Genomic DNA, 115,606 nt, shown 5'->3' with positions numbered 1-115,606 from the left:
AAGTTTGCCAGACACTATGCAGGAGCGTGCTGCTAAGGATCATGGGAGATTTGTCCCCATCTAACAGCCCCAGGTGTCAGTTCTATTCAGCACTGGGGCATCACTAGCAGCACCAGTCTGTTTGTTTGGGGGGGGGGAATTATTTGCCCTTTGTTTCATCCTTTGTTCCGCTCGGTCCCATTTAAATGGATCAGGAAAGGGACTCGCCGGCCCATATCCCATTATGTAGGGGCAGGAAGGGCAGGATTTGCCTCACTGGGGTAAATGGGGGGAGAGTAACGGGGCTTCCTGTCTCACTATAAGCAGATTGGGGGGGGGGGCATTTATCTGCCGTTGGGTTAATTCTGCCTCCGAATAAAGGACAAGAATCCACTAAAAGGAAAACCAGACACAGAGCAGCTTTCCCCTGGGGCCGGGGGCCCTACCGCTTGGGGCCCACCCTCTGTCAGGGAGTGAGAAAGCCTGGTCCCAGAGCGCCCCCCGCTGCTCCTCACAATGACTGGGGGGCCCGCTCCCCTCTCCGGGCCCAGCTGGGGGGCAGAAATCTCTCCGCTAGCAGAGCAATTAGATGGGAAAGGCCAAGGGGCTTATTGTGATAGGGCAGGCGGGGGCCACCGCGCGGCCGGCGTGGGGCCCATTCAGGTACAGGAACATGTAGGGGAAATGGCACCAAATTGGCACCAAATTGGGCCCTAAATATAAGCTGGAAATGGCGGGGGCACATCGCTGGGATGGGGGGGCACATCGCTGGGATGGGGGGGCAGCTAACAGCACCGCTGGGAAAGGCCAAGTATTCCCCATCTTTATCTTTATACCACTGTCCCTTTGAGAAGCTGCTATTAATCTCTGCCCCCCTCCCACACCCCAACACTGGCACCCCTCCCCACACCCCAACACTGGCACCCCTCCCTACACCCCAACACTGGCACCCCTCCCCACACCCCAACACTGGCCCCCCTCCCCACACCCCAACACTGGCCCCCCTCCCCACACCCCAACACTGGCCCCCCTCCCCACACCCCAACACTGGCACCCCTCCCTACACCCCAACTCTGGCACCCCTCCCCACACCCCAACACTGGCACCCCTCCCCACACCCCAACACTGGCACCACTCCCCACACCCCAACACTGGCACCCCTCCCCACACCCCAACACTGGCCCCCCTCCCCACACCCCAACACTGGCCCCCCTCCCCACACCCCAACACTGGCACCACTCCCCACACCCCAACACTGGCACCACTCCCCACACCCCAACACTGGCCCCCCTCCCACACCCCAACACTGGCCCCCCTCCCCACACCCCAACACTGGCCCCCCTCCCCACACCCAACACTGGCCCCCCCTCCCCACACCCCAACACTGGCCCCCTCCCACACCCCAACACTGGCCCCCCTCCCACACCCCAACACTGGCACCCCTCCCCACACCCCAACACTGGCCCCCCTCCCCACACCCCAACACTGGCCCCCCTCCCACACCCCAACACTGGCCCCCCTCCCACACCCCAACACTGGCCCCCTCCCACACCCCAACACTGGCACCCCTCCCCACACCCCAACACTGGCCCCCCTCCCCACACCCCAACACTGGCCCCCCTCCCCACACCCCAACACTGGCCCCCCTCCCACACCCCAACACTGGCACCCCTCCCCACACCCCAACACTGGCCCCCCTCCCCACACCCCAACACTGGCACCTCCCTCCCACACCCCAACACTGGCACCCCTCCCACACCCCAACACTGGCACCTCCCTCCCACACCCCAACACTGGCCCCCCTCCCCACACCCAACACTGGCCCCCCTCCCACACCCAACACTGGCACCCCTCCCCACACCCCAACACTGGCCCCCTCCCCACACCCCAACACTGGCCCCCTCCAACACCCCAACACTGGCCCCCCTCCCACACCCCAACACTGGCACCCCTCCCCACACCCCAACACTGGCCCCCCTCCCCACACCCCAACACTGGCCCCCCTCCCACACCCCAACACTGGCCCCCCTCCCCACACCCCAACACTGGCACCTCCCTCCACACCCCAACACTGGCACCCCTCCCCACACCCCAACACTGGCCCCCCCACCCACCTGGCCCCTCCCCACACCCAACACTGGCCCCCTCCCACACCCCAACACTGGCACCCCCCCCACACCCCAACACTGGCCCCCTCCCCACACCCCAACACTGGCCCCCCTCCCCACACCCCAACACTGGCCCCCTCCCCACACCCCAACACTGGCCCCCCTCCCACACCCCAACACTGGCCCCCCTCCCCACACCCCAACACTGGCCCCCTCCCCCCACACCCCCCAACACTGGCCCCCCTCCCCACACCCCAACACTGGCCCCCTCCCCACACCCCAACACTGGCACCCCTCCCCACACCCCAACACTGGCCCCCCTCCCCACACCCCAACACTGGCACCCCTCCCATCAGTATACTGAGAGCACAGGCAGCACAGACAGGGCAGCCACAAACTTCTTCTATCCATCCTTTATAACTGGTTGCTATGGGCAATCAAGTCTAGCGATCAGGTAAGTAGTGAGCTAAATAACAAAGTATTTCTTATTGGCTGGCACAATTGGCGGAAACGGAGTCTGTATGAATGCCCCCCCCCATATAAATGTTATTTATGCTGAATAGGGAGGGGATGTGTAGGTTTCATTCACAAGGAAAAGCCTGGGGGGGGGGGGGTCGGATCTCCCTTAATGTGCTAATTGGGGGCTCCCAGGTTGGGGTTAGGGCCCTTAACTTGCATTTAGGCCTTGGGGGGGGTCACACTCCGCTGCTTCCTGGATTCCTAATTAGCACATAAATTCCTGAGCTGCAAACTGACCCCCATCAAAGGGCTGAGCCCCCCCTCACCAGCCTTGGCCAATAGGGGGCACTGCACAGCTTACATGGCTTCTATCTATCATCTGTTTCCAAATCTCTCTCTATAGTATCTCTGTATCTATCTATCTACCATCTCTCTATCTATCTATCTATCTATCTATCTCTCTATCTATCTCTCACTATCTCTCTCTCATCTATCATCTCCCTCTCAATTATCTCTCTATCTCTCTATCTATCTATCATCTATCAATCTATCTATCTATCATCTATCATCCATCAATCTATCTATCTATCTATCTATCTATCTATCTATCTATCATCTATCAATCTATCTATCTATCATCTATCATCCATCAATCTATCTATCATCTATCTATCTATCTATCTATCATCCATCAATCTATCTATCTATCTATCTATCATCTATCTATCTATCTATCTATCATCTATCAATCTATCTATCTATCTATCTATCTATCTATCTATCAATCTATCTATCATCTATCTATCTATCTATCATCTATCATCCATCAATCTATCTATCATCTATCTATCTATCTATCTATCTATCTATCTATCTATCTATCTATCTATCATCCATCAATCTATCTATCATCTATCATCTATCAATCTATCTATCTATCTATCTATCAATCTATCTATCTATCTATCTATCATCTATCTATCTATCTATCTATCTATCTATCAATCTATCTATCATCTATCTATCTATCTATCATCTATCATCCATCAATCTATCTATCATCTATCTATCTATCTATCTATCTATCATCCATCAATCTATCTATCATCTATCATCTATCAATCTATCTATCTATCTATCTATCTATCTATCTATCTATCTATCAATCTATCTATCATCTATCTATCTATCTATCTATCTATCTTCTATCATCCATCAATCTATCTATCATCTATCTATCTATCTATCTATCATCCATCAATCTATCTATCTATCTATCTATCAATCATCTATCAATCTATCTATCATCTATCATCCATCAATCTATCTATCTATCTATCATCTATCTATCTATCTATCTAGCTATCTAATCAAATGAGCTTTATTGGCAGGACCAAATACATTTAGTGTTACCAAAGCAGGTAGAGGGTATAATGGGTGGGGTTAGGGGGTCAGTATATGGGGATGGGGGGTCCCAGTTCAATCTCCAGGCTGTGGGCACTCAGTCTGTACTGGCTCAGGGTCTGTCTGTCTGTCTCATCCCTCCAATCACAAACATGTCTCTCTCTATTCTCTCTCTGCCTGTGTACAACCTTCCACACACCATGCAATCCTGCAGAGGGGATGGGAGCAACACTAGCATTATTGCCCTGTATTATACCACTAGAGTGTAAGCTCCTTGGGGCAGGGCCTCCCATTATACCACTAGAGTGTAAGCTCCTTGGGACAGGGTCTCCCATTATACCACTAGAGTGTAAGCTCCTTGGGGCAGGGCCTCCCATTATACCACTAGAGTGTAAGCTCCTTGGGACAGGGCCTCCCATTATACCACTAGAGTGTAAGCTCCTTAGGGCAGGGCCTCCCATTATACCACTAGAGTGTAAGCTCCTTGGGGCAGGGCCTCCCATTATTCCACTAGAGTGTAAGCTCCTTGGGGCAGGGTCTCCCATTATACCACTAGAGTGTAAGCTCCTTGGGACAGGGCCTCCCATTATACCACTAGAGTGTAAGCTCCTTGGGGCAGGGCCTCCCATTATACCACTAGAGTGTAAGCTCCTTGGGGCAGGGTCACCCATTATACCACTAGAGTGTAAGCTCCTTGGGGCAGGGCCTCCCATTATACCACTAGAGTGTAAGCTCCTTGGGACAGGGTCTCCCATTATACCACTAGAGTGTAAGCTCCTTGGGGCAGGGGCTCCCATTATACCACTAGAGTGTAAGCTCCTTGGGGCAGTGCCTCCCATTATACCACTAGAGTGTAAGCTCCTTGGGGCAGGGCCTCCCATTATACCACTAGAGTGTAAGCTCCTTGGGGCAGGGCCTCCCATTATACCACTAGAGTGTAAGCTCCTTGGGGCAGGGCCTCCCATTATACCACTAGAGTGTAAGCTCCTTGGGACAGGGCCTCCCATTATACCACTAGAGTGTAAGCTCCTTGGGGCAGGGTCTCCCATTATACCACTAGAGTGTAAGCTCCTTGGGGCAGGGTCTCCCATTATACCACTAGAGTGTAAGCTCCTTGGGGCAGGGCCTCCCATTATACCACTAGAGTGTAAGCTCCTTGGGACAGGTTCTCCCATTATATCACTAGAGTGTAAGCTCCTTGGGGCAGGGCCTCCCATTATACCACTAGAGTGTAAGCTCCTTGGGGCAGGGGCTCCCATTATACCACTAGAGTGTAAGCTTCTTGGGGCAGAGCCTCCATTATACAAAAGTGGCCATATATTTTCCCTTACAGACTCCTATGTTGATATAAACCCCCCCACAAACATAATTATGGGGCCCCAGCCAATAAATCTTCGGGGGGGTCACATACCGCAAAGAACCGGAGAACGTGGGTTTAACCTTTTATTTTGGCTCAGTTTCTAACAAAAACTTCTTTACAAAAAGTGTGTAAACAAGAGAATACTGCCAATCCGTCATCTTCACAGAAGAGAGATCCCTGTTCTCCTGAGCAAGAACAACCCAGTCCGGCAGGAACAAGCCCCCCCCCCGCGCCCCAAGCGTATGTGGCCCCCGCCGGCCCGTCCTGAGCAACAGAACACTCCAGAGAAGCCATTTGGGAATGAGAAGGTTGGTCCAGTTTAGGCAGGAAAAGGGGTACGGACCAGTCTGGGGGGCACCAAATGGCAGTGCCCAGTCAGGGCCAAGTAAAAAGAGGGGGTGTCACCCCAACTGCGAGTCACTCCCCAGCCCAGAGGGGGCCACACTTGCCTTCCAATTCATGCAGGGCAGAAAGTCTTCCTCTAAGGCCTGGAATTGCCCAAATGACCCCATTCCCTCAAACACTCAATCCAACCAATGAGATGATGTCCCGCCTCTGAGGATCGGGGTGGGGGGGGGGGGGGGGGCTTGTTCCTGATGCAGAAAAATGCACTTTGAGAAAATCCAGAGTTGTAAATGTCCCAGGGCAGAGTTGGTCCATAATGGATCTTTGGTTTAGGGGTGAAGAGAGAGACTCTCAGTGCAAACTGTCTGCCATAGATCCAGAACTGTGACTCCTCGTGGGCGTGCCTCTGTCTGCAAGCTCCACCCACCTGAAAGCAACAAAAAAATGGACAAAATCAGAGCTAAGTAAAAATAAAAAACTCTTGCATTATCAGATTGTCATTGTTTCTACTATACTACTACTACTACTACTATACTGTAAGCTCCTTGGGGGAGTCTCTCCTATTATACCACTAAAGTGTAAGCTCCATGGGGCAGGGCCTCCCATTATACCATTAGAGTGTAAGCTCCTTGGGGCAGGGCCTCCCATTATACCACTAGAGTGTAAGCTCCTTGGGGCAGGGTCTCCCATTATACCACTAGAGTGTAAGCTCCTTGGGGGAGTCTCTCCTATTATACCACTAAAGTGTAAGCTCCTTGGGGCAGGGTCTCCCATTATACCACTAAAGTGTAAGCTCCATGGGGCAGGGCCTCCCATTATACCATTAGAGTGTAAGCTCCATGGGGCAGGGCCTCCCATTATACCATTAGAGTGTAAGCTCCTTGGGGCAGGGCCTCCCATTATACCACTAGAGTGTAAGCTCCTTGGGGGAGTCTCTCCTATTATACCACTAAAGTGTAAGCTCCTTGGGGCAGGGTCTCCCATTATACCACTAAAGTGTAAGCTCCATGGGGCAGGGCCTCCCATTATACCATTAGAGTGTAAGCTCCATGGGGCAGGGCCTCCCATTATACCATTAGAGTGTAAGCTCCTTGGGGCAGGGTCTCCCATTATACCACTAAAGTGTAAGCTCCATGGGGCAGGGCCTCCCATTATACCATTAGAGTGTAAGCTCCTTGGGGCAGGGGCTCCCATTATACCACTAGAGTGTAAGCTCCTTGGGACAGGGCCTCCCATTATACCACTAGAGTGTAAGCTCCTTGGGGCAGGGCCTCCCATTATACCACTAGAGTGTAAGCTCCTTGGGACAGGGCCTCCCAGTATACCACTAGAGTGTAAGCTCCTTGGGACAGGGCCTCCCATTATACCACTAGAGTGTAAGCTCCTTGGGACAGGGCCTCCCATTATACCACTAGAGTGTAAGCTCCTTGGGACAGGGCCTCCCATTATACCACTAGAGTGTAAGCTCCTTGGGGCAGGGCCTCCCATTATACCACTAGAGTGTAAGCTCCTTGGGACAGGGCCTCCCATTATACCACTAGAGTGTAAGCTCCTTGGGGCAGGGCCTCCCATTATACCACTAGAGTGTAAGCTCCTTGGGACAGGGCCTCCCAGTATACCACTAGAGTGTAAGCTCCTTGGGACAGGGCCTCCCATTATACCACTAGAGTGTAAGCTCCTTGGGACAGGGCCTCCCATTATACCACTAGAGTGTAAGCTCCTTGGGACAGGGCCTCCCATTATACCACTAGAGTGTAAGCTCCTTGGGACAGGGCCTCCCATTATACCACTAGAGTGTAAGCTCCTTGGGACAGGGCCTCCCATTATACCACTAGAGTGTAAGCTCCTTGGGGACAGGGCCTCCCATTATACCACTAGAGTGTAAGCTCCTTGGGGCAGGGCCTCCCATTATACCACTAGAGTGTAAGCTCCTTGGGACAGGGCCTCCCATTATACCACTAGAGTGTAAGCTCCTTGGGGCAGGGCCTCCCATTATACCACTAGAGTGTAAGCTCCTTGGGGCAGGGCCTCCCATTATACCACTAGAGTGTAAGCTCCTTGGGGCAGGGCCTCCCATTATACCACTAGAGTGTAAGCTCCTTGGGGCAGGGCCTCCCATTATACCACTAGAGTGTAAGCTCCTTGGGGCAGGGCCTCCCATTATACCACTAGAGTGTAAGCTCCTTGGGACAGGGCCTCCCATTATACCACTAGAGTGTAAGCTCCTTGGGGCAGGGCCTCCCATTATACCACTAGAGTGTAAGCTCCTTGGGGCAGGGCCTCCCATTATACCACTAGAGTGTAAGCTCCTTGGGGACAGGGCCTCCCATTATACCACTAGAGTGTAAGCTCCTTGGGGCAGGGCCTCCCATTATACCACTAGAGTGTAAGCTCCTTGGGGCAGGGCCTCCCATTATACCACTAGAGTGTAAGCTGAGATACAAGGCCCTTACCTTGGGGGGGATGAGCAGGGAGTTGCAGGTTGGAGCTGGGGGGGTTCCCAGTTTGCTGCTCTGGGGGCAGGTAACCCCGAGCCCATGGGTGGGGCCCCCCGGCGCTACAGTCACAGCGGGAAACCCATTCAAGGCACAAACTGTCTCGGCTCGCGACGCTCCATTCCCGGATAAAGTGCTTTCTGGTTGTTTTTCTCATTTTTCCTTATTTTTAAGTCTTTTATAAAAAAATATATATTTATATAATGTATATCGACCAGGGGGGCGGGGAAATCCATGAATAAAAAAACACATGTGCAAGCGTGGGCGGAGGCAGCGAGCGGCCCCCCCGGAGCCATCAGTCCCAAAGTAGAACCAAGAGGCACAACGTGAGCAGGAACGGGGGCCCCCCGACCCGCAAGGATGAACTCGCCCCCGGCCGGAATCCACCTGCAAATGCACCACAAACAGATCAGCACCCCCTACTCATAGAGTTGCCCTTTAATCTTACCCATAATGCAATGCAGAGACACGCCCACAGTTTTACTGCACCCAAAATGGGAGTTATATTCCTATGTTGTTTATATCTCCAGTCTCTCCAGCCGGCAGTGCTGCACCTTGTCAGACTATCCCTCTGGCTCTATAGCTACAATCCCTGCCGTAAAGCAAGGTGCCACCGCTGTGTTGTACCCATGAACGAATGGCAGCATCTGCCCCTTTCAAAAAGGATTTCATTTTGAAAGGGGTTAAACTGGGGGACTGGAACCCCTATAGGGTTAATGTTGTATTGATAACACTGCTGCCGTGTAACTGCCCCAGGGGGGCCAAAAGATTAGGTTACCCTCAACAACACCCCCAAATAAGTCTGACGGGCATGAAACTCACCTCCTTGGCCAGACGTCCGACCCTCGTCTGCGACACGGGGCCCCCCTCGCGGCTGAGATTTTGGCACCTCCGTGACTGGTCCCACAGCTGGAGAGAAAGGGTTAATGTCACTATGCACCCGGTACCAGCAAGGGTTAAACATTATGAACTCGGGGGTTGAACCAAGGGGGGTGTTATTTGGGGGGTGCAAGCAGGGGCCCCACAGGAGGTGCAAAGGGGAGGGGCTATAAGGGCACAACTCCCAGCACCTACTGGCGGCCAATAGAGCAGGAGGGGTGCAGCTTGGAGCATAATGGGGGGACCGTGGCCCTCTGTGTCTTACCCTCGGGGCCCCAATACTTACTGGTGGGTCGGCAGCACACAGACACGCGCAGCTTCAGGCACTCGCCGGGACTGTCTGGCTCTGGGATGGCTGAAAGGGAAAGGAAAGGGGGTGAGCATTGGGGGGCAGCCCACAAACATGGGGTACAGGCTCCGCGGCCTGCAGGGATTGGCCAACTGAGAAGCAGTGTGCATGGGAGAGACAGACAGAAAGAGATGATAGAGACAGACAGAGACAGACAGACAGACAGAGATCGAGAGACAGAGAGAGATAGAGAGAGACAGACAGACAGAGATAGAGAGACAGACAGAGATAGAGAGAGACAGACAGACAGACAAAGAGACAGATGGGTGTTGGAAGGATCTGGTGCCTGAGTAACCAATCAAATAACAGAACTTTCCAGCTACAAACCAGACCCAGTGGCCACATCCCTCAGTGCGTAGCCCCCCCACAGGTTATTGCACAGGAAAGCCCCCCTTATGTCAGGGCTAATCACAGCCATTATCCCATGATGCCATTCCTTCAGTGGGAGGAGCCACAGCCTGACCTTTCTATTCCCCCCCCCCCTGTAACCCAATCACTGCGGGTTGTGACTCTCTGGTATCAGGAACCTGTCGGACTGCATTGTCTCAGCTCAGGAATCTCACTGATCCGCCCCCCCCCCCTCTCCCCGGCCAGAAACACCAAGAATTCAGAGTATTTGTAAAATATATGTAACTGGTCCGGCCAATGGCATCGCTCATTCATACGGCAGCAACATATAGAGCGGCACCAACACGTCAGTTCCTGTGCCAGCAGAGCTTACAGTCTAATTATAGCACACACAAGAGTGCAGCCCTGGGACAGCAGAGCTTGCAGTCTAATTCCCCTAGCACACACAAGGGAGCAGTATTGGGCAGCAGAGCTTACAGTCTAATTACCCTAGCACACACAAGGGAGCAGTACTGGGCAGCAGAGCTTGCAGTCTAACCCCCCTAGCACACACAAGGGAGCAGTATTGGGCAGCAGAGCTTACAGTCTAATTACCCTAGCACACACAAGGGAGCAGTACTGGGCAGCAGAGCTTGCAGTCTAACCCCCCTAGCACACACAAGGGAGCAGTATTGGGCAGCAGAGCTTGCAGTCTAATTACCCTAGCACACACAAGGGAGCAGTACTGGGCAGCAGAGCTTGCAGTCTAATTACCCTAGCACACACAAGGGAGCAGTACTGGGCAGCAGAGCTTACAGTCTAATTACCCTAGCACACACAAGGGAGCAGTACTGGGCAGCAGAGCTTGCAGTCTAATTCCCCTAGCACACACAAGGGAGCAGTATTGGGCAGCAGAGCTTACAGTCTAATTACCCTAGCACACACAAGGGAGCAGTACTGGGCAGCAGAGCTTGCAGTCTAACCCCCCTAGCACACACAAGGGAGCAGTATTGGGCAGCAGAGCTTACAGTCTAATTACCCTAGCACACACAAGGGAGCAGTACTGGGCAGCAGAGCTTGCAGTCTAACCCCCCTAGCACACACAAGGGAGCAGTATTGGGCAGCAGAGCTTACAGTCTAATTACCCTAGCACACACAAGGGAGCAGTATTGGGCAGCAGAGCTTACAGTCTAACCCCCCTAGCACACACAAGGGAGCAGTATTGGGCAGCAGAGCTTACAGTCTAATTACCCTAGCACACACAAGGGAGCAGTATTGGGCAGCAGAGCTTACAGTCTAATTACCCTAGCACACACAAGAGTGCAGTACTGGGTAGCAGAGCTTACAGTCTAACTCCCATAGCACACACAAGAGTGCAGTACTGGGCAGCAGAGCTTACAGTCTAACTCCCATAGCACACACAAGAGTGCACTACTGGGCAGCAGAGCTTACAATCTACCCCCCAGGACACACAAAGTGAAGTATTGGGCAGCAGAGCTTACAGTCTAACCCCCCTAGCACACACAAGGGAGCAGTATTGGGCAGCAGAGCTTACAGTCTAATTACCCTAGCACACACAAGGGAGCAGTATTGGGCAGCAGAGCTTACAGTCTAATTACCCTAGCACACACAAGAGTGCAGTACTGGGTAGCAGAGCTTACAGTCTAACTCCCATAGCACACACAAGAGTGCAGTACTGGGCAGCAGAGCTTACAGTCTAACTCCCATAGCACACACAAGAGTGCACTACTGGGCAGCAGAGCTTACAATCTACCCCCCAGGACACACAAAGTGAAGTATTGGGCAGCAGAGCTTACAGTCTAACCCCCCTAGCACACACAAGGGAGCAGTACTGGGCAGCAGAGTTTACAGTCTAACCCCCCTAGCACACACAAGGGAGCAGTACTGGGCAGCAGAGCTTACAGTCTAACCCCCCTAGCACACACAAGGGAGCAGTACTGGGCAGCAGAGCTTACAGTCTAACCCCCTAGCACACACAAGGGAGCAGTATTGGGCAGCAGAGCTTACAGTCTAACCCCCCTAGCACACACAAGGGAGCAGTACTGGGTAGCAGAGCTTACAGTCTAATTACCCTAGCACACACAAGGGAGCAGTACTGGGCAGCAGAGCTTACAGTCTAACCCCCTAGCACACACAAGGGAGCAGTATTGGGCAGCAGAGCTTACAGTCTAACCCCCCTAGCACACACAAGGGAGCAGTACTGGGCAGCAGAGCTTACAGTCTAATTACCCTAGCACACACAAGAGTGCAGTACTGGGTAGCAGAGCTTACAGTCTAACTCCCATAGCACACACAAGAGTGCAGTACTGGGCAGCAGAGCTTACAGTCTAACTCCCATAGCACACACAAGAGTGCAGTACTGGGCAGCAGAGCTTACAGTCTAACTCCCATAGCACACACAAGAGTGCACTACTGGGCAGCAGAGCTTACAATCTACCCCCCAGGACACACAAAGTGAAGTATTGGGCAGCAGAGCTTACAGTCTAACCCCCCTAGCACACACAAGGGAGCAGTACTGGGCAGCAGAGCTGACAGTCTAATTACCCTAGCACACACAAGGGAGCAGTACTGGGCAGCAGAGCTTACAGTCTAATTACCCTAGCACACACAAGGGAGCAGTACTGGGCAGCAGAGCTTACAGTCTAACCCCCCTAGCACACACAAGGGGGCAGTACTGGGCAGCAGTGGCCATTTCCATATACAGCAGAATTGTATGGGCCGTAGTGGCGCAATGCTGAGTCATTTATATGGGGCGGGTACGGATACTGGAACCATTTCGCGTGTAAGAGGAATCTTTACAACATGTCATTGGGCTGGGAACTAGGGAGCGCCCAGGTAAAGCGATGCCAGTGAAAGGATTATCTGCCCTTTTTTATATTTACTAAAGTTATTTCAGCCCCCCCATCACACACACACAGTACAATCAGATTTCACCTGACTGCATTCTTCTCTTTCACTGAAAACTGGATAAATAATGCCCAACCCTCTCCCAATACGGCTCTTATGTGCTGGAATATTCTTCTTTTCTCTCTCTATTTAAACACATGGGTGGGAGCTGCCATGTTGCACCACCTGGTAAAGGCACTTTCAGGGTAGGACGGTGCCACTTAATGAGCACTAGGGGGTGCTGTATTGGGACCTATAGAGGGTTAGGGTCACCCTATAAAGGGTGCCCTCTGACCTCTGGTTTTTTTGCCCCCACTGAGCCCAGTAGGTGGGAGCATTTGGCCCAGTAACGGAGGGCACATCTGTGATTTTCCAGCCCCATAGGAGGTGCTTCCGCCATTGGAAACCTCAGCCCAGGGTGCCGGGATTTACAGAACAGGAAACACCTGGGCTCTCAGTGTTGGGGGGCTGCTCTGCGGGACACAGGGGGTTAACAAAGCACACATGAGAAAGTCATTACAGGCTGCAGCAGAGAGGGGCTCACAGACACACAACGGATTCTGTATTCGCCCCTTGCCCCCCCCCCCCCGCCATGAAATGACTCCTGTAAGTACACGGGAACCGACATGAGCGAACATGTGTAACAGGAGCCCCCCCAGTAACCTCGGGGTTAAGTGCTTCTGCAGGTGGGGTCCCACATGCCTGCGTCAACGAGTTCCACTTAATTGCTGAATAATATGGGGGGGGCACCTGTTTCACACTCAGACTTTCTAATTAAAAGCAGAGGGTAAAGTGTTTCCTTCTGCAAAGTCTCTGTGTCAAGGGGCCCTGGGGTCCAATATCAAGTGTGCAACAGAAAATGCCTTCCCCTTCCTACTGCATTGGGAGGAAGTGAACCTGTATCCCCACCCTCAGGGAACCCCCTGTACCTCCCCCAGATACCCAGGGAACCCCCTGTACCTCCCCCAGATACCCAGGGAACCCCCTGTACCTCCCCCAGATACCCAGGGAACCCCCTGTACCTCCCCCAGATACCCAGGGAACCCACTGTACCTCCCCCAGATACCCAGGGAACCCCCTGTACCCCCCCCCCAGATACCCAGGGAACCCCCTGTACCTCCCCCAGATACCCAGGGAACCCCCTGTACCCCCCCCCCCCAGATACCCAGGGAACCCCCTGTACCTCCCCCAGATACCCAGGGAACCCCCTGTACCTCCCCCAGATACCCAGGGAACCCCCTGTACCTCCCCCAGATACCCAGGGAACCCCTGTACCTCCCCCCCCAGATACCCAGGGAACCCCCTGTACCTCCCCCAGAGATACCCAGGGAACCCCCTGTACCCCCCCCCAGATACCCAGGGAACCCCCTGTACCTCCCCCAGATACCCAGGGAACCCCCTGTACCTCCCCCCCCAGATACCCAGGGAACCCCCTGTACCTCCCCCAGAGATACCCAGGGAACCCCCTGTACCCCCCTCCCAGATACCCAGGGAACCCCCTGTACCTCCCCCCCAGATACCCAGGGAACCCCCTGTACCTCCCCCAGAGAACCCCCTGTACCCCCCAGATACCCAGGGAACCCCTGTACCTCCCCCAGAGATACCCAGGAACCCCCTGTACCTCCCCCAGAGATACCCAGGGAACCCCCTGTACCTCCCCCAGATACCCAGGGAACCCCCTGTACCCCCCCCCCCAGATACCCAGGGAACCCCCTGTACCCCCCCCCCAGATACCCAGGGAACCCCCTGTACTTGCTGCACCAGGAGGAAGCCCCTCCCCCCATAAGGAATCTGCACAGAGGGGAGAATAGGCAGGTTATGTTATGGCTGCTCCCATTCCCAGAATCCCTTGCCCCGCCCAGATGAAATAACTGATAGGAGAGTCTATGAGAAGCGGCCATTTTGTTGTGCCTCAGGGAGCTCACATCCCCACACTGTATGATAATCCCAGCAAAGCTGCTGCAACAATGACCACTCCCAGGCCAGCTAATTGCACTAATTACAGCCCCAGGGCAGCTGATCTAATGATGGAGCCAGGAACGGAGGCTGTTCCTTTGGGGAGAGATTTATCCCTCGCACAGGCGTGTCTCATCATTTCCCTTCCCCTCGGGCCACACAATGTCACTATGGGACCCACCTGTCACTGTGTTACAGCTCATACCCCCATTACCCCACCAACTACCTGCATAGTAACAAAGTGCTAGCTCCTGGGGCACGGGAAGCTTGTGTGGCCCCGGCAAACTGGTCTTTGCAGCGCTACATTAAATAGGTGGTTCCCCTTTAAGCTGTTAGTATGTTATAGAATGGCCAATTCTAAGCAACTTTTCAATTGGTCTTCATTATTTATTTGTTATAGTTTTGGAATTATTTGCCGCCTCCTTTCAACTCTTTGCAGTTTTTTTAAATGGGGGTCACTGACCCCGGCAGCCAAAACCTATTGCTCTGTGAGGCTCCAGTTTTATTGTTATTGTATGGTGGGAATACAGTTATATATCTATATACTTACACAAAACAATCCTTCCTCAGGAAGGTCGCTACACAGGCTCCCACCCACCCCCGTGGTGCCAGTAACGCAGGTGCCCCCCAGGCAGGGAGAGGGGCACTTATAGGAGTCCTAACAGTTACCCCCCCCCCCTTCCCCCCATATGGAATTTGTGTTTACAGCCCTGGGAAATGAGGATTCCCTGACCGGGCCACTGGGTCAGACTGGGGGTCAGGGCTGATCCCTCTCTGTTGGGGGTTGAGGGGCTGCTCTTAACCTCGGGGCACTCAGGCAAAATAATAAACAGGCTCAGGGCACTTATATTTCACTCAGGGGCACGTGGGGCAGATGGTCTGAAAGTCTGAGCCTTTCCCTGTGGGACCAGCGTCACCAACGGCAACATCAGCCACATAATCTCTAAGTGCCACTCCGATCTGTCATATCGGCGATATGGGCTCATTGTACCCTGTCTAGCCATCCTTATAGCTCCTCCCATTTATATAGCAGCCTCAAACTCAATGGAGCTAAGCTCCTCCCCCAGCTCATAATGAGGTTACAGATATATAGAAACATTGGGGTAACAGTCACCCCGCTATAGTTCCAGGGGTACCCAGGGCACAAATAAGCACTCACCCCAAATCCCCCCCTAACTGGCCTTCAGGCTGGGCCCCCTTAGCCCATAACAAGGTTACAGATATATAGAAACATTGGGGTAACAGTCACCCCGCTATAGTTCCAGGGGTACCCAGGGCACAAATAAGCACTCACCCCAAATCCCCCCCTAACTGGCCTTCAGGCTGGGCCCCCTTAGCCCATAACAAGGTTACAGATATATAGAAACATTGGGGTAACCGTCACCCCACTATAGTTCCAGGGGTACCCAGGGCACAAATACCCACTCACCCCAAATCTCCCCCTAACTGGCCTTCAGGCTGGGCCCCCTTAGCCCATAACAAGGTTACAGATATATAGAAACATTGGGGTAACAGCCAACCCGCTATAGTTCCAGGGGTACCCAGGGCACAAATAAGCACTCACCCCAAATCTCCCCCTAACTGGCCTTCAGGCTGGGCCCCCTTAGCCCATAACAAGGTTACAGATATATAGAAACATTGGGGTAACAGTCACCCCGCTATAGTTCCAGGGGTACCCAGGGCACAAATAAGCACTCACCCCAAATCCCCCCCCTAACTGGCCTTCAGGCTGGGCCCCCTTAGCCCATAACAAGGTTACAGATATATAGAAACATTGGGGTAACAGTCACCCCGCTATAGTTCCAGGGGTACCCAGGGCACAAATAAACACTCACCCCAAATCCCCCCCTAACTGGCCTTCAGGCTGGGCCCCCTTAGCCCATAACAAGGTTACAGATATATAGAAACATTGGGGTAACAGTCACCCCGCTATAGTTCCAGGGGTACCCAGGGCACAAATAAGCACTCACCCCAAATCCCCCCCTAACTGGCCTTCAGGCTGGGCCCCCTTAGCCCATAACAAGGTTACAGATATATAGAAACATTGGGGTAACAGTCACCCCGCTATAGTTCCAGGGGTACCCAGGGCACAAATAAGCACTCACCCCAAATCCCCCCCTAACTGGCCTTCAGGCTGGGCCCCCTTAGCCCATAACAAGGTTACAGATATATAGAAACATTTATATATATATAGTAACAGTCACCCCGCTATAGTTCCAGGGTTACAGATATTGGGGTACCATACTCACATATATAGTAATAATCCTCCCCCGGTCGGAACTCAAACCCCAAGGAGAAGGGGGTGAACCTCTGGATCTTCTCGGAGAACTTGATGGGCCCAAAGGGCGCGTGTGGCCGGTTGCACTCCCAGCGCTTGAAGGCCCCGGGGGTCTCGTAGCAGCCCTCGTACCCCTCTCTGTCCACCATGTACAGCACAAAGGCCTCCGTATGTTCCGCTGGGACGCGGGAGTCATAGTGGGGGCAGTAAATGTCCAGGTAATCGTTAATTTCCATCTTTACGCTGTAATCGTCCTTCAGGAACCTGCGGAGCCACAGACAGGGGGTTAGACGTTCAGCTGCAGACTCCACTGGCTTCTGTGCAGCCATGAAACTACACACATTATAAACCAATGAATATAATTACATCTATGTGGCTGATTGGGGTGAGGGGTGCCAGCTGTACCCGGGTATGTGGCAATGGTGACTCTTTCACCCCCCAGCAGGGTTATACTGGGCAATAGTTGGAATTGGTGCTGCTCCAACTGGGGATAAAGGGCAATTCCAGATAATTCCCCCCGGTCACATGATAGGAGCACAGAGTGCCCAAAGCTGGGGGGCTGCCGGGGACAGGGAGTTACTTTCTTGGAGTTAATACATTCCCCCCCATCACCCCACATACAACTATCAACTCCCAGTAGCCCCCTGTATGCACCCACTAGCCCAGACTGTCGTATAGCTATGAGGTACCACCCGCTGCAGGTTGCCCCGTAGATGCCAGGCTAAGGCCCCTCTGGGTGGCACTGCCATACACAAACCTGGATGAGACCCCCACCCCACAAAGAAACCCCATAGGAACCTCTTTTTCATGGCATTTTGTGCTTTACTGGGGGAGTTTATTTCCTGGTGCTCATGTGTCTGTCTCTACTTCCTTCCTGGCAAACACAGCCATGCAGCCTCACTTTACGGCAGTGAATTCAATATTTAGAAGGATCACAGGCATTAATGTACCCACGCGCGGGCAGTGCTAGTGGCACGGTGCCAGTTCCGTTGTGCGAGTGCAAACACACGTGTAACACGGGCAGTACACATAATAAACACGCAATACAAACACAAGTACACACCCGCGCACAGTGATCCGTGTCTGTGCGTAAGGATTGCCAGCGGGGCGTGCAACAGGTAGCGTGCCCAGGTAGGGACCCGCCCATACATGCTATGCGCACAGGGGCTGTGCAAATATTTGTGCAATGATTCCCAGCGCTGCAGTAAAGTGACAAAGTTCACTTCCGGGTTTGGCAGGAAGGGAGAGCCCTAACCCAAAAGGCTTGCAATCTAGTGTGGCACTGCTCTGGGCTGCCATTCCCAGCATTCCCCGGGTACTTTCCCCAGACCCCTGCTGGGAGTTGCAGTGCAACAAGCACTGGAGCGGCACCGAGGCCCATGCTAGATTGTAAGCTCTGCGGGGCACTGGAGCGGCACCGAGGCCATGCTAGATTGTAAGCTCTGCGGGGCACTGGAGCGGCACCGAGGCCATGCTAGATTGTAAGCTCTGCGGGGCACTGGAGCGGCACCGAGGCCCATGCTAGATTGTAAGCTCTGCGGGGCACTGGAGCGGCACCGAGGCCATGCTAGATTGTAAGCTCTGCGGGGCACTGGAGCGGCACCGAGGCCCATGCTAGATTGTAAGCTCTGCGGGGCACTGGAGCGGCACCGAGGCCCATGCTAGATTGTAAGCTCTGCGGGGCACTGGAGCGGCACCGAGGCCCATGCTAGATTGTAAGCTCTGCGGGGCACTGGAGCGGTACCGAGGCCATGCTAGATTGTAAGCTCTGCGGGGCACTGGAGCGGTACCGAGGCCCATGCTAGATTGTAAGCTCTGCGGGGCACTGGAGCGGCACCGAGGCCCATGCTAGATTGTAAGCTCTGCGGGGCACTGGAACGGCACCGAGGCCCATGCTAGATTGTAAGCTCTGCGGGGCACTGGAGCGGCACCGAGGCCCATGCTAGATTGTAAGCTCTGCGGGGCACTGGAGCGGCACCGAGGCCCATGCTAGATTGTAAGCTCTGCGGGGCACTGGAGCGGTACCGAGGCCCATGCTAGATTGTAAGCTCTGCGGGGCACTGGAGCGGTACCGAGGCCCATGCTAGATTGTAAGCTCTGCGGGGCACTGGAGCGGCACCGAGGCCCATGCTAGATTGTAAGCTCTGCGGGGCACTGGAGCGGTACCGAGGCCCATGCTAGATTGTAAGCTCTGCGGGGCACTGGAGCGGCACCGAGGCCCATGCTAGATTGTAAGCTCTGCGGGGCACTGGAGCGGCACCGAGGCCCATGCTAGATTGTAAGCTCTGCGGGGCACTGGAGCGGTACCGAGGCCCATGCTAGATTGTAAGCTCTGCGGGGCACTGGAGCGGCACCGAGGCCCATGCTAGATTGTAAGCTCTGCGGGGCATTTTGCAAGGAAGGAGACGATGGCAGGTCACTGGGAAGTGCTGAGTGCGGAGCTGGCACAGAAATGCACATTACAACACCTTTTCCTTGTTAGACTCCATCCCCCCCCCCCCCCCCCAAAGAACTGGATTTGGGATGGAGGAGGAGGAGGAGGAGGAGGAGGAGGAGGAGGGGGGGGGGTCCGGGGTTAAAACATCTCTGGCTGCCCCTCCCCCCCTCTATCTGTCGGGATCTGCCAAAAAGCCTGTACAGACGGAGCACATTCCTCCCAGTTACCTGGCTCGGCCCCCTCTGCGCCCGGCCGGCACCAACCGCACACACAGCCTATGCCCCTCCCCCATTCCACAGATTGCAAGCTCCTCAGTACAGGGCTATTGCCCCATTCAGTCTCCTCTCTTTCTATATAAGTGTATATATACATCACTAGAGCCTATAGGGCCACACCGTCCGGCACCACCCACACACAGCCTATGCCCCTCCCCCATTCCACAGATTGCAAGCTCCTCAGTACAGGGCTATTGCTCCATTCAGGTCTCCCCACACTAATATATATATAATTATACAGCAGTGGAGTGTATAGGGCCCTGGGGCTGTGAGTCTGTCATTGTACCCAAACACTGGCAACTCCCTGCACCTCCATGTACCGATAGTAAGCTCCCTCACCTCACAAGTCTCCACTTACTTTCATTAGAGTGTAAGCTCCCTGGGATAGAAGTTTCAATTTACTGTCAGATAGTAAGCTCCCTAGGATAGGAGTCTTCTTTTACTCTCATTAGATTGTAAGCTCCCTAGGATAGGAGTCTTCTTTTACTCTCATTAGATTGTAAGCTCCCTAGGATAGGAGTCTTCTTTTACTCTCATTAGATAGTAAGCTCCCTAGGATAGGAGTCTTCTTTTACTCTCATTAGATTGTAAGCTCCCTAGGATAGGAGTCTTCTTTTACTCTCATTAGATAGTAAGCTCCCTGGGGTAGGAATCTTCTTTTACTCTCATTAGATAGTAAGCTCCCTGGGATAGGAGTCTTATTTCATATTAGATTGTAAACTCTCCCTGTAAGCTCCAACATGTTGATGCTATATAAATACCATTAGATTGTAAGCTCCTTGGGTCAGGGAGTATCATATTAGTTGTAAGCTCCCAGGGTCGGGTTCTCTTGCTTGGTTTCCCTTACCCTGAAGGACTGGGTGTGGGAGCTGCCATACGGTTTGCCCCATGGATAATCCCACAATGCCGAGCGAGAACACGACACTGGATCCCCATAAAGGAACTTCCACAGATTCCTAAGCTCATATAATGACCCCGCAACCCCCAGGATGGGAGCGATCCGAGCGGGGCCCCGCGGCTCTGACTGGGCACGGGATCTGGTTAAACAAACACTTTGGGATTGTGGGAACAAAAGGAGGGGGGGGGGGACATGCAGAGTCGGCACAAATCTCCTTGGCGCTCGCTCCACTTCCCATTCCCAAGGCACAGTCACCCCCCCGGCCCCCACTCGCCCACCTCCTGCCACCCTAGGGCCACACATGGGACCTCTGGCTCTTCCTATCCAGGGCCCACATCCCGCAGTGCCAGCCATTACTCGGGCAACTGGCATCCCATTACCAGGGCAACTGGCATCCAATTACCCATGCCCGCAGCCCTTTCCTGTTTTCTACATTGGAAACCACTGGTCATAGTGCCAACAGAATGCCCTACACCAGGATGCCCCCTAGTGGCCAATGCATAAGTGCCAGCAGCAATGTGATTGGATGGACAGGTTGGCTCAGCTGCCAGCCGGACAACGGGCACAGCACGAGTTACTGACACCCATAGGGCCCCTGGCAAGGATGCAGTGAGCAGCTACAGTTGCTAGGGTTCCAGGCAGATACGTGGCACAGCCTCCCAGCAGGGTGGGTAGGGCTAACGCACCAACATAATGCCCGTGCCTCTCATTATGATGGGTAATTACGGCTCTGGCATTCCAAGCCCTGGAGCAGCAGAGAAGTGCTGGCATCACTGGGCGTGGGCACCGCCCTCCCCGAGTCGCACATTAACCAGCTGTAACTTGGCCTTTGGCTCCTCTCTGCAGCTCTGCCACACCCACAGCCTGGCGGGCACAGCGGGCACTGCCACGTCATGCAGATTATAGGGGTGAAAGGGCAGAGGTCCCTTGCCAAGGCTTTCTGAGGTATAGAAACTGCACCCTACAGCTGAACTACTGCCCCCCCCAGATTTACAAGGGGACCCCAATACAGAGTTGGTGATGTCAGGGTTGGTCTCTCAGCGTGGGTCATTTACCCAGCATTCCCATAATACCGAGGGGGTTCCTTTCTGGGTGGGTTCCCCTGTAACCGTATGAGACCCCCCCCCCCCCCCGGGGTAGATAGCGGATAGTGGAACTACTGCTAAATGATCACATGACCATCACATGTTGCACCAACCAATCAAACCCAGTGTTACCCCCATCTGTGCTGATTCTAGGTGTGGGGTGGGACAGACTGAAGGTTCCAAACCAGGTTCTATTGGGCAGTTGGCCCGACTGGCACTGACTCAAGGAAGCATGGGGAGGAATGAGCCCTAAGAGATCTGAGTAAATACCCAGAATGCCTCCTGGTCTGACCCCTCTCCCAGATTACACCCTCAGCCTCTGGAGCTCCCCCTAGTGGTCAGCGGAAGGAGACATCGCTGACAAAATATTAAAAGGAAAGTGCCCCCACACTGTAGGTGGGGCATTAGGGGCAGATTCATTCCACTAGGGGCCAATGTTAGAAACAAGTTGGTGGCCCAGCAGTACTGCACCCAGGACAGCCCCCCCCCCACCCCAGAAAATGGCCCCCACTTTTAGCTCTTGTTTAGACATGACTGGAATAGAAGAGGTAACACCCCAGTTTTTCAGAACCAACTTTCTTATAGTGGGGGGGGCTATCACATGATTGGTAGAAGCCCCCCCAAGGCCTTTATAGACACCCCTCTAGCCTTGCTTCCATGGTTACTGCCCTGTACTCCCCTTTCAATAAATACCACCCCCCCCCCCCCCCCAGGGAACAGTTGGGCGCCCTGAAATCTGAAAAGGACTTAATGGTCACTTTTGGGGGGCAGTGTGAGGCACAGAGAGAACAATGAGTATTGCTGGGGTATCTCTGGGCCACCCCGGGGGAAAATTGGATCAGTGGGGGGGGGGTTAAGCCCTCTCAGCTGTAAGTGGCCAAGGGACCAGGACACCTGCATCTAATTCCCACTTCCCTGGGGATTCCAAGGGATAATCCGTCACCTCCCCTGATGGCTAAAGGCTACAAACCCAGTAGGAGAGGAGCCCCCCAGGCCTGGGCCCAGTACACCAGTGATTTACGCCTCCCCTGCACTCAGGCCCATAAATCTCTGCCCGAGTTGCAGCCTCAGCTACAGGCGGACAGGGGGCTGCTGTGTGTGTCTGTTTATAGAAGAGTCAGCTCAGCTCTGACCCCCCCCCCCCTCCCAGCAGCCACCAAGCACCTTCCTTATAGTCCCTGCCGTAAAGCAAGACTGGGCTGCTGTGTGTGTCTGTTTATAGAAGAGTCAGCTCAGCTCTGACCCCCCCCCCCTCCCAGCAGCCACCAAGCACCTTCCTTATAATCCCTGCCGTAAAGCAAGACTGGGCTGCTGTGTGTGTCTGTTTATAGAAGAGTCAGCTCAGCTCTGACCCCCCCCCCCTCCCAGCAGCCACCAAGCACCTTCCTTATAATCCCTGCCGTAAAGCAAGACTGGGCTGCTGTGTGTGTCTGTTTATAGAAGAGTCAGCTCAGCTCTGACCCCCCCCCCCTCCCAGCAGCCACCAAGCACCTTCCTTATAATCCCTGCCGTAAAGCAAGACTGGGCTGCTGTGTGTGTCTGTTTATAGAAGAGTCAGCTCAGCTCTGACCCCCCCCCCCCCCCAGCAGCCACCAAGCACCTTCCTTATAGTCCCTGCCGTAAAGCAAGACTGGGCTGCTGTGTGTGTCTGTTTATAGAAGAGTCAGCTCAGCTCTGACCCCCCCCCCCCAGCAGCCACCAAGCACCTTCCTTATAATCCCTGCCGTAAAGCAAGACTGGGCTGCTGTGTGTGTCTGTTTATAGAAGAGTCAGCTCAGCTCTGACCCCCCCCCCCAGCAGCCACCAAGCACCTTCCTTATAATCCCTGCCGTAAAGCAAGACTGGGCTGCTGTGTGTGTCTGTTTATAGAAGAGTCAGCTCAGCTCTGACCCCCCCCCCCCAGCAGCCACCAAGCACCTTCCTTATAATCCCTGCCGTAAAGCAAGACTGGGCTGCTGTGCCTGCTCCAGAGAGTGACACTCGCGGCACAACAGTCTCACTTTGCGGCAGCACAAAGGTACCATTCAGAGAAGGGGGCAGACACTTTATCTGCCCCCCCCAACCATATACAGATTTCGGCCGACTGCAACCGCCCACTCCCAAAGTCCATTCCCTGAAACTACTACTGCCCAAACCTGAACAGCCAGCAGCCCTGGGAGCCTCATTAGCAGGAAAATGAAAGCGGCACGGTGCTATCGTATAACCTTCCTCCTAAGTGCCCGGCCACAAATAACCCTGAGCCGCCCAACTGCCCGAGGGGGGGGGCAAGGGAAAGTTTCCCACAGCTAATTAGTGCGAGGGGGGGGGCTCACCATTAAGCACACAGGGCACTTGTGTTTGGGAAACTGCAGATGCACAAGTTGCTAAGCGCAGCCCCGGCCCTTTAACTCAAGCAAATCCTTAACAAAGACCCCAGGGGGGCCGTGACAGGGGCCACTTCCAGTTTGAGGGAAAAAAGAACAAAAAAAGGTTTTAAAAAAAAATAAATGAGGATTTGTGAAAAAAAAAGTCTAATCATTGGCTGAAGCCGCGCAGGTCAGACGGACAGGAATTCCCTATGGCTCCCCTGGGGTTCCGACTTGGCACAGGCAACACTGCCGATTCCGACTCACAAACACAATTAAAGATTTCTCACACTATTTGTGCAGATTGAGACTCCTGATTCACTCAGAAACAAAATAAAAATGAGCAGGAAGTGTGTCGGGCCCTCGGATCGCTGGCTGCCAGTGGAAGGGCCCCGGCCAAGATAAACAACACCCCCCCCACCTCATTTCTGCCCAAAGGTTGGAAAAAATGGGATTCAGCTTTTCGTGTGTGAAAACACAAACGAGTCCAAAATAAGCAGCGTGGCCCCCGCCTGAATAACACGAGTTTCCTGTATCCCACTGCGCCCGGGGGGAGTGGGGGGCACACGCGCAAGGGTTCTGTAGATTGTAAGCTCTTCAGGGGAGCAGGAATAAATACACTCATAGAACTGCAGGAAACGGCAAATTACACAAAAGAGAAGGTTTTGGCTCCTGAAAACCAAGAAAATGGGTCTGGCACATTGCTATATGGCAGCACCCCCATACTGTGCCCCCCAATTCCCTATGGCACAGATCCGCAGGGGAGGGACCATCTGGTTCTGTATAGGGATTGGGTCTGTACTGACCCAGTAACAGGGAGGGGTAGTTTCTGTACTGACCCAGTGATGGGATGGGGGGGGTAGTTTCTGTACTGACCCAGTGATGGGATGGGGGGGTAGTTTCTGTACTGACCCAGTGATGAGGGGGGGTAGTTTCTGTACTGACCCAGTGATGAGGGGGGGGTAGTTTCTGTACTGACCCAGTAATGGGACAGGGGGTAGTTTCTGTACTGACCCAGTGATGGGATGGGGGGGTAGTTTCTGTACTGACCCAGTGATGGGATGGGGGGGTAGTTTCTGTACTGACCCAGTAATGGGACAGGGGGTAGTTTCTGTACTGACCCAGTGATGGGATGGGGGGGTAGTTTCTGTACTGACCCAGTGATGGGATTGGGGGGTAGTTTCTGTACTGACCCAGTGATGAGGGGGGGGTAGTTTCTGTACTGACCCAGTAATGGGACAGGGGGTAGTTTCTGTACTGACCCAGTGATGGGATGGGGGGGTAGTTTCTGTACTGACCCAGTGATGGGATGGGGGGGTAGTTTCTGTACTGACCCAGTAATGGGACGGGGGGGTAGTTTCTGTACTGACCCAGTAATGGGACAGGGGGTAGTTTCTGTACTGACCCAGTGATGGGATGGGGGGGTAGTTTCTGTACTGACCCAGTGATGGGATTGGGGGGTAGTTTCTGTACTGACCCAGTGATGGGATGGGGGGGTAGTTTCTGTACTGACCCAGTGATGGGATGGGGGGGTAGTTTCTGTACTGACCCAGTAATGGGACAGGGGTAGATTCTGTACTGACCCAGTAATGAGACAGGGGGGGTAGTTTCTGTACTGACCCAGTGATGGGATGGGGGGGGGTAGTTTCTGTACTGACCCAGTGATGGGATTGGGGGTAGTTTCTGTACTGACCCAGTAATGGGACAGGGGGTAGATTCTGTACTGACCCAGTAATGAGACAGGGGGGGTAGTTTCTGTACTGGCTCAGTGATGGGATGGGGGGGTAGTTTCTGTACTGACCCAGTGATGGGATGGGGGGGTAGTTTCTGTACTGACCCAGTAATGAGACAGGGGGGGTAGTTTCTGTACTGACCCAGTGATGGGATGGGGGGGTAGTTTCTGTACTGACCCAGTAATGAGACAGGGGGGGTAGTTTCTGTACTGACCCAGTGATGGGACAGGGGGTAGTTTCTGTACTGACCCAGTTGATGGGATGGGGGGGTAGTTTCTGTACTGACCCAGTGATGGGATGGGGGGGTAGTTTCTGTACTGACCCAGTAATGAGACAGGGGGGGTAGTTTCTGTACTGACCCAGTGATGGGATGGGGGGGTAGTTTCTGTACTGACCCAGTAATGAGACAGGGGGGGTAGTTTCTGTACTGACCCAGTGATGGGACAGGGGGTAGTTTCTGTACTGACCCAGTGATGGGACAGGGGGTAGATTCTGTACTGACCCAGTAATGGGACAGGGGGTAGTTTCTGTACTGACCCAGTGATGGGATGGGGGTAGTTTCTGTACTGGCTCAGTGATGAGGGGGGGGTAGTTTCTGTACTGACCCAGTGATGGGACAGGGGGTAGATTCTGTACTGACCCAGTAATGGGACAGGGGGTAGTTTCTGTACTGACCCAGTGATGGGACAGGGGGTAGTTTCTGTACTGACCCAGTGATGGGATGGGGGTAGTTTCTGTACTGGCTCAGTGATGAGGGGGGGGTAGTTTCTGTACTGACCCAGTGATGGGATGGGGGGGTAGTTTCTGTACTGACCCAGTGATGGGATGGGGGTAGTTTCTGTACTGGCTCAGTGATGGGACAGGGGGTAGTTTCTGTACTGACCCAGTGATGGGATGGGGGGGTAGTTTCTGTACTGACCCAGTGATGGGATGGGGGTAGTTTCTGTACTGGCTCAGTGATGGGACAGGGGGTAGTTTCTGTACTGACCCAGTGATGGGATGGGGGTAGTTTCTGTACTGGCTCAGTGATGAGGGGGGGGGTAGTTTCTGTACTGACCCAGTAATGGGACAAGGGGTAGTTTCTGTACTGACCCAGTGATGGGATGGGGGGGTAGTTTCTGTACTGACCCAGTAATGGGACAGGGGGGGTAGTTTCTGTACTGACCCAGTGATGGGACAGGGGGGTAGTTTCTGTACTGGCCCAGTAACAGGGAGGGGTAGTTTCTGTACTGATCCAGTGATGGGACGGGGGGTAGTTTCTGTACTGACCCGGTAACAGGGAGGGTCAGTTTCTGGGTCAGGGGGCAGTTTCTGTACTGACCCAGTAACAGGGAGGGGGTAAGGGCAGGAGTAGTGAGTGAGGGTGACACAGGTTCAGCAGGTTGAGTACTAATTGCACTGACATTTACTGCCCCAGGGGCAATGAGTCAGCTGAGGGGCAGCCCCCACTCTCCCCATTCCAGCCCCTGGCTCTGATTGTCCTTAGAGATAAGGGGGGAACAGGAAAGTCAGTTTGTGGGGGCTGTTTCAAGTATTGGGAGTCGGGGGGGGGTACAAGGGGAGCAGGGACAATGGATATTATCCAAGACTATATTATGGGCTGGGGGGGGGGGGCAAGTGGTACATAACAATATAGGGGAATATATCTGTATAGGAGGGTAAATAACTGTATGCAGAGGGGCAGGTAACCATACAGGGGAGGGGGTACATAACTGTATGGGGGGTAACAATATGGAGGGCTATGTAACTGTATGGGGAGAACCTATACTTACTTTGGGGGGTGTATATAACAATACAAGGAATATAACTGTGGGGGGCATAACTATAAGCACAGGGGCAGATAATACTACGGGGGGAGGGGGATACATAGATATATACAGAGGCGGGGGGGGTATATAGATATACAGGCGGGGGGGGGTATATAGATATACAGGCGGGGGGGGTATATAGATATACAGGCGGGGGGGGGTATATAGATATACAGAGAGGTATTGCCCCTACCTGGGGTTGGTGCTGTTCCAGTAGACCCCATGCCGGGCGCTGTACCCCCTCCCGATCTCCCGTAGCACCGCCAATACCCACAGCAGGCTCCGGAGCTGCCCCCCAGCCTTCATCTCTCCGCCGCTCTCTGCACTGGGGGAACCTCCAGCCTCTCAGCCTTGGGACTCCCGCCCCGCCCACAGGGGGGCAGCTCCGGCCAATCAGCGCCTCGGCCCCGCCCCCGGGTACAACTCGCTCTGACTTGGAACATCTGGGAGGCTTAACCCCTGGTTGCCCGGCGCCCTCTCCTTCTGCCCCACTGTATATTAACCCCAGCCTTCTGCCCCACTGTATATTAACCCCAGCCTTCTGCCCCACTGTATACTAACCCCAGCCTTCTGCCCCACTGTGTATTAACCCAGCCTTCTGCCCACTGTATATTAACCCCAGCCTTCTGCCCCACTGTATATTAACCCCAGCCTTCTGCCCCACTGTATATTAACCCCAGCCTTCTGCCCCACTGTATATTAACCCCAGCCTTCTGCCCCACTGTATATTAACCCCAGCCTTCTGCCCCACTGTATATTAACCCCAGCCTTCTGCCCCACTGTATACTAACCCCAGCCTTCTGCCCCACTGTATACTAACCCCAGCCTTCTGCCCCACTGTATACTAACCCCAGCCTTCTGCCCCACTGTATACTAACCCCAGCCTTCTGCCCCACTGTATATTAACCCCAGCCTTCTGCCCCACTGTATATTAACCCCAGCCTTCTGCCCCACTGTGTATTAACCCCAGCCTTCTGCCCCACTGTATATTAACCCAGCCTTCTGCCCCACTGTATATTAACCTCAGCCTTCTGCCCCACTGTATATTAACCCCAGCCTTCTGCCCCACTGTGTATTAACCCCAGCCTTCTGCCCCACTGTATATTAACCCCAGCCTTCTGCCCCACTGTATATTAACCCCAGCCTTCTGCCCACTGTATATTAACCTCAGCCTTCTGCCCCACTGTATATTAACCCCAGCCTTCTGCCCCACTGTGTATTAACCCCAGCCTTCTGCCCCACTGTATATTAACCCCAGCCTTCTGCCCCACTGTATACTAACCCCAGCCTTCTGCCCCACTGTGTATTAACCCCAGCCTTCTGCCCCACTGTGTATTAACCCCAGCCTTCTGCCCCACTGTATACTAACCCCAGCCTTCTGCCCCACTGTATACTAACCCCAGCCTTCTGCCCCACTGTATACTAACCCCAGCCTTCTGCCCCACTGTATACTAACCCCAGCCTTCTGCCCCACTGTATATTAACCCCAGCCTTCTGCCCCACTGTATACTAACCCAGCCTTCTGCCCCACTGTATACTAACCCAGCCTTCTGCCCCACTGTATGCTAACCCCAGCCTTCTGCCCCACTGTATATTAACCCCAGCCTTCTGCCCCACTGTATACTAACCCCAGCCTTCTGCCCCACTGTATGCTAACCCCAGCCTTCTGCCCCACTGTATACTAACCCCAGCCTTCTGCCCCACTGTATGCTAACCCCAGCCTTCTGCCCCACTGTATACTAACCCCAGCCTTCTGCCCCACTGTATATTAACCCCAGCCTTCTGCCCCACTGTATATTAACCCCAGCCTTCTGCCCCACTGTATACTAACCCCAGCCTTCTGCCCCACTGTATACTAACCCCAGCCTTCTGCCCCACTGTATATTAACCCCAGCCTTCTGCCCCACTGTATACTAACCCCAGCCTTCTGCCCCACTGTATACTAACCCCAGCCTTCTGCCCCACTGTATGCTAACCCCAGCCTTCTGCCCCACTGTATATTAACCCCAGCCTTCTGCCCCACTGTATACTAACCCCAGCCTTCTGCCCCACTGTATGCTAACCCCAGCCTTCTGCCCCACTGTATATTAACCCCAGTCTTCTGCCCCACTGTATATTAACCCCAGCCTTCTGCCCAACCACTGATACTCACTCCTTCCTATATACTGCACCTTGCCTTCTGCCCCAGTTGCCCTACCCAGTTGTGGCTGCCATCTATATACTACCCCATCCCCCTGCACCACTAATTCCATGTACTGAAAGCTCTGTACTCCCCCTGGCCTCCTCTCATTGCCCCTGCCCTGTTGCCATCTATATACTGCCCCTGCCCACCTGCTCCACTGACTCCAGGGACTGGGGGCTCTATAATGCCTGCTGCCCCCTGTCCTACTGCCACAGGTTCTGCCCTAGAATACTGCCATTTGCCTCCCTACACATTTGCCCACTGGTAGTGCCCCCTATGTACTGCTGCAGCACCCCCAATCTGCAGCTCTGCCTCACCCCCTGCTGTCACTGCTACTGGATGGGACAGAACATGGAACCCGGTAGGGAATGGACACAGTGCCCGACCCAATCTGAAAATTCCCGGTACTTCATTCCCAGAAATCCTGCCCCCCACCACCAGGTTCCCCCCAGCCGAATAAATAGTGACTGTCTGTGGCACCTTACAGCCCCCCTGGCATTCCCAGTACCCAGAGGCACAAACAGCCCCCCCCCCAGCCCAATAAATAGTGACTGTCTGTGGCACCTTACAGCCCCCCCGGCATTCCCAGTACCCAGAGGCACAAACAGCCCCCCCCCAGCCCAATAAATAGTGACTGTCTGTGGCACCTTACAGCCCCCCCGGCATTCCCAGTACCCAGAGGCACAAACAGCCCCCCCCAGCCCAATAGTGACTGTCTGTGGCACCTTACAGCCCCCCTGGCATTCCCAGTACCCAGAGGCACAAACAGCCCCCCCCCCCCAGCCCAATAAATAGTGACTGTCTGTGGCACCTTACAGCCCCCCTCCCCTGGCATTCCCAGTACCCAGAGGTACAAACAGCCCCCCCCAGCCCAATAAATAGTGACTGTCTGTGGCACCTTACAGCCCCCCCCGGCATTCCCAGTACCCAGAGGCACAAACAGCCCCCCCCAGCCCAATAAATAGTGACTGTCTGTGGCACCTTACAGCCCCCCCGGCATTCCCAGTACCCAGAGGCACAAACAGCCCCCCCCCAGCCCAATAAATAGTGACTGTCTGTGGCACCTTACAGCCCCCTGGCATTCCCAGTACCCAGAGGCACAAACAGCCCCCCCCAGCCCAATAAATAGTTACTGTCTGTGGCACCTTACAGCCCCCCTGGCATTCCCAGTACCCAGAGGCACAAACAGTCCCCCCCAGCCCAATAAATAGTGACTGTCTGTGGCACCTTACAGCCCCCCCGGCATTCCCAGTACCCAGAGACACAAACAGCCCCCCCCCAGCCCAATAAATAGTGACTGTCTGTGGCACCTTACAGCCCCCCCGGCATTCCCAGTACCCAGAGGCACAAACAGCCCCCCCAGCCCAATAAATAGTGACTGTCTGTGGCACCTTACAGCCCCCCTGGCATTCCCAGTACCCAGAGGCACAAACAGCCCCCCCAGCCCAATAAATAGTGACTGTCTGTGGCACCTTACAGCCCCCCTGGCATTCCCAGTACCCAGAGGCACAAACAGCCCCCCCAGCCCAATAAATAGTGACTGTCTGTGGCCCCTTACAGCCCCCCCTGGCATTCCCAGTACCCAGAGGCACAAAACAGCTCCCCCAGCCCAATAAATAGTGACTGTCTGTGGCACCTTACAGCCCCCCTGGCATTCCCAGTACCCAGAGGCACAAACAGCCCCCCCCAGCCCAATAAATAGTGACTGTCTGTGGCACCTTACAGCCCCCTGGCATTCCCAGTACCCAGAGGCACAAACAGCCCCCCCCAGCCCAATAAATAGTGACTGTCTGTGGCACCTTACAGCCCCCCTGGCATTCCCAGTACCCAGAGGCACAAACAGCCCCCCCAGCCCAATAAATAGTGACTGTCTGTGGCACCTTACAGCCCCCCTGGCATTCCCAGTACCCAGAGGCACAAACAGCCCCCCCCCCAGCCCAATAAATAGTGACTGTCTGTGGCACCTTACAGCCCCCCTGGCATTCCCAGTACCCAGAGGCACAAACAGCCCCCCCCAGCCCAATAAATAGTGACTGTCTGTGGCACCTTACAGCCCCCCCGGCATTCCCAGTACCCAGAGGCACAAACAGCCCCCCCAGCCCAATAAATAGTGACTGTCTGTGGCACCTTACAGCCCCCTGGCATTCCCAGTACCCAGAGGCACAAACAGCCCCCCCAGCCCAATAAATAGTGACTGTCTGTGGCACCTTACAGCCCCCCTGGCATTCCCCAGTACCCAGAGGCACAAACAGCCCCCCCAGCCCAATAAATAGTGACTGTCTGTGGCACCTTACAGCCCCCCTGGCATTCCCAGTACCCAGAGGCACAAACAGCCCCCCCAGCCCAATAAATAGTGACTGTCTGTGGCACCTTACAGCCCCCCTGGCATTCCCAGTACCCAGAGGCACAAACAGCCCCCCCCCCAGCCCCAATAAATAGTGACTGTCTGTGGCACCTTACAGCCCCCCCGGCATTCCCAGTACCCAGAGGCACAAACAGCCCCCCCCCAGCCCAATAAATAGTGACTGTCTGTGGCACCTTACAGCCCCCCTGGCATTCCCAGTACCCAGAGGCACAAACAGCCCCCCCAGCCCAATAAATAGTGACTGTCTGTGGCACCTTACAGCCCCCCTGGCATTCCCAGTACCCAGAGGCACAAACAGCCCCCCCCCCAGCCCAATAAATAGTGACTGTCTGTGGCACCTTACAGCCCCCCTGGCATTCCCAGTACCCAGAGGCACAAACAGCCCCCCCCAGCCCAATAAATAGTGACTGTCTGTGGCACCTTACAGCCCCCCTCCTGGCATTTGCCAGAACCTACAGATTGTCAGTCCGGGGGGGTATCTGTATTATACACAGAGCAGGGGGTATATAAGTCTGATGGTACATGGGGCAATTTTAGCGACTGTCATGTGACCAATGAGTGCAGCCAATGAAGGGGCAATAGCCAGTGTCTTGCTGCCCCCTGCCCATCTGAGTTTTACCCTGCCATGTGCCACTGGAGGGGTAAAAGGCTTGTTATTTGGGGGTATATTTGGGGAATTTATATACAAGCCAATTTCCCATAATGCCCCACAACTCCCCGCACCCCGGGGCCCCTGCCGTGCAGCGCTGGTGTGAGAAGTGGGATTAGAGGGGAATTTGGGGGGGGATTTGCACGCACCATTTAGCAGCAGATTAATCCCCTCGGCTCCACTCATCCCTTTGTCTTTGTAGCATGAAAGGAAGGTGCCGCTGGGCAGCCGAGCGTGGGGATCCCTGGCACCGGGCACAGAGCCCCCACTAGCTCTACCCCCAAACTGATTAGTGCTAGAATAACCAGGGGCAGGGGCTCATTGTGGGAGTTGTAGTTCAGACGATAGAGGGACACTCATGTATAGTCTAATGCTGGATGCACAGGGGTGAGAAGCAGCATAAAACTGCTAATATCATGTAAAGAAGACATAAAAATAAAGCAAATTGCAAAGGTGCCAGGGAGGGTTTATTTCCCCTTTAAAATGGCATTTTGTCCCCTATCAGACTCCTTGCTGCACAGCCCCATCTCTATTAGATTGTAAGTTCCAGTGAGTAGGGCCCCTGTGTGTGTGATATATACACCCTCCTGTCGTAAGCCCCTCCCTCCCTGTATTGAGGGCCCCAGGCCAGTAAGCCCCTCCCTCCCTGTATTGAGGGCCCCAGGCCAGTAAGCCCCTCCCTCCCTGTATTGAGGGCCCCAGGCCAGTAAGCCCCTCCCTCCCTGTATTGAGGGCCCCAGGCCAGTAAGCCCCTCCCTCCCTGTACTGAGGGCCCCAGGCCAGTAAGCCCCTCCCTCCCTGTATTGAGGGCCACAGGTCAGTAAGCCCCTCCCTCCCTGTACTGAGGGCCCCAGGCCAGTAAGCCCCTCCCTCCCTGTACTGAGGGCCCCAGGCCAGTAAGCCCCTCCCTCCCTGTATTGAGGGCCCCAGGCCAGTAAGCCCCTCCCTCCCTGTACTGAGGGCCCCAGGCCAGTAAGCCCCTCCCTCTCTGTACTGAGGGCCCCAGGCCAGTAAGCCCCTCCCTCCCTGTACTGAGGGCCACAGGTCAGTAAGCCCCTCCCTCCCTGTATTGAGGGCCACAGGTCAGTAAGCCCCTCCCTCCCTGTACTGAGGGCCACAGGTCAGTAAGCCCCTCCCTCCCTCCCTGTACTGAAGGCCCCAGGCCAGTAAGCCCCTCCCTCTCTGGGCATGCTGGGATACAGCTCTGGGCAGGCTGAGCATGCTGGGAGACCTGTTATTGCCCCTCAGTACCCCCCCCCCATTGGCACTGCCCCCAGTACAATGGGTATAAAGCCCTCGGTGCCCCCAGTACAATGGGTATAAAGCCCTCGGTGCCCCCAGTACAATGGGTATAAAGCCCTCGGTGCCCCCAGTACAATGGGTATAAAGCCCTCGGTGCCCCCAGTACAATGGGTATAAAGCCCTCGGTGCCCCCAGTACAATGGGTATAAAGCCCTCGGTGCCCCCAGTACAGTGGGTATAAAGCCCTCGGTGCCCCCAGTACAGTGGGTATAAAGCCCTCGGTGCCCCCAGTACAGTGGGTATAAAGCCCTCGGTGCCCCCAGTACAGTGGGTATAAAAGCCCTCGGTGCCCCCAGTACAATGGGTATAAAGCCCTCGGTGCCCCCAGTACAATGGGTATAAAGCCCTCGGTGCCCCCAGTACAGTGGGTATAAAGCCCTCGGTGCCCCCAGTACAGTGGGTATAAAGCCCTCGGTGCCCCCAGTACAGTGGGTATAAAGCCCTCGGTGCCCCCAGTACAATGGGTATAAAGCCCTCGGTGCCCCCAGTACAATGGTATAAAGCCCCGGTGCCCCCAGTACAATGGGTATAAAGCCCTCGGTGCCCCCAGTACAATGGGTATAAAGCCCTCGGTGCCCCCAGTACAATGGGTATAAAGCCCTCGGTGCCCCCAGTACAATGGGTATAAAGCCCTCGGTGCCCCCAGTACAATGGGTATAAAGCCCTCGGTGCCCCCAGTACAGTGGGTATAAAGCCCTCGGTGCCCCAGTACAATGGGTATAAAGCCCTCGGTGCCCCCAGTACAATGGGTATAAAGCCCTCGTGCCCCCAGTACAATGGGTATAAAGCCCTCGGTGCCCCCAGTACAGTGGGTATAAAGCCCTCGGTGCCCCCAGTACAGTGGGTATAAAGCCCTCGGTGCCCCCAGTACAATGGGTATAAAGCCCTCGGTGCCCCCAGTACAATGGGTATAAAGCCCTCGGTGCCCCCAGTACAATGGGTATAAAGCCCTCGGTGCCCCCAGTACAATGGGTATAAAGCCCTCGGTGCCCCCAGTACAATGGGTATAAAGCCCTCGTGCCCCCAGTACAATGGGTATAAAGCCCTCGGTGCCCCAGTACAATGGGTATAAAGCCCTCGTGCCCCCCAGTACAATGGGTATAAAGCCCTCGGTGCCCCCAGTACAATGGGTATAAAGCCTCGGTGCCCCCAGTACAATGGTATAAAGCCCTCGGTGCCCCCCAGTACAATGGGTATAAAGCCCTCGGTGCCCCCAGTACAATGGGTATAAAGCCCTCGGTGCCCCAGTACAATGGGTATAAGCCCTCGGTGCCCCCAGTATAATGGTATAAGCCCTCGTGCCCCCAGTACAATGGGTATAAAGCCCTCGGTGCCCCCAGTACAATGGGTATAAAGCCCTCGGTGCCCCCAGTACAATGGGTATAAAGCCTCGGTGCCCCCAGTACAATGGGTATAAAGCCCTTCGGTGCCCCCAGTACAATGGGTATAAAGCCCTCGGTGCCCCCAGTACAATGGGTATAAAGCCCTCGGTGCCCCCAGTACAATGGGTATAAAGCCCTCGGTGCCCCGGGCATGACACCCCCCCCCCCCCTGTGCGACCGGATTCCCAGCGACTCTCAGGGAAATGTTCCCACTCGGCCGATAAGGGGAAAAGCCGCCCCGCCCCTATCTGCTTCCTGCAGCCCCGGTCCCACTGCCATCCCCGCCCTGTGCCAGGCTGCCCGCTGCCAACCCAGTGTCACATGACTGCGCCCCCACATCTGCCCGCTGATTGGCTCATTCTACTCACTGCACCCCCAGACTTAGGGAATGAACCCCTCGAATGGGCCGAGACTCGGGTACCCGGGGGCCACTATTGCCCCCCCAGCCCACTGTGTCACATGACTGCCCCGCCCATCCAGCAACTAAGCCTTCTGGGAGCTGTAGTTTCTAAACACTCCCATCTACCAACAGCAGTGGCTGAGGTTTATTACGCCTCCTCCTGATATTGCCGAACTACAACTCCCAGAATCCTCCAAAAGGTAACCACAAACACACAGTCCAGGACAAAGAACTTGGGGACACCGCCCCCTGTAGGTCTCCCGGCGCTACACACAGAAGTTACCAGATTCGCAGTAATGAGACACTGACACCTACTGGCCGTGTGAAGCAATAACCGGGGCGCAAAGTGCCCATAAGGTTCTATGTAGCGGCGCCATCTGCTGGCTGAGCAAAGCAGCACAGAGAGAAACCTTCCCTACGGCCGCACTATCCTGTAATGTGGGGAAACACTGCCACCTGGTGCCCATTCCCAGTAATAGCAGGAGGGGGGAGAGAATGAAAGGCCCAGAACAGAGAGAATGAAAGGCCCAGAACAGAGAGAATGAAAGGCCCAGAACAGAGAGAATGAAAGGCCCAGAACAGAGAGAATGAAAGGCCCAGAACAGAGAGAATGAAAGGCCCAGAACAGAGAGAATGAAAGGCCCAGAACCGAGAGAATGAAAGGCCCAGAACCGAGAGAATGAAAGGCCCAGAACCGAGAGAATGAAAGGCCCAGAACAGAGAGAATGAAAGGCCCAGAACAGAGAGAATGAAAGGCCCAGAACAGACTTCGGTTTCCAAACTCCATTTTATTGCGGAACATTTCCCGGTTCGGTGACGGCAGCGACTCCAGTGCAAATATCTGGGGCGATTTTTATCCCTAAAACGTGGAACCGGTTCTCCCGGGAGCGCTTGGGGGTTGGATGATCCGCGTCGCACAGAGGAACCGATAAAGGGAAAGTAAACCCTCTCACTAGGAATGATTTTGTCCCTTTTGTCATTGTCCCTTTTATTCCCAAATCAACTGAAAATCATTTCTCCTTCCCAGAATCCTCACCAGGGACGGATACATTTTATATGAAAAACAGAGGTTCCCCAAAACCAAAGCCCCCCCTTATTGCACTGCCTCACTCTCCCCTGCACTCACACTCACACTCACTCCCATCACATAAATACATCCCATGAGGCCACTGAGAATGATACAGCAGGACTATGGGCCCCGTGACCCCCCCCCACAAGCCCAGGGAGGGGGGGCAGAATGAGTCCGGGGCCAGTAGGAATGGTGTCATTGGGCATTTGGCCGCCCAGAGGTGATTAGTCGACAAGTCTGCGTCGGGCCCCTAAATCCTCTGCAGCCCAAATACGCCCCATGAAATCCTTAGAACAGCAGGTGGGGGGCCAGCACCCACATAGAGAATTATGGGGAGCCCAGGGGCTTCTGCTCCGCCCTCTCCTTGTGTCTCCGACGCGTCCAATCAGCAGTCGCTACACCTGCTGGGCTCTGTCTGAATGTGGGGGGGGCGGCGCAGGCCTGGGGGGAGCAAAAAGAAGATTAATGTAACCCCCCACACAGCAGGTTCCCCCTACGCTCTCCCCTTACTGGTTTCTACCCACCTACTGCCCCTCGACCCACCCCCCAACTGAGCTCCCCTAAATACTCAACTGCCCCTCCAGCACCCCCTAAATCCACCCCCACCGACCTCCCCTAAGTCCACTGCCCACTCCTCTATCCACCCCCACCAAATTCCCTGAATCCGCAACTGCCCCCCCCATTCGCTCCCCCACTAAATCAATAACCGCCCCTCCATTTATGCCCCACCCACAACCACCCCAACAACCTCTGATAAATCCACAACTGCCCCTCTATCCAACCCCCCCACCAACTGCCCCTCCATCCAACCCCCCACCAACTGCCCCTCCATCCAACCCCCCCACCAACTGCCCCTCCATCCAACCCCCCCACCAACTGCCCCTCCATCCAACCCCCCACCAACTGCCCCTCCATCCAACCCCCCACCAACTGCCCCTCTATCCAACCCCCCACCAACTGCCCCTCTATCCAACCCCCCCACCAACTGCCCCTCTATCCAACCCCCCACCAACAGCCCCTAAATCCAACCCCCCCACTGGCCTGACCCCCCCATATCCTGGGGGGTGCTGGTTACCGTGACGGCGCGGCGATCATGTGATCAGGATAGGCTGGCACGGTGAGGAGAGGGGCCTGAGACAAGGGGTCCAGGGGCAGCGGTTTCTTGGGGGGAGGCGGCTTCCCTGGCACAGGCGGCTGAAGGGGGAGGAGGAAGAAGATTATTTCTACTTATCATCCAATTGGCTCCTTTATTAACCAATCAGAACACTGTTTAGTCTTCTGTTGAACTCTGACCTTATCCAGTGTCTCCCATGGAAACAAGACTTGGAATGTTCTATTAACACTCGGACCAGAGGGGAAGCCAAATATCACCAGCCAATCCCCATCAGCCTACAATGCAACCCTCTACATATTAACCACACCCCCTCATTCCCCATATGCCCCTCCCACCACCAGACACACCCAGAAGGCCCCATCACCAGAGAGTTCATCACCCAGGGCTGTGGGTGTTACCTGAACCTGCCGGGGGGCGGGATCCGCAGGGAGAGGCCGGGCAGGGGGTGGCGGCCTGTCCTCATCATCAGCCTGAATGAGAAGAGCCATGATAATGAGAGAGAGAGGCATGCAGGGAAATGGCGGGGGCGGGGCAAGTGAGACAGGCAGTGGGTTGGTGCATGTGACAGCCAATGAATGTGAAAGAGTCAAAGTCAGAGTTGAGGGCAATTAGCAACAGAACCTGAAGTACTGACACCTCCCCCCAAACCCTATATGGCTCCTCCCACCCACAGTCACAAACTATATGGCCCCTCCCCCTCATATTCACTCACTATATGGCCCCTCCCCCTCATATTCACTCACTATATGGCTCCTCCCCCTCATATTCACTCACTATATGGCCCCTCCCCCTCATATTCACTCACTATATGGCCCCTCCCCCTCATATTCACTCACTATATGGCCCCTCCCCCTCATATTCACTCACTATATGGCCCCTCCCCCTCATATTCACTCACTATATGGCCCTCCCCCTCATATTCACTCACTATATGGCTCCTCCCCCTCATATTCACTCACTATATGGCCCCTCCCCATCATATTCACTCACTATATGGCTCCTCCCCCTCACATTCACACACTATATGGCTCCTCCTTCAAAAACACTACAGGGTACCTCCCACACACATCAATACTATGTGGCTCCTCCCACACACATCAATACTATGTGGCTCCTCCCACACACATCTATACTATGTGGCTCCTCCCACACACATCAATACTATGTGGCTCCTCCCACACACATCTATACTATGTGGCTCCTCCCACACACATCAATACTATGTGGCTCCTCCCACACGCACACTATGGGGTGTATCTATTAACATTGGAGACAAAGATGTTGCCCATAGCAACCAATCAGCAATAAGATTTCAATGGTCTCCAAAATCAAAAACAAAGATCTAATTGGCTGCTCTTGGCCTGATGTGCAATCAGCATGTCTACCTGCCCGCCCCCTTGTCTCCGCCCCCCTGTCAATCACATGTGTCACTGTAATTAGGGGCTGTTATAAACCCGCCCCTTGTTACTCCCAGGGGCCCGACTTGCCCCAATACCCTGCGCTTCCTGCCCCCTTGTTGCCCCGCCCTTTGGCCATTACTGGGCTTTGCCTGTAGCCTCTGGGTATTTATTCATTCTGTTCTGTATTGAACCCTCGGGCCAATCTGCAGCCGGGGCACGGGCCCTACCCGCTACTCACTCACTGCAGGTCAGGCCTAGCAGTGTGTGGCTCCTCCCACAACACACTATGGCACCTCCCCCACACCCACTATATGGCTCCTCCCCCACACCCACTATATGGCTCCTCCCCCCACACTATATGGCTCCTCCCCTACACACACTATATGGCTCCTCCCCTACACACACTATATGGCTCCTCCCCTACACACACTATATGGCTCCTCCCCCCACACTATATGGCTCCTCCCCTACACACACTATATGGCTCCTCCCCTACACACACTATATGGCTCCTCCCCTACACACACTATATGGCTCCTCCCCCACACACTATATGGCTTCTCCCCCACACACTATATGGCTCCTCCCCTACACACACTATATAGCTCCTCCCCCACACACTATATGGCTCCTCCCCCACACACTATATGGCTCCTCCCCTACACACACTATATAGCTCCTCCCCCACACAGTATATAGCTCCTCCCCACACACTATGGCTCCTCCCCCCACACACTATGGCTCCTCCCCCACACACTATGGCTCCTCCCACACACTATATGGCTCCTCCCCACACACTATATGGCTCCTCCCCCACTATATAGCTCCTCCCACACACTATGGTCCCACACCCCCACACACTATATGGCTCCACCCCACTATATGGCTCCTCCCCCACACACTATATGGCTCCTCCCCCACTATATAGCTCCTCCCCCACACACTATATGGCTCCTCCTCCCCCACTATATAGCTCCTCCCCACACACTATGGTCCCTCCCACACACACTATGGCCCCTCCCCACAGCAGGGAGCAGTGACGTTACCTGGCAGCGTTTGGGCAGTGGATCGGGCGGAAGAGGCTTGGCCGGTGGGTCGGGCCGGTCGGGGCCCTGAAGAGCAGATCGAGGAGGAAGGAGAAGAGAGAAGCCAGAGGCCATTCCTCACATCCAGGAGAGAGAAGAACAGGGACAAGGTGGGATGCAAGGGAGGGGAGGGGCCACACAGAGAGGGGGAGGGGCCACACAGAGAGGGGCCACACAGAGAGGGGGAGGGGGCCACACAGAGAGGGGGAGGGGCCACACAGAGAGGGGCCACACAGAGAGGGGGAGGGGCCACACAGAGAGGGGGAGGGCCACACAGAGAGGGGGAGGGGCCACACAGAGAGGGGGAGGGGCCACACAGAGAGGGGGGGGGCACACAGAGAGGGGGAGGGGCCACACAGAGAGGGGGATGAGCCAACAAGAGGGGAGGGGCCACACAGAGAGGGGGGGCACACAGAGAGGGGGAGGAGCCAACAAGAGGGGGAGGGCCACACAGAGAGGGGGAGGGGCCACACAGAGAGGGGGAGGGGGCCACACAGAGAGGGGGAGGGGCCACACAGAGAGGGGAGGAGCCACACAGAGAGGGGGAGGGGCCACACAGAGAGGGGAGGAGTTGGTGTGAAGGGGGGAGAAGAAAGAAAAGAGGGGAAGAGAGAATGTAAGGGGGGAGGGACGAGGAAGTGACGGACACAAAGGGAAGTGACAGAGAGAGACGGGGTAGAAAGGGAATGATGGCAGTTAGTTAATATGATGTTAATTGAGAACATGGGGATGGCGGATACAGAGAACACGTGAGAGACATGCAGTCCATGGGCCCCCCTCCCCCAATACATCTGCCCCATGTGCGCCTCTTTATAACTGCCCCAGGCACATTGGCTTATGCCCCCATCCCAGTCCCCACCCCCCCGTACAAACCCCAATCCCCGGTGCCAATGGTGGAGGATGCGGGTTTCTCACCTTGCTGTGGGTCGACATGACCTGCAGTTCTGTGCCCTGGGCCCAGTTTGGGGGCGGGGGCCGCTGAGGGCGGGACGGGTCGTTGCCAGACTGCGCCACCCTGTGGGCACAAATCACATGGGGGTCTCAATGCCCGCTGTTTGGCCAATGACAGGTATAGAGCAATACAAGGGGCAATACCATGATTGGGGGGGGTATTACCTGTATTGGCACTTGCTGCTGGTGCTGAACTTGCCCAGTCTGCGCTGCAGAGTATCGCGCTTTATGTAGCAGATTCCCAGCAGGACCAGGAGGGGCACGACCAGTAGGAAAAGCACCAGGAGGGCCGCGGTGACGGAGCTGCCATCTGTGTGCGAGGGGGACAGACCATTAGCATGGAGAGGGGGGGAACCAAATGAGAATCCCCCGGTGCCCCCCACTTACCCGGCCTGCCAGAAAGTGAGCCGCTGTCGATGCTGCCCCCTTGCCCGGAGCCCACACAGTCGGGCGGTGCCCAGCCGGGGTCACAATGGCAGTTACTGTTACTGTTACAGACCTGGGGGGGGGGGAGAATGGCAGTTACTGTTACTGTTTACAGACCTGGGGGGGGGGAGAATGGCAGTTACTGTTACAGACCTGGGGGGGGGGGGGGAGAATGGCAGTTACTGTTACAGACCTGGGGGGGGGGAGAATGGCAGTTACTGTTACAGACCTGGGGGGGGGGGATGGCAGTTACTGTTACAGACCTGGGGGGGGGGAGAATGGCAGTTACTGTTACTGTTACAGACCTGGGGGGGGGGGAGAATGGCAGTTACTGTTACAGACCTGGGGGGGGGGGGGTGGCAGTTACTGTTACAGACCTGGGGGGGGGGAGAATGGCAGTTACTGTTACTGTTACAGAACCTGGGGGGGGGAAGAATGGCAGTTACTGTTACAGACCTGGGGGGGGGGGGTGGCAGTTACTGTTACAGACCTGGGGGGGGGGGGGGGCAGTTACTGTTACAGACCTGGGGGGGGGGGTGGAAGTTACTGTTACAGACCTGGGGGGGGGAGAATGGCAGTTACTGTTACAGACCTGGGGGGGGGGGAGAATGGCAGTTACTGTTACTGTTACAGACCTGGGGGGGGGGGGAGAATGGCAGTTACTGTTACTGTTACAGACCTGGGGGGGGGGGGGGATGGCAGTTACTGTTACAGACCTGGGGGGGGGGGAGAATGGCAGTTACTGTTACAAAAACGGGGGGGGGGGGGAGAATGGTAGTTACTGTTACAGACCTGGGGGGGGGGGGAGATGGCAGTTACTGTTACAGACCTGGGGGGGGGGGGGGAGAATGGCAGTTACTGTTACAGACCTGGGGGGGGGGGAGAATGGCAGTTACTGTTACTGTTACAGACCTGTGGGGGGGGGATGGCAAGTTACTGTTACAGACCTGGGGGGGGGGGAGAATGGCAGTTACTGTTACAGACCTGGGGGGGGGGATGGCAGTTACTGTTACAGACCTGGGGGGGGGGGATGGCAGTTACTGTTACAGACCTGGGGGGGGGGGAGAATGGCAGTTACTGTTACAAAAAACGGGGGGGGGGGGGGAGAATGGTAGTTACTGTTACAGACCTGGGGGGGGGGAGAATGGCAGTTACTGTTACTGTTACAGACCTGGGGGGGGGGGAGAATGGCAGTTACTGTTACTGTTACAGACCTGGGGGGGGGGGATGGCAGTTACTGTTACAGACCTGGGGGGGGGGGGAGAATGCAGTTACTGTTAGCAGACCTGGGGGGGGGGATGGCAGTTACTGTTACAGACCTGGGGGGGGGGATGGCAGTTACTGTTACAGACCTGGGGGGGGGGATGGCAGTTACTGTTACAGACCTGGGGGGGGGGGAGAATGGCAGTTACTGTTACAGACCTGGGGGGGGGGGGGAGAAGCTGTGAGAAGAGGAAGAAGAGGAACCGAGAGAGAAGATGGGGGCAGCGGCCTGTGAGGGGGGGGGGGGCTGTGGCCCTTCTGAGGGGTCCAAATTACCCCCCCCAAAGTCTGTTCTGCCCCTCCCCATTGCTGTGCAGGGAGTCAGCTGATCCAGTGGCAGGGGGGCCCCAAGGGGCCAACACAGAGGCAGCAGCTCCCATTCCCCAGAGGGCAAATAACTGGGGGGCAATCAGCCCCCAGAAACCTCCCCCCCCCCCCCACCGGCCCTTGTGCATTAAACATCCGGCCACATTAACCCCCTCCTGCCTGACTGCAGATCATTCTGCATAACGGCTTTTCTATTAAAGGGGAACTATACCCTCATCTGCACATTTGTATTATTCCTATTGGCTGACTCCTACAGGGGGGGGGGGGTCCAACCAACATGATTATCCATATCAGCCCCAGAGGGGGCAATTATTAGAACAACCAGGTGGTTATAGGGCCGAGACCCCAGGACTGGGAAACACGAGGCATCGGGGGGGTCAGAAAGGGAGGAGAAATGGGGAGAATCCCGTAACGAGAGAAAAGTCTCACCCCCCGGCCGTTACATTTGTTCCTGCAGTTCTGCACCTTCAGCCTCGAAACATCCTCACACTTCTGTCCAATACAGACCTGCAAGAGTTAATTATAGGGGAAACTGTAAGTGCTCGGGGATAAAGGGTAAGTACTCTGTTAGGAACCCCCCCCCCGGGTAAGTGAATCCAATCTCCCCCCAGTACTTACCCAGGTACAGAGCTCTGATTCTCTGTACTTCCTGCTCCTGGGCTGCTCTCTTTCCCATGGTCAGGCAGGAACCCCCTCTGGGGTAAGTGAATCCAATCTCCCCCCAGTACTTACCCAGGTACAGAGCTCTGATTCTCTGTACTTCCTGCTCCTGGGCTGCTCTCTTTCCCATGGTCAGGCAGGAACCCCCCCCCCCCGGGTAAGTGAATCCAATCTCCCCCCAGTACTTACCCAGATACAGAGCTCTGATTCTCTGTACTTCCTGCTCCTGGGCTGCTCTCTTTCCCATGGTCAGGCAGGAACCCTCCCCTGGGTAAGTGAATCCAATCTCCCCCCAGTACTTACCCAGGAACAGAGCTCTGATTCTCTGTACTTCCTGCTCCTGGGCTGCTCTCTTTCCCATGGTCAGACAGGAACCTCCCCCTGGGTAAGTGAATCCAATCTCCCCCCAGTACTTACCCAGGTACAGAGCTCTGATTCTCTGTACTTCCTGCTCCTGGGCTGCTCTCTTTCCCATGGTCAGACAGGAACCCCCCCCCGGGTAAGTGAATCCAATCCCCCCCCAGTACTTACCCAGGTACAGAGCTCTGATTCTCTGTACTTCCTGCTCCTGGGCTGCTCTCTTTCCCATGGTCAGGCAGGAACCCCCCCTGGGTAAGTGAATCCAATCTCCCCCCAGTACTTACCCAGGTACAGAGCTCTGATTCTCTTGTACTTCCTGCTCCTGGGCTGCTCTCTTTCCCATGGTCAGGCAGGAAACCTCCCCTGGGTAAGTGAATCCCAATCTCCCCCCAGTACTTACCCAGGTACAGAGCTCTGATTCTCTGTACTTCTGCTCCTGGGCTGCTCTCTTTCCATGGTCAGGCAGGAACCCCCCCTGGGTAAGTGAATCCAATCTCCCCCCAGTACTTACCCAGGTACAGAGCTCTGATTCTCTGTACTTCCTGCTCCCTGGGCTGCTCTCTTTCCCATGGTCAGGCAGGAACCCCCCCCCTGGGTAAAGTGAATCCAATCTCCCCCCAGTACTTACCCAGGTACAGAGCTCTGATTCTCTGTACTTCCTGCTCCTGGGCTGCTCTCTTCCCATGGTCAGGCAGGAACCCCCCCCCCCGGGTAAGTGAATCCAATCTCCCCCCAGTACTTACCCAGGTACAGAGCTCTGATTCTCTGTACTTCCTGCTCCTGGGCTGCTCTCTTTCCATGGTCAGGCAGGAACCTCCCCCTGGGTAAGTGAATCCAATCTCCCCCCAGTACTTACCCAGGTACAGAGCTCTGATTCTCTGTACTTCCTGCTCCTGGGCTGCTCTCTTTCCCATGGTCAGGCAGGAACCCCCCCCTGGGTAAGTGAATCCAATCTCCCCCCAGTACTTACCCAGGTACAGAGCTCTGATTCTCTGTACTTCCTGCTCCTGGGCTGCTCTCTTTCCCATGGTCAGGCAGGAACCTCCCCCCTGGGTAAGTGAATCCAATCTCCCCCCAGTACTTACCCAGGTACAGAGCTCTGATTCTCTGTACTTCCTGCTCCTGGGCTGCTCTCTTTCCCATGGTCAGGCAGGAACCCCCCCCCGGGTAAGTGAATCCAATCTCCCCCCAGTACTTACCCAGGTACAGAGCTCTGATTCTCTGTACTTCCTGCTCCTGGGCTGCTCTCTTTCCCATGGTCAGGCAGGAACCCCCCCCTGGGTAGATGAATCCAATCTCCCCCCAGTACTTACCCAGGTACAGAGCTCTGATTCTCTGTACTTCCTGCTCCTGGGCTGCTCTCTTTCCCATGGTCAGACAGGACACCCCCCCCCGGGTAAGTGAATCCAATCTCCCCCCCAGTACTTACCCAGGTACAGAGCTCTGATTCTCTGTACTTCCTGCTCCTGGGCTGCTCTCTTTCCCATGGTCAGGCAGGAACGCTCCCCTGGGAAGTGAATCCAATCTCCCCCCAGTATTACCCAGGTACAGAGCTCTGATTCTCTGTACTTCCTGCTCCTGGGCTGCTCTCTTTCCATGGTCAGGCAGGACCTCCCCTGGCGTAAGTGAATCCAATTCCCCCCAGTACTTACCCAGGTTACAGAGCTCTGATTCTCTGTACTTCCTGCTCCTGGGCTGCTCTCTTTCCCATGGTCAGACAGGAACCCGCTCCCTGGGTAAGTGAATCAATCTCCCCCCAGTAACTTTACCCCCCAGGTACAGAGCTCTGATTCTCTGTACTTCCTGCTCCTGGGCTGCTCTCTTTCCCATGGTCAGGCAGGAACCTCCCCCCCTGGGTAAGTGAATCCAATCTCCCCCCAGTACTTACCCAGGTACAGAGCTCTGATTCCCTATGGGGCAGTAGTGGGGGTGGGGTATTTATTCGGGGTACTTACCTTTCCTGTTCCACACGGTGTCCCCGTTGCTACGAGAACCGCCGAGTCCCAAATATCGTCTCCGAGATCAAAGTGGGTCCCGCGACACGACAGCTCCGACCCGTTGATGGTGACACTGACCAGAACCGTCTGGGCCCCGGCGCCGAGCCTGGAACGGGCACTGCCCCCCTGGCACTGAATCTTCCCGCACCAAACGTCACTGCAGGGAGGGAACGGGATAGGTTGTGGCTGAGATGTGGGCGGAGCTTATAGAAATACTGGTGGCCAATAGAACGCGCCGCACACAGATGCACCTTAATGGCTGGCACAGCATCTGGCACAGTTGGTCCAACCCCATCACTGTGGGTCCAATCCGGCGGCTGAGATGTGTTGCCATGGTAACAGCAGGGGTGCCACGTTGTAGCCACGCCCCCAGTAGTAAGGATTCACGTATAAAGGGGAAGTTTACCTCTCGGCACAAGGCAGGTAAGTGCCATCTGGGGATCGGCCGCAATTCCCGTATTTATCTCCTCGAACGTTCACTTTGCTGAAACAGGGGTCCGGCGCGGGGGCGGAGCCTGAAGGGAGAGGGGCAATAAGATTAGGGTGGGGGTATTAGAGGTGGCACTGTGACGCGGGGAATAACCCCCCCAACTCCCTCTACTCGCTAATGCCCTGTAGGTGGCACTGTGACACGGGGAATAACCCCCCAACTCCCTCTACTCGCTAATGCCCTGTAGGTGGCACTGTGACACGGGGAATAACCCCCCCAATCGCTCTACTCGCTAATGCCCTGTAGGTGGCCCTGTGACACGGGGAATAACCCCCCAACTCGCTCTACTCGCTAATGCCCTGTAGGTGGCACTGTGACACAGGAATATAACCCCCCAACTCCCTCTACTCGCTAATGCCCTGTAGGTGGCACTGTGACACAGGGAATAACCCCCCAACTCGCTCTACTCGCTAATGCCCTGTAGGTGGCACTGTGACACAGGGAATAACCCCCCAACTCGCTCTACTCGCTAATGCCCTGTAGGTGGCACTGTGACACGGGGAATAACCCCCCCAACTAACTCTACTCGCTAATGCCCTGTAGGTGGCACTGTGAACACGGGATAACCCCCCAACTCCCTCTACTCGCTAATGCCCTGTAGGTGGCACTGTGACACGGGGAATAACCCCCAACTCGCTCTACTCGCTAATGCCCTGTAGGTGGCACTGTGACACAGGGAAAACCCCCCAACTCCCTCTACTCGCTAATGCCCTGTAGGTGGCACTGTGACACAGGGAATAACCCCCCAACTCGCTCTACTCGCTAATTGCCTGTAGGTGGCACTGTGACAACAGGGATAACCCCCCAACTCCCTCTACTCGCTAATGCCCTGTAGGTGGCACTGTGACACAGGGAATACCCCCAACTCGCTCTACTCGCTAATGCCCTGTAGGTGGCACTGTGACACGGGGAATAACCCCCCAACTCGTCTACTCGCTAATGCCCTGTAGGTGGCACTGTGACACGGGGAATAACCCCCCAACTACCTCTACTCGCTAATTCCCTGTAGGTGGCACTGTGACACGGGGAATAACCCCCCAAACTCGCTCTACTCGCTAATGCCCTGTAGGTGGCACTGTGACACGGGGAATAACCCCCACAAACTCGCTCTACTCGCTAATTGCCCTGTAGGTGGCACTGTGACCGGGGAATAACCCCCCAACTGCTCTACTCGCTAATGCCCTGTAGGTGGCACTGTGACACGGGGAATAACCCCCCAACTCGCTCTACTCGCTAATGCCCTGTAGGTGGCACTGTGACACGGGGAATAACCCCCCAACTCCCTCTACTCGCTAATGCCCTGTAGGTGGCACTGTGACACGGGGAATAACCCCCCAACTCCCTCTACTCGCTAATGCCCTGTAGGTGGCACTGTGACACAGGGAATAACCCCCCAACTCCCTCTACTCGCTAATGCCTGTAGGTGGCACTGTGACACAGGGAATAACCCCCCAACTCCCTCTACTCGCTAATGCCCTGTAGGTGGCACTGTGACACAGGGAATAACCCCCCAACTCGCTCTACTCGCTAATGCCCTGTAGGTGGCACTGTGACACGGGGAATAACCCCCGCCAACTCGCTCTACTCGCTAATGCCTGTAGGTGGCACTGTGACACGGGGAATAACCCCCCAACTCCCTCTACTCGCTAATGCCCTGTAGGTGGCACTGTGACACGGGGAATAACCCCCCAACTCCCTCTACTCGCTAATGCCCTGTAGGTGGCACTGTGACACGGGGAATAACCCCCCAACTCGCTCTACTCGCTAATGCCCTGTAGGTGGCACTGTGACACGGGGAATAACCCCCCAACTCCCTCTACTCGCTAATGCCCTGTAGGTGGCACTGTGACACGGGGAATAACCCCCCAACTCGCTCTACTCGCTAATGCCCTGTAGGTGGCACTGTGACACGGGGAATAACCCCCCACTCGCTCTACTCGCTAATGCCCTGTAGGTGGCACTGTGACACGGGGAATAACGCCCCCAACTCCCTCTACTCGCTAATGCCCTGTAGGTGGCACTGTGACACGGGGAATAACCCCCCAAACGTCGCTCTACTCGCTAATTCCCTGTAGGTGGCACTGTGACACGGGGAATAACCCCACTCGCTCTACTCGCTAATGCCCTGTAGGTGGCACTGTGACACGGGGAATAACCCCAATGTCGCTCTACTCGCTAATGCCCTGTAGGTGGCACTGTGACACAGGGAATACCGCCCCAACTCCCTCTACTCGCTAATGCCCTGTAGGTGGCACTGTGACACAGGGAATAACCCCCCAACTCCGCTGCTACTACGCTAATGCCCTGTAGGTGGCACTGTGACACGGGGAATAACCCCCCAACTCCCTCTACTCGCTAATGCCCTGTAGGTGGCACTGTGACACGGGGAATAACCCAACTCGCTCTACTCGCTAATGCCCTGTAGGTGGCACTGTGACACGGGGAATAACCCCCCAACTCCCTCTACTCGCTAATGCCCTGTAGGTGGCACTGTGACACGGGGAATAACCCGCAACTCGCTCTACTCGCTAATTCCCTGTAGGTGGCACTGTGACACGGGGAATAACCCCCAACTCGCTCTACTCGCTAATGCCCTGTAGGTGGCACTGTGACAACGGGAATAACCCCCCAACTCCCTCTACTCGCTAATGCCCTGTAGGTGGCACTGTGACACGGGGAATAACCCCCAACTCGCTCTACTCGCTAATGCCCTGTAGGTGGCACTGTGACACAGGGAATAACCCCCCAACTCCCTCTACTCGCTAATGCCCTGTAGGTGGCACTGTGACACAGGGAATAACCCCCCAACTCCCTCTACTCGCTAATGCCCTGTAGGTGGCACTGTGACACAGGGAATTGAACCCCCCAACTCCCTCTACTCGCTAATGCCCTGTAGGTGGCACTGTGACACAGGGATAACCCCCCAACTCCCTCTACTCGCTAATGCCCTGTAGGTGGCACTGTGACACAGGGAATAACCCCCCACTCCTCTACTCGCTAATGCCCTGTAGGTGGCACTGTGACACGGGGAATAACGACCCCCAACTCGCTCTACTCGCTAATGCCCTGTAGGTGGCACTGTGACACGGGGAATAACCCCCCAACTCCCTCTACTCGCTAATGCCCTGTAGGTGGCACTGTGACACGGGGAATAACCCCCCATCCCTCTGAACTCGCTAATGCCCTGTAGGTGGCACTGTGACACGGGGAATAACCCCCCAACTCGCTCTACTCGCTAATGCCCTGTAGGTGGCACTGTGACACCGGGAATAACCCCCCCAACTCCCTCTACTCGCTAATGCCCTGTAGGTGGCACTGTGACACGGGGAATAACCCCCCAACTCCCTCTACTCGCTAATGCCCTGTAGGTGGCACTGTGACACGGGGAATAACCCCCCAACTCCCTCTACTCGCTAATGCCCTGTAGGTGGCACTGTGAACAGTGGAATAACCCCCAACTGCTCTACTCGCTAATGCCCTGTAGGTGGCACTGTGACACAGGGAATAACCCCCCCAACTCCCTCTACTCGCTAATGCCCTGTAGGTGGCACTGTGACACAGGGAAAAACCCCCCCAACTCCCTCTACTCGCTAATGCCCTGTAGGTGGCACTGTGACACGGGGAATAACCCGCCAACTCGCTCTACTCGCTAATGCCCTGTAGGTGGCACTGTGACACGGGGAATAACCCCCCAAACTATCGCTCTACTCGCTAATTCCCTGTAGGTGGCACTGTGACACGGGGAATAACCCCCCCAACTCCCTCTACTCGCTAATGCCCTGTAGGTGGCACTGTGACACGGGGAATAACCCCCCCTCGCTCTACTCGCTAATGCCCTGTAGGTGGCACTGTGACACGGGGAATAACCCCCCAGTCGCTCCCTACTCGCTAATGCCCTGTAGGTGGCACTGTGACACGGGGAATAACCCCCCAACTCCCTCTACTCGGCTAATGCCCTGTAGGTGGCACTGTGACACGGGGAATAACCCCCCAACTCGCTCTACTCGCTAATGCCCTGTAGGTGGCACTGTGACACGGGGAATAACCCCCCAACTCCCTCTACTCGCTAATGCCCTGTAGGTGGCACTGTGACACGGGGAATAACCCCCCAACTCGCTCTACTCGCTAATGCCCTGTAGGTGGCACTGTGACACGGGGAATAACCCCCCCAACTCCCTCTACTCGCTAATGCCCTGTAGGTGGCACTGTGACACAGGGAATAACCCCCCAACTCGCTCTACTCGCTAATGCCCTGTAGGTGGCACTGTGACACGGGGAATAACCCCCCAACTCGCTCTACTCGCTAATGCCCTGTAGGTGGCACTGTGACACGGGGAATAACCCCCGCAACTCCCTCTACTCGCTAATGCCCTGTAGGTGGCACTGTGACACGGGGAATAACCCCCCAACTCGGCTCTACTCGCTAATGCCCTGTAGGTGGCACTGTGACACGGGGAATAACCCCCCAACTCGCTGCTATGCTAATGCCCTGTAGGTGGCACTGTGACACGGGGAATAACCCCCCAACTCGCTCTACTCGCTAATGCCCTGTAGGTGGCACTGTGACACGGGGAATAAACCCCCCAACTCCCTCTACTCGCTAATGCCCTGTAGGTGGCACTGTGACACGGGGAATAACCCCCCAACTCCTCTACTCGCTAATGCCCTGTAGGTGGCACTGTGACACAGGGAATAACCCCCCAACCTCCCTCTACTCGCTAATGCCCTGTAGGTGGCACTGTGACACAGGGAATAACCCCCCCAACTCCCTCTACTCGCTAATGCCCTGTAGGTGGCACTGTGACACGGGGAATAACCCCCCACTCGCTCTACTCGCTAATGCCCTGTAGGTGGCACTGTGACACGGGGAATAACCCCCCACTCCGCTCTACTCGCTAATGCCCTGTAGGTGGCACTGTGACACGGGGAATACCCCCAACTCCCTCTACTCGCTAATGCCCTGTAGGTGGCACTGTGACACGGGGAATAACCCCCAACTCCCTCTACTCGCTAATGCCCTGTAGGTGGCACTGTGACACGAGGAATAACCCTCCAACTCCCTCTACTCGCTAATGCCCTGTAGGTGGCACTGTGACACAGGGAATAACCCCCCACTCCCTCTACTCGCTAATGCCCTGTAGGTGGCACTGTGACACAGGGAATAACCCCCCAACTCCCTCTACTCGCTAATGCCCTGTAGGTGGCACTGTGACACGGGGAATAACCCCCAACTCCCTCTACTCGCTAATGCCCTGTAGGTGGCACTGTGACACAGGGAATACCCCCAACTCCCTCTACTCGCTAATGCCCTGTAGGTGGCACTGTGACACGGGGAATAACCCAACTCGCTCTACTCGCTAATGCCCTGTAGGTGGCACTGTGACACGGGGAATAACCCCCAACTCCCTCTACTCGCTAATGCCCTGTAGGTGGCACTGTGACACAGGGAATAACCCCCGCAACTCCTCTACTCGCTAATGCCCTGTAGGTGGCACTGTGACACGGGGAATAACCCCCCAACTCGCTCTACTCGCTAATGCCCTGTAGGTGGCACTGTGACACAGGGAATAACCCCCCAACTCGCTCTACTCGCTAATGCCCTGTAGGTGGCACTGTGACCCAGGGAATAACCCCCCCAACTCGCTCTACTCGCTAATTCCCTGTAGGTGGCACTGTGACACGGGGAATAACCCCCCAACTCGCTCTACTCGCTAATGCCCTGTAGGTGGCACTGTGACACGGGGAATAACCCCCAACTCCTCGTACTCGCTAATGCCCTGTAGGTGGCACTGTGACACAGGGAATAACCCCCAAACTCGCTCTACTCGCTAATGTCCCTGTAGGTGGCACTGTGACACAGGGAATAACCCCCCCAACTCCCTCTACTCGCTAATGCCCTGTAGGTGGCACTGTGACACGGGGAATAACCCCCCAACTCGCTCTACTCGCTAATGCCCTGTAGGTGGCACTGTGACACGGGGAATAACCCCCCAACTCGCTCTACTCGCTAATGCCCTGTAGGTGGCACTGTGACACGGGGAATAACCCCCCAACTCCCTCTACTCGCTAATGCCCTGTAGGTGGCACTGTGACACGAGGAATAACCCCCCAACTCCCTCTACTCGCTAATGCCCTGTAGGTGGCACTGTGACACGGGGAATAACCCCCAACTCCCTCTACTCGCTAATGCCCTGTAGGTGGCACTGTGACACAGGGAATAACCGCCCCAACTCGCTCTACTCGCTAATGCCCTGTAGGTGGCACTGTGACACAGGGAATAACCCCAACTCGCTCTACTCGCTAATGCCCTGTAGGTGGCACTGTGACACAAGGGAATAACCCCCAACTCCCTCTACTCGCTAATGCCCTGTAGGTGGCACTGTGACACAGGGAATAACCCCCCCAACTCGCTCTACTCGCTAATGCCCTGTAGGTGGCACTGTGACACGGGGAATAACCCCCCAACTCGCTCTACTCGCTAATGCCCTGTAGGTGGCACTGTGACACGGGGAATAACCCCCCAACTCCCTCTACTCGCTAATGCCCTGTAGGTGGCACTGTGACACGGGGAATAACCCCCAATCCGCTCTACTCGCTAATGCCCTGTAGGTGGCCTGTCAGCCACTGGGCACTCGAGGAATAACCCCCAACTCGCTCTACTCGCTAATGCCCTGTAGGTGGCACTGTGACACAGGGAATAACCCCCCCAACTCCCTCTACTCGCTAATGCCCTGTAGGTGGCACTGTGACACGGGGAATAACCCCCCAACTCGCTCTACTCGCTAATGCCCTGTAGGTGGCACTGTGACACGGGGAATAACCCCCCAACTCCCTCTACTCGCTAATGCCCTGTAGGTGGCACTGTGACACAGGGAATAACCCCCCAACTCCCTCTACTCGCTAATGCCCTGTAGGTGGCACTGTGACACGGGAATAACCCCCCAACTCCTCTACTCGCTAATGCCCTGTAGGTGGCACTGTGACACGGGGAATAACCCCCCAACTCCTCTAAAGCCCTGTAGTGGCACTCGCTAATGCCCCCAACTCGCTCTACTCGCTAATGCCCTGTAGGTGGCACTGTGACACGGGGAATAACCCCCCAACTCCTCCTACTCGCTAATGCCCTGTAGGTGGCACTGTGACACGGGGAAAATACCCCAACTCCCTCTACTCGCTAATGCCCTGTAGGTGGCACTGTGACCCAGGGAATAACCCCCCAACTCCCTCTACTCGCTAATGCCCTGTAGGTGGCACTGTGACACGGGGAATAACCCCCATCCCTCTACTCGCTAATGCCCTGTAGGTGGCACTGTGACACGGGGAATAACCCCCAACTCCCTCTACTCGCTAATGCCCTGTAGGTGGCACTGTGACACGGGGAATAACCCCCCAACTCGCTCTACTCGCTAATGCCCTGTAGGTGGCACTGTGACACGGGGAATAACCCCCCAACTTGCTCTACTCGCTAATGCCCTGTAGGTGGCACTGTGACACGGGGAATAACCCCCCTACCTCTACTCGCTAATGCCCTGTAGGTGGCACTGTGACACGGGGAATAACCCCCCAACTCCCTCTACTCGCTAATGCCCTGTAGGTGGCACTGTGACACGGGGAATAACCCCCCCAACTCCCTCTACTCGCTAATGCCCTGTAGGTGGCACTGTGACACGGGGAATAACCCCCATCAGATACTCCCAGCCCTGCTGGTGGCACTGTGACACGGGGAAAGCCCTCTACTCGCTAATGCCCTGTAGGTGGCACTGTGACACGGGGAATACCAACTCCCTCTACTCGCTAATGCCCTGTAGGTGGCACTGTGACACAGGGAATCCCCCCCACCCCATCCATATACTCGCTAATGCCCTGTAGGTGGCACTGTGACACAGGGAATAACCCCCCAACTCGCTCTACTCGCTAATGCCCTGTAGGTGGCACTGTGACACGGGGAATAACCCCACATCCTCTACTCGCTAATGCCCTGTAGGTGGCACTGTGACACGGGGAATAACCCCCCAACTCCCTCTAAGCCACATCTCGCTAATGCCCTGTAGGTGGCACTGTGACACGGGGATAACCCCCCAACTCGCTCTACTCGCTAATGCCTGCTGTAGGTGGCACTGTGGCACGGGACATAACCCCCCAACTCCCTCTACTCGCTAATGCCCTGTAGGTGGCACTGTGACACGGGGAAATAACCCCCAACTCCCTCTACTCGCTAATGCCCTGTAGGTGGCACTGTGACACAGGGAATAACCCCCCAACTCCCTCTACTCGCTAATGCCCTGTAGGTGGCACTGTGACACGGGAATAACCCCCCACTCCCTCTACTCGCTAATGCCCTGTAGGTGGCACTGGATCGTGACACGGGGAATAACCCCCCAACTCCCTCTACTCGCTAATGCCCTGTAGGTGGCACTGTGACACGGGGAATAACCCAACTCCGTCTACTCGCTAATGCCCTGTAGGTGGCACTGTGACACGGGGAATAACCCCCCAAATCATCTCTCAATCTCGCTAATGCCCTGTAGGTGGCACTGTGACACGGGGAATAACCCCCAACTCCCTCTACTCGCTAATGCCCTGTAGGTGGCACTGTGACACGGGGAATAACCCCCAACTCCCTCTACTCGCTAATTCCCTGTAGGTGGCACTGTGACACAGGGAATAACCCCCCAACTCCCTCTACTCGCTAATTCCCTGTAGGTGGCACTGTGACACGGGGAAAACCCCCAACTCCTCTACTCGCTAATTCCCTGTAGGTGGCACTGTGACACGGGGAATAACCCCCCAACTCCCTCTACTCGCTAATCCTGTAGGTGGCACTGTGACACGGGGAATAACCCCCAAACTCCCTCTACTCGCTAATGCCCGTAGGTGGCACTGTGACACGGGGAACCAACTACTCTACTCGCTAATTCCCTGTAGGTGGCACTGTGACACGGGGAATAACCCCCCAACTCCCTCTACTCGCTAATTCCCTGTAGGTGGCACTGTGACACGGGGAATAACCCCCCAACTCGCTCTACCTCGCTAATGCCCTGTAGGTGGCACTGTGACACGGGGAATACCCCAACTCGCTCTACTCGCTAATGCCCTGTAGGTGGCACTGTGACACGGGGAATAACCCCACAACTCGCTCTACTCGCTAATGCCCTGTAGGTGGCACTGTGACACGGGGAATAACCCCCACTCGCTCTACTCGCTAATGCCCTGTAGGTGGCACTGTGACACAGGGAATAACCCCCAACTCTACTCGCTAATGCACCTGTAGGTGGCACTGTGACACGGGAATAACCCCCCAACTCGCTCTACTCGCTAATGCCCTGTAGGTGGCACTGTGACACAGGGAATAACCCCCCCAACTCACTCTACTCGCTAATGCCCTGTAGGTGGCACTGTGACACAGGGAATAACCCCCCAACTCCCTCTACTCGCTAATGCCCCTGTAGGTGGCACTGTGACACGGGGAATAACCCCCCAACTCGCTCTACTCGCTACACTGTCGAGCAAGGGAATACCCACTCGCTCTACTCGCTAATTCCGCTGTAGGTGGCACTGTGACACGGGGAATAACCGCCCAACTCCCTCTACTCGCTAATGCCCTGTAGGTGGCACTGTGACACGGGGAATAACCCCCCAACTCGCTCTACTCGCTAATGCCCTGTAGGTGGCACTGTGACACGGGGAATAACCCCCCAACTCCTCTACTCGCTAATGCCCTGTAGGTGGCACTGTGACACGGGGAATAACCCCCCAACTCCCTCTACTCGCTAATGCCCTGTAGGTGGCACTGTGACAACGGGAATAACCCCGCCCCAACTCCCTCTACTCGCTAATGCCCTGTAGGTGGCACTGTGACACGGGGAATAACCCCCAACTCGCTCTACTCGCTAATGCCCTGTAGGTGGCACTGTGACACAGGGAATAACCCCCAACCTCGCTCTACTCGCTAATGCCCTGTAGGTGGAGCTGTGACACGGGGAATAACCCCCAACTCGCTCTACTCGCTAATGCCCTGTAGGTGGCACTGTGACACGGGGGAATAACCCCCCCAACTCGCTCTACTCGCTAATTCCCTGTAGGTGGCACTGTGACACGGGGAATAACCCCCCAACTCGCTTTACTCGCTAATGCCCTGTAGGTGGCACTGTGACACGGGGAATAACCCTCAACTCACTCGTACTCGCTAATGCCCTGTAGGTGGCACTGTGACACAGGGAATAACCCCCCAGCTCCCTCTACTCGCTAATGCCCTGTAGGTGGCACTGTGACACGGGGAATAACCCCCCAACTCCCTCTACTCGCTAATGCCCTGTAGGTGGCACTGTGACACGGGGAATAAACCCCCCCAACTCGCTCTACTCGCTAATGCCCTGTAGGTGGCACTGTGACACGGGGAATAACCCCCCAACTCGCTCTACTCGCTAATGCCCTGTAGGTGGCACTGTGACACGGGAATCCCCCCCAACTCGCTCTACTCGCTAATGCCCTGTAGGTGGCACTGTGACACGGGGGAAATAACCCCCCAACTCGCTCTACTCGCTAATGCCCTGTAGGTGGCACTGTGACACGGGGAATAACCCCCCAACTCGCTCTACTCGCTAATGCCCTGTAGGTGGCACTGTGACACGGGAATAACCCCCCAACTCCCTCTACTCGCTAATGCCCTGTAGGTGGCACTGTGACCCAGGGAATAACCCCCGCAACCTCGCTCTACTCGCTAATGCCCTGTAGGTGGCACTGTGACACGGGGAATAACCCCCCAACTCGCTCTACTCGCTAATGCCCTGTAGGTGGCACTGTGACACGGGGAATAACCCCAAACTCCCTCTACTCGCTAATGCCCTGTAGGTGGCACTGTGACAGCAGGAATAACCCCCCAACTCCCTCTACTCGCTAATGCCCTGTAGGTGGCACTGTGACATGGGGAATAACCCCCCAACTCGCTCTACTCGCTAATGCCCTGTAGGTGGCACTGTGACACAGGAATCAACCCCCCAACTCCCTCTACTCGCTAATTCCCTGTAGGTGGCACTGTGACACGGGGAATAACCCCCCAACTCGCTCTACTCGCTAATGCCCTGTAGGTGGCAACTGTGACACGGGGAAAAACCCCCCACTCGCTCTACTCGCTAATGCCCTGTAGGTGGCACTGTGACACGGGGAATAACCCCCCAACTCGCTCTACTCGCTAATTCCCTGTAGGTGGCACTGTGACACGGGGAATAACCCCCCAACTGGCTCTACTCGCTAATGCCCTGTAGGTGGCACTGTGACACGGGGAATAACCCCCCAAACTCCTCTACTCGCTAATGCCCTGTAGGTGGCACTGTGACACGGGGAATAACCCCCCCAAACTCGCTCTACTCGCTAATTCCCTGTAGGTGGCACTGTGACACAGGGAATAACCCCCAACTCGCTCTACTCGCTAATGCCCTGTAGGTGGCACTGTGACACGGGGAATAACCCCCAACTCCCTCACTCGCTAATGCCCTGTAGGTGGCACTGTGACACAGGGAATAACCCCCCAACTCCCTCTACTCGCTAATGCCCTGTAGGTGGCACTGTGACACGGGGAATAACCCCCCAACTCGCTCTACTCGCTAATGCCCTGTAGGTGGCACTGTGACACGGGGAATAACCCCCCCAAACTGGCTCTACTCGCTAATGCCCTGTAGGTGGCACTGTGACACGGGGAATAACCCCCCAACTCCCTCTACTCGCTAATGCCCTGTAGGTGGCACTGTGACACGGGGAATAACCCCCCCAACTCGCTCTACTCGCTAATTCCCTGTAGGTGGCACTGTGACACGGGGAATAAGCCCCCAACTCCCTCTACTCGCTAATGCCCTGTAGGTGGCACTGTGACACGGGGAATAACCCCCCAACTGGCTCTACTCGCTAATGCCCTGTAGGTGGCACTGTGACACGGGGAATAACCCCCCAACTCCCTCTACTCGCTAATGCCCTGTAGGTGGCACTGTAGCCCCAAGGAAAGCATATAATGTTACTAAATGAATGATATTTACGGTCAGGGCCAATCACATATCAGGGATCTCAGCTCCATGGATATTTCGCGCCTTTCCTCCCTGTGTGTAATTGTGACTCCGCCTCCCCATACCCACATTCTGCTGTTTATCAATAGCTCCACCTTCCTGTCTTTATTGACTCCGCCCCCTGTGTGTGCCACTGGCACTGTCCCCTATTAATGTCCCTGTGGCCCCCCAGCCTTACCGGGGCCCCACACATCCAGGCACTGGGCTCTTAGTGTCCGACACTCCCCTCGGTAGCAGTAGCCTTGGTCACATGTCTCCCCATTCTGCAGATACACATTTGGGGGGCAATGGGGTGACTCCCCGTTACAGTATTCGGGTAGGTCACACGCCCCCAGGGGCTCCCGGCACATCCACCCCGACACCTTCAGCTGTGAGAATAGAGAGCAAATAAGGGCGGGGACCTCAATATCTAACTGCCCCTACCCCCCTGCCATAGCCCCTCCCCCGCATATCTAACTGCCCCTACCCCCCTGCCATAGCCCCTCCCCTGCATATCTAACTGCCCCTACCCCCCTGCCATAGCCCCTCCCCCGCATATCTAACTGCCCCTACCCCCCTGCCATAGCCCCTCCCCCGCATATCTAACTGCCCCTACCCCCCTGCATACCCTCCACATATCTAACTGCCCCTACCCCCCTGCCATAGCCCCTCCCCCACATATCTAACTGCCCTAACACCCCTGACATAGCCCCTCCCCCACATATCTAACTGCCCTTATACCCTGCCATGGGCCCCCACCCCACATATCTAACTGCCCCTACACCCCTGCCATGGCCCCTCCCCCACATATCTAACTGCCCTTATACCCCTGCCATGGCCCCTCCCCCACATATCTAACTGCCCCTACACCCCTGCCATGGCCCCTCCCCCACATATCTCACTGCCCTTATACCCCTGCCATGGCCCCTCCTCCACATATCTAACTGCCCTTATACCCCTGCCATGGCCCCTCCTCCACATATCTAACTGCCCTTATATCCCCTGCCATGGCCCCTCCCCACATATCTCACTGCCCTTATACCCCTGCCATGGCCCGCCCCACATATCTCACTGCCCTTATACCCCTGCCATGGCCCCTCCCCCACATATCTCACTGCCCTTATACCCCTGCCATGGCCCCGCCCCCACATATCTCACTGCCCTTATACCCCTGCCATGGCCCCGCCCCAAACATTTAACTGACCTTACACCCCTCACAGCATTGGTCGCCCGATGAGCACTGAGCCCCACTTCGCAGCTGGCACAGACTGGCATCACAGCACGGGTCCCTGCAGTCCTACAGGGGGGAAAGAGACACACAGAGAGACAGTCACACACACAGAGAGACAGTCACACACACAGAGAGACAGTCACACACACAGAGACAGTCACACACACAGAGAGACAGTCACACACACAGAGACAGTCACACACACAGAGAGACAGTCACACACACAGAGACAGTCACACACACAGAGACAGTCACACACACAGAGAGACAGTCACACACACAGAGACAGTCACACACACAGAGACACAGTCACACACAGAGAGACAGTCACACACACAGAGACAGTCACACACACAGAGACAGTCACACACAGAGACAGTCACACACAGAGAGACAGTCACACACAGAGAGACAGTCACACACAGAGAGACAGTCACACACAGAGAGATAGTCACACACACAGAGACAGTCACACACACAGAGACAGTCACACACACAGAGAGACAGTCACACACACAGAGACAGTCACACACACACCAGAGACAGTTCACACACACAGAGACAGTCACACACACAGAGAGACAGTCACACACAGAGAGAGACAGTCACACACACAGAGAGACAGTCACACACACAGAGACAGTCACACACACAGAGAGACAGTCACACACACACAGAGACAGTCACACACACAGAGAGAACAGTCACACACACAGAGACAGTCACACACACAGAGACAGTCACACACACAGAGAGACAGTCACACACAAGAGACAGTCACACACACAGAGACACAGTCACACACAGAGAGAGCCAGTCACACACACAGAGACAGTCACACACACAGAGACAGTCACACACAGAGACAGTCACACACAGAGACAGTCACACACAGAGAGACAGTCACACACAGAGAGACAGTCACACACAGAGAGACAGTCACACACAGAGAGACAGTCACACACAGAGAGACAGTCACACACACAGAGACAGTCACACACACAGAGACAGTCACACACACAGAGAGACAGTCACACACACAGAGACAGTCACACACACACAGAGACAGTCACACACACAGAGAGCAGTCACACACACAGAGACAGTCACACACACAGAGAGACAGTCACACACACAGAGACAGTCACACACACACAGAGACAGTCACACACACAGAGACAGTCACACACACAGAGAGACAGTCACACACAGAGAGACAGTCACACACACAGAGAGACAGTCACACACACAGAGACAGTCACACACACAGAGAGACAGTCACACACACAGAGACAGTCACACACAGAGACAGTCACACACACAGAGACAGTCACACACAGAGACAGTCACACACACAGAGAGACAGTCACACACAGAGAGACAGTCACACACACAGAGAGACAGTCACACACACAGAGAGACAGTCACACACACAGAGACAGTCACACACAGAGAGACAGTCACACACACAGAGAGACAGTCACACACAGAGAGACAGTCACACACACAGAGAGACAGTCACACACACAGAGACAGTCACACACACACAGAGACAGTCACACACACAGAGAGACAGTCACACACAGAGAGACAGTCACACACACAGAGACAGTCACACACACAGAGAGACAGTCACACACACAGAGACAGTCACACACACAGAGAGACAGTCACACACACAGAGACAGTCACACACACAGAGACAGTCACACACACAGAGAGACAGAGTGACAAACACATAGAGGAAGAGACAGACAATGAGACCGTACCTGAGTGAGACCGCAGTCACACTGCTCCCCCTCCTCCACCAGAAAGTTGCCGCACTGGGGCTCCCCAAACAGTCTCTTGGGGGGGGGGACGTTGAACAGACACATTCCCCCCCCACGGCGCAGACTGAACTCCAGGTCAGCGAGACTGCAGTTACTGAACTCCAGGCCCGGCAAGAACCTGCCCCAGAGAGACACAATTACCCCTGTACCTGCCCCAGAGAGACACAATTACCCCTGTACCTGCCCCAGAGAGACACAATTACCCCTGTACCTGCCCCAGAGAGACACAATTGCCCCTGTACCTGCCCCAGAGAGACACAATTACCCCTGTACCTGCCCCAGAGAGACACAATTACCCCTGTACCTGCCCCAGAGAGACACAATTACCCCTGTACCTGCCCCAGAGAGACACAATTACCCCTGTACCTGCCCCAGAGAGACACAATTACCCCTGTACCTGCCCCAGAGAGACACAATTACCCCTGTACCTGCCCCAGAGAGACACAATTACCCCTGTACCTGCCCCAGAGAGACACAATTACCCCTGTACCTGCCCCAGAGAGACACAATTACCCCTGTACCTGCCCCAGAGAGACACAATTACCCCTGTACCTGCCCCAGAGAGACACAATTACCCGCTGTACCTGCCCCAGAGAGACACAATTACCCCTGTACCTGCCCCAGAGAGACACAATTACCCCTGTACCTGCCCCAGAGAGAAACAATTACCCCTGTACCTGCCCCAGAGAGACACAATTACCCCTGTACCTGCCCCAGAGAGACACAATTACCCCTGTACCTGCCCCAGAGAGACACAATTACCCCTGTACCTGCCCAGAGACACACAATTACCCCTGTACCCTCCCCCAGAGAGACACAATTACCCCTGTACCCGCCCCAGAGAGACACAATTACCCCTGTACCTGCCCCAGAGAGACACAATTACCCCTGTACCTGCCCCAGAGAGACACAATTGCCCCTGTACCTGCCCCAGAGACACACAATTACCCCTGTACCTGCCCCAGAGAGACACAATTACCCCTGTACCTGCCCCGAGAGACACAATTACCCTGTACCTCCCCCAAGGAGACACAATTACCCCTGTACCTGCCCCAGAGAGACACAATTACCCCTGTACCTGCCCCAGAGAGACACAATTGCCCCTGTACCTGCCCCAGAGAGACACAATTACCCCTGTACCTGCCCCAGAGAGACACAATTACCCCTGTACCTGCCCCCAGAGAGACACAATTGCCCCTGTACCTGCCCCAGAGAGACACAATTACCCCTGTACCTGCCCCAGAGAGACACAATTACCCCTGTACCTGCCCCAGAGAGACACAATTACCCCTGTACCTGCCCCAGAGAGACACAATTACCCCTGTACCTGCCCCAGAGACACAATTACCCCTGTACCTGCCCCAGAGAGGACACAATTACCCCTGTACCGCCCCCAGAGAGACACAATTACCCGCTGTACCTGCCCCAGAGAGACACAATTACCCCTGTACCTGACCCAGAGAGAACACAATTACCCCTGTACCTGCCCCAGAGAGACACAATTACCCCTGTACCTGCCCCAGAGACAAAATTACCCCTGTACCTGCCCCGAGAGACACAATTACACATGTACCTGCCCCAGAGAGACACAATTACCCCTGTACCTGCCCCAGAGAGACACAATTACCCCTGTACCTGCCCAGAGAGACACAATTAACCACCTGTACCTTGCCCAGAGCGACACAAATTACCGCTGTACCTGCCCCAAGAGAGACACAATTTACCCCTGTATCGCCCCAGAGAGACACAATTACCCCTGTACCTGCCCCAGAGAGACACAATTACCCCTGTACCTGCCCCAGAGACACAATTACCCCTGTACCTGCCCCAGAGAGACACAATTACCCCTGTACCTGCCCCAGAGAGACACAATTACCCCTGTACCTGCCCCAGAGACACAATTACCCCTGTACCTGCCCCAGAGAGACACAATTACACATGTACCTGCCCCAGAGAGACACAATTACCCCTGTACCTGCCCCAGAGAGACACAATTACACATGTACCTGCCCCAGAGAGACACAATTACCCCTGTACCTGCCCCAGAGAGACACAATTACCCCTGTACCTGCCCCAGAGAGACACAATTACCCCTGTACCTGCCCCAGAGAGACACAATTACCCTGTACCTGCCCCAGAGAGACACAATTACCCCTGTACCTGCCCCAGAGAGACACAATTACCCCTGTATCTGCCCCAGAGAGACACAATTACCCCTGTACCTGCCCCAGAGAGACACAATTACCCCTGTATCTGCCCCAGAGAGTGATTACATACCCCGCTGAGGGCTCCATGATCCATTTCTTGCCCTTACTGGGTTGGCCGCACTTCCTGTCCGTGTCATGGCTCAGACCCAGGTTGTGCCCCAGTTGGTGCGCGAGGGTGGAGGCCACGCCCAGGATACTGACCGAGTGGTCCTACAGGGGTTATAGAGAATGTGACACCCCCAATGCTCCTCTAACCCCCCCCCCGTAAGTACCATTCAGAACTCACCATACTCACGCCCCCGGAGCCCCCGCTGCTGCACATGGAGTTCAGTGTTGCCATGCCAACTGAGGAGTTCTTAAAGGTGAGGCCCCTGCAAGGAAAGGATGAGGTCAGAGAGGTGGGTACCAGGCAGGACCCCCATAAACCGCAGGTACCCCTGCATATGGCACCCCCATAATACAACCAGGTCGGCCAGTGTGTGACTTGTAGGGTTGGATGCCATCTTGTGCCTGGGCAGCTCTATGGTTCCACCTCCTACAGTCTCACTGTCCCTCTAGCGCCCCCTGTATGGGAAGGATGGGTCCTGCAACCCCCAGCGCCCTATAAACCTCCCCCCATACAGACTCAGACATGATGCCTGGGGCCACTAACGTTAATAGCTGGGCATTGTCATTGGCCACCAGGGGAAGGAGGCTCCTCTCTCTCCAGGACAGAAAGCGGTAAAGCGTCTCCGCAGGGTTCGTGCTGATATTGATCTGATCCTTCTGGTTCCAAACCTCAACAGCGACGAGGGCCACGCGGACATTGAGGGGTCGGTAAAACTGTGGGTTCAGTGAGAAAAGGAGTAAGAACCAGTGTTCTGGGAACATCTTGCCCTACTGCCCTACTGTCCCCATCTTGCCCTACTGTCTCCATCTTGTCCTACTGTCTCCATCTTGCCCTACTGTCTCCATCTTGCCCTACTGTCTCCATCTTGCCCTACTGTCTCCGTCTTGTCCTACTGTCTCCATCTTGTCCTACTGTCTCCATCTTGTCCTACTGTATCCATCTTGCCCTACTGTCTCCATCTTGCCCTACTGTCTCCATCTTGTCCTACTGTCTCCATCTTGCCCTACTGTCCCCATCTTGCCCTACTGTCCCCATCTTGCCCTACTGTCTCCATCTTGTCCTACTGTCTCCATCTTGCCCTACTGTCTCCATCTTGTCCTACTGTCTCCATCTTGCCCTACTGTCTCCATCTTGCCCTACTGTCCCCATCTTGCCCTACTGTCCCCATCTTGTCCTACTGTCCCCATCTTGCCCTACTGTCTCCATCTTGCCCTACTGTTCCCATTTTGCCCTACTGTCTCCATCTTGCCCTACTGTCCCCAACTTGCCCTACTGTCCCCATCTTGCCCTACTATCCCCATCTTGCCCTACTGTCTCCATCTTGCCCTACTGTCTCCATCTTGCCCTACTGTCTCCATTTTGTCCTACTGTCTCCATCTTGCCCTACTGTCTCCATCTTGCCCTACTGTCTCCATTTTGTCCTACTGTCTCCATCTTGTCCTACTGTCTCCATCTTGCCCTACTGTCTCCATCTTGCCCTACTGTCTCCATCTTGCCCTACTGTCTCCATCTTGTCCTACTGTCTCCATCTTGCCCTACTGTCTCCATCTTGCCCTACTGTCTCCATCTTGCCCTACTGTCTCCATCTTGCCCTACTGTCTCCATCTTGCCCTGCTGTCTCCATCTTGCCCTACTGTCTCCATCTTGCCCTACTGTCTCCATCTTGCCCTACTGTCCCCATCTTGCCCTACTGTCCCCATCTTGCCCTACTGTCCCCTACTGGATACTATAGACACTATTTCAGCCACTTACCGCATCCACCTTGTTAGCGATTTCGAGCATCCGGATGTGCAGACCCTTCATGTCTCCGTGGAGCAACTTGTACTAAAGAGACACCCAATGTTATTTCATGAAAATGGTGACTCCGCCTCCTGAGCCCCCCCACTGCCCACAGCACTCACCTCCCTGTTATCTGCCACCATTGCCAGTTCCACAAACTTTCTCTCCGTCACTACGTCCCTCTTTGTCTGGAAGGACAAAAGCTGAAGGTAAGGGGGGGGGGGCGAGGGAACATAGAGAGCCCCCCCAAGAGTTAATAATACCCATGCTCTTGGGGGGTTACATGGTTTGGGGGTTGCGCCTCACCCGGTGATGAGGTTCCCGGCTCTGGGTCCCTATGGTGCCAGTTAGGAGATGGGGGGTCTCACTGTTCCCACATGATGAGTTCTTGGGGTTCTCCTGGGTCAGGCGCACAATGTGTTTGTGGGAGGGGTCTCCGGGGAGCGGCTCGATGCTGAACCCCCTTTCTGGGGACGTCATGATGATCCCCCTACAGAATAACATGGAGAAGGTAAGACTCTCACCCATAGGTGGCGCTGCTACCCACACACCTACAGGTCATGGGAGAAAAGTAACCAGGGGACCAGTCTGTGCCCAATCCCATGTATCATACGGGGCACGCCCTTTACCCACAATGCCCCATTCCTGCCCCCACATACCGGATTCCTGAGCACAAGCTGAGGCTGCTCCAGGGTCCCGTCTGGCCTTCCAGCTGCCCCTGATAGTAACAGTTTGCCTGGGGAAGGAAACACAGAGCTGGGCAGGAGCATCAGGGGTAAATCTCTCTGCCAATTGCCCCCTCCCGGGTTTGCTTCCATTCAGCAATAAACCTGCAGCCCCCCCAATTCCCACATGACTCCCTAATCCAACCCTAGGACTAGGGCAATAAGGCACCACCTGGGGCATGGATATAGGGAGTAATACCTGCCCCCAGATCATGGCAGAATACCCCCTGCCCTACCAATTAGGGGCACACTGCATCAATCCTAATGGCTCCATGTAAGTACCGGCATAGGGACACTTACCCCCCTGGGATGTAAGTACCGGCATAGGGACACTTACCCCCCTGGGATGTAAGTACCGGCATAGGGACACTTACCACCCCCGGGATGTAAGTACCGGCATAGGGACACTTACCCCCCTGGGATGTAAGTACCGGCATAGGGACACTTACCCCCCTGGGATGTAAGTACCGGCATAGGGACACTTACCCCCCTGGGATGTAAGTACCGGCATAGGGACACTTACCCCCCTGGGATGTAAGTACCGGCATAGGGAACACTACCCCCTGGGATGTAAGTACCAGGCATAGGGACACTTACCCCCCGGGATGTAAGTACCGGCATAGGGGACACTTACCACCCCCGGGATGTAAGTACCGGCATAGGGACACTTACCACCCCCGGGATGTAAGTACCGGCATAGGGACACTTACCCCCCCGGGATGTAAGTACCGGCATAGGGACACTTACCACCCCCGGGATGTAAGTACTGGTATAGGGACACTTACCACCCCCGGGATGTAAGTACTGGTACAGGGACACTTACCACCCCCGGGATGTAAGTACCGGCATAGGGACACTTACCACCCCCGGGATGTAAGTACTGGTACAGGGACACTTACCACCCCCGGGATGTAAGTACCGGCATAGGGACACTTACCACCCCCGGGATGTAAGTACTGGTACAGGGACACTTACCACCCCCGGGATGTAAGTACCGGCATAGGGACACTTACCCCCCCGGGATGTAAGTACTGGTATAGGGACACTTACCCCCCCGGGATGTAAGTACTGGTATAGGGACACTTACCCCCCCGGGATGTAAGTACTGGTATAGGGACACTTACCACCCCCGGGATGTAAGTACCGGCATAGGGACACTTACCACCCCCGGGATGTAAGTACTGGTATAGGGACACTTACCCCCCCGGGATGTAAGTACTGGTATAGGGACACTTACACCCCGGGATGTAAGTACTGGTATAGGGACACTTACCACCCCCGGGATGTAAGTACCGGCATAGGGACACTTACCACCCCCGGGTCCTGGTCGGTTACACGGGAGCCATTGGGCAGGTAGTAGATCAGTCTGTGAGATCCCGGAACCAGGTGTCTGAAAAAAGAGTGGGGGGGTGGGTGGTTGGGGGCAGTTAATAATACATTTAATAAGAAGGCAATGGCACAGAGTTCAGAGCTGAAATAGACAAGTATAAAGGGTTAACCTCGCTGGGGGGCGTCTTTCCACTTCAGCTACTAAGTTACTGCCCCAGGATTGTTGGTGTGACCCCCCCACTGCTGCTCTGGGAACCCCCTTAATGCCCACTGCACCCCAGATGGCAGTAGCACCCCCACAATGATCATATCCCAGGGTGCCTTTCATCTTCCCATTAATTCTGAGTAACCCTTTATGCACTGTACGAGCAGTAGGGGAATGGGCTGCTCAGTCCTGGGATCTATAGGATTATCCCACCCCCCCCTGAGCCTGGGGGGTCTCGCTGGCTGAATTCCCAACTCACATCCTTAATGCCCCATCCCTTCCCCTTCCCACAGGCAGGAAACTCCATAAGGAGAGTAAATAAAGCAGATCTGCTTGGTGACACCCTCCCATCCTGTATTGCCCCCCCCCAAGTCTGTATGGCCCATAATGCAGCAGCCTAGGGCCCACCCCAAGCCCCCCCCAGTCTGTATGGCCCATAATGCAGCAGCCTAGGGCCCACCCCAAGCCCCCCCCAGTCTGTATGGCCCATAATGCAGCAGCCTAGGGCCCACCCCAAGCCCCCCCCAGTCTGTATGGCCCATAATGCAGCAGCCTAGGGCCCACCCCAAGCCCCCCCCCCCAGTCTGCATGGCCCATAATGCAGCAGCCTAGGGCCCACCCCAAGCCCCCCCCCCCAGTCTGCATGGCCCATAATGCAGCAGCCTAGAGCCCACCCCAAGCCCCCCCCCAGTCTGTATGGCCCATAATGCAGCAGCCTAGAGCCCACCCCAAGCCCCCCCCCCAGTCTGTATGGCCCATAATGCAGCAGCCTAGAGCCCACCGCAAGCCCCCCCCCCCAGTCTGTATGGCCCATAATGCAGCAGCCTAGGGCCCACCCCAAGCCCCCCCCCCAGTCTGTATGGCCCATAATGCAGCAGCCTAGAGCCCACCCCAAGCCCCCCCCCCCCCAAGTCTGTATGGCCCATAATGCAGCAGCCTAGAGCCCACCCCAAGCCCCCCCCCCCAAGTCTGTATGGCCCATAATGCAGCAGGCCTAGAGCCCACCCCAAGCCCCACCCCAGTCTGTATGGCCCATAATGCAGCAGCCTAGGGCCCACCCCAAGCCCCCCCCCCCAGTCTGCATGGCCCATAATGCAGCAGCCTAGAGCCCACCCCAAGCCCCCCCCCCCAAGTCTGTATGGCCCATAATGCAGCAGCCTAGGGCCCACCCCAAGCCCCCTCTCCCCCAGTCTGCATGGCCCATAATGCAGCAGCCTAGAGCCCACCCCAAGCCCCCCCCCCCAAGTCTGTATGGCCCATAATGCAGCAGCCCTAGAGCCCACCCAAGCCCCCCCCCAGTCTGTATGGCCCATAATGCAGCAGCCTAAGGCCCACCCCAAGCCCCCCCCCAGTCTGTATGGCCCATAATGCAGCAGCCTAGGGCCCACCCCAAGCCCCCCCCCCAGTCTGTATGGCCCATAATGCAGCAGCCTAGGGCCCACCCCAAGCCCCCCCCCCCCAGTCTGTATGGCCCATAATGCAGCAGCCTAGGGCCCACCCCAAAGCCCCCCCCCCCCAGTCTGTATGGCCCATAATGCAGCAGCCTAGGGCCCACCCCAAGCCCCCTCTCCCCCAGTCTGCATGGCCCATAATGCAGCAGCCTAGAGCCCACCCCAAGCCCCACCCCAGTCTGCATGGCCCATAATGCAGCAGCCCGTACGACGCTTCCACCCCAACCCCCCCCCCCCCAAGTCTGTATGGCCCATAATACAGGAGCCTAGAGCCCACCCCAAGCCCCACCCCCCCAGTCTGTATGGCCGCATAATGCAGCAGCCTAGGGCCCACCCCAAGCCCCCCCCCCCAGTCTGCATGGCCCATAATGCAGCAGCCTAGAGCCCCACCCCAAGCCCCCCCCCCCCAAGTCTGTATGGCCCATAATGCAGCAGCCTAGGGCCCACCCCAAGCCCCCTCTCCCCCAGTCTGCATGGCCCATAATGCAGCAGCCTAGAGCCCACCCCAAGCCCCCCCCAATCGCATCCATGGCCCATAATGCAGCAGCCTAGAGCCCACCCCAAGCCCCCCCCCCGATCTGTATGGCCCATAATGCAGCAGCCTAAGGCCCACCCCAAGCCCCCCCCAGTCTGTATGGCCCATAATGCAGCAGCCTAGGGCCCACCCCAACCCCCCCCCCCAGTCTGTATGGCCCATAATGCAGCAGCCTAGGGCCCACCCCAAGCCCCCCCCCCCCCCAGTCTGTATGGCCCATAATGCAGCAGCCTAGGGCCCACCCAACCCCCCCCCCAGTCTGTATGGCCCATAATGCAGCAGCCTAGGGCCCAACCCCAAGCCCCCTCTCCCCCAGTCTGCATGGCCCATAATGCAGCAGCCTAGAGCCCACCCCAAGCCCCACCCCAGTCTGCATGGCCCATAATGCAGCAGCCTAGGGCCAACCCCAAGCCCCCCCCCCAGTCTGTATGGCCCATAATGCAGCAGCCTAGAGCCCACCCCAAGCCCCCTCTCCCCAGTCTGTATGGCCCATAATGCAGCAGCCTAGGGCCCACCCCAACCCCCTCTCCCCCAGTCTGTATGGCCCATAATGCAGCAGCCTAGGGCCCACCCCAAGCCCCCTCTCCCCCAGTCTGCATGACCCATAATGCAGCAGCCTAGAGCCCACCCCAAGCCCCCTCTCCCCCAGTCTGTATGGCCCATAATGCAGCAGCCTAGGGCCCACCCAAGCCCCCTCGGCCCCCAGTCTGTATGGCCCATAATGCAGCAGCCTAGGGCCCACCCCAAGCCCCCTCTCCCCCCAGTCTGCATGGCCCATAATGCAGCAGGCTAGGGCCCACCCCAAGCCCCCTCTCCCCCAGTCTGCATGGCCCATAATGCAGCAGCCTAGGGCCCACCCCAAGCCCCCCCCCAGTCTGTATGGCCCATAATGCAGCAGCCTAGGGCCCACCCCAAGCCCCCCCCCAGTCTGTATGGCCCATAATGCAGCAGCCTAGAGCCCACCCCAAGCCCCCCCCCAAGTCTGTATGGCCCATAATGCAGCAGCCTAGGCCCAACCCCAAGCCCCCTCCTCCCAGTCTGCATGGCCCATAATGCAGCAGCCTAGAGCCCACCCAAGCCCACCCCAGTCTGCATGGCCCATAATGCAGCAGCTAAGGCCCACCCCAAGCCCCCCCACCCCAGTCTGCATGGCCCATAATGCAGCAGCCTAGGCCCACCCCAAGCCCCACCCCAGTCTGCATGGCCCATAATGCAGCAGCCTAGGGCCCCAACCCCAAGCCCCCCCCCCCCCACGTCTGCATGGCCCATAATGCAGCACAGCTAGGGCCCCACCCCAAGCCCCCCCCCCAGTCTGTATGGCCCATAATGCAGCAGCCTAGAGCCCACCCCAAGCCCCACCCCAGTCTGTATGGCCCATAATGCAGCAGCCTAAGGTCCACCCCAATCCCCCCCCCCCCAGTCTGTATAATCTGGCCCCATAATGCAGCAGCCTAACAGGCCCACCCCAACGCCCCCTCTCCCCCAGTCTGTATGGCCCATAATGCAGCAGCCTAGAGCCCACCCAAGCCCCCCCCCAGTCTGTATGGCCCATAATGCAGCAGACTAAGGCCCACCCCAAGCCCATCCCCCCCAGTCTGTATGGCCCATAATGCAGCAGCCTAGGGCCCACCCCAAGCCCCCTCTCCCCCAGTCTGCATGGCCCATAATGCAGCAGCCTAGGGCCCACCCCAAGCCCCCCCCCCCAGGGGTCACTAAAGAGCACCTTGTGCCCATTACAGGCATCACATGTTTGGGGGGGGGGGGTATTTATATGGATAGTACTAAGTGACACTTTATTGGCTCATCATTATCACTGAATTAACCCTTATATAGGCAACTTATACTCATTATCTGCACTTTGGGCCCGGGGCGGAACAGAACCCAGGACACCTGCGAATGCCAACCTGGGTACTATGCCTGGCATGGCGACAGCTGAGTGTAACACTGGGCAAATCTGCACCTGGGGCAGATACCCATGGCAACCAATCAGATGTTTGATTTCACTAACTGGTTGCTATGGGTTGCTATCCAGGTGCAAATCTTCCCAGTGTCTATAAACGAGCCCCAGTCTGTTCCCCCGGTGTCAGGGGTGGAGCCTCGACCTGTCAGCTGACACTCACCTATTCCGCTCCAGGTCCAGCTGTACTTGCTCTCCATCTATCTCCATGGAAATCTGCAGGTCATCAGGGAGGATCTAATGGGAACAAAGAGGATCATGGGATTGCGCCAGGCAATAGAAGATGTACGGGGAGATCAGAACAGACCCCCGCCCCCCTGAGGGATTTGTGGAGAGAAATGCACAGAGCTGCTGCCCAGCACAGATGGTAAATGCAGTGTAGTAGTTACACGGTACCGCCTCCCAGCAGGGGTGGAAAGGAACCCAAACACTGTTATAGAAAGGGCCAACTTGCCTGGCTGGGGATGCTGGGAGTAACAGGCTAGCCAGCATGCATTGCCAAAAAAAGGGGGACCTACACCTCAATCTGCATTATATTTACCCCTCTTCCTGCCCTCCTGGGGGAGGGGCATTTATAACTCAGCTTTTCATTGGCCAACTGTAATATTTCTACACCATAAAGTGACTTTTGTTTGTGAATCCCTCCCCCCCCAAGGGCCCCATATCCCCCCCCCCGAAGCGGGGCCGATTATCCCCACTGAGGGCCCCATATTCCCCCCCGAGGGCCCCATTCCCCCCCCCCGAGGGGCCGATATCCCCACTGAGGGCCCCATATCCCCCCCCCGAGGGGCCGATATCCCCACTGAGGGCCCCATATCCCCCCCCGAGGGCCCCATATCCCCACTGAGGGCCCCATATCCCCACTGAGTGTTCTCTCCCTTTAAGTGCGACATGTTCCTGCCATTGTCAGATCCACCAATGAGAGCACAGGGATCCGCTCTGCGCTGCCAAGTTTCTGCCCTGGGAATGAATCAATGAGACGCCTCGGGCCGGGAAGGGTTAAAGGAGCAGGAAGCAGCGATGGAGTCATTTTGTTTGAAGATGCGGAAGTGTCCGACACTCTCTCCCCCATCTCTCTCCTTCACTCACCAGCAACTGCCCCCCCATCCCATAATAGCACCCCCAACTTCCTTCCATGGGGGCTGAAAAGGAAGCAAAGAATTCCAGTACTCACCAGTAGTGCCATACGTGTGATTAACCCCTCGTGGGACCAACGTGGGGCACTGATACCCCCCATGTGGGGCTCCCATGCACTCAATAGGGAGGGTTGGGGGGCTCTGTGCCCATGAAGGAGAGAGCTGTGAGGGTTGGGGGGCTCTGTGCCCATGTAGGAGAGAGCTGTGAGGGTCGGGGGGCTCTGTGCCCATGAAGGAGAGAGCTGTGAGGGTTGGGGGGCTCTGTGCCCATGAGGGAGAGAGCTGTGAGGGTTGGGGGGCTCTGTGCCCATGAAGGAGAGACCTGTGAGGGTTGGGGGGCTCTGTGCCCATGAAGGAGAGACCTGTGAGGGTTGGGGGCCTCTGTGCCCATGAAGGAGAGACCTGTGAGGGTTGGGGGCTTCTGTGCCCATGAAGGGGAGACCTGTGAGGGTCGGGGGCATCTGTGCCCATGAAGGAGAGAGCTGTGAGGGTTGGGGGGCTCTGTGCCCATGAAGGAGAGAGCTGTGAGGGTTGGGGGGGTGCTCTGTGCCCATGAAGGAGAGACCTGTGGAGGTCATGGGGGGCTCTGTGCCCATGAAGGAGAGACCTGTGAGGGTTGGGGCTCTGTGCCCATGAAGGAGAGACCTGTGAGGGTTGGGGGGCTCTGTGCCCATGAAGGGGAGACCTGTGAGGGTCGGGGGGCTCTGTGCCCATGAAGGAGAGAGCTGTGAGGGTTGGGGGCTCTGTGCCCATGAAGGAGAGAGCTGTGAGGGTTGGGGGGCTCTGTCTCCATGAAGGAGAGAGCTGTGAGGGTTGGGGGCTCTGTGCCCATGAAGGAGAGACCTGTGAGGGTCGGGGGGCTCTGTGCCCATGAGGGAGAGACCTGTGAGGGTTGGGGGGGCCTCTGTGCCCATGAGGGAGAGATCTGTGAGGGTTGGTGGGGCTCTGTGCCCATGAGGGAGAGATCTGTGAGGGATTGGGGGGCTCTGTGTCCATGAAGGAGAGACCTGTGAGGGTTGGGGAGGCTCTGTGCCCATGAGGGAGAGATCTGTGAGGGTTGGGGGGGTCTGTGCCCATGAAGGAGAGAGCTGTGAGGGTTGGGGGGCTCTGTGCTCATGAGGGAGAGACCTGTGAGGGTTGGCGGGCTCTGTGCCCATGAGGGAGAGACCTGTGAGGGTTGGGGGGCTCTGTGCCCATGAAGGAGAGAAGCTGTGAGGTGGGGCTCTGTGCCCATGAAGGAGAGAGCTGTGAGGGTTGGGGGGCTCTGTGCCCATGAAGGAGAGAGCTGTGAGGGTTGGGGGCTCTGTGCCCATGGAAGGGAGACCTGTGAGGGTTGGGGGGCTCTGTGCCCATGAAGGAGAGAGCTGTGAGGGTTGGGGGGCTCTGTGCCCATGAAGGAGAGACCTGTGAGGGTTGGGAGGCTCTGTGCCCATGAAGGAGAGCGCTGTGAGGGTTGGGGGGCTCTGTGCCCATGAAGGAGAGACCTGTGAGGGTTGGGAGGCTCTGTGCCCATGAAGGAGAGAGCTGTGAGGGTTGGGGGGCTCTGTGCCCATGAGGGAGAGACCTGTGAGGGTTGGGGGCTCTGTGCCCAATGAGGGAGAGACCTGTGAGGGTTGGCGGGCTCTGTGCCCATGAAGGAGAGACCTGTGAGGGTTGGGGGGCTCTGTGCCCATGAAGGAGAGACCTGTGAGGGTTGGGGGGCTCTGTGCCAATGAGGGAGAGACCTGTGAGGGTGGGGGCGTCTGTGCCCATGAAGTGAGAGAGCTGTGAGGGTTGGGGGGCTCTGTGCCCATGAAGGAGAGAGCTGTGAGGGTTTGGGGGCTCTGTGCCCATGAAGGAGAGAGCTGTGAAGGGTGGGGGGCTCTGTGCCAATGAGGGAGAGACCTGTGAGGGTTGGGGGGCTCTGTGCCCATGAAGGAGAGAGCTGTGAGGTGCTTGGGGGGCTCTGTGCCCATGAAGGGAGACCTGTGAGGGATTGGGGGCTCTGTGCCAATGAGGGAGAGACCTGTGAGGGTTGGGGGGCTCTGTGCCCATGAAGGAGAGACCTGTGAGGGTTGGGGGGCTCTGTGCCCATGAAGGAGAGACCTGTGAGGGTTGGGGGGCTCTGTGCCCATGAAGGGGAGACCTGTGAGGGGTACAGAGGTGCATGATTCTGCCCCTGGCAGGAAGCCCAAAGGCTGACAATCCACAGACGCAGGCGCTGAACATTAAGGAATCGGAAGGCAGCAGTGGATGAGACTTGTAACTCCCCCCCCCAGAGCCCCCAGTGTCACTGCTCCACCCTCCCCCTTCTCCCCCAATTCATTGTTCTTTGGTGCCAGAGGAAGGGCCCCTCCCAGTGAAGTCACGGTGCCCCCGATATGTCTGTAAAGTCCCTGCTCATTGGCCGGAAACGGCTCAATTCTTCCAGGGAATCGGAATGCCGGGAGCCCCGCCGGGATGATGTAATGCCTGGAACATGGAGCTCTGTGGGCACTGGGGGGTTAATCTGTCACTCTGGGCACCTACTGGCATGTGGACAGTGTGCTCCCTGGCACAGGGGGTTATTCCCCAGGATGATATATACATGGGCCCAGTGCCAGGGCCGACCCCCCCAAACCCTTTATCATTGGTGTGGCATGGGGCTGTGTAGGCAGGGGGCACCTACTGGCACGTGGCACAATGTGCTCCCTGGGCACTGGGGGGTTAATCTGTCACTCTGGGCACCTACTGGCACGTGGCACAATGTGCTCCCTGGCACAGGGGGTTATTCCCCAGGATGATATGGGCCCAGTGCCAGGGCCGACTCCCCCAAACCCTGTATCATTGGTGCAAGGAGGGGCATGGGGTGTAGGCACAGTGCAGCAGGGGGCACCTTCTTATTCTGGGCAACCCCCCCGAATAACATACAAGGCTGGCACACACCATCATAGCGGGCAGAATAGGTACTTACCTGCATTGCTTCCTGCAGGCCCAGTCGGTGCCCGCTCCTGTGCAGCCGTGGGGTCACTTCCCAGTATAACGGGCTGTCGGGCTGAACTGCAACTGGCACAGGAGAGAAGGAATACTGGTTATGCCATGGGATTGTAAGGGATTGCATGGGATTGCATGGGATTGTATGGGATTGCATGAGATTGCATGGGATTGCATGAGATTGCATGGGAGCACATTTGACCCCCCTAATAGTGCTACTTCTATCAAAACATTTACTAAGATAGTACAAAGGGAAAGTAATGAGTTGATAGGGAAATCAAAACAGTTTTTTTCCAATCTAACTAAAATAGAGAGGGTTGCCATGAACACATTGCGTGGTGACAAACAACTTCTAATATGCCCTACGGATACAGGCGGGGCAATAGTATCACCGGATTTGCCACATTACAGCAGCTCAGATGTGACTGTATATGGAATACTTCCGGGGGGCCCCGCTGCGACATGGAAGCTCAAATTGGATGTAGAATTGGAACAAGCTGATTGGCCGGATGTGTAATATCAGATGGATCAGCAGGGGGTGTTGTGAAAACTCAGTGCTCAGTTATTTACCCCCTTCCCAAGGTACATAAGAACCCCTCTACCCCCCCCGGTCGCCCCATTATATCTGCCAGGGGGTCACTTTCTTCAAATGTGCCCATGTATCTTGCTCATTGTTACAACCCGCATGAGATCTGATCCGGCCGATACTCCAGCTCTATTGGCTAGTTTGTGGCCATGTGACACCCCATGTGATACTGGGGGAAACACACCTGTACACTATCATGGCCCTGGGTGGGGGGGCATTGGGAGATGGACATGAGGGGTCCCCACCCGTTGGATTGCTGTGTTCTTTGCTATATTTGCTTTCGACCTGCAACTATTTTATATTTCTATCTACACGGCGCTGGGTTCCAATTCTGTATATGGATAAATATATTTACCCCAATGACGCGGATCATTTCCTTCTGTACTATAGATATATCTATTCCAATTATCTGGCGTGGGGGCCGCATTGGGACGGAATCCAGTCTGATTTACCCACTCCTGTCACATTTACCTTCAATTATAACACGGATAGGATCGATTTTTTAGATGTGAGAATTTTTATACTCGAGTATAAACCGATGGGAATATAAACCAAGGTACCGTATATACTCGAGTATAAGCCGATCCGAGTATAAGCCGAGGTACCGTATATACTCATGTATAAGCCGATGGGAACATAAGCCAAGGTACCGTATATACTCGAGTATAAGCCGATCCGAGTATAAGCCGGGGTACCGTATATACTCATGTATAAGCCGATGGGAATATAAACCAAGGTACCGTATATACTCGAGTATAAGCCGATGGGAATATAAGCCGAGGTACCATATATACTTGAGTATAAACCGATGGGAATATAAACCAAGGTACCGTATATACTCGAGTATAAGCCGATCCGAGTATAAGCCGAGGTACCGTATATACTCGAGTATAAGCCGATCCGAGTATAAGCCGAGGTACCGTATATACTCATGTATAAGCCGATGGGAACATAAGCCAAGGTACCGTATATACTCGAGTATAAGCCGATCCGAGTATAAGCCGGGGTACCGTATATACTCATGTATAAGCCGATGGGAACATAAGCCAAGGTACCGTATATACTCGAGTATAAGCCGATCCGAGTATAAGCCGGGGTACCGTATATACTCGAGTATAAGCCGATGGGAATATAAGCCAAGGTACCGTATATACTCAAGTATAAGCCGATGGGAATATAAGCCGAGGTACCGTATATACTTGAGTATAAACCATTGGGAATATAAGACGAGGTACCGTATATACTCGAGTATAAACCGATGGGAATATAAACCAAGGTACCGTATATACTCGAGTATAAACCATTGGGAATATAAGCCGAGGTACCGTATATACTCGAGTATAAGCCGATGGGAATATAAGACGAGGTACCGTATATACTCGAGTATAAACCGATGGGAATATAAGACGAGGTACCGTATATACTCGAGTATAAACCATTGGGAATATAAGACGAGGTACCGTATATACTCGAGTATAAACCGATGGGAATATAAACCAAGGTACCGTATATACTCGAGTATAAGCCGATGGGAATATAAGCCGAGGTACCATATATACTTGAGTATAAACCGATGGGAATATAAACCAAGGTACCGTATATACTCGAGTATAAGCCGATCCGAGTATAAGCCGAGGTACCGTATATACTCGAGTATAAGCCGATCCGAGTATAAGCCGAGGTACCGTATATACTCATGTATAAGCCGATGGGAACATAAGCCAAGGTACAGCCGGGGTACCGTATATACTCATGTATAAGCCGATGGGAACATAAGCCAAGGTACCGTATATACTCGAGTATAAGCCGATGGGAACATAAGCCAAGGTACCGTATATACTCGAGTATAAGCCGATCCGAGTATAAGCGGGTACCGTATATACTCGAGTATAAGCCGATGGGAATATAAGCCAAGGTACCGTATATACTCAAGTATAAGCCGATGGGAATATAAGCCGAGGTACCGTATATACTTGAGTATAAACCATTGGGAATATAAGCCGAGGTACCGTATATACTCGAGTATAAACCGATGGGAATATAAGACGAGGTACCGTATATACTCGAGTATAAACCATTGGGAATATAAGACGAGGTACCGTATATACTCGAGTATAAACCGATGGGAATATAAACCAAGGTACCGTATATACTCGAGTATAAGCCGATGGGAATATAAGCCGAGGTACCATATATACTTGAGTATAAACCGATGGGAATATAAACCGAGGTACCGTATATACTCGAGTATAAGCCGATGGGAATATAAGCCGAGGTACCGTATATACTTGAGTATAAGCCGATCCGAGTATAAGCCGAGGTACCGTATATACTCGCATATAAATCGATGGGAATATAAACCGAGGTACCGTATATACTCGAGTATAAATCGATGGGAATATAAACTGAGGTACCGTATATACTCGAGTATAACCCGATGGGAATATAAGCCGAGGTACCGTATATACTCGAGTATAAGCCGATGGGAATATAAGCCAAGGTACCGTATATACTTGAGTATAAACCATTGGGAATATAAGACGAGGTACCGTATATACTCGAGTATAAACCGATGGGAATATAAACCAAGGTACCGTATAAACTCGAGTATAAGCCGATGGGAATATAAGCCGAGGTACCATATATACTTGAGTATAAACCGATGGGAATATAAACCGAGGTACCGTATATACTCGAGTATAAGCCGATGGGAATATAAGCCGAGGTACCGTATATACTTGAGTATAAGCCGATCCGAGTATAAACCGAGGTACCGTATATACTCGCATATAAATCAATGGGAATATAAGCCGAGGTACCGTATATACTCGAGTATAAATCGATGGGAATATAAGCCGAGGTACCGTATATACTCGAGTATAAGCCGATCCGAGTATAAGCCGAGGTACCGTATATACTCGAGTATAAGCCAATGGGAATATAAACTGAGGTACCTAATTTTACCAAAGAAAACTGGAAAAACGTATTGACTCGAGTATAAGCCTAGGGTGGGAAATGCAGCCGCTACTGCTAAGTTTCAATAATCACAATAAATACCAATAAAATGACAGTAATTGAGGCATCAGGGGGGTATATGTTATTCAGTATTTATTTCAAAGAAAAACAGTAAACTAGCTCTGTAAGTGGAGGGGCAACAAAAACAATATGAGTACTACCCCCAGCTCAATGGCAAACTGGCAGCAGGCCCGGTCCCGGAGGGATGTAAGGGTTAATAAGTATTGCTAGTGGGAGCCTAGGCCAGGGCACTGGGGGGCTAATTTGCACACAAAGGAGAGAGGGTGCTAGTCTGGAGGGACCCATGGCACCCGAGTATAAGCCGAGGGTGAGTTTATCAGCACATTTGGGTGCTGAAACACTAGGCTTATACTCGAGTATATACAGTAAGTCCTTTTTGTCGTTTCCCATGGGATTATTAACTCTATAGGTGCCCAGTTACACGGACAAGAAAGAAAATATTGATTGATATGTAAGCACACATTGTAACATTATAATAATTGTGCCAATATATGGGTATTGTATACTGCACACATGGGGTTAATTGCTTGTATGCACCGATTGGATAACGTCTGTAGCTAACTCTGCACCTCACTCCCTATCACTAACCCATAGATACTATGTGGGAATAAACGAATTGACTTCATTGAGTTCCATGCCGTGAGTGCTATTTAAGGAATCAGATTGTATGGGATTGTATGGGATTGTATGTGATTGTATGGGATTGCAGGGGTTGTATGGGAATGGCAACCTCACTAGGAACTTTACCCCCCCCCCCCACCGAGTGTATGGGAATGGGCACCTCACTGGGCATGTTACCCCCCCGGAGTGTATGGGAATTGGCACCTCACTGGGCATATACCCCCCCCGAGTGTATGGGAATGGGCACCTCACTGGGCATATTACCCCGAGTGTATGGGAATGGGCACCTCACTGGCTATGTTACGCCCACCCCCCGAGTGTATGGGAATTGGCACCTCACTGGGCATATTACCCCCCCGAGTGTATGGGAATGGGCACCTCACTGGGCATATTACCCCCCCGCCGAGTGTAATGGGAATGGGCACCTCACTGGGCATGTTCACCCCCCCGAGTGTAATGGGATTGGCACCTCACTGGGCATATTACCTCCCCCCGAGTGTATGGGAATGGGCACCTCACTGGGCATATTACCCCCCCCGAGTGTATGGGAATGGGCACCTCACTGGGCATATTACCCCCCCCCGCCCGAGTGTATGGGAATGGGCACCTCACTGGGCATATTACCCCCCCGAGTGTATGGGAATGGGCACCTCACTGGGCATATTACCCCCCCGATGTATGGGATGGGCACCTCACTGGGCATATTACCCCCCCGAGTGTATGGGAATGGGCACCTCACTGGGCATAATATTACCCCCCTGAGTGTATGGGAATGGGCACCTCACTGGGCATGTTACCCCCCCGAGTGTATGGGAATGGGCACCTCACTGGGCATATTACCCCGAGTGTATGGGAATGGGCACCTCACTGGGCATATTACCCCCCCGGTTGTAGGGAATGGGCACCTCACTGGGCATATTACCCCCCCGAGTGTATGGGAATGGGCACCTCACTGGGCATTTACTCCCCCCCCGAGTGTATGGAATGGGCACCTCACTGGGCATATTACCCCCCGAGTGTATGGGAATGGGCACCTCACTGGGCAATCCCCCCCGAGTGTATGGGAATGGGCACCTCACTGGGCATATTACCCCCCCGGTGTATGGGAATGGGCACCTCACTGGGTCATATTACCCCCCGAGTGTATGGGAAGGGCACCTCACTGGCCATATTACCCCCCCGAGTGTATGGGAATGGGCACCTCACTGGGCATATTACCCCCCCGAGTGTATGGGAATGGGCACCTCACTGGGCATATTACCCCCCGAGTGTAATGGAATGGGCACCTCACTGGGCATATTATACTCCCCCCCCCGAGTGTATGGGAATGGGCACCTCACTGGGCATATTACCCCCCCCGAGTGTATGGGAATGGGCACCTCACTGGGCATATTACCTCCCCGAGTGTATGGGAATGGGCACCTCACTGGGCATATTACCCCCCGAGTGTTGGGAATGGGCACCTCACTGGGCATATTCCCCCGAGTGTATGGGAATGGGCACCTCACTGGGCATGTTACCCCCCCCGAGTGTATGGGAATGGGCACCTCACTGGGCATATTACCCCCCCGAGTGTATGGGAATGGGCACCTCACTGGGCATATTACCCCCCCCCGAGTGTATGGGAATGGGCACCTCACTGGGCATATTCCCCCCCGAGTGTATGGGAATGGGCACCTCACTGGACATATTACCCCCCCCCCGAGTGTATGGAATGGGCACCTCACTGGGCATATTACCCCCCCGAGTGTATGGGAATGGGCACCTCACTGGGCATATTACCCCCCCGAGTGTATGGGAATGGGCACCTCACTGGGCATATTACCCCCCGAGTGTATGGGAATGGGCACCTCACTGGGCATATTACCCCCCCGAGTGTATGGGAATGGGCACCTCACTGGGCATATTCCCCCCGAGTGTATGGGAATGGGCACCTCACTGGGCATATTACTCCCCCCCGAGTGTATGGGAATGGGCACCTCACTGGGCATATTACCCCCCCCCCGAGTGTATGGGAATGGGCACCTCACTGGGCATATTACCTGCCCCCCGAGTGTATGGGAATGGGCACCTCACTGGGCATATACCCCCCCCGAGTGTATGGAATGGGCACCTCACTGGGCATATTACCCCCCGAGTGTATGGGAATGGGCACCTCACTGGGCATACCCCCCCGAGTGTATGGGAATGGGCACCTCACTGGGCATATTACCCCCCCGAGTGTATGGGAATGGGCACCTCACTGGGCATATTACCCCCCCGAGTGTATGGGAATGGGCACCTCACTGGGCAATTACCTGCCCGAGTGTATGGGAATGGGCACCTCACTGGGCATATTACCCTCCCGAGTGTACGGGAATGGGCACCTCACTGGGCATATTACCCCCGAGTGTATGGGAATCGCACCTCACTGGGCATATTACCCCCCGAGTGTATGGGAATGGGCACTCACTGGGCATATTACCCCCCCCGAGTGTATGGGAATGGGCACCTCACTGGGCATATTACCCCCCCGAGTGTATGGGAATGGGCACCTCACTGGGCATATTAATCCCCCGAGTGTATGGGAATGGCAACCTCACTGGGCATATTACCCCCTTCCGAGTGTATGGGAATGGGCACCTCACTGGACATATTACCGCCCCCGAGTGTATGGGAATTCGGGCACCTCACTGGGCATATTACCCCCCGAGTGTATGGGAATGGGCACCTCACTGGACATATTACCCCCCCCCCCCCGAGTGTATGGGAATGGGCCCTCACTGGACATATTACGCCCCCCCCCCCGAGTGTATGGGAATGGGCACCTCACTGGACAATCCGATTATTGAAGATGAGGAGGATTTTTCTAGATGATCCGGAATAATCTGAGATTAGGATCAGTACCCGATATATATCTGCCCTTACATCAGGCTGGGGGGGGCGCCATACATTGCATCTTGCCCCCCTAGTGCGGGGGGAACCCCAGAAAGTGCCCAAGGTGCCCGCAGGGTGGGTGCAAAATCAAGGAACTGCCCGGGCACCAAACCTCCTGAATTCCAGTATAAATCTAAACAGTTCTAGTGCCGTAGTGTGTTAAGGTGGGTAACCCCCCCAGAGGGGTGCAGGTGGGTATTCCCCCCCAAGAGGGGTGCAGGTGGGTATTCCCCCCCCAGAGGGGTGCAGGTGGGTATTCCCCCCCAGAGGGGTGCAGGTGGGTATTCCCCCCCAGAGGGGTGCAGGTGGGTATTCCCCCCCCAGAGGGGTGCAGGTGGGTATTCCCCCCCCAGAGGGGTGCAGGTGGGTATTCCCCCCCCAGAGGGGTGCAGGTGGGTATCCCCCCCCCAGAGGGGTGCAGGTGGGTATCCCCCCCAGAGGGGTGCAGGTGTGTATTCCCCCCCCCAGAGGGGTGCAGGTGGGTATTCCCCCCCAGAGGGAGCAGTGTGGTATTCCCCCCCCCAGAGGGGAGCAGGTGGGTATCCCCCCCGGAGGGGTGCAGGTGGGTATCCCCCCCAAGAGGGGAGCAGGTGGGTATCCCCCCCAGAGGGATGCAGGTGGGTATTCCCCCCCAGAGGGGTGCAGGTGGGTATCCCCCCCAGAGGGGTGCAGGTGGGTATCCCTCCCAAGAGGGGAGCAGGTGGGTATTCCACCCAGAGGGGTGCAGGTGGGTATCCCCCCCAGAGGGGGGCAGGTGGGTATCCCCCCCAGAGGGGGGCAGGTGGGTATCCCCCCCGGAGGGGTGCAGGTGGGTATCCCCCCCGGAGGGGTGCAGGTGGGTATTCCCCCCCCAAGAGGGGTGCAGGTGGGTATTCCCCCCCCAAGAGGGGTGCAGGTGGGTATTCCCCCCCCAAGAGGGGTGCAGGTGGGTATTCCCCCCCCAAGAGGGGTGCAGGTGGGTATCCCCCCCGGAGGGGTGCAGGTGGGTAAGATCCCCCCGGAGGGGTGCAGGTGGGTATTCCCCCCAAGAGGGGTGCAGGTGGGTATTCCCCCCCAAGAGGGGTGCAGGTGGGTATTCCCCCCAGAGGGGTGCAGGTGGGTATTCCACCCAGAGGGGTGCAGGTGGGTATTGCCCCCAGAGGGTGCCAGGTGGGTATCCCTCCCAAGAGGGGAGCAGGTGGGTATTCCCCCCCCAGAGGGGTGCAGGTGGGTATTCCACCCAGAGGGGTGCAGGTGGGTATCCCCCCCCCACAGAGAGATACAGAATCCAGTAATTTGGTGCTGAAGGGGTTACATCCCCAGCGAGATCCTTATACCCCCCCCCTTCCCTGTTTATCCCCAAATGAGCCCCAGTAAATACTGCGCGGGGCAGAATGCCAGCGTGGCCCCTCCCTGTGGCTGATCCCTTCCCACTAAGGAAACAATTCAGAGACCCCCCCACCCCACACCTGCCCCAGACCCCCACCCTCCCCCTGACATTAACAAGGGAAACACCCACCCATGTCCCAGTGCGACACCCACCCCACCCCGGCACGTCCCGGTCACACTCCGGCCCCATAGCAACATTCCAAGCAGCTGAGATAGACCCCCCCGGGGCCCCCAAATGTCTGCAACGACTCCCACACCCCAACTGCCCCACCCAGGGCCACAGCTGCCCAACTGGCCAAGCCAAGAACTAGATCTGCTCAGCCAATCACTTCCCTTCCAGCTTCTGTCCAACTACAACTCCCTGCACTTGTCTGGCCGACAGGTTATTGGGCCCTTCTGCCCCAACAGTCCCAAAACTCCCTGCCCTTCTGCCCCAACAGCCCCAAAACTCCCTGCCCTTCTGCCCCAAAAGCCCCAAAACTCCCTGCCCTTCTGCCCCAACAGCCCCAAAACTCCCTGCCCTTCTGCCCCAACAGCCCCAAAACTCCCTGCCCTTCTGCCCCAACAGCCCCAAAACTCCCTGCCCTTCTGCCCCAACAGCCCCAAAACTCCCTGCCCTTCTGCCCCAACAGCCCCAAAATCCCTGTCCTTCTGCCCCAACAGCCCCAAAACTCCCTGCCTTGCTGCCCCAACAGCCCCAAAACTCCCTGCCCTTCTGCCCCAACAGCCCCAAAACTCTCTGCCCTTCTGCCCCAACAGCCCCAAAACTCCCTGCCCTTCTGCCCCAACAGCCCCAAAACTCCCTGCCCTTCTGCCCCAAAAGCCCCAAAAACTCCTGCCCTTCTGCCCCAAAACTCCCTGCCCTTCTGCCCCAACAGCCCCAAAACTCCCTGCCCTTCTGCCCCAACAGCCCCAAAACTCCCTGTCCTTCTGCCCCAACAGCCCCAAAACTCCCTGCCCTTCTGCCCCAACAGCCCCAAAACTCCCTGTCCTTCTGCCCCAAAGCCCCAAAACTCCCTGCCCTTCTGCCCAACAGCCCCAAAACTCCCTGCCCTTCTGCCCCAACAGCCCCAAAACTCCCTGCCCTTCTGCCCCAACAGCCCCAAAACTCCCTGCCCTTCTGCCCCAACAGCCCCAAAACTCCCTGCCCTTCTGCCCCAACAGCCCCAAAACTCCCTGCCCTTCTGCCCCAACAGCCCCAAAACTCCCTGCCTTCTGCCCCAACAGCCCCAAAACTCCCTGTCCTTCTGCCCCAACAGCCCCAAAACTCCCTGCCCTTCTGCCCCAACAGTCCCAAACTCCCTGCCCTTCTGCCGCCAACAGTCCCAAAACTCCCTGCCCTTCTGCCCCAACAGCCCCAAAACTCCCTGTCCTTCTGCCCCAACAGCCCCAAAACTCCCTGCCCTTATCTGCCCCAACAGCCCCAAAACTCCCTGCCCTTCTGCCCAACAGCCCCAAAACTCTCTGCCTTCTGCCCCAACAGCCAAAACTCCCTGCCCTTCTGCCCCAACAGCCCCAAAACTCCCTGCCCTTCTGCCCAAAGCCCAAAACTCCCTGCCCTTCTGCCCCAACAGCCCCAAAACTCCCTGCCCTTCTGCCCCAACAGCCCCAAAACTCCCTGCCCTTCTGCCCCAACAGCCCCAAAACTCCCTGCCCTTCTGCCCCAACAGCCCCAAAACTCCCTGCCCTTCTGCCCCAACAGCCCCAAAACTCCCTGTCCTTCTGCCCCAACCCCCAAAACTCCCTGCCCTTCTGCCCCAACAGCCCCAAAACTCTCTGCCCTTCTGCCCCAACATGCCAAAACTCCCTGCCCTTCTGCCCCAACAGCCCCAAAACTCCCTGCCCTTCTGCCCCAACAGCCCCAAAACTCCCTGCCCTTCTGCCCCAACAGTCCCAAAAACTCCCTGCCCTTCTGCCCCAACAGCCCAAAACTCCCTGCCCTTCTGCCCAATAGCCCCAAAACTCCCTGCCCTTCTGCCCCAACAAGCCAAAACTCCCTGCCCTTCTGCCCCAACAGCCCCAAAACTCCCTGCCCTTCTGCCCAAGAGCCCCAAAACTCCCTGCCCTTCTGCCCCAACAGCCCCAAAACTCCCTGCCCTTCTGCCCCAACAGCCCCAAAACTCCCTGCCCTTCTGCCCCAACAGCCCCAAAACTCCCTGCCCTTCTGCCCAAACAGCCCCAAAACTCCCTGCCCTTCTGCCCCAAAACTCGCTGCCCTTCTGCCCCAAAACTCGCTGCCCTTCTGCCCCAACAGCCCCAAAACTCCCTGCACTTGCCCGGCCAACAGGTTATTGGGCACCTATGCCCATGTATACCGACACAGAGCTACAGGGAAGGGATGGCACTATGGCACCTCTGCCCATGTATACCGACACAGAGCTACAGGGAAGGGAGGGCACTATGGCACCTCTGCCCATGTATACCCATACAGAGCTACAGGGAAGGGAGGGCACTATGGCACCTCTGCCCATGTATACCCATACAGAGCTACAGGGAAGGGAGGGCACTGTGGCACCTCTGCCCATGTATACCCATACAGAGCTATGGGGAAGGGATGGCACTATGGCACCTCTGCCCATGTATACCCATACAGAGAATTACAGGGAAGGGAGGGCACTATGGCACCTCTGCCCATGTATACCCATACAGAGCTACAGGGGAAGGGTGGCACTATGGCACCTCTGCCCATGTATACCGATACAGAGCTACAGGGAAGGGATGGCACTATGGCACCTCTGCCCATGTATACCCATACAGAGCTACAGGGAAGGGATGGCACTATGGCACCTCTGCCCATGTATACCCATACAGAGCTACAGGGAAGGGAGGGCACTATGGCACCTCTGCCCATGTATACCCATACAGAGCTACAGGGAAGGGATGGCACTATGGCACCTCTGCCCATGTATACCCATACAGAGCTACAGGAAGGGATGGCACTATGGCACCTCTGCCCATGATACCGACACAGAGCTACAGGAAGGGAGGGCACCATGGCACCTCTGCCCATGTATACCCATACAGAGCTACAGGGAAGGGATGGCACTATGGCACCTCTGCCCATGTATACCGACACAGAGCTACAGCGGAAGGATGGCACCTCTGCCTCATGTATACCCATACAGAGCTACAGGGAAGGGATGGCACTATGGCACCTCTGCCCATGTATACCCATACAGAGCTACAGGGAAGGGAGGGCACTATGGCACCTCTGCCCATGTATACCCATACAGAGCTACAGGGAAGGAGGGCACTATGGCACCTCTGCCCATGTATACCCATACAGAGCTACAGGGAAGGGAGGGCACTATGGCACCTCTGCCCATGTATACTTATACAGAGCTACAGGGAAGGGAGGGCACTATGGCACCTCTGCCCATGTATACCCATACAGAGCTACAGGGAAGGGAGGGCACTATGGCACCTCTGCCCATGTATACCGATACAGAGCTACAGGGAAGGGATGGCACTATGGCACCTCTGCCCATGTATACCCATACAGAGCTACAGGGAAGGGATGGCACTATGGCACCTCTGCCCATGTATACCCATACAGAGCTACAGGGAAGGGAGGGCACTATGGCACCTCTGCCCATGTATACCCATACAGAGCTACAGGGAAGGGAGGGCACTATGGCACCTCTGCCCATGTATACCCATACAGAGCTACAGGGAAGGGAGGGCACTATGGCACCTCTGCCCATGTATACCGATACAGAGCTACAGGGAAGGGACGGCACTATGGCACCTCTGCCATGTATACCGATACAGAGCTACAGGGAAGGGAGGGGCATATGGCACCTCTGCCCATGTATACCCATACAGAGCTACAGGGAAGGGAGGGCACTATGGACTCTGCCCATGTATACCCATACAGAGCTACAGGGACGGGGTGGCACTATGGCACCTCTGCCCATGTATACCGATACAGAGTACTACAGGGAAGGGAGGGCACTATGGCACCTCTGCCCATGTATACCCATACAGAGCTACAGGGAAGGGAGGGCACTATGGCACCTCTGCCCATGTATACCCATACAGAGCTACAGGGAAGGGATGGAACTATGGCACCTCTGCCCATGTATACCCATACAGAGCTACAGGGAATGGAGGGCACTATGGCACCTCTGCCCATGTATACCCATACAGAGCTACAGGGAAGGAGGGCACTATGGCACCTCTGCCCATGTATACCCATACAGAGCTACAGGGAAGGGAGGGCACTATGGCACCTCTGCCCATGTATACCCATACAGAGCTACAGGGAAGGGAGGGCACTATGGCACCTCTGCCCATGTATACCCATACAGAGCTACAGGGAAGGGAGGGCACTATGGCACCTCTGCCCATGTATACCCATACAGAGCTACAGGGAAGGGAGGGCACTATGGCACCTCTGCCCATGTATACCCATACAGAGCTACAGGGAAGGGAGGGCACTATGGCACCTCTGCCCATGTATACCCATACAGAGCTACAGGGAAGGGGGGGCACTATGGCACCTCTGCCCATGTATACTTATACAGAGCTACAGGGAAGGGAGGGCATGGCACCTCTGCCCATGTATACCCATACAGAGCTACAGGGAAGGGAGGGCACTATGGCACCTCTGCCCATGTATACCGATACAGAGCTACAGGGAAGGGATGGCACTATGGCACCTCTGCCCATGTATACCGATACAGAGCTACAGGGAAGGGATGGCACTATGGCACCTCTGCCCATGTATACCGATACAGAGCTACAGGGAAGGGAGGGCACTATGGCACCTCTGCCCATGTATACCCATACAGAGCTACAGGGAAGGGAGGGCACTATGGCACCTCTGCCCATGTAACCCATACAGAGCTACAGGACGGGTGGCACTATGGCACCTCTGCCCATGTATACCGATACAGAGCTACAGGGAAGGGAGGGCACTATGGCACCTCTGCCCATGTATACCCATACAGAGCTACAGGGAAGGGAGGGCACTATGGCACCTCTGCCCATGTATACCCATACAGAGCTACAGGGAAGGGATGGCACTATGGCACCTCTGCCCATGTATACCCATACAGAGCTACAGGGAAGGGAGGGCACTATGGCACCTCTGCCCATGTATACCCATACAGAGCTACAGGGAAGGGAGGGCACTATGGCACCTCTGCCCATGTATACCCATACAGAGCTACAGGGAAGGGAGGGCACTATGGCACCTCCTGCCCATGTATACCCATACAGAGCTACAGGGAAGGGAGGGCACTATGGCACCTCTGCCCATGTATACCCATAACAGAGCTACAGGGAAGGGAGGCACTATGGCACCTCTGCCCATGTATACCCATACAGAGCTACAGGTAAGGGAGGGCACTATGGCACCTCTGCCCATGTATACCCATACAGAGCTACAGGGAAGGGAGGGCACTATGGCACCTCTGCCCATGTATACGCGATACAGAGCTACAGGGAAGGGAGGGCACTATGGCACCTCTGCCCATGTATACCCATACAGAGCTACAGGGAAGGGAGGGCACTATGGCACCTCTGCCCATGTATACCCATACAGAGCTACAGGGAAGGGATGGCACTATGGCACCTCTGCCCATGTATACCCATACAGAGCTACAGGGAAGGGAGGGCACTATGGCACCTCTGCCCATGTATACCCATACAGAGCTACAGGGAAGGGATGGCACTATGGCACCTCTGCCCATGTATACCCATACAGAGCTACAGGGAAGGGATGGCACTATGGCACCTCTGCCCATGTATACCCATACAGAGCTACAGGGAAGGGATGGCACTATGGCACCTCTGCCCATGTATACCCATACAGAGCTACAGGGAAGGGATGGCACTATGGCACCTCTGCCCATGTATACCCTACAGAGCTACAGGGAAGGGATGGCACTATGGCACCTCTGCCCATGTATACCCATACAGAGCTACAGGGAAGGGATGGCACTATGGCACCTCTGCCCATGTATACCCATACAGAGCTACAGGGAAGGGATGGCACTATGGCACCTCTGCCCATGCCCAGTAGGTTACTGACCTGCCCAGGACAGACACAGGGTGGCAGGGTGGCACGGTGACTGGCTGGGGGGGTTAGGGCCTGGGCATTATAACTGGAGGTAAGAGGGGGACCCCCCATTGTACCCACATGTACTGTAGGGGCGGGGCTGTGACACTGGGGCCCCCCATACAATGTGCCCTGTGTGTCACCCTGGGGCCCCACCCACCATGTGACGCCCCACCCACCATGTGACGCCCCACCCACCATGTGACGCCCCTACACATATATACGTTTCCTGCGTCTCCCAGCTCTGTGTCCTGTCCCCTCCCCCCCTCACACACAGTACAGGAGATTATTCACCCCACTGATACCCCCCCTCACACACAGTACAGGAGATTATTCACCCCACTGATACCCCCCCTCACACACAGTACAGGAGATTATTCACCCCACCGATACCCCCCCTCACACACAGTACAGGAGATTATTTACCCCACTGATACCCCCTCACACACAGTACAGGAGATTATTTACCCCACTGATCCCCCTCACACACAGTACAGGAGATATTCACCCCACTGATACCTCCCTTCACACACAGTACAGGAGATTATTCACCCCACTGATACCCCCAACACACACAGTACAGGAGATTATTTACCCCACTGATACCCCCTCACACACACAGTACAGGAGATTATTCACCCCACTGATACCCCCCTCACACAGTACAGGAGATTATTCACCTGATACCCACTCACACAGTACAGGAGATTATTCACACCCACTGATACCCTCACATTCACAACAGTACAGGAGATTATTCACCCCACTGATACCCCCTCAACACACAGTACAGGAGATTATTCACCCCACTGATACCCCCTCAACACATAGTACAGGAGATTATTCACCCCACCGATACCCCCCCTCACACACAGTACAGGAGATTATTCACCCCACTGATACCCCCCCTCACACACAAGTACAGGAGATTATTCACCCCACTGAATACCGACCCTCACACACAGTACAGGAGATTATTCACCCCACCGATACCCCCTCACACACAGTACAGGAGATTATTCACCCCACTGATACCCCCCCTCACACACAGTACAGGAGATTATTCACCCCACTGATACCCCCCCTCACACACAGTACAGGAGATTATTCACCCCACTGATACCTCCTAACACACACAGTACAGATTATTCACCCCACTGATACCCCCCCACACACACAGTACAGATTATTCACCCCACTGATACCCCCCAACACACACACAGTACAGGAGATTATTTACCCCACTGATACCCCCCCACACACACAGTACAGGAGATTATTCACCCCACTAATACCTCCCAATACACACAGTACAGGAGATACACACACACTACAGGAGTCCTTACCCCCACACATACACAGTACAGGAGTGTACTTACCCCATTATTACCCCCACACTTATACAGTACATGAGAGTACTTACCCCCACACATACACAGTACAGGAGCGTACCCCACTGATATGACCCCCCCCCCCATATCTTCCAGAAATCCCAGTGACTCTCCCTCCTCTGAAGTTACAGCACATGGGGGGGCAGTAAGGGTACATAATGCACAGAAACCTCCGTGTAAGGGGGAAACTACGGCTGTACGGTTATTTTACTACCTCTTCAGCTCAGTCTGTAACTTACATTGCTACCTGGTTGCTAAGGCTTATGACCCTAGCAACCCTGCTGCCGTTATCCAATGATATCAATAAAATCCAGGCTTGCAGCTGCTGTGATTTTGGTTTCTAGGGTAACTGATCTTAGCAACCAAAAGAAAGGAAAAGCCATACATATAAGAGAATGTAACACAAAAGGCAAAAAAGCTAGCAATCTGCCAGGCTTCTTTCTGCTCCCTGACACGGGGCCCAGTGCAGTTACACACAGTGGGGCAGTTACACACAGTGGGGCAGTTACACACAGTGGGGCAGTTACACACAGTGGGGCAGTTACACACAGTGGGGCAGTTACACACAGTGGGGCAGTTACACACAGTTACACACAGTGGGGCAGTTACACACAGTGGGGTAGTTACACACAGTGGGGCAGTTACACACAGTTACACACAGTGGGGCAGTTACACACAGTTACACACAGTTACACACAGTTACACACAGTTACACACAGTGGGGCAGTTACACACAGTTACACACAGTGGGGCAGTTACACACAGTTACACACAGTTACCACAGTGGGGCAGTTACACACATTTACACACAGTTACACACAGTGGGGCAGTTACACACAGTGGGGTAGTTACACACAGTGGGGCAGTTACACACAGTTACACACAGTGGGGCAGTTACACACAGTTACACACAGTTACACACAGTGGGGCAGTTACACACAGTTACACACAGTGGGGCAGTTACACACAGTGGGGCAGTTACACACAGTGGGGCAGTTACACACAGTTACACACAGTGGGGCAGTTACACACAGTTACACACAGTTACACACAGTGGGCCAGTTACACACAGTTACACACAGTTACACACAGTTACACACAGTTACACACAGTGGTGCAGTTACACACAGTTACACACAGTGGGGCAGTTACACACAGTTACACACAGTTACACACAGTTACACACAGTTACAAACAGTTACACACAGTGGGGCAGTTACACACAGTTACACACAGTGGGGCAGTTACACACAGTTACACACAGTTACACACAGTGGTGCAGTTACACACAGTTACACACAGTGGGGCAGTTACACACAGTTACACACAGTTACACACAGTGGGGCAGTTACACACAGTTACACACAGTTACAAACAGTTACACACAGTTACACACAGTGGGGCAGTTACACACAGTTACACACAGTTACACACAGTGGGGCAGTTACACACAGTTACACACAGTGGGGCAGTTACACACAGTTACACACAGTTACACACAGTTACACACAGTGGGGCAGTTACACACAGTTACACACAGTGGGGCAGTTACACACAGTGGGGCAGTTACACACAGTTACACACAGTGGGGCAGTTACACACAGTTACACACAGTTACACACAGTTACACACAGTGGGGCAGTTACACACAGTTACACACAGTGGGGCAGTTACACACAGTTACACACAGTGGGGCAGTTACACACAGTTACACACAGTTACACACAGTTACAAACAGTTACACACAGTGGGGCAGTTACACACAGTTACACACAGTGGGGCAGTTACACACAGTTACACACGTTTACACACAGTTACACACAGTGGGGCAGTTACACACAGTTACACACAGTGGGGCAGTTACACACAGTACACACAGTGGGGCAGTTACACACAGTTACACACAGTTACACACAGTTACAAACAGTTACACACAGTGGGCAGTTACACACAGTTACACACAGTGGGGCAGTTACACACAGTTACACACAGTTACACACAGTGGTGCAGTTACACACAGTTACAAACAGTTACACACAGTGGGGCAGTTACACACAGTTACACACAGTGGGGCAGTTCACACAGTTACACACAGTTACACACAGTGGGGCAGTTACACACAGTTACACACAGTGGGGCAGTTACACACAGTTACACACAGTTACACACAGTTACACACAGTGGGGCAGTTACACACAGTTACAACACAGTGGGGCAGTTACACACAGTGGGGCAGTTACACACAGTTACACACAGTGGGGCAGTTACACACAGTTACACACAGTTAACACACAGTGGGGCAGTTACACACAGTTACACACAGTGGGGCAGTTACACACAGTTACACACAGTTACACACAGTTACACACAGTGGGCAGTTACACACAGTTACACACAGTGGGGCAGTTACACACAGTTACACACAGTTACACACAGTGGGGCAGTTACACACAGTTACACACAGTCGGGCAGTTACACACAGTTACACACAGTTACACACAGTTACACACAGTGGGGCAGTTACACACAGTTACACACAGTTACACACAGTTACACACAGTGGGCCAGTTACACACAGTTACACACAGTGGGGCAGTTACACACAGTTACACACAGTTACACACAGTTACACACAGTGGAGCAGTTACACACAGTTACACACAGTTACACACAGTTACACACAGTGGGGCAGTTACACACAGTTACACACAGTGGGGCAGTTACACACAGTTACACACAGTTACACACAGTGGGGCAGTTACACACAGTTACACACAGTGGGGCAGTTACACACAGTGGGGCAGTTACACACAGTGGGGCAGTTACACACAGTGGGGCAGTTACACACAGTGGGGCAGTTACACACAGTGGGGCAGTACACACAGTTACACACAGTGGGGCAGTTACACACAGTTACACACAGTTACACACAGTGGTGCAGTTACACACAGTGGGGCAGTTACACACAGTTACACACAGTGGGGCAGTTACACACAGTTACACACAGTTACACACAGTGGGGCAAGTTACACACAGTTACACACAGTGAGGCAGTTACACACAGTGGGGCAGTTACACACAGTGGGGCAGTTACACACAGTTACACACAGTGGGGCAGTTACACACAGTTACACACAGTTACACACAGTGGTGCAGTTACACACAGTTACACACAGGTGCAGTTACACACAGTTACACACAGTTACACAAGTGGGGGAGTTACACACAGTTAAACACAGTGGGGCAGTTACACACAGTGGGGCAGTTACACACAGTGGGGCATTAACAACAGTTACACACAGTGGGGCAGTTACACACAGTTACACACAGTGGTGCAGTTACACACAGTTACACACAGTTACACACAGTTACACACAGTGAGGCAGTTACACACAGTTACACACAGTTACACACAGTGGGGCAGTTACACACAGTTACACACAGTGGTGCAGTTACACACAGTTACACACAGTTACACACAGTGGGGCAGTTACACACAGTTACACACAGTGGGGCAGTTACACACAGTTACACACAGTTTACACACAGTTACACAGTGGTGCAGTTACACACAGTTACACACAGTGGTGCAGTTACACACAGTTAAGACAGTTACACACAGTGGGGCAGTTACACACAGTTACACACAGTGGGCAGTTACACACAGTTACACACAGTGGGGCAGTTACACACAGTTACACACAGTTACACACAGTGGGCAGTTACACACAGTTACACACAGTGGGCAGTTACACACAGTTACACACAGTGGGGCAGTTACACACAGTTACACACAGTTACACACAGTGGCAGTACAGCACAGGGGGCAGTTACACATCAGTTACACACAGTGGGCAGTTTATACATAGTTACACACAGTTACACACAGTGGGCCAGTTAACAGTTACACACAGTGGGGCAGTTACACACAGTTACACACAGTTACACACAGTTACACACAGTGGGGCAGTTACACACAGTTACACACAGTTACACACAGTGGGGCAGTTACACACAGTTACACACAGTGGGGCAGTTACACACAGTTACACACAGTGGGGCAGTTACACACAGTTACACACAGTGGGGCAGTTACACACAGTTACACACAGTTACACACAGTTACACACTAGTGAGCCGCACATTCCTCAGCTAAATCCAGTCCGGCGGCTCCGGGGATATAAATACACAGCAGGGTCTCTGTCCTGCCCCGAGTCCCCCCCCCCCCCGGGGCAGGAGCGGCACAGAACCATATTGTGTGAGCTGTATTTACACCAACACACACTTCCCTCCATGGCCCTGCAGCCTGACTAGTAGTGGCACACAGGGGGCATTTCCAGGGCACTGACACAATGAAGGTGACTGCCACCTAAAATCTGCCACTCCTGGGTGGGGAGAAACTGGCACCTACTGGAAGAAGATGGCACAGACCAGAGGAGAAAGGCTCACCTGTGTGGGAGAGAGTGGCACCAGTAGAAAGGGAAAGTCTGGCACCTATGGAAGAGAAGGTGGCACAGACAGGGAGGAGAGGCTGGTACCTATGGGGGAGTAGTTGGCACACAAGTGAATGGCGGGGCAGGTAGGTGCCAGGGCAGGTAGGTGCCATGGTGGGTGGGTAGGTGCCAGGGCAGGTTGGTGCCAGGTGGGTGGGTAGGTGACAGGGCGGGTAGGTAGGTGCCAGGGCAGGTAGGAGCCAGGGTGGGTAGGTAGGTGCCAGGGTAGGTAGGTGCCAGGGTGGGTAGGTGCCAGGGTGGGTAGGTAGGTGCCAGGGTGGGTGGGTAGGTGCCAGGGCAGGTTGGTGCCAGGTGGGTAGGTAGGTGCCAGGGTGGGTAGGAGCCAGGGTGGGTAGGTAGGTGCCAGGGTGGGTAGGTGCCAGGGTGGGTAGGTGCCAGGGTGGGTAGGTCAAAGGGTGGGTAGGCAGGTGCCAGGGTGGGTAGTGCCAGGGTAGGTAGGTGCCAGGGTGGGTAGGTGCCCAGGGTGGGTAGGTAGGTTGCCAAGGGTGGGTGGGTGGGTAGGTGCCAGGGTGGTGGGTAGGTGCGCAGGTGGGTAGGTGCCAGGGGTTGGGTGGGTAGGTGCATGGGTGGGAAGGTAGGTGCCAGGTGGGTGGGTTGGGGTAGGTTGGCCAGGGTGGGTAGGTAGGTGCCAGAGGTTGGTGGGTGGGTAGGTGCCAGGGTGGGTGGGTAGGTGCCGGGTGGGTAGGTGCCAGGGTGGGTGGGTAGGTGCAAGGGTGGGTGGGTAGGTGCCAAGGGTGGGTGGGTAGGTGCCAGGTGGGTGGGTAGGTGCAAGGGTGGGTGGGTAGGTGCCAGGGTGGTAGGTGCCAGGGTTGGGTGGGTAGGTGCCAGGGTGGGTGGGTAGGTGCCAGGGGTGGGTAGTTAACCAAGGTGGGTAGGTACCAGGGTAGGGTAGGTGCCAGGGAGTGGGTAGGTGCCAGGGTGGGTAGGTGCGGTGGGTGGGTAGGTTGCAAGGGTGGGGTGGGTGCAAGGTGGGTGGGTAGGTGCAAGGGTGGGTGGGTAGGTGCCCAGGGTGGGGTAGGTTGCCAGGGTGGGTAGGTGCCAGGGTGGGTGGTAGGTTGCGGGTGGGTGGGTGCAAGGGTGGGTGGGTAGGTGCCAGGGTGGGTGGGTGCCAGGGTGGGTGGGTGCCAGGGGGGTGGGTAGGTGCCAGGGTGGGTAGGTAGGTGCCAGGGTGGGTAGGTGCCAGGGTGGGTGGGGTAGGTGCAAGGGTGGGTGGGTGCAAGGGTGGGTGGGTAGGTGCAAGGGTGGGTGGGTAGGTGCCAGGGTGGGTAGGTGCCAGGGCAGGGTCAGTACTCACCTCGGTGCGATACCGCCCGGTCCCGGGTAGAGAGCCCCAGGCACAGCCCGCACAGGAGCAGCTGCAGCAGCCGGAAGGGCCCGACCCTCATCCCTCTGGCTCCGAGGGGCCCGGCATGGACACAGCCCGACACTGAGCCGATACTGAGCCCGCACTGAGCCCGCACTGAGCCGATACTGAGCCGATACTGAGCCAGGCCGGGACCTGACAGCTCCTGGGAAGGAAAGGGGGGCGGGGCCGGGGAGGAGCCGGGGAGATAGGGGCGGAGTTAGAGTTGAGGCAACTTTATTCTTGTCGCTGCTACAGTCCCCGGGCAGGTGGGGGCGGGGCTGAGCAAGGGGGTGTGGCCGACATCACGGCAGCACCTGTCTCCTATAAACAGGGCGGGGCCGGCGGGACTCCCAGGGGCCCTTGGGGCAATTCAGCCCTAGTGGTTTTAAGTGGCCCCTAAGGGCCCCAGTCCCAGTTATGTGTAAGCGCAAATCTGTCACTCCATTGGCCCTCCGGCCGCCGCTCTCATGGGGCCCCCGTACCGGGGAAAGGAACGGCTTTCTATTGGCCGAGAACCCCGAGCGGCTGAAACTTGCTTTAGTTTGTCAGACTGGCCAATCAGAGCGCCGAGCCCGGTCACATGGTACAGCCGCTTCCTTGGGATCGTGTAACGCTAATACCCCTATACTGCCCCCCCCCCCATTACTGTTATACCCTTATACTGCCCCCATTACTGTTATTACTATCACCCTTAACCTGTGCCCCCCATTACTGTTAAATACCCTTTACTGCCCCCATTATGTTATAACCCTTATACTAGCCCCCCATGCTAACTGTTATAACCCTATACTGCCCCCCCATTACTGTATTTGACCCTTATACTGCCCCCCATTACTGTTATCCTTATACTGCCCCCCCATTAACTGTTATACCCTTATACTGCCCCCATTACTGTTATATCCCTTATACTGCCCCCCATTACCTGTTATACACCCTTGATACTGCCCCCCCATTACTGTTATACCCTTATAACTGCCCCCCATTACTGTTATACCCTTAATACTGCCCCCATTCTGTTTATCCTTATACTGCCCCCCCATTACTGTTATACCCTTATACTGCCCCCCATTACTGTTATACCCTTATACTGCCCCCGCATTACTGTTATAAACCCTAATACTGCCCCCATTACTGTTTATCCGCTTATAACGCCCCCCATTTACTGTTATAAGCCCTTTATACGCCCCCCCATTACTGTTATAGACCCTTATACTGCCCCCCATTTAACTGTTTATACCTATACTGCCCCCATTATGTTATAACCCTTATACTGCCCCCATTACTGTTATAACCCTTATACTGCCCCCCATTAACTGTTATCCTTATACGCCCATTATGTTATACCTTATACTGCCCCCCATTACTGTTATATTCCCTTATACTGCCCCCCCATTAACTGGGTTATAAAACCCTTATACTGTCCCCATTTACTGTTATACCCTTATACTGCCCCCCAATTACTGGTTAATAACTCCCCTTATACTCGCCCCCCATTACTGTTATACCCTTATACCTGCCCCCATTAAACTGTTATAAAAGGACCTTATACTGCCCCCCATTACTGTTATAGCCCTTATACTGCCCCCCCATTACTGTTTAACCTTACTGCCTCCCCATTACTGTTATACCCTTATACTGCCCCATTACTGTTATAAACAAAATCCTTATACTGCCCCCCCATTTAACTGTTATACCCTTATACATGCCCCCCATTACTGTTATATCCCTTATACTGCCCCCACCATTACTGTTATACCCTTATAACTGCCCCCCATTACTGTATACCTTATACTGCCCCACCATTACTGGTTATAATAACCCCTTATACTGCCCCCGCATTACTGTTATAATACCCTTATACTGCCCCCAATTCTGTTATACCCTTATATTCTGCCCCCATTTACTGTTATAATCCCCTTATACTGCCCCCCATTACTGTTATACCCTTAATACTGCCCATTACTGTTAATATCCCTTATACTGCCCCCCCATTACCTGTTATACCCTTTAACTGCCCCATTAACTGTTATACTTATACTGCCTCCCCCATTACGTTTATAAACCCTTATACTGCCCCCCCATATACTGTTATCCTTATACTGCCCCATATGTTATGCCCTTATACTGCCCACCCTTACTGTTATACCCTTATATAGCTGCCCCACGCCCCATTACTGTATACCCTTTATACTGCCCCCCATACTGTTATAATACCCCTTATACTGCCCCCCCATTACTGTTATATCCTTATACTGCCCCCCCATTACTGTTATAACCCTTATAACTGCCCCCCCATTACTGTTATACCCTTATACTGCCCCCCATTATGTTATAACCCTTATACTGCCCCCGCCATTACTGTTATATGCCCTTATAACTGCCCCCATTACTGTTATACCCTTATACTGCCCCCATTACTGTTATACACCTTATACTGCCCGCCCCATTTACTGTTATACCCTTATATCTGCCCCCCATTACTGTTTTATAACCCTTATATGCCCCCATTTACTGTTATAATACCCTTATACTGCCCCCCCCATTACTGTTATAACCTTATACTGCCCAACATTACTGTTATACCCTTATACTGCCGCCCCATTACTGTTATAATTACCCTTATACTTTGCCCCCCCCATTCTGTTATAACCCTTAATACTGCCCCCCCATTCTGTTTTTATAATCCCTTATACTGCCCCCCCCATTACTGTTATACCCCTTATACTGACTGCCCCCATATACGGTTATAACCTTATACTGCCACCCCATTAACTGTTATACCCTTAACTGCCCCCATTACTGTTATAGGCGGCCCTTATACTGCCCCCCCATTTACTGTTATATCCTTATAACTGCCCCCACATTACTGTTATACCCCTTAACTGGGGGCCCCACCCCCATTACTGTTATAAGCTTAATACTGCCCCCCCATTACTGGTTATACCCCTTATTACTGCCACCCCATTACTGTTATAACACTTATACTAGCCCCCACCATTACTGTTATAACCCTTAATACTGCCCCCCCCATTACTGTTTATACCCTTTATACTGCCGCCCCCCATTACTGTATAAAACCTTATACTGCCCCCCAATTACTGTATACCCTTATCTGGCCCCCCATTACTTTATACCCCTATATCTGTGCCATTACTTTTATCCCCTTTATTACTGCCCCATTACTTTTATACCTTATACTGCCCCCCTTACTGGGGTTATACCCTTATACTGCCCCCATACTGTTATAAAGCCCTTATACTGCCCCATTTACTGTTATACCCTTAATACTGCCCCCCATTACTGTTTATATAATCTTATACTGCCCCCATTATACTGTTAAAAACCTTATACTGCGCCCCATTAATGTTATACCTTATACTGCCGCCCATTACTCGTTAATAATAGATAATACCCTTATACTGCCCCCATTACTGTTATACCCTTAACTGCCCCCATTACTGGTTATACCCTTATACTTGCCCCCCATTACTGTTATAAACCCTTGTATACTGCCCCCATTACTGTTATACCCCTTATACTGCCCCCAATTTACTGTTATAAACCCTTATACTACCCCCATTACTTTTATACCACCTTTATACTGCCCCCCTTACTGTTTATAGGACCCTTATACTTGCCCCATTACTGTTATACCCTTAACTGCCCGCCCCATTAACTGTTATAACCCCTATACTGCCGCCCATTATGTATAACCCCTTATAATGCCCCCCATTCTGTTATACCTTTAATTACTGCCCCAGCCATTTACTGTTTAAACCCTTATACTGACCCCCATTACTGTTTATACCCTTAATACTGCCCCCCCATTACTGTTATACCTTTACTGCCCCCCCCCATTAAACTGTTATACAGCCCTTATACTGCCCCCCTACTGTTATGACTATCCCTTATACTGCCCCCCATTACTGTTATACCCTTATACTGGCCCCCCCATTACTGTTAATAACCCTTATACTGGCCCCGCCATTACTGTTATACCGCTTATACTGCCCCCAATTACGTTATATACACCCTTATACTGTGCCCCCCCATTACTGTTATTATACCCTTAATACTGCCCCCCATTACTGTTATATCTAACCTTATACTGGCCCTCGCCCATTATGTTATAAACCCTTATACTGCCGCCCCCCCATTACTGTTATACCCTTATACTGCCCCCCATTACTGTTATACCCCTTCATATACTGCCCCCCATTACTGTTATACCCTTATACTGCCCCCCATTACTGTTATACCGCCTTACTGCCCCCCCATTACTGTTATACACCCTTATACTGCCCCCCCATTACTGTTATACCCTTATACTGCCCCCCCATTACTGTTATACCCTTTATACTGCCCCCCCCCGCATTACTGTTATACCCTTATACTGCCGCCCCATTACTGTTATACCCTTATACTGCCCCCCATTACTGTTATACCCTTGATACTGCCCCCCAATTAACTGTTATACCCTTATACTGCCCCCCATTACTGTTATACCCCTATACTGCCCCCCCATTACTGTTATACCCTTATACTGCCCCCCATACTGTTATACCTTATACTGCCCCCCATTACTGTTATACCCTTATACGGCCCCCCATTACTGTTATACCCTTATACTGCCCCCCCATTACTGTTATACCCTTATACTGCCCCCCATTACTGTTATACCCTTATACTGCCCCCCATTACTGTTATATCCCTTATACTGCCCATTACTGTTATATCCCTTATACTGACCCCCCATTACTGTTATACCCTTATACTGCCCCCCCAATTACTGTTATACCCTTATACTGCCCCCCCATTACTGTTTATACCTTATACTGCCCCCTACTGTTATAAAATACGCCTTATACTCCCCCCATTACTGTTATACCCTTATACTGCCCCCCATTACTGTTATACCCTTATACTGCCCCCCATTACTGTTATACCCTTATACTGCCCCCCTTTACTGTTATACCCTTATACTGCCCCCCATTACTGTTATACCCCTATACTGCCCCCCCATTACTGTTATACCCTTATACTGCCCCCCATTACTTGTTATACCCTTATACTGCCCCCATTACTGTTATACCTTATACCTGCCCCCATTACTGTTATATTCTACCCCTATACTGCCCCCCCATTACTGTTATACCCTTATACTGCCCCCCCATTACTGTTATACCCTTATACTGCCCCCCTTTACTGTTTACCCTTATACTGCCCCGCCCATTACTGTTATACCCTTTACTGCCCCCCCATTACTGTTATACCCTATACTGCCCCCCATTACTGTTATACCCTTATACTGCCCCCCCATTACTGTTATACCCCTATACTGCCCCCATTACTGTTATACCCTATACTGCCCCCCCATTACTGTTATACCCCTATACTGCCCCATTACTGTTATAACCTTACACTGCCCCCATTTTACTGTTATACCCTTATACTGCCCCCATTACTGTTATACCCCTATACTGCCCCCATTACTGTTATACCCTTATACTGACCCCCATTACTGTTATACCCTTATACTGCCCATTACTGTTATAAACCTTATATTTGCCCCCCATTACTGTTATACCCTTATACTGCCCCCCCATTACTGTTATACCCTTATACTGCCCCCCCATTACTGTTATACTCCTTATACTGCCCCCCCATTAACTGTTATACCTTATACTGCCCCCATTACTGTTATACCCTTATACTGCCCCCATTACTGTTATACCCCTAACTGCCCCCCCATTACTGTTATACCCTTATACTGCCCCCCATTACTTTTACCCAGGCTAGTGATCCCTAACCGGCAGGCAAGCTGCATACGGCTCTGCCCCAGTGAGCTTACAATCTAATGTCCCTATCCCATTCCCATCAGCCTCTGCCCCAGTGAGCTTACAATCTAAGGTCCCTATCCCATTCCCCATCAGTCCCTGCCCCAGTGGAGCTTACAATCTAAGGTCCCTATTCCCATTCCCATCAGCCCCTGCCCCCAGTGGAGCTTACAATCTAAGCAGGTCCCTATCTACCATTCCCATCAGTCCCCTGCCCCAGTGAGCTTACAATCTAAGGTCCCTATCCCATTCCATCAGTCCCTGCCCCAGTGAGCTTACAATCTAATGTCCCTATCCCATTCCCATCAGTCCTGCCCCAGTGAGCTTACAATCTAAGGTCCCTATCCCCATTCCCATAGCCCTGCCCCAGTGGAGCTTACAATCTAAGGTCCCTAATCCCATTCCCATCAGTCCCTGCCCCAGTGAGCTTACAATCTAAGGTCCCTATCCCATTCCCATCAGCCCCTGCCCAGTGAGCTTACAATCTAAGGTCCCTATCCCATTCCCATCAGTCCCTGCCCCAGTGAGCTTACAATCTAAGGTCCCTATCCCATTCCCATCAGTCCCTGCCCCAGTGAGCTTACAATCTAATGTCCCTATCCCATTCCGTCCATCAGTCCCTGCCCCAGTGAGCTTACAATCTAAGGGCCCTATCCATTCCATCAGCCCCTGCCCAGTGAGCTTACACTCTAAGGTCCCTAATCCCATTCCCCATCAGTCCCTGCCCCAGTGAGCTTACAATCTAAGGTCCCTATCCCATTCCCATCAGTCCCTGCCCCAGTGAGCTTACAATCTAAGGCCCATATCACATTCCCATCAGCCCCTGCCCCAGTGAGCTTACAATCTAAGGTCCCTATCCCATTCCCATCAGTCCCTGCCCCAGTGGAGCTTACAATCTAAGGTCCCTATCCCATTCCCAACAGTCTGTTTCTCTGTTGCTAGGGTCACCATGACTAGCAACAAGTGCAGACAAACCCAAAGGGAGACCTAGTTACACATTGCTGGGATATGAATAACGGGGAAGTTGCTTTGAATTCTATTCTACCCGCTTGGGCAGTTTGGGCGCCTGTGGGGCGCTACCCGCTTGGGCATTTGGCGCCTGTGGGGCGCTACCCGTTGGCCTGTTTGGGCGCCTGTGGGGCGCTACCCCTTGGGCAGTTTGGGCGCCTGTGGGGCGCTACCCGCTTGGGCTGTTTGGGCGCCTGTGGGGCACTCCCCGCTTGGGCAGTTGGGCGCCTGTGGGGCGCTCCCCGCTTGGGCAGTTTGGGGCACCTGTGGGGCGCTCCCCGCTTGGGCAGTTTGGGCGCTTGTGGGGCGCTACCCGCCTTGGGCAAGTTTGGGCGCCTGTGGGGCGCTCCCCGCTTGGGCAGTTTGGGCGCCTGTGGGGCGCTCCCCGCTTGGGCAGTTTGGGCGGCCTGTGGGCGCTACCCGCTTGGGCAGTTTGGGCGCCTGTGGGGCGCTACCCGCTTGGGCAGTTTTGGGCGCCTGTGGGGGCGCTACCCTCTTGGGCAGTTTGGGCGCCTGTGGGGCGCTAACCCCGCTTGGGCAGTTTGGGTGCCTGTGGGGCACTACCCGCTGGGCAGTTTGGTGTGCCTTTGGGGCGCTACCCCGCTTGGGCAGTTTGGGTGCCTGTGGGGCGCTCCCCGCTTGGGCAGTTTGGGCGCCTGTGGGCGCTACCCGCTTGGGCAGTTTGGGTGCCTGTGGGGCGCTACCCGCTTGGGCAGTTTGGGCGCTGTGGGGCGCTACCCGCTTGGGCAGTTGGGCGCCTGTGGGGCGCTACCCTCTTGGGCAGTTTGGGTGCCTGTGGGGCGCTCCCCGCTTGGGCAGTTTGGGCGCCTGTGGGGCGCTACCCGCTTGGGCAGTTTGGGTGCCTGTGGGGCGCTCCCCGCTTGGGCAGTTTGGGCGCCTGTGGGGCGCTAACCCGCTTGGGCTGTTTGGCGCCTGTGGGGGCACTCCCCGCTTGGGCAGTTTGGGCGCCTGTGGGGCGCTCCCCGCTTGGGCAGTTTGGGCAACCTGTGGGGCGCTCCCCGCTTGGGCAGTTTGGGCGCTTGTGGGGCGCTACCCGCTTGGGCAGTTTGGGCGCCTGTGGGGCGCTCCCCGCTTGGGCAGTTTGGGCGCCTGTGGGCGCCCCGCTGGGCAGTTGGCGCCGTGGGGCGCTCCCCGCTGGGCAGTTTGGGCGCCTGTGGGGCGCTACCCCCGCTTGGGCAGTTTGGGCGCCTGTGGGGCGCTACCCGCTTGGGCAGTTTGGGCGCCTGTGGGGCGCTACCCTCTTGGGCAGTTTGGGCGCCTGTGGGGCGCTACCCGCTTGGGCAGTTTGGGTGCCTGTGGGGCACTACCCGCTTGGGCAGTTTGGGTGCCTGTGGGGCGCTACCCGCTTGGGCAGTTTGGGTGCCTGTGGGGCGCTCCCCGCTTGGGCAGTTTGGGCGCCTGTGGGGCGCTACCCGCTTGGGCAGTTTGGGTGCCTGTGGGGCGCTACCCGCTTGGGCAGTTTGGGCGCCTGTGGGGCGCTACCCGCTTGGGCAGTTTGGGCGCCTGTGGGGCGCTACCCTCTTGGGCAGTTTGGGCGCCTGTGGGGCGCTACCCTCTTGGGCAGTTTGGGTGCCTGTGGGGCACTACCCGCTTGGGCAGTTTGGGTGCCTGTGGGGCACTACCCGCTTGGGCAGTTTGGGTGCCTGTGGGGCACTACCCGCTTGGGCAGTTTGGGTGCCTGTGGGGCACTACCCGCTTGGGCAGTTTTGGCGCCTGTGGGGCGCTACCCGCTTGGGCAGTTTGGGTGCCTGTGGGGCGCTCCCCGCTTGGGCAGTTTGGGCGCCTGTGGGGCGCTACCCGCTTGGGCAGTTTGGGCGCCTGTGGGGCGCTCCCCGCTTGGGCAGTTTGGGCGCCTGTGGGGCGCTCCCCGCTTGGGCAGTTTGGGCGCCTGTGGGGCGCTCCCCGCTTGGGCAGTTTGGGCGCCTGTGGGGCGCTACCCTCTTGGGCAGTTTGGGTGCCTGTGGGGCACTACCCGCTTGGGCAGTTTGGGCGCCTGTGGGGCGCTACCCGCTTGGGCAGTTTGGGTGCCTGTGGGGCGCTACCCGCTTGGGCAGTTTGGGCGCCTGTGGGGCGCTACCCGCTTGGGCAGTTTGGGTGCCTGTGGGGCGCTACCCGCTTGGGCAGTTTGGGCGCCTGTGGGGCGCTACCCGCTTGGGCAGTTTCTTAGCGCCCCCCATATCTAAAGGCTACTCCCCCTACAGGTTTAGGGGTACAACACCCAGACGCCCCACACTTCTTCGCCCTATAGGGGAGCAGGGTGCCTGTGTGTATCTAAGGGATCCCCCCCCCCCGGCTTTTTGTGGCTCCGAACCCCCCAGTTTCCCCACTGACTGTGACAGGGAAGATTCTCAAACTGCGGCCCCCCTTACAGCTGTGAGGCCACACCCCCAAACTTGAATCACACAGTCATTGGCTCAGCCTGAATGGAAATATGATGATTGTTGGATGCCCAAAAGTGGGCGGAGCCACCAACAGCCAATCAGATTTTACATAAAGACTTTCAATGGGGAAACCCAACCTGCTGCCAGTCTCACAGAATTAACCCCGGGGGCCCCAAACTTTGCCCAGTCAGTCACTGGCCGACTACATATTCAGGGTTAAACTGGGCGGAGCCAATCCATTCCCACCCATTACATTTCATTGGTTTATATTTAAACTGACGCCATAATTCCAGGGTTGTTAAACTTTCCAGAGTTAGTCACTGGGTATTGGCCAGTTAGAAAAAAGTGGGCGGAGCCACCAACAGCCAATCACATTTCACCTATCTACTTTCAATGGTGAAGTGTAAAATGCTGCCAGTCTCACACTATTTATGCCAAGGTGCCCACTGTTTGTCACTAGGGGACTTCCACTCAAGGTTAGAAAAAGTGGGCGGAGCCACCAACCACCAATCACACGTGACCTATTGACTTTTATTGGTTTAAATTTAAACTGCTGCCGTTCTGTAACTATTAAACATGAAGTTTGTTCTCAAACTCCCCTTTCCAGTTTAATTGACTGCTCTGCCTTCCAGCGACGGTAACCCCGGGGCTCCTCACTGCCCCTCTAAGGGCCCGGGGCATAGTAACTGGGAGACTCATCTGCAGCTTCATGGGGTTTGTCTGTTACATGCGGGTCCCTCCGGGTAACGAGAGAACAGGGGGTTAAACTGCAGTTCAGTTCTCTACCCACTGGGTGGCGCTGCCCCCTCACAGAAGGAACAGCCCAGGGAATAGGATAGAGTTCCCCACGGGCAGTACCCAAACAGCCCCCCCCAGCCCAATAAATAGTGACTGTCTGTGGCACCTTACAGCCCCCTGGCATTCCCAGTACCCAGAGGCACAAACAGCCCCCCCAGCCCAATAAATAGTGACTGTCTGTGGCACCTTACAGCCCCCCTGGCATTCCCAGTACCCAGAGGCACAAACAGCCCCCCCCAGCCCAATAAATAGTGACTGTCTGTGGCACCTTACAGCCCCCTGGCATTCCCAGTACCCAGAGGCACAAACAGCCCCCCCAGCCCAATAAATAGTGACTGTCTGTGGCACCTTACAGCCCCCCCTGGCATTCCCAGTACCCAGAGGCACAAACAGCCCCCCAGCCCAATAAATAGTGACTGTGGCACCTTACAGCCCCCTGGCATTCCCAGTACCCAGAGGCACAAACAGCCCCCCCCCAGCCCAATAAATAGTGACTGTCTGTGGCACCTTACAGCCCCCCTGGCATTCCCAGTACCCAGAGGCACAAACAGCCCCCCCAGCCCAATAAATAGTGACTGTCTGTGGCACCTTACAGCCCCCCTGGCATTCCCAGTACCCAGAGGCACAAACAGCCCCCCCAGCCCAATAAATAGTGACTGTCTGTGGCACCTTACAGCCCCCCTGGCATTCCCAGTACCCAGTGGCACAAACAGCCCCCCAGCCCAATAAATAGTGACTGTCTGTGGCACCTTACAGCCCCCCTGGCATTCCCAGTACCCAGAGGCACAAACAGCCCCCCAGCCCAATAAATAGTGACTGTCTGTGGCACCTTACAGCCCCCCTGGCATTCCCAGTACCCAGTGGCACAAACAGCCCCCCCAGCCCAATAAATAGTGACTGTCTGTGGCACCTTACAGCCCCCCTGGCATTCCCAGTACCCAGAGGCACAAACAGCCCCCCCCCCCAGCCCAATAAATAGTGACTGTCTGTGGCACCTTACAGCCCCCCCGGCATTCCCAGTACCCAGAGGCACAAACAGCCCCCCCAGCCCAATAAATAGTGACTGTCTGTGGCACCTTACAGCCCCCCTGGCATTCCCAGTACCCAGAGGCACAAACAGCCCCCCCCCCAGCCCAATAAATAGTGACTGTCTGTGGCACCTTACAGCCCCCCTGGCATTCCCAGTACCCAGAGGCACAAACAGCCCCCCCAGCCCAATAAATAGTGACTGTCTGTGGCACCTTACAGCCCCCCTGGCATTCCCAGTACCCAGAGGCACAAACAGCCCCCCCCCCAGCCCAATAAATAGTGACTGTCTGTGGCACCTTACAGCCCCCCTGGCATTCCCAGTACCCAGAGGCACAAACAGCCCCCCCCCCAGCCCAATAAATAGTGACTGTCTGTGGCACCTTACAGCCCCCCTGGCATTCCCAGTACCCAGAGGCACAAACAGCCCCCCCCCCAGCCCAATAAATAGTGACTGTCTGTGGCACCTTACAGCCCCCCTGGCATTCCCAGTACCCAGAGGCACAAACAGCCCCCCCAGCCCAATAAATAGTGACTGTCTGTGGCACCTTACAGCCCCCCTGGCATTCCCAGTACCCAGAGGCACAAACAGCCCCCCAGCCCAATAAATAGTGACTGTCTGTGGCACCTTACAGCCCCCCTGGCATTCCCAGTACCCAGAGGCACAAACAGCCCCCCCAGCCCAATAAATAGTGACTGTCTGTGGCACCTTACAGCCCCCCTGGCATTCCCAGTACCCAGAGGTACAAACAGCCCCCCCCCCAGCCCAATAAATAGCGACTGTCTGTGGCACCTTACAGCCCCCCTGGCATTCCCAGTACCCAGAGGCACAAACAGCCCCCCCAGCCCAATAAATAGTGACTGTCTGTGGCACCTTACAGCCCCCCTGGCATTCCCAGTACCCAGAGGCACAAACAGCCCCCCCAGCCCAATAAATAGTGACTGTCTGTGGCACCTTACAGCCCCCCTGGCATTCCCAGTACCCAGAGGCACAAACAGCCCCCCCAGCCCAATAAATAGTGACTGTCTGTGGCACCTTACAGCCCCCCTGGCATTCCCAGTACCCAGAGGCACAAACAGCCCCCCCAGCCCAATAAATAGTGACCGTCTGTGGCACCTTACAGCCCCCCTGGCATTCCCAGTACCCATAGGCACAAACAGCCCCCCCAGCCCAATAAATAGTGACTGTCTGTGGCACCTTACAGCCCCCCTGGCATTCCCAGTACCCAGAGGCACAAACAGCCCCCCCAGCCCAATAAATAGTGACTGTCTGTGGCACCTTACAGCCCCCCCTGGCATTCCCAGTACCCAGAGGCACAAACAGCCCCCCCAGCCCAATAAATAGTGACTGTGGCACCTTACAGCCCCCCTGGCATTCCCAGTACCCAGAGGCACAAACAGCCCCCCCCCCCAGCCCAATAAATAGTGACTGTCTGTGGCACCTTACAGCCCCCCCGGCATTCCCAGTACCCAGAGGCACAAACAGCCCCCCCCAGCCCAATAAATAGTGACTGTCTGTGGCACCTTACAGCCCCCCTGGCATTCCCAGTACCCAGAGGCACAAACAGCCCCCCCAGCCCAATAAATAGTGACTGTCTGTGGCACCTTACAGCCCCCCTGGCATTCCCAGTACCCAGAGGCACAAACAGCCCCCCCAGCCCAATAAATAGTGACTGTCTGTGGCACCTTACAGCCCCCCTGGCATTCCCAGTACCCAGAGGCACAAACAGCCCCCCCAGCCCAATAAATAGTGACCGTCTGTGGCACCTTACAGCCCCCCTGGCATTCCCAGTACCCATAGGCACAAACAGCCCCCCCAGCCCAATAAATAGTGACTGTCTGTGGCACCTTACAGCCCCCCTGGCATTCCCAGTACCCAGAGGCACAAACAGCCCCCCCAGCCCAATAAATAGTGACTGTCTGTGGCACCTTACAGCCCCCCCTGGCATTCCCAGTACCCAGAGGCACAAACAGCCCCCCCAGCCCAATAAATAGTGACTGTGGCACCTTACAGCCCCCCTGGCATTCCCAGTACCCAGAGGCACAAACAGCCCCCCCCCCCAGCCCAATAAATAGTGACTGTGGCACCTTACAGCCCCCCCCCCAGCCCAATAAATAGTGACTGTCTGTGGCACCTTACAGCCCCCCCGGCATTCCCAGTACCCAGAGGCACAAACAGCCCCCCCAGCCCAATAAATAGTGACTGTCTGTGGCACCTTACAGCCCCCCTGGCATTCCCAGTACCCAGAGGCACAAACAGCCCCCCCCCCAGCCCAATAAATAGTGACTGTCTGTGGCACCTTACAGCCCCCCTGGCATTCCCAGTACCCAGAGGCACAAACAGCCCCCCCCCAGCCCAATAAATAGTGTCTGTGGCACCTTACAGCCCCCCCCCCCTGGCTGCACTGAATTGTGGGAGTTTGAATACAACCTGTCGGGAGACCCCCTGTGTGTAATGGGGAGAGCTGAAAGCCCAGGAATGGATCATTATCCCCCCAATGGCACGGCCTGGGCACCATGTGATTTTAAGGGCCAAAATTGACTTTGCTTGTTAGTCAGTGTTTGTGCTTGAACAGCAGGGGGCGCATCATCCTTCTGTATATCCACTACTTACTGCCCCTCCTGTCTGTCCATAAACTGCAAAATATCATCCGTATAAATCTGCCTGCCTTTCAGCTCTTATAACCTACAAACTCAGTGACTGCTAATATCCTTATCATTTACAGTAGGGGGTACATTATCCCTTATAATACATGAGTGATACTCAGAGTTCCCTGTATAACTCAGCCTGCAGCCTTGTGCCTTTATATGGGGGGCACAGAACCCCTCAGTGACTGCTAATATCCTTATCATTTACAGTAGGGGGTACAAGCTGTTCGACACAGTAGGAAGCATAAAATTGTCAGTGGCACTTGGGGTTTGAAACCATGGAAACAGCAGACCATTACTCCTCAGACCTTACCTTTGGCATTACACAAATAGGCCAAACCCAGACTGATATTTGGGAACCCCACTGGCCCCCCTATACTCCTGCACCCCCAAACCCTGGGGATAATGATCTGTATCTCACACACATACTGATGATGGGGACCCCACTGGCCCCCCTATACTCCTGCACCCCCAAACCCTGGGGATAATGATCTGTATCTCACACACATACTGATTATGGGGACCCCACTGGCCCCCCTATACTCCTGGGCCCCCAGTGGAGACTTCTGAGCCAATCACCTGACAGCAAGCGATGTTCCCATTAAAGGGTAAATAAAAGGCAAAGTGATGTTTTTTTTCCTAAATATTTTTATTTTCTGATATTTTCCAACCAACCTTCATTATAAAAGCAAAACAAAACAAGAGAAAGCGGAACAATTAAATAATCGGAACATTTCCCTCTTTTCACACCAGTGTAGAAGTTCAAGTAAAATTAGGGTTCGGGGAAGGCACACACCTGCCCCCCGCGGGGGGTTCTACCTCTCGCTCCGCTCTGCAGAGCCCCAGGGCCACACACAAAGCCTCCTACCTGCAGTGCAGGGGTTAATCTAATTAGTGCAAGGAAAGAGACAGCAGTGGGGATCCCCCTAAAAACATCACGTGCTCCTCTGTGTGCCCCCCCCCCCCCCGCCGAGAATGGCGCAGTCCTGTAGGGCCCCACTGTAAAGCTGCAATACGATTGGTTATTACCAGGCCCCTATGTACATCATGTGCCACTCACTTACCCCCAGAGCCACCCCTCCCCGGGGCAAACAGCACAGAGGAGCACAAACAGGACAATCGCTACACACGTACAGAACCCGCTAACGGGGCGTCTGCTGACAAGTGTCGGGGGGTCTGCCAGTCGGGAGGAACCAGAGACCGGGAAATGGAGTGTGACGTGTTCAAGTGTCTCAGGACTGGTCTCACCCACTCTCCCTCCTGCCCCTGGGCTGCTCTCCTTCCCATGGTCACATAGGAACCTCCCCCTGAGTAAGTCAATCCAATCTCCTCCCACTACAATCTCCCCAGGGGGAGGTTCCTGCCTGACCATGGGAAAGAGAGCAGCCCAGGAGCAGGAAGTACAGAGAATCAGAGCTCTGTACCTGGGTAAGTACTGGGGGGAGATTGGATTCACTTACCCAGGGGGGGGGGTTCCTGCCTGACCATGGGAAAGAGAGCAGCCCAGGAGCAGGAAGTACAGAGAATCAGAGCTCTGTACCTGGGTAAGTACTGGGGGGAGATTGGATTCACTTACCCAGGGGGAGGTTCCTGCCTGACCATGGGAAAGAGAGCAGCCCAGGAGCAGGAAGTACAGAGAATCAGAGCTCTGTACCTGGGTAAGTACTGGGGGGGGGATTCACTTACCCAGGGGGAGGTTCCTGCCTGACCATGGGAAAGAGAGCAGCCCAGGAGCAGGAAGTACAGAGAATCAGAGCTCTGTACCTGGGTAAGTACTGGGGGGAGATTGGATTCACTTACCCAGGGGGAGGTTCCTGCCTGACCATGGGAAAGAGAGCAGCCCAGGAGCAGGAAGTACAGAGAATCAGAGCTCTGTACCTGGGTAAGTACTGGGGGGAGATTGGATTCACTTACCCAGGGGGAGGTTCCTGCCTGACCATGGGAAAGAGAGCAGCCCAGGAGCAGGAAGTACAGAGGGTTCTATATCCCTGGGTAAATAAATAGTTCCTTAGGGCTCAGCCCTGTTCCTCCTGCCCAGCAGACCCCACTGTACATTCGTTCCCTCGGCTTGCCACGGGGTCAGCTCCACCCACATACAACCTGGGCGGAGCCAACACCGCGGCACGGCCGATCTGACACATTCAGCGGGTCGCCGTACTCTGTACCACTATAGACTGGAGCACCTTTGGAATATTAAACTTCAGTAAATAGTTTTATATACACAGCAGAAAATGCAGCGATGCGGCAATGTAGAGTGGTACAGGCGGCCAATCCGCTGCGGGGGGAGGAGCTTAAAAGACCAAATAAACATAATAACGAAACACCCAGCAGCTGTGCAAGCAGACGTAAGGGGGCAGATATTGTACAAGCCCTCGGGGCTATGGCTTTGGAATTTTGCACCCCACGGACCCCCCCATATTTTTTTTTTATTAAACATATTTACAGAAATTATCACAAAACCTAATTATGTACAAAACGCAACTCGAACCATTTAGAAACCTGCATTTTTCTATCGTACCCAGCGGCGCCGGCATCGCGGGTCAGCTCCACCGGCTCCCAGTTAGCGGTCAGAGAGCGACACGCCGGCGCCCCAATACGGGCATGGATGGATATACGTGGCGGTTTCTCCATGGGCAAAGCACCCGGGGGGGGGGGTGAGGGGCTCGTACAACGGGAGTGTGGGAGAAACCATGGGAGCAGCCCCCCCCCCCTGCACCTTTATCCATGGAGAAAGCCATGTTGTGCCCTATGCACATTAATAAACACCTCGAGGCCCTAACCAATCAGAATTCCCCGTACGTGCGTCTCATTCGCAGCGGCGCAGGGACAACCAGGATTAGCCAATGAAACCCCAATAATAATAATAATAATAATGAGAAAAATAAGGAAAGGTCTCCACCCCCTCGTGCTGCCCCACCCACACCTGTAAACGTGAGGCTTGCGTCCTTCCTGCGGGACGCGGCGTTCATGCACAAGCCCCTCCCCTTTAGCCTTGGTCCACACACAGTTAATAAATATTATTTCTTCGCACACCAGGAGCCAGCAGCAGCCTGCCGCCCCCCCTGCACCTCCCAGCAGCCCACAGCTGGGACTCCTAGTTCAACAAGATGCTGGGGGGCCGCAGGGAGCCGGCCAATCACACACACTCTGTATATATGTAGGGGGGGGGGGAAGGCTGAGTTCTAACATAATCATGGGCTTTGGTCAACAGTCGCCTCCCACAGGGGGACGGGGCCACGGGGCCCCCACTGCATTTTCCTTTAAAACAAAAAAAGGGTTAAAAAGTGCAAAACTGCTCCCTGCGTTGTGGGAAAAGCCACGGGCGTGACGCGCGCCCCCACATGTGCCGCCATTCTCTATTGGCTTCCTCTTCCTGCCCTCCGCCTGGCTGGCACCCACAGTGTTTATAGAGGGGGCCCCGCCCCATTCTGTGTGCGGCAACGTATAATGCTGCAGAGCATCTTTACATCATTAAAGGGAAACTTAAACCTGCCCAACACACTGGGGGGTTAGACATCCCCCCCCCCCCGACGCTATACGTCCCCTTTAACTAGGGATGCACCAAATCCACCATTTTAAGATCTGGCCAAACCCTGAATCCTAATTTGCCATAGGAAAGGGTTAAAAAATTTTTTTTTCAATTTCCGTGTTTATGCGGCAAAAAGTCACGTGATTGTAAGGATTTGGATACGGCCAAAGGCCCAAACCAGACCCCG

At 55.1% G+C, this 115,606-nt stretch overlaps 2 protein-coding genes across 8 annotated transcripts; both read right to left on the bottom strand.

Moving 5' to 3' along the window:
- Nucleotides 1-5,380: 5,380 nt before the first annotated feature.
- Nucleotides 5,381-27,772, bottom strand: efna4 (ephrin-A4). Of its 2 annotated transcripts, XM_031891289.1 has the most exons (6): nucleotides 27,621-27,772; nucleotides 16,818-17,110; nucleotides 9,316-9,384; nucleotides 8,973-9,059; nucleotides 8,109-8,537; nucleotides 5,381-6,082 (listed from the first exon to the last, which is right to left on the bottom strand). In XM_031891289.1, the coding sequence occupies exons 1-5, from the start codon at nucleotides 27,731-27,733 to the stop codon at nucleotides 8,446-8,448; spliced, it is 654 nt and encodes a 217-aa protein (XP_031747149.1). In that variant the 5' UTR covers nucleotides 27,734-27,772; the 3' UTR covers nucleotides 5,381-6,082; nucleotides 8,109-8,445. The 2 variants fall into 2 exon arrangements, with proteins under 2 accessions (XP_031747149.1, XP_031747148.1); XM_031891288.1 differs by lacking the exon at nucleotides 8,109-8,537.
- An 8,703-nt stretch (nucleotides 27,773-36,475) lies between these two features.
- Nucleotides 36,476-98,367, bottom strand: adam15 (ADAM metallopeptidase domain 15). Of its 6 annotated transcripts, none has more exons than XM_031891367.1 (24): nucleotides 98,120-98,367; nucleotides 76,310-76,401; nucleotides 72,405-72,478; nucleotides 68,076-68,154; nucleotides 66,699-66,775; nucleotides 66,346-66,529; nucleotides 66,162-66,227; nucleotides 66,013-66,084; nucleotides 64,804-64,973; nucleotides 64,438-64,522; nucleotides 64,222-64,361; nucleotides 61,885-62,062; nucleotides 60,089-60,181; nucleotides 59,084-59,273; nucleotides 46,766-46,874; nucleotides 46,318-46,516; nucleotides 43,772-43,849; nucleotides 41,714-41,825; nucleotides 41,492-41,636; nucleotides 41,291-41,390; nucleotides 40,337-40,402; nucleotides 38,289-38,360; nucleotides 37,852-37,970; nucleotides 36,476-37,217 (listed from the first exon to the last, which is right to left on the bottom strand). In XM_031891367.1, exons 1-24 carry the CDS (start codon nucleotides 98,208-98,210, stop codon nucleotides 37,172-37,174), a joined length of 2,637 nt encoding a protein of 878 aa, XP_031747227.1. In that variant the 5' UTR covers nucleotides 98,211-98,367; the 3' UTR covers nucleotides 36,476-37,171. The 6 variants fall into 6 exon arrangements, with proteins under 6 accessions (XP_031747227.1, XP_031747222.1, XP_031747225.1 ...); XM_031891362.1 differs by having other exon boundaries at nucleotides 40,337-40,452; nucleotides 98,120-98,336; XM_031891365.1 differs by lacking the exon at nucleotides 38,289-38,360 and having other exon boundaries at nucleotides 40,337-40,452; nucleotides 98,120-98,336.
- Nucleotides 98,368-115,606: the final 17,239 nt, after the last annotated feature.

This window comes from Xenopus tropicalis, chromosome 8 (assembly GCF_000004195.4).
Source record: "Xenopus tropicalis strain Nigerian chromosome 8, UCB_Xtro_10.0, whole genome shotgun sequence".
In the NCBI taxonomy this organism is placed as follows: Eukaryota; Metazoa; Chordata; class Amphibia; order Anura; family Pipidae; genus Xenopus; species Xenopus tropicalis.
Note: the sequence above shows the minus strand (reverse complement) of the source record. Positions and strands in the feature narration are given on the sequence as shown.

Coding starts and splice junctions, on each gene's coding strand:
- efna4 (XM_031891288.1), bottom strand. CDS start 27,733: ATGAAGGCTGGGGGGCAGCTCCGGAGCCTGCTGTGGGTATTGGCGGTG. Junction 9,060..9,315: donor TGTGTGCTGCCGACCCACCA/GTAAGTATTGGG, acceptor CTTTCTCTCCAG/CTGTGGGACCAGTCACGGAG. Junction 6,083..8,972: donor TCGGACGTCTGGCCAAGGAG/GTGAGTTTCATG, acceptor TGTTGCTTTCAG/GTGGGTGGAGCTTGCAGACA.
- adam15 (XM_031891367.1), bottom strand. CDS start 98,210: ATGAGGGTCGGGCCCTTCCGGCTGCTGCAGCTGCTCCTGTGCGGGCTG. Junction 76,402..98,119: donor CCGGGCGGTATCGCACCGAG/GTGAGTACTGAC, acceptor CTCCTGTGCCAG/TTGCAGTTCAGCCCGACAGC. Junction 64,362..64,437: donor GCTCCGGGGGCGTGAGTATG/GTGAGTTCTGAA, acceptor TAACCCCTGTAG/GACCACTCGGTCAGTATCCT.